Here is a 144,179-nt window from a genome sequence, read left to right on the forward strand (position 1 = left end):
GCAAGTGGTGTGAATGACATAACGAGTCTACAGAGGGATACAGACAGGTTAAGTGAGTAGGCAAAAACTTGGCAGATGGAACATAATATAGAATAATGTGAAGTTAAGCACTTTTGTCGGAAGAATGAAGGAGCTGAATGTTATTTAAATAGAGAAAGACTGCAGAAAGCTGCAGCTTTTCTTCATGGGCTTAATTAGCCGAGTTTGTTACTTTTAATAATTTGTGTTTTTTGTACTCCTCGACCTCTTTGTTCTTCCTCTAACCCAATTTTGATTTTTATTATCCAAGTAACATGTGACATCCTCACTTCTGCCAAAATGTTCTGTACTGATTTGTGCTAATTATATACCCTTTCTGCAAGTTCATTCACATCTTTGTGATTAGTATTCCGTGTTTTTTTAAAAAACTCATTTTAACCCAGTTTGTTAAATGGGTGGCACGGTAGCACAGTGGTTAGCACTACTGCTTCACAGCTCCAGGGACCTGGGTTCGATTCCTGGCTTGGGTCACTGTCTGTGTGGAGTTTGCACATTCTCCTCGTGTCTGCTTTTGAATGTCGGTGATGCAGATAGGGAATGTTGTGATGTGGTGCCAATCAAGCGGGGGCTGCTTTGTCCTGGATAGTGTCAAGCTTCTTGAGTGTTGTTGGAGCTGCACCCAACCATATTGCAGGGGAGTTGCCAGCGTTGTAGCTGTACTAAAACAGCTTGGCTAGGGATGTGGCAAGTTCTTGAGCACAAGACTAATGCTGGAATATTGTTAGAGCCCGGAGCCTTTGTAGTATCCAGTGCCTTCATCAATTTCTTGATATCATGTGGAGTGAATTGAATTGGCTGAAGAGTGACATTTATGATGCTGGGGATGAGGCAAAAATGGATTGTCCACTTGGCACTTCTGGCTGAAGATTGTTGCGAATGCTTCAGCCTTGCCCTTTGCACTGATGTGCTGGGCCCCTCCCTCGTTGAGGATGGGATATTTGCAGCGCCCCCTCCTTCAGTGAGCTTTGCTCACCACCATTCATAGCTGGATGTGGCAGGACTGCAGAGCTTAGGTCTGATGCATTGGTAATGGAATCACTTCGCTCTGTCAATCACATTCTGTTTACGCTGTTTGGCACGCAAGTAATTCCGAGTTTTAACTCCACCAAGTTGACACCTCATTTTAGGTTTGGCTGGTGTTGCTCCTGGCATGCCCTCCTGCACTCTTCATTGAGACAGGGTTACCCCTTGGGTAATGGTGGAGGGGGGGATATTCCGGGCCATGAGATTACAGATTGTAGTTGAATACAGTTCAGCTGCTGCCAATGGCCCACAGCACCTCATGGATGCCCAGTTTTGAGTTATCTGATCTGTTTGAGATCTATCTGATTTAGCATGGTGATAGTGCTAACATGATGGAGGATACCCTTAATGTGAATATAGGACTCCATCTCCACATGACTGTGTGGTGGTCACTCCTACCGATACCGTGATGGACAGATGCATCTGCGGCAGGCAGCTTGCTGAGGATGAAGTCAAGTATGTTCTTCCCTCTTGTTAGTTCCCACACACCTTCCGCAGACCCAGTCTAGCAGCTATGTCCTTTAGGAAGCAGCCAACCCGGTCAGTAGTGGTTCTATCGAGCTACTCTTGATGATGGACATTGAAGACACCACAGAGAGCACATTCTGTGCCCTTGCCACCCTCAGTGCTTCCTCCAAATAGTGTTTAACATAGAAGAATACATCAGCTGAGGTGCTGGGGGGTGGGGATGGAGGGTGGGGGCTTGCTGCTGGGCCTATCCTGCCAGTGGGACAGGACATACCCAGGGATGGTGATGGTGGCGTCTGGGACATTATTGGTAAGGTATGATTCTGTGAGTATGACTGGGTCAGGGGTTGCTGGACTAGTCTGTGGAACAGCTCTCCCAATTTGGCACAATCCACCTCCTTCTTACTGTTCGGAGCTCTATAAACAAACTTCCAACAATGTAGTAGCTCCCCCCTCTTATCATTTAAGCTTTGGGTTTTATGACTGTTGTATGAGGAGAGATTGACTACGTTAGGATCATTTTCGCTGGAGTTCAGACGAATGAGGGGAGATCTCATAGAGATTTATAAAATTCACAGGGTAGATGCAGGGAGGATGTTCCCAATGTCGGGGGAGTCCGGAACCAGGGGTCACAGTCTGAGGATTCAGGGTAGACCATTTAGGACCCAAAGAGTGGTGAGCCTGTGGAATTCATTACCACAGGAAGTAGTTGATGCCTAAATATTGAATGTATTCAAGAGGCGGCTGGATATAGCACTTGGGGGCGAATGGGATCAAATGTTATGGGGAGAAAGCAGGATTAGGCTATTGAGTTGGATAATCAGCCATGATCGTGATGAATGGTGGAGCAGGCTCGAAGGGCCGAATGGCCTCCTCCTGCTCTTATCTTCTATGTTTCTATGAGGGCTGAATGAATCAGTTGCCTGGAAGCCATTAGGAAATCGATGAAAGCAATGTAAATAGGGTTTCCTCTAAATTTAGAATGTATGGTAAATGTAGAAACAGCTTCCTCATGAGAGAAGAATCCAGCTGGTTGCATTCTGATGCCTCTGGAATTCAAATTATTCAGCATATTTATCACAACAATGTGAGACAGCAAGCCAAAGAAACACTGTAAGATAAGATTATTTGGTATGTTTTGGTTCACTCGCCTTCTTCTTGCTATAAATAAAATTCATGTTGTGCTTAGAAAAATAGAAACATAGAAACAAGAAGCAAGAATAGGCCATCCGGCCCTTCGAGCATGCTCCACCATTCATTTTGATCATGGCTAACCGTCAAATTCAATATCCTGATCCTACCTTCCCTCAAACATCCCTTGATCCCTTTAGCCCCAAGAGTTATATCTAATTTCTTCTTGAAATCAGACAATGTTTTGGTCTCAACTACATTCTGTGGTAGCAAATTCTGCACATTCACCACTCTCTGGGTGAAGAAATTTCTCCTCACCTCAGTCCTAAAAGGTTTACCCCTTATCCTCAAACTATGACCCCTAGTTCTGGACTCCCCCATCATTGGGAACATTCTTTCTGCATCTACCCTGTCTAACCCTGTTAGAATTTTATAAGTTTCTATGTGGTCCCCTCTCACTCTTCTAAACTCCTGTGAATATAATCCTAACCGACTTAGTCTCTCCTCATATAACAGACCTGCCATCCCAGGAATCAGCCTGGAAAACCTTTGCTGTACTCCCTCTAGAGCAAGGACAGTCTTCCTCAGATAAGGACACCAAAATTGCACACAATACTCCAGGTGTGGCATCACCAATGCCCTATACAATTGCAGCAAAACATCCCTATCCCTATACTCAAATCCTCTCGCTGTGAAGGCCAACATACCATTTGCTTTTTTTACTGCCTGCTGTACCTGCGCGCTTACTTGCAGTGACTGATGCATGGTACTCCAAGGTCTCGTTGAGTACCAACCTCTCTCAATTTACACCCATTCAAGTAATAACCTGTCTTGCTATTATTGCTACCAAAGTGGATAACCTCACATTTATCCACATTATACTGCATCTGCCATGCAGATACCCACACACTCAGCCTGTCCAAATCACACTGAAGCATCTCTGCATCCTCCTCACAGCTCACCCTCCCACCCAACTTTGAATCACCTGCAAATTTGGAGATAATGGGCCCGATGTTACCATTGCGCGCGCCCGAAAACGGGCGCGAAAACATGGTAAAGTCGGGTATGAGGCCATTAATGCGATCTGCACCCGTGTCCGCGCAGATGGCCACTTTACCGAGACCCGGGAATGGCCATGATCCAATTCGCGCCCGAAACAGGCGCAACGGCGATTTAAATGCATTTGTATGCATTTAAATTCATTCTCTGTGGGGGAGAGGGGTGGAGTGAGGCCAGATCATTCCCTGGGAGGGGGGTGGGGGGGGGGGGGGGGGGGGAGTAAGGCCAGATCATTGTCTGGGGGGGTGGGGGGAGGAGGGAGGCAGGTAAGATGTATCTCTGGTGGGAGGGGGGGAGGTCCAATCGCTCACTGGTGGAGGGTGGGAGGCCAGATGGATCTCTGGTGGGGGGGCAGGGGGATCCGCTGCCACTTTGCGGGCAATCGGTGGGGGGGAAGGGGGCAGGGGGTTGCAATCGGTCTGGGTAGCAGGGGGATGGGTGGATAAGGGGGACAATGATGTCTGTGGGGGCCATCGCTCCCGCTTTTCGCTCCCGGGCCGCTTTATCCGCTTTCTGCGGCCCGGGAGCGATCTGACATGGGCGCGCTTTTTCAAATTTATCTCTAACTGTGCACGGGCAGTTCAGAGCTCCGATCATTTTGGGCGCGCTAAGCCCCACCCACAGCGCAAATGGTACCCACGATTTTTTCGTTCCGGCTGAGTGCGTATGGGGCGCCTGAAAGCAGATTTCCAAGTCGGATCTGAATTGCGCCCAGATTTAGCACTTAGAATGAAAATGGCAAAATCAAGCCCAATATATTCAGTTCCATCTTCCAAATCATTAATATATAATGTGAACTGTTGGGGTCCTAGCACAGATCCCTGCGGAACCCCACTAGTCACTGGCTGCCAATCAGAAAAAGACCCATTCATGCCAACTCTTTGCTTCCTATCTGTTAACCAGAGAACTACAGACCGATGAGCCTAACGTTGGTACTGGGGAAGTTGCTAGAGTCCATTATCAAGGATTTTATAACTCAGCATTTGGAAAGCAGTGGTATAATCAGACAAAGTCAGCACGGATTTACAAATGGAAATCATGCTTGATGAATCTATTGATACTTTTTGAGGATGTAATTCGCAGAGTTGACCGAGGAGGACCAGTGGACGTGGTTTATTTAGAATTTCAGAAGGCTTTCGACAAGGTCTCACATAACAGACTACTATGTAAATGTAAAGCCCATGGGGCTTACCTTGGAGGTTTCAGCCTCATTGTTCCACAGGAGCAGGCTGAGGGTAAGGGAGCTTGTTTGTGCACTAATTTATTTAATTATTTTTCCGTTAAATTAGTGAAAAAAATCGGAGGTTTTTTTTTCTAAACAGGAAATAGGCCCAGCAGCAGCCTGGGAAGATTTTGGAGGGTTTAAAAGTAGGCCGCACCTTTGAGCGGGCAGCGTCGTTAGCGGACAGCGGAGTGAGCAGGGGACAGAGTGAGAGCTATAAGGGCTTTGGCTCACAGGGCTTCGGCGAGGAAGGTTGTTTGTTTGTTTTTCTTCGGTTACACCCCCTTTTTGTTTTATCCCCAAAACTAAAAAGGACATGGCTGGTATGAGTGGGAGGCCAGTATACTGCATTCGGTGTGGGATGTGGGAGTTCCTGGAGACAACTTGCCTCCCGGAAGTCCATATCTGTGCCAGATGTGTGGAACTGCATCTCCTGAAGGATCGTGTAAGGGAGCTGGAGCTGAGGCTCGATGAACTCAGTTTAGTTGGGGAAAATGAGAGAGTAATAGATAAAAGTTATAGTCAGGTAGTGACACCAGGGTCTCGGAAGGAAGACACGTGGGTCACGGTTAGGAGGGGTAATAGTCAGAAGGGTGATGTGCCAGAAAGCACCCCAGTGGCAGTCTCCCATAAGAGAAAGGGATGGGCAACAGATGGGAGAAGGGAAGGGAGTGAGCAGTCTGTGGAGGGATCCCCTGTGGTTGTCCCCCTCCAAAATAGGTATATTGTTTTGGATTCTGTGGAGGGGGATGACCCTCCAGGGGTAAGCCACGAGGACCAGATCGCCTCCACGGAGACAGGCTCAGGGGTCCGGAAGGGAAAGAAGGGGTTTAGGAGAGCGATAGTTGTGGGGGACGCAATAGTTAGAGGCACGGACAGGCGCTTCTGTGGGACTGAACGAGAATCCAGGATGGTAGTCTGCCTCCCTGGTGCCGGGGTACTGGATGTCTCCGAGAGGGTAGGAAGCATATTTAAAAAGGAAGGTAGTCAAACGGATGTGATTGTACACATTGGGGGAAATGATGTAGGTAGGAAGAGCAGGGGGGTCATACGAGAGAAATTCAGGGAGTTGGGTGCTAGGCTAAAAAGTAAGATCTCCAGGGTAGCAATCTCTGGACTGCTCCCGGTGCCTAGTGCAAGTGAGGCTCGGAACAGGGAGATTCTACAGTTGAACGCGTGGCTAAAGGACTGGTGCAAGAGGGAGGGTTTTAAATTCATAGATAACTGGGAAATCTTCAAGTCAGGATGGCAACTGTACAGAAAGGATGGGTTACACCTTAACTGGAAGGGAGCAAATATCCTGGCTGGGAGTTTTGCTAGAGTGTTTCGGCAGGATTTAAACTAGTGTGGCAGGGGGGTGGGGAACAAAACAGGAGGTCAGTAAATACTGAGGCTGGGGTCGAGCTGGGGGCCAGGGCAAGGCTAGCTAAGAAGAGGAGCACTCTGGAGGAGGAGGGCTTGACTGGGCCTGGAGGTCTGGAGTGCATCTGCTTCAATGCGAGGAGTGTAACGGGTAAAACAGACGAACTTAGGGCCTTAATGCTTGTGCGGAATTTGGATGTGGTTGCGGTGACGGAGACTTGGTTAAAAGAAGGACAGGACTGGCAGCTGAATATTCCGGGGTATAAGTGTTTTAGGCGAGACAGAGGAGGGGCTAAAAAAGGTGGGGGAGTAGCGATATTAGTTAAGGAGCATATTACCGCGGTGCAGAGGGTAGACAACTTAGAGGGGTCATGTACTGAGTCGCTGTGGGTGGAACTCAGAAACAGGAAGGGTGCAGTCACTATGCTGGGGGTGTACTACAGACCACCCAACAGCCCACGGGAAGTGGAGGAAAGGATATGTCAGGAGATTCTGGATAGGTGCAGAAAACATAGGGTTGTTGTAGTGGGGGACTTTAATTTCCCTGGCACAGACTGGAAAGTGCTTAGAGCTGGGGGACCGGACGGGGAGGAATTTGTAAAATGCGTACTGGAAGGTTCTTTGGAACAGTATGTAGATAGCCCGACTAGAGAGGGGGCTATACTGGACCTAGTTCTGGGAAATGAGCCCGGCCAGGTCGTCAAAGTTTCGGTAGGGGAACATGTGGCAAATAGTGACCACAACTCTGTTAACTTTAGGATAGTAATGGACAAGGATGAGTGCTGTCCTACGGGCAGGGTGCTAAATTGGGGGAAGGCTGACTATAGCCGGATTAGGCAGGAATTGGTGGATGTTGATTGGGAGAGGATGTTCGAGGGTAAGTCCGCGTCTGGCATGTGGGAGTCTTTTAAGGAACTATTGATAAGGCTGCAGGATAGGCATGTGCCTGTAAAAAGGAAAGATAGGAAAGGTAGGATTCGAGAGCCGTGGATAACCAGGGAAATTGAGGATCTGATTAAAATGAAAAGGGAGGCGTACGTTAAGTCCAGGCAACTAAAAACAGATGGAGCTCTGGAGGAATACAGAGAGAGTAGGAAAGATCTCAAACGGGGAGTTAGAAGGGCAAAAAGAGGTCACGAGATGTTCTTGGCAGGCAGGATTAAGGAGAATCCTAAGGCATTCTATTCATACGTTAGGAACAAAAGAGTTGTCAGGGAGAAAATCGGACCTCTCAGGGACAAAGGAGGGGAATTATGCTTAGAACCCAAGGGAATAGGGGAGATCCTAAATGAATACTTTGCATCGGTATTCACGAAGGAGAGGGGCGTGTTAACCGGGAGTGTCTCGGAGGGAGGTGTTGACCCGTTAGAGAAAATCTCCATTACAAGAGAGGAAGTGTTAGGTTTTTTAGGGAACATTAAAACTGACAAAGCCCCAGGGCCTGATGGCATCTATCCTCGACTGCTCAGGGAGACGAGAGGTGAAATTGCTGGGCCTCTGACGGAAATCTTTGTCGCTTCTTTGGACACGGGTGAGGTCCCTGAGGATTGGAGGATAGCGAATGTGGTCCCGTTGTTTAAGAAGGGTAGCAGGGATAACCCAGGAAATTATAGGCCGGTGAGCTTGACATCCGTGGTAGGGAAGTTGTTGGAGAGGATTCTTAGAGACAGGATGTATGTGCATTTAGAACGGAACAATCTCATTAGTGACAGACAGCATGGTTTTGTAAGAGGGAGGTCGTGCCTTACAAATTTGGTGGAGTTTTTTGAGGAACTGACAAAAACGGTTGATGAAGGAAGGGCCGTGGATGTCGTCTATATGGATTTCAGTAAGGCATTTGACAAAGTCCCACATGGCAGGTTGGTTAAGAAGGTTAAGGCTCATGGAATACAAGGAGAAGTGGCTCGATGGGTGGAGAACTGGCTTGGCCATAGGAGACAGAGGGTAGTGGTCGAAGGGTCTTTTTCCGGCTGGAGGTCTGTGACCAGTGGTGTTCCGCAGGGCTCTGTACTGGGACCTCTGCTATTTGTGATATATATAAATGATTTGGAAGAAGGTGTAACTGGTGTAATCAGCAAGTTTGCGGATGACACGAAGATGGCTGGAATTGCGGATAGCCAAGAGCATTGTCGGGCAATACAGCAGGATATAAATAGGCTGGAAAATTGGGCGGAGAGGTGGCAGATGGAATTTAATCCGGATAAATGCGAAGTGATGCATTTTGGAAGAAATAATGTAGGGAGGAGTTATACAATAAATGGCAGAGTCATCAGGAGTATAGAAACACAGAGGGACCTAGGTGTGCAAGTCCACAAATCCTTGAAGGTGGCAACACAGGTGGAGAAGGTGGTGAAGAAGGCATATGGTATGCTTGCCTTTATAGGACGGGGTATAGAGTATAAAAGCTGGAGTCTGATGATGCAGCTGTATAGAACGCTGGTTAGGCCACATTTGGAGTACTGCGTCCAGTTCTGGTCGCCGCACTACCAGAAGGACGTGGAGGCATTGGAGAGAGTGCAGAGAAGGTTTACCAGGATGTTGCCTGGTATGGAGGGTCTTAGTTATGAGGAGAGATTGGGTAGACTGGGGTTGTTCTCCTTGGAAAGACGGAGAATGAGGGGAGATCTAATAGAGGTATACAAGATTATGAAGGGTATAGATAGGGTGAACAGTGGGAAGCTTTTTCCCAGGTCGGAGGTGACGATCACGAGGGGTCACGGGCTCAAGCTGAGAGGGGCGAAGTATAACTCAGACATCAGAGGGACATTTTTTACACAGAGGGTGGTGGGGGCCTGGAATGCGCTGCCAAGTAGGGTGGTGGAGGCAGGCACGCTGACATCGTTTAAGACTTACCTGGATAGTCACATGAGCAGCCTGGGAATGGAGGGATACAAACGATTGGTCTAGTTGGACCAAGGAGCGGCACAGGCTTGGAGGGCCGAAGGGCCTGTTTCCTGTGCTGTACTGTTCTTTGTTCCTTGTTCTTTGTTGCAGGTAATGTCTTGAGATGGATAGAAAACTGGTTAGCAGGTAGGGAGCAAAGAGTTGGCATAAATGGGTCTTTTTCTGATTGGCGATCAGTGACTAGTGGGGTTCCACAGGGATCTGTGCTCGGACCCCAACTGTTCACATTATATATGTTGTGCTTCAGAACATTAAAGGTAACTTTACCTCAATGTAATGCTCTACACGAACATTACAAATTATAGCACCAAAGAAATTCTATGGTTCTTACCATTATATCCTAAGACTATTCGTGTTCCAAGTTTTACCTAAAACACAAGTAAATTTGGCATTTATGTTTCACCAGACAGATTGGATATCTTGTGTCATTCTCTCAAGAATATTAGGTTAAAGCACTCTGTTGGCTTGACATATTAGCAGTTGGCATGTATGTACCTGTGTACAATCATTATTGGCATGCAGTTAGGCGAATCAAGTCATGCAGTAAAGCTGGTTTGTGTCAAAGTCTGGTCGATGAATGTGTAGCTTAACAGGGCTTCAGTTTCATGCTGCAGTAGATATAACACACTGATTAAACCTTGCGATGTATCTCAGCGTTTACTTTGAAAGACCTTGTGACAAATGTAGAGGTCAAAAGTAGATCCTCACTGTCACGAGCAGTACTTTGTGGTTGGTTTGTTGTCCCTGCTGGTTTTTATAGACCTGGTGGTGTACCTCAGTCAAAGGTTTGTTACTAACTCTGATCAGCCAGCTGTGCACTGCTCTTTTACCATAATAATCCCCAACTCCTTACCCCACCATTTCTCTTTATTTTCACATTGTCTTTAGGGCTGTATGGTGGCACAGTGGCTAGCACTGCTGCCTCACTGCTCCTGGGCCCAGGTTCAATTCCCGGCTTGGGTCGTTGTCTGTGTGGAGTTTGCACGTTCTCTCCCATGTCTGCGTGGGTTTCCTCCGGGTGCTCCGGTTTCCTCCCAAAGTCCAAAGAAGTGCAGGTTAGGTGGATTAAACATGGCAAATGTGGGGATATGGTGGGGGAAAGGGCCTGGGTAAGATGCTCTGTCAGAGAGTCAGTGCAGACTCGATGGGCTGAATAGCCTCTTCTGAACTGCACAGATTCTATGATTCTTTACTTAATTTTTAATAAATGCAGCATATTCTAGTTCTTCGCCATTTTCCTTTTGAATACTTTACTGACTTGTTTTGTGTTTGTCTTCTCCATTCTAATGTTCATTTTGGAAGATGGAACCCATTCTGAAAACCAGGGCTGGATTGTACCGTGTTCGTACGGAGGTTCCGATGACAGGGCCACATCCAGGTCACCCAGCAGAATGGGCAGCTGAATCCTTGCCAATCTTGCCTTGTAGTGCCAATCAACAGCCAGCAGGTAGAGGAGCCAGCCAATCCCAAGTGGCAGGGAGGAGCCAGTGTCAGCTGATGACCGGAGAGGCACCATCTTTAAAGGTCAGTTTGCTCAGCAGGTGACGGACGCAGGTGAGGTGAGCAAGGAAGGCCGAGAGGCTGCCGTGTGACGAAGACTCACTCCAAGATTCAGGGACACATCCCGGGAGATCCTGCAGGCGACAACGGAGCAGAGAGAAATACTGTTCCCAGATCAAACCTTCCAAAGAAAGCAGGACTGGCGACGTACCAGCAAGTCAGCAGTCGTGGGTTGGTGCAGTCTGGAGACGGAATGGCATTCATAATTACAAAGTAGCAACCCAGAATGAATGAAAGTGTGCCATTGAAACAGAGGGCAGATTTACAATGTAACGCACCATGCCCAGGCACAGGGCCCCAACCAATGGGCGGGGAGGGGGAGGGGCCCACACTGGCTGGAGTTTGTGGGTGCCAATCAGAGCCTGATAGCCCTGCATTTGTTGACAGGCTTTTGAGCCTATCAGCAGGCAATGAAAAGCGACATTAGATTCTGATTGGTTGAGTCTCCTTAAAGCAGGTAAACACTGGGGCACGGTGGCACAGTTGTTAGTACTGCACACAGCACTAGGGACTTGGGTTCAATTCCCAACTTGGGGTCACTGTCTGTGTGGAATTTGCATATTCTCCCCGTGTCTGCGTGGGTTTCCTCCGGGTACTCCGGTTTCCACCCACAGTCGGAAAGACGTGCTGGTTAGGTGCATTGGCCATGCTAAATTCTCCCTCAGTTACCTGAACAGGCGCCGGAGTGTGGCGACTAGGGGATTTTTACAGTAACTTCATTGCAGTGTTAATGTAAGCCTACTTGTGACACTAATAAATAAACTTAAACTTAAACACTGGTCTGAAGATTGTTTGAGGTGACGCGGAGGGAGAGAGGCAGCAGAGGAAAAGATTCTGTGTTTTACTTAGTTTTGCGAAAAACGGAATCAACTATTTTCTCGATCTTGAGCCAGGGACTGAGGGGATCAGACCAGCCAGGCAGCCAGCAACGGTGAAGTGAGGCGTGAGGCACGAAACATCACGAGGTGGTGAGCCAGCAGCTCAGGAAACATAGAATCATAGAACCATAGAATCTCTACAGTGCAGAAGGCCATTCGGCCCATCGAGGCTGCACCGACAACAATCCCATCCTATCCCCGCAACCCCACGTATTTACCCTGTTAGTCCCCCTGACACTAAGGGGCAAGTTAGCATGGCTAATCTATCTAACCCTGCACATCTTTGGAGTGTGGGGGAAAACCGGAGCACCCGGAGGAAACCCACGCAGACGCGGGGAGAATGTGCAAACTCCACAGAGGCAGTGACCCCGAGTGCTAACTACTGTGCCACTGCGTTGCCCATTGCAACCATGCGGGCAGCCTTTGGACAGCGAGTGAAACAACGGCAACTCCACCCCCTGGGCTGAAGAGGACAAAGGGTCTGTTATTTCAGAACATTCATTAAAATCAAGGGGTGGCTGCTGCCAATACTGCACCCTCCCCACTGCTTCTGAACCAGGAGTGACCCAGGCAGAGGATCATGCCTGATTGTAATGTTCACCTGTAAGTGGAAGAAATCCTAATAGATTATTAAAGATTTTTAAGCCGTTTGACATTAAGACACTGATGGAATGACCAGCATTTAGTTAAATGACTTTAAAACAGACTTATAAGCTAACAAGAAAACAGTTTATACACATCTGGAATGCAGTAAGAGATTTAAACTAGTGATTATGATTTAAAAACATATATGCTGATATTTTGAATGTATTAATGTATCTTTAAGAATCATTGTTCACTTTAACCAAAGGCAGATTTCTGCAAAGCATCATGGTAAAGGGCATTAGGACAAAGCCATATTCTAAGGGAATAATGTAACCTTGGAAATATGTAAGTTTTATCAGCAGAGTTTCTAGTGGTGGAACACTCAGGGCAACTTTATGAATAGGCTTATTCGCTGTCCAGATAAGATGGATGCATGCCCGGATGCAGGATCGTGTGTTAGAGTGATTTGACAGTGACCTGGCGGGAAATTTGTGGGAATGTTAACTTTGAACTTAGTGGCCAGGCGTCCGGTTACTAAGGGATACAGAATGTCGAGTTAGCCAAAACAGGAAGATACGTCTGGATTTTATAGACAAATGAAATACCATTATGCCAGAAGATAAGGTGCAACTGGCTGGAGTATATGACAGGTATTATTATTGATTTATGTATATTGAAGATGATTGATTCAAAACTAATGAAAGGCGGATGTATCTGATAAGAAAGTGTACAATTGATCTATCTTGAACTGTATACATCAGAACTTATTGGAGATGCCCAGCTATTCCAAGCCTGGAGAGGCCTAGGACTCTTCGATAACTTTTCCCTACGATTGTTGGTCAAATAAAGATAGATCTTTAAACTGAGACACTGGCTTTGTGAATATTGTACTGTCTGAAATTTCAGAAGGTACCCGGCCACCTCGAATACCCCACCAACAACACCCATCGGAACTCTTAGAAATGGTCTACTCATGCATAAATCAAACATTAGATATTCAAGCAAATACAAAGATTTAATTTCGAGCTGTGTAGTTTGTATTTTAAAAATCTGAAAACATATTAAAGTGAATAAGGTCTATGTAGAATGCATCTTGTTTTGTTTCTTCTGCTATTGAAATGAAGCATTTTAACTCCCATTCCATTGGACTCCATTACAGCAACCAAAAGATCCAGACTAAAGGGAGAAAATAAACTAATTCCATGAAGACATGAATTACTTTGAATTTAAAAAAGGTTGAAACTTTCCAATACCGGCTGATTAATATTCAGTGACAAAATAAACCAATGGTTCTTAACAAGGATGAGGAAGAATCTCACTGAAACTTACAGATTACTAAAGGTCCTGGATAGAGTGAACATGGAAGAGATGCTTCCATTAGTAGGAGAGACTAGGATCTGAAGGCACAGCCTCAGAGTAAAGGGACAACCCATTAGAACAAAGATGAGGAGGAATCCCTTCAAACAGAGAGTGGTGAATCTGTGGAATCCATTGCCACAGAAGGTTGTGGAGGCCAGGTCATTGAGTGCATTTAAGACAGAGATAGATAGTTTCTTGATTGGTAAGGGGAGCAAAGTTTACAGGGTAAAGACAGGAGAATGGGGTTGAGAAACTCATCATCCATGATTGAATGGTGGAGCAGACTCGATGGGCCGAATGACCTAATTCTGCTCCTATATCTTATGGTCTAACATTTGCAGATGGGATTAACACAATAATTCGGTTGCCACTTTTGACAAAGTATGGCCATTTTGGAGCAAGATTTCTGGCTTATTGCTGTGTGTCTGCTACTTATCCAACAACTCCTCTATTTTGTCTGGGCAAGCATAGACAGAAATGAACGTCTTTTCTCAGATTTTCCTATCACCCTAGAGTTCAGACAGCTGCTAGGGCCTTTAAATTAAGTTAGAACCTGGGAGTAATCTCAATGTGTGAGAAACACTTTAGAATTACAGTTAGCAGCAGCTAAATATTCAGAACTTCAATAATTGGTATCAAAATAATTGATAGAGTAAATAATAAAGGATTCAGTGGCCACTTGGTTATATCATTGGAAGTGCACCATTAACTAGAACAAAACAGTTTGTATGTAATAAAACATCTCAATGTGTTTCATGTGGACATTTGAAAACAAAATGCACGGTGGCACAGTGGTTAGCACTGCTGCTTCACAGTGCCAGGGATCTGGGTTCGACTCCTGGCTTGGGTCACTGTCTGTGCGGAGTCTGCACGTTCTCCCCGTGTCTGCGTGGGTTTTCTCCTGGTGCTCCAGTTTCCTCCCGCAGTCCAAAGACGTGCTGGTTAGGCGCATTGGCCATGATAAAATTCTCCCTCAGTGTACCCGAACAGGTGCCAGAGTGTGGCGACTAGAGGATTTTCACAGTAACTTCATTACACTGTTACTTGTGACATTGATAAATTTTAAAAAATGGCACGAGTAACGGAAGGAGGGGTGAGGGCAGATGATCAAAAGTTTAGTTAAACTTCAAGATTTTAAGGAGCATCTTAAAGGAGTAAAGTGAGATGGCGAGATAAATGCCGTATTTGTTGATAATAAACTTATAATTAAGATCAATATCTGAGATTGATATAAATTGCTCAGATTAATTTAAAATTAGAATTTTTAGTTACCGAGTTAGACACCAGTCTATTGAATGGATTAAAGTCTGTAGACTTGTAATTAACAGCACATACCTGACCTTGCCTTTACGGAATAGATGAAGAGGCTGTCTTAATTTCCTCTGGAAACATGGTGATGAACCTCCAGCTATAGAGTTGCTATCCATTCAGGACACCCTGATCCTGTGTAAATTCACCTTCTGCATTGTGAATTACGATCTCAATTTTTAAATTATAAATTTAAATGACATACTCACAACAGATGGTATCTGCCTAGTGAGGTTTGGTTACTCAGACAACGAGCATGTGGTTCAGAATAACTCCAACAGCACACCTTCAATTCCTGTCCTTGCTGAAGTAGGCCTCGGGCCTGTCCCTGAGAGAGGCAGGCAATGACAAAGCACCACTGGCAAGAAAATAGCTCCGGATGAAGGAACAGCAGACCATGAACCAAAGGCCTGCCTTTGGGCAGAGCACAGATGACAGCTGACTAGTATAGCTGTACAATCATAACTTATGCAACATGAGTGTCTCAGTGGAGACCCACTTTCTGATTTTGAAGACACAGGTCTACATGTCATAGAAACGTGGAAAATGGGAACAGGGTAAGGCCATTCAGCCCTTCGAGACTGCTTCACTGTTCATTATGATCATGGCTGATCATCAAATTCAGTACCCTGATCCCGCCTTTCCCCCATATCCCTTGATTCCTTTAGCCCCAAGAGCTCTATCTAATTTTTCCTTGAAATCACACAATGTTTTGGTCTCAACCAAATCCTAGACAAAGAACTCCTGTAACTTCTGCTGTGAAAACTACAGAAGAACTAGAGCTGAATTAAGGACTGAGGGCTGAAGGCTAGGGGCGGAGTTTTATGAGATTGATTCTAAGTGTCCAGCTAGCGTGAAAATGGGAGAGTTCCTTATCCACCCAATCTTACGCACTTCGTCATTGAAAAAATGGTGGATGTTTCTAGCTGCTGCAGGCAGTGGGCTGGGCTTAATTCACCGGCCAGCCTGTAGAGGGAGCTACTGCGCATGTGCCAACCTCTGATTCTGCCCACGCTCAATTACAACTGCAGGGGTCTGACAGATAGAGAGAAAGCTTTTAGGCCCCTGTTACTGTAGGCAGCCCCAACCAGCTCCACCCCCACACCCCCTGCTCACTGCAGGCGATAGCGAGCCCCACAATGCATGGACATCTAGCCCCCACAATCCCCCCGTCATCCAGAACAATCAGGTCCTCCTCCCCCGATCCAATCGCAACTACAGAATGCCAGCGGACCCCCTTCCCCTGCCCATCCAATCCCATTACAGAGTGCACAGTGGACCCCCTTCCAATTGGGCAGCCCTTCATGCCCCGTCCCCATAGACCCTGCCCAAATGGGCCACGGCCTTGGCACTGCCACGCAGTGCCAAGATGCCTGCTGGGCATTTCCCAGGTGCCTGGTGGGCAGTGCTGAGGTGCCTACTGGGCATTGACCAGGTGCCAAGGTGGGCAGTGCCAAGGTGCCAGGGTGGCACTGCCAGGCCTGCACTGCCCAACGGGCATCCCCTTGCCCTCGCCCTCCCCGGGGAGACTCAGTGGCCTCCAGTTCCACTGGCGAGGCCAACACAACTGTTCGCCGTTCATGGGGAGCAGGTGTTTGCCTCGCTGGAGAGAACCTCTCCCGGCGAGGCCATAAAGGTAATCGAGCCCGGACGATTGAGCGCTAGGCTCATTACACACATGCAAATCATCATTATCATATAATTAAATAAATTATTCAGCCTCCCGCCCATTTCTGGCAAGAGGCTGACTTTGCCGGAAAAATCACGAGAGTGGAGAAACCGGGTGTGATCCTGATTCTCGGCTCTTGCGTGTGAGTTTGTCGGCTCCTCTGCCCATCGATGGGTGGGGCGAGCCTGTAAAATTCCGCCCTAGGACATTAATGCAAAAAACATGACATTATATATCCTGAATTCCCAATGAAATCTCTTCAATTCTATTGACTAATCTGAGTGATACGTATGTTAGAAATGTTCACTGGTTTGGTATCACACATCTCATCCAGTTCAATTGCTATCCCAGTGACCGCCAAATCGATGAGGCACCAACATGCTAACTCATCTCTTTATTCCCTAACTTTTCAAATCTTTTCTCAGAAGGTAATGGTTCATGAAGCAGGATTTCCCGATTAATGATCTGCATCTGAGCTTGTGGTCTTGCTGACTTACTTTCAACCCTGGTAAGGAATGTTTTCTTTGTGGAACACAGTAAGAAGTTTAACAACACCAGGTTAAAGTCCAACAGGTTTATTTGGTAGCAAAAGCCACACAAGCTTTCGGAGCTCCAAGCCCCTTCTTCAGGTGACTGGGAATTCTGTTCACAAACAGGGCATATAAAGACACAAACTCAATTTACATGAATTATCCACAACCTTGTGAGCTAATGTGATCAGCGACAAGACTTTCACTGATATTAACGCTATAACGGCAGAGTGTGAATTTCTGCTCGAACACAACTTCTTATCATCACCAACTCCCTAAAATAACCTCCTTCAAAAACTCCATTCTCATCCAGCAACTGTGGTAACGGGGGTAGCTTAATGCTGCAGCATAGTCTTCCTGCTGGAACATGAAACTTCACTGTCATTGAAACTGACGAGCAAAATCTTTCAGGTAAGTCGTTATCTTTTACTGCGTTGCCTGGGTGGCATGAGGAAAGGAAAACCTAGAAGGATTATGTGCCCCTGAAGAAATTGTCTAATCCAGATTATGCCAAATGCCCAGGCAGCAAAGGCAAAATTCTACACCAAGATTACAACACTGATGGCATCATGGTGGAGGGGCAAATCATAGAATCCCCACAGTACAGGACAAGGCCATTTGGCCCATCGAGTCAGCACTGACTCTCTGACAGAGCATCTTACCCAACCCACCACCTCACCCCATCCCCGTAACCCCACACATTTACCATGGCTAATCCATCTAACCGACACATCTTTGGATTGTGGGAGGAAACCGGAGCACCCGGAGGAAACCCATGCAGACACGGGGAGAATGTACAAACTCCACACAATCACCTGAGGCCGGAATTGAACCCGGGTCCCTGGCACTGTGAGGCAGCAGTGCTGACGACTATGCCACCATGCTGCCCTAATGCCTCTGTGCCGCCCTATCACCTTACAAAGGGTCACCCAGATAATGATAGATGCCTTCTGAAAATGTTATGCAATAGTAGGCTTCAGGATGTAAGTGGACTATTTCTGACACCCCACAACACCAAAAGTGTCTTGCGTTCTGAATGAATTATAAAAAAAATCTTGCGCGCTGTAGTATGAGGGAGTGTGGGACTGAAAGGGTTAATGTGGAGCAGGGGAAACAATACTGCCCACAAGATGATGTAGGAAGTCACATGACCGGTTGTAGTCCGATAGTATTCTGAATGGAGACAGCCATGGCTTGGACTGAAGAAGCCTGCTGTCTTACACATCTGTACATAGTTATGTTCTACAGTAAATAGTTATTGTTCAGACTATGCTTCTGAACCTCTTCCTTAGATAACCGCAACAACATACAAGAGGCACAACACCCCCATTAATATCAGTTCAAAACTAATGAGAATGAGGATGAACAACTGATGTTCATATATTAAACAAAGCCGATTCCTGATGATCAAAGAAAATCTGCAATGGGTTATATTCAACAATAGAGATAGATGACTGCATATATTCCACTAGATGTCATCTTTGTGCAATGGATAAATACCAATTGTTCATTGTTACTTTCCTCAGGCCAAGTAGATTTGAATTTAAACCAGAAATATTGGCCCAGGAATAGCCCCCAAGCCTGTTCTGTCCTTCCACTGATTCCACTAGATTTGTTGGTCCATATCTTAATTCCTTCTTCGACTTGGCTCTATAAGTGGGCGGCACTGTGGCACAGTGATTAGCACTGCTGCCTCACAGTGCCAGGGAGCCGGGTTCGGTTCCCGGCTTGGGTCACTATCTGTGTGGAGTCTGCACATTCTCCTCGTGTCTGTGTGGGTTTCCTCTGGGTGCTCCAGTTTCCTCCCACAGTCCAAAGATGTGCAGGTTAGGTGGATTGGCAATACTAAATTGCCCCTTAGTATCGGGGGGACTAGTTAGGGTAAATGCATAGGGTTATGGGGATAGGGCCTGGGTGGGATTGTGGTTAGTGCAGACTGGATGGGCTGAATGGCCACCTTCTGCACTGTAGGATTCTATGATCTATGAACATGTTCTCCTAAGAAACATCTCGCAATCTCAGTTTCGAAATTTTTATTTGACCTCGGCCAGGACTTTTAGACCCAACAGGATTGGGCCAATTTCCTTGAGCTGGGATGAGGGAGGGTGGCAAGCGGTTAGAAACTAATTAACGGGAATTAAAGGCCAATTAGAGCCAATTGAGAGAGGCCAACTGAAATTTTCCAGTTGACCTTCTGACTCCCTGGGGTGTTGGGGACTAGACCAGCTCCCTGGCAGTGCCAGCCTCTTTATTCCTCAACAGCAGGTTTATTTATGTTACTTGAAAATATCTCAGAACTCACAGGATTTTGTATACACACACAGGCCAGAATTCTCCAACCTCATCTGCGGCTGGGATATTGTGGGGGAAAGGAGTAGGACCTCCTCCTGTGCCTGGGCCTGGGCATGGCCAAGCTGACCATTAACAGGTTCAGTCAGTGGGCATTTGAGATGCTCATTGACCTCAAAATCTGCCCCTCTCCGGATGTCCCTGGCAGGGAAGCATGTGGTCTCTACCAACATGTTGGAGGCCTTCTGTGATTGGTGGGCACTGTGAGGGCTGGGGTGTGTTATTGGCTCCTTTAATTACATTTTAATTTTAATTTTTGCAAGTTTTCTTTTGGATTTTGTCTTTTTGTTGCAGTATCCCATAAGGGTATGTAAAAAGCCCAAAGATGCCTGGGTCGATTGGCCATGCAAAATTGCCCCTTAGTGTCAGGCGGATTAGCAGGGTAAATATGTGGGGTTACGGGGATCAGGCCTGGGTGGGATTGTTGTCGGTGAAGGCTTGATGGGCCGAATGGCCTCCTCCTGCACTGTAGCTGAATCTGAGGGGCTGCCCCTTTAACTTGTTCCTGGTTTGTTAATTCAGGGTAGCCTGGAGCACGGTGGGGGGCGGGGGGGCCGGGGGGGGGAGGTGGACAGGGACAAAGAACTAGGGATTGGCGGTGAAATTAGTTGGGGTTAGAAAGTAGAGACACACCTGCAATCCATGCCACAAGGCTGTGCTTGGCACAGATATCCTGCTCTAAGTCCAGGGAAGGAGAGTGCCCTTGCGGCCTGTGTGAGTCATGCACAGCCGGGTGTTCAGGGCATGGTCAATCCTTCACACATTTCATCCTGCGGCTTGGTGGCTCGGTACTGGGCCGCAGATGGTACAGTCTCAGGCAGGGCGGGCAATAGTAGTCTGTAGATAGGTAACACAATGGGAGACACTCGATGCTCTCATGGGGGGAGGGGGGGTTCTCGGTACATCACCGTGCAATGGGCCTGATGGTGGACAGGGATCAGGTTGACATGGGGCATCAAGACATCAACATCAAATAGGTCAAGGGTGGGGAGGGGGGAGGAAGGACAGGGATATTGACAACAGTAACGCTGGGAATCAGGATTAGGGGGAGGGGAAGGGGGGGAGGGCGTGGAGAGAGTGATCGGAGGGAGGGAAAACTGCACATGATACACTTCCAGAACGATTGGAGGGACTTTGTCGGTCGCAAGCTGGGGTGGGCTGGAAGCTGGGCACCACCATTTTGCTAGCCAATCAAATGATGCAGTAGGGAAATGACCTGTGAACCACAAGGGGAAGAGTCTGAGGGCTTAGGGGAGGAGTTGACGACTGAACCTTTGGTCTGATTGAAGGGGCACCCTACTAATTTCCCTTATGGCAATGAAGGATACCACTCAGCTGGGACATGTTAGGAACACTCAAATGACAGCTGAAGCATCCGGGCACCTGAACTCATTGCGCACATTCTCGCGGGATTCCGTTCCAACTCGGGGTCATTTTTGAATGGGCAGACATTGGCAGGTCAGTGATGTGTTGCAGATACCTGGACCAACCTGGGATCTCTCTCTGTTGTTATGGGTGATACTGTCCTGCATAAAGACAGCTGGACAGACTGTGAGCTGGACCGGTGCCAAAACAAATGATAAGTGTGCCTGCTTTCTGTGCGTAGAGTGGATCTGTGCAAGGGCTGAGGATTCGACTTGTGCAGAATGAGACAAGAGGTGAAGAGGTAAAAGTGTGTCTAAATCAGAGGTGATGCCCCTCGTGTGTGAGATCCCTGTGGACTGTAACCCTGGAGTGCCTGATGGCCTTACGAGAGTGAGAGCTGAGAGTGAGGGGAAGATTGGTCCACTCTGGCGGAGTGGATGAGATCATTCATGCTCTTTCTGTACCGGATAGCAGTCCTCTTCTGTACCACGTTGGCACTGACTGCACTGGCGACCTCTTCCCAAGCCTTGGTGGTGAGGTTAGTGGACCACTGGTTCCCATCAGTGAGGTTGAGGGCGGGAGGGGGGGGGGGGGGAGGCGGGGGGGGGAATGGTTGGTGGATGGGAGGGAACATCTTAAAGGGGAAAATTCCCTCCAATAAAACATAAAGGGTACAACTCTAAATGGGGTGCAGGAGCAGGAGGACCTCGGTGTATATATGTCTAGGTCATTGGAGGTGGCAGGAAAACTTGAGGGAGCAGTTATTAAAGCTTGGATAAAATGACAAGGACATTATGTTGAGTTTGTGTAAGATGCTAATTCAGTCTCTATTGGAATATTGCATCTGAGCACAGCACATGGGAAGGATGTGAAGGGATTGGAGAGAGTGCAGAAGATGTTTATGAGAATGGTTCCAAGGCTGAGGAACTTCAATTATGAAGACAGATTGGAGAAGTTGGGACTGTTGTCCTTGGAAAGGAGAAGATGGAGAGGAGATCTCAAAATCATGAGGGGGGCTGGACAAATTAGACATAGAGAAACTGTTCCCACTCATGAAAGGATTGAGAATTTGAGGGCACAGATTTAAAATGTAGGGTGGTGATGCACTATCAATTACGACACGAAGACTCCAGTGAGTGAGGGAAACTAATAGGCTTTTATTCACAGAGGACAGGAGCACACCCTTGTAGCTGACCTGGTCTAGACTGAGGCGAGGAGGAGGGACCATCACCTTTATACCCCACTCTGGGTGGAAAGGGAGGAGTCTCAGGCCAGGTGTAGCGTGGGTGTGTCCAGGCACATATATGTAGTAACAGTGGTTCACCACAGGTGGCACACTGGTTAGCACTGCTGCCTCACAGCGCCAAGGACCCAGGTTCAATTCCCAGCTTGGATCACTGTCTGTGTATCTGCACTGTCTGTGAATCTGCACGTTCTCCCCATGTCTGCGTGGGTTTCCTCTGGGTGCTTCGGTTTCCTCCCACAGTCCGAAAGACGTGCTGGCTAGGTGCATTGGCCGTGCTAAATTCTCCCACAGTGTACCCGAACAGGCGCCGGAGTGTGGAGGCTAGGGGATTTTCACAGTAACTTCATTGCAGTGTCAATGTAAGCCTAGTTGTGACACTAATAAATAAACTTAAACTTAAAAGCAGGACACCTTGGGCACTCTTAGATGGGCCATAGCGGATAGAATCTGTCAGGTATGTTACGGACAGGAGGGGGGTCTGTTCAAGCAGCACTAATTTCTTCTGTCATCATCTGTCTGTGATCAGAAAGGTGTTTGGATCTGTTTCTTTTTTAATAAGCGGTGATAAAGTTCCCAACTCCTTGGTTTATGCGTGATCCAATTCCTACTAATAATTCCCCAGCAAACTTGGGGAAAGATGAAAGATTACTTTCTTGCATGCATTGATAAACCACAACGTCCCTCTCTGCACGCATACCGTAACGAGAGGGATGGAGAAAAGCAGGTTTTACAATGCAGAGACCACAGAGAAAATAAATAATGATTCACATTGTCTCCGGAGTCCAGAATTGAAGTCCAATGAGGTATTCCTTCACGGAGGTCGGCAGGCTGAAACCCAATGGTGAAAAAGTCACTTTTCCAGTAACTTCACAAGAGTGAACAGTTTTTGTGGGTGATGATACAGAACTTCCAGCAGAGGTACCATAGACAGAATCAGTTGTCCAGCCAGCCTGGCCTGCTAGTCAGACATACTGGAGATTGCAACCCAGGGAAGAAACAGCCAGAGTCTCAGGTGATGTGGCCTTTCCTCGCCCCAATATCTTCAACAAAGGATGTTTCTCCAGTGTCTGTGTTCCAGATGGATAATAGCCTGGATTTTCTATCCCCCCCCGACCCCCCACGTTAGGTTTTCCGGTGGCAGAGGCGGCTCATCATTTAATGCCAGTGGGATTTTCCAGTCCCGCCGAAGTCAATGGCCATTTGTATTGCTCACTGATTGCACCGCTAGGGAACCCACCAGCCAATGGCAACGCGCCGCCTCCACTGCCAGAGGGTCTGAAAATCCTGGCCAATGTCTCAGCCATTATGGTTTGAAGGACCTGGTGTATGGGAGATCATTGTCTCCATAGACTCTCCGACACCACTGGCAGGCCCAGTTTATCATATACAAATGGCTTCTGTGTGGCTCCATTAGAAATTGGGCTATGTGGTCCCCAGTGGTCTGTTAGTAACTCCTCAGATATCTGAGGTGTGACATTTCCAAAACTGCAAGGGAGTTTCTTTTGTTCTGGTGATTCAGGCAATAGCTCTCAGACCGAAAGTCAGCCATCTTAATTGTCTATGTTCAGCCAACAGTTTAAAATTAAGAAATAGCAATGATAACATATTTTTTTATAAAAATACACAGGGATAAATTTTGTTCTATCGCAACAGACTGAACTGGTACCATGACAAAGCTGGCAGTCCAGGCATGATGCAATGATTCATCAATTGTTTTGTTCCATTATTATTGAGAGTTTAACACTGGTATAACAGAAAGCTGCTGGAGAAGGTATACGTTAACCCAAGCCTGCCGCTACACAAATACCTTCCCAATCTACCTGCTGCCCATCTCCTATCATGCCAGCCTGCATGGCTAACATCACCGTACCAAGGGGTAACAGCAGAGGCCATGTGGCAACAAGAATGGAACCAACACACCACCATTAAAAACCACTTCCTCATCACCGATCCCACAGCCCAACCACCCGACTTCAACCTGCCACACCAACACTGGCCACTTCTCACCCATGTCCGCACTGGCCAAGGCCTTTGTGCAGCAAATCAGCACAAGTGGGGCCTTGCAGGGAGCCCGGACTGCAGCTGTGGTGCCCCCCAATCAATGACACATAGCAAATAATCATAGAATCCTACTGTGCAGAAGGAGGCCATTCAGCCCATCGAGTCTGCACCGACCACAATCCCACCCAGGCCCTATCCCCATAACCCCACATTGAAGATTACCCCTGACAAAGTTCAGCAGGGGATTCAGAGTTCCATTTAGCCACTGCAGAAGCTATTGCAATGGCCTGGCAACTTACTGCACATCTAAAAAATACACAAATAGGAAGCAGATTCACTGTAATGAATATTCAATCTCAGTTATAGGAACAGGGTGAGGCACTAAATGAAGCCAAAGTGATTTTGATTTGATTTATTATTGTCACTTGTATTAACATACAGTGAAAAGTATTTTTTCTTGCCCGCTATGCAAAGCATACCATTCATAGAGAAAGAAACAAGAGAGTGCAGAGTGTAGTGTTACAGTCATAGCTAGGATGTAGAGAAAGATTGACTTAATGCAAGGTAAATCCATTCAAAAGTCTGACAGCAGCAGAGAAGAAGCTATTCTTGAGTCAATTGGTAGTGACCTCAGAAGGTGGAAGAGAGAATGTCCGGGGTGCGTGGGGTCCTGAATTACGCTGGTTACTTTGCCAAGACAGCGGGAAGTGTAGACAGAGTCAATGTATGGGAGGCTGGTTTGCATGATGGATTGGGCTACATTCACGGCCTTTTGTAGTTCCTTGCGGTCTTGGGCAGAGCAGGAGTCATACCAAGCTGTGATACAACCAGAAAGAATGCTTTCAATGGTGCATCTGTAAACATTGGTGAGAGTGGTAGCTGCCAAATTTCCTTAGTCTTCTGAGAAAGTAGAGGCGTTGGTGGGCTTTCTTAACTATAGTGTTGGCATGGGGGAACCAGGGCAAGTTGTTGGTGATCTGGACACCTAAAAACTTGGAGCTCTTGACCCTTTCTACTTCATCCCCGTTGATGTAGACAGAGGCATGTTCTCCTTTACGCTTCCTGAAGCCGATGACAATCTCTTTCATTTTGTTAACATTGAGGGAGAGATTATTGTCGTTGTACCAGTTCACCAGATTCTCTATCACATTCCTGTACTCTGTCTCGTCATTGTTTGAGATCCGATCCACTACGGTGGTGTCATCAGCAAACTTGAAAATTGAGTTGGAGGGGAATTTTGCCGCACAGTCATAGGTGTATAAGTATAGTAGGGAGCCGAGAACACAGCCTTGTGGGGCACAGGTGTTGAGGATGATCGTGGAGGAGGTGTTGTTGCCTATCCTTACAGATTGTGGTCTGTGAGTTAGGAAGTTCAGGATCCAGTCGCAGAGGGAGGTGCTGAGGCCCAGGCCACGGAGTTTGGAGATGAGTTTCGTGGGAATAATGGTGTTGAAGGCTGAGCTGTAGTCAATAAATACAAGTCTGACACAGGTGTCCTTGTTATCTAGGCCTCGTTAGAGGAAGGTTGGGAAACAGTTAGCAAGCGATCGCTGTAAGTAATCAGGGTTTAATTTAGTGTGATCTGCGATTTAACATTCTTGCTATGTGAAGCGCTATCAATTAGGCAAGACTACTTGTGTGCCAATACAACTGTAGGCTTTTATTCATAACAGAACCAGGAGCACATCCCAACAGATAACCGACCCGAACTGAACAAGGGGGAGGAAACAGCCACCTTTATACTAGGTGACAAGGGGAGGAGCTGGCAGGGGATGTGTCCAGGCATGACAAATACAACAACGGTGGTCCAGACAGTTCAAAGGCGCAACTGTAGTCCACCACATTATGGTCTGTTCAAGAGCACCACATTTTGAATTCATTACCTGACTGTTCTTTACCACAATTCTTTTTGGGCAGCTGTGCACCTGACAGGGTTTTAATTCATCACTATTCTCCAACACTTGATTGGCCGGGTGGTTAACAATGAGGCGGAGTGTCTTGAGCTACAAGAAGATATAGACAGAATGGTCAAATGGGCAGATAAGTGGCAGATGGAATTTAACCCTGAAAAGTATGTGGTGATAAACTTTGGGAGAAGTAATTTGACAAGAAAGTACTCAATGAATGGTAGGACACTGGGAAGTTCTGTGGAACAAAGGGATCTTGGTGTGTTTGTCCACAGATCTCTGAAGGCAGATGGGCATGTTAGTAGGGTGATGAAAAAGGCATATGGGATGCTGGCCTTTATCAACCGAGGCATAGATTACAATAGCAGGGAAGTCATGTTGGAGTTGTATAAAACTTTGGTGAGAACACAGCTGGAGTAGTGTGTGCAGTTCTGGTTGCCACATTATAGGAACAATGTGATTGCACTGGAGGGGGTGCAGGGGAGATTCACCAGGATGCTGCCTGGGATGGAACATGTAAGTTATGGAAAGAGGTTGAGTAAGCTTGGGTTGTTTTCTTTGGAGCAGAGAAGACTGAGGGGCGACCTGATCGAGGTGTACAAGATTATGAGAGACTTAGACAAAGTGGACAAAGAGCAGCTGTTCCCCTTAGTTGAAGGGTTAGTCAGGAGGGGACACAGGTTCAAGGTGAGGGACAGGAGGATTAGGGGGGAATGTGAGGAGAAACCTTTTTACCCAGCAGGTGGTGACGATCTGGAATGCGCTGACTGGGAGAGTGGTAGAGACGGGTTGCCTCACATCCTTTAAAAAGTATCTGGATGAGCACTTGGCACATCATAACATTCAGGACCATGTGAAAGCTGCTGGCAGATGTGATTAGGTGGGAGGTCAGGTGATTTTAATGTGTCAGTGTTGACTCGATGGGTCGAAGGGCCTCTTCTGCACTGTATGATTCTATGAAAATGAATCCCAATCAGAATGACTAGGAAATTGACATGGGTAGTTTCTAATTACTTTATTCAGTATTCTCCTTCTTGTGCACTCTCTCTCCCCCACTCTTCTTTGAAGTCAGAGTAGAAACCTAGGGACCCTCTAATGTTTACCCGCCCCCCCCGCCGCTTCCAAGCCAGCATGCTGTATTGGCACTGTGCTTTATCAGGATAAGTTACCTGTTGCATGTTCTCACAGCTTATCCAACTAGGACTCCCTTACCTGGCTTGTAGGATAGGCTGGAGCAAAATATGAGGATTCTCAGTTCCCCAGAAAAATATCTCTCCCTTCCATATTCCAGTGATGAGCTACACTAGCTACTCACAGGAATAAGAGTGGGTCATTCAGTCTCTCCAGCCAGCTTTGCCATTCAGTTAGATCATGGTCAATCTGCCACTCGATTCCATTTACCCAGATTAATGCCATGGAGTTCATTATCAACAGCACCCTACAGACCTGCCTCTCTCTAATAATGGCCATCAAGGCTGCTTGAGATACTTAAACATCAACGTGGCCAAACGTGATTTCAGAATTTGTACTCAATTGAGCCCAGTTATGAAGAGCTGGTATTATAGCAGCAGCTTTGAAAATTCTGCTTGTAAGACATCAGCCAGGATTCTCCGATGTCGGAGGCCCTGCCAGCAAGAATGGAGAATTTGGCGCTCAGAGAAAACTCCATTCACAGCAGCAGGACTGGAGAAACATGGCTGCGGGCGAGGTCGGAGAATCCCAGTCATTATTTATAAATCACACTTGTCAGTACAGATAAAAAAGAACACTGAATACTTAGAACCTGGATTTTTAAAAACTCAGAATTGATGGAAATACTCGGTAGTTCCTGCAGTGACCGTGAAGACAAAAATAACTGAAGAATTCCATTAAAGGCCATCCACCTGATTCACCTGTTTACTCACAGTCATTGCATAGCAGGAGTGGGAGCTGATGGCCTAGTAGTATTATCGCTAAACTATTAACCCAGAAACTCAGCTAATGTTCTGGGGACCGGGGTTCGAATCCCGGCACGGCAGATGGTGGAATTTGAATTTGATTTGTAAAAAAATGGAAATATGGAATCTAACTGATGACCGTAAGATTAATTGTCGGAAGAAACCATCTGCTTCACTAATGTGCTACATGTGACTCCAGAGCCACAGCAATTATGGTTGACTCTCAACTGCCTGTGGGTAACTAGGGATGGGCTAATAAATGGTGGCCGGCCAGTGATGCCCATGTCCTACGAATGGATAAAAAAAAAGAGTAATTCTTTGGAGGGGAGGCACATTAGGAAACCATGAGCATCTGATAATGCTATCTAAATGCAATTATATTTCCTCTCATCTTGCCATTCACATTTCAGAGATTCACAGGCTCACTACGTATTTTACACCGTTTTCTGTCCTTATTTCACACTTTTGGTGGAATAATTTTGAGCAATCTGTATGGAGTAAAAAAAGTAGAAGTGGGAATCATTTGCAATCCTTTCCAGGGAAAGCGGGGGGCAATAAGCTGGATAGAAGTCACACCGAGGTTCTAAATTAGTACCAGTAGCAACGAGCAGTGATTAATAAGTGACCACACAGTGCACAGACAATGCTGATTAATTTTTATTCATATAAACAGTACAAGATTATATTAATGTGAAGATTTAGCTATACCATATATATGAAAGGCATACAAGGCTTGTATTGGTTAAGGCACAATGTAAAAGCCATTCCATATCTAAAAATAAATATATATTTCTGGTCATTTGATGGAAAGGCACCATGAATACAGTTGATTAAAGCATAAGCAGTATTCTCTAGAAACTAAATATACCTCCTGCTGCATTAACTGCTTGGTATTTTGCTGTAGCCATTAATCATATTGAACAGATTTCAAACCCCTCAAGCAACTTTGGAAGCATACCATATTGTTCATTAAAAGGCAACCCATGTGAAACTTAAAATGGAAAGTTCCTTTATTTAGTTGGCTTTTCTATGAGTCTGAGTGATGTTGTTGGCGCTGGAAACTTAGTGTGAATAGTGAATAACTTAGTGAATAATTCCGGCTACCCTCCCATTCTCATACTCTCTCTTGATCTTTCACCCCACCCAGGTTTGCTTCCTCACCTGGCCAAAAAGGACATTATAATTTGTGGACCTGCCCAAATCCTGTGTCCATGGCTTTTTCTAAAATCCACCAACAAGAGGCGCAAAGGAGAATGAATTAAAATGTCCAGGTTTTACTTTCCAAAATGTAGAAGGTCACTGTTGTCTGACATGTGGCTGTTAAGCAATCAAACTCACCCAGCTGAGGAAAGTGAGCATTAACGTGGAACCTAATGTCGCTTGGAAGTACAGAACTTGAGAATGACTGAAAAAAGGGACATGATGTCAAAGCTTTTTGTCTTGCACTCATCAGAACAGATTCACAAGAATACCAATTCTCAAAGGGAGCAATGGTTTATGCTGCATGAGAAAAGAGTGTTGATTGGCTGGCATGTGGACTTGGCATGCCAGCCAACCAACCATGGGGATGTTGCTATGGAGAATGCACCGGGGAACAGTTAACTACCAAGCTAAGGAAGTAGCATTCTCCATGGCAATGCCGCTACCAATCAGGGTCCACATGCCAACCAATCAACACTCTTCTCTCATGCAGTATAAATTATTTCTCCCTTTGAAATTTGGTGTTCTTGTATCTGTCCTGATGAGTGCAAGGTGAAAAGCTTCAACAGTATTTCCAGCAATACTCAAGTTGTCAAATCTTTTAGTTAGGCATAATGGATGGAATTTCCCAGCTGGTGCTAATGAAAATTTAAATACAAATACTCTGATGTGTAGAAGGTTTGATTTGAATTCTGTCTGACACTTGCCAGTGTGAACACAACGCAATGCTTTGAGGCCATGTTGGGGAGAAAAAACAACATCCCTCCCTCCAACGGGACAGACAGGATTTTAAACATTGTTAGTTAAAAAGCAACACCATTATTAAGTATGGCAGCATTCGAAGGAAGTACCGACAGTGGAGATACACTGAAGTAAGTGCCCCAACCTCCTATTGAGAATTAACATTAAAATTGTTGCAGGGGGCAAATTCTTTAAGGATTCCGTGCTGATTGGAACAATTACCATTTAAAGGCATTTTGTACCTGTGTTGATCTGTGGTTCATCTGCTCTGCTATTGTCTCTGTTCCTTTATCTGCTCAGTAAGTTACAAAGTCAACATTGAACAAATGAGAGTATGGAGCAAGGGTTTTTAAAAGTAAGGCAATTTTCAATTGGCAGAGGGGTAGCTTGTGAATGTAATTATCAAAAACCCATTACTCAGACTAAGCTCATGACAGCTATGCTTTCATCATATCCAGAATTCTCAGGTGTAATTATAGAATCCCTACAGTGCAGAAGGAGGCCATTCTGCACCTGACAACAATCCCACCCAAGCCCTATGTTTACCCTTCTCGACCCCCCCCCCCCCCTGACAATAAGGGGTAATTTAGCATGGCCAATCAACTTAACCCGCACATCTTTTGAGTGTGGGAGGATACCAGAGCACCCCGAGAAAACCTACACAGACACGGGGAGAATGTGCAAACTCCACACAGACAGTCACCCAAGGCCAGAATTGAACCCGGGTCCCCGGTGCTGTGATGCAGCAGTCCTAACCACTGTGCCACCCCTTTAAATCCAAAGCTCTTGGCAAAACCCAACATAAAAAATATAAAATTACTTCAAAGCATCTCAGTGCCTAGAGATGGCAAGAATAACATTCTGCTAAACAAGTGCGCCATCTGTACAGCGTGTCAGGGAAAATACTGACCTGTGCTTGCTACAGATTTTAACTATTCACACATTCTATACAAGGTAACAAGGGACCTGGGAACAGTATGACCCTTTAAAAATAGATTGCACTAAAAATGTCCCGTTTACGCAGCAGTTTGTTAACATTTGAGGTAATTTAGCTTGGCGTAAACCGGAAACACTTAGAACAGCGTTGCAGCCACCTTGAGAAGGAACTCCATATAGTGTTAAAATATCTCAAATTGTTTCCATTTGTCCTTGGCTATTCGTTTAAATATAAATATGAAGTTAATGGCTACAGCAATGGACCAAAAAGAATTTTACATTTATTCAAACATGATAAGGAAATAAATAGCATTTTAAAAATAGCAACGAACAATAACCTATTTTCCCAGCTAGGTTTTCATTCTGTCATTTGGAAACCAATTGTTAATAACTGTAAATCAAATCCAATTAAGATTTAATAATTGCATGAATTAAGAGTATATAAAGAGGATAAATTGCAAGAAACAGCGAGCGGACGTTTCACACTCCAAAAACTGGCCTTTGTATCGTAAAACTTTAATTGTTCTTTTCCAATGAGGAATAATAATCCGTCAGTACCCTCCAAGCCTTGGGAGCCATGAAGCCGTCAGGTGGATTTTTATTTTCACGAGCAAGCTGTCTCATACGGGTTCCAGAGATGAAATCAAAACTTTGATGTCTAAAATAAATAGCCATGAGATATGTATTAGCAAACGTCACATTTAAAATGGTTATCGGTGAATGGCAGTATACGAAAATCATGTTAAACTGGTGGGTAAAGTTTGTTTCAGATAAACTGGTGATCGTAAACTGGGGCATGGTGAACTGGGTGACAGTGAACTAGATGATGGTGACCTGGGCGACGGCGACCTGGGCGACGGGGACCTGGGCGACGGGGACCTGGGCGACGGGGACCTGGGCGACGGGGACCTGGGCAATGCTGAACTGGGTGCTCATGATATATTTGTGGTGAACCATAGATGGTTACCACTATGGGTACTTGTACATATGTTACTCTTGTTACTGTTGGGGTTAGGGTTGGGGTGTTCCACCTGTTAGCATTGTTCTGTGGTACACTCCGTTTGGCTCCGCCTTCCTATAGGAGTATAAAGGTCACTGCACTTCCTAGTGACCCTTAGTCTGGGATTGTATTGTTAAGCAGTATGCTCTATTCTTGTTGCGAATAAAAGCCTTTATTCCCGGGTACGATCTAGCCTCCCGAGTGGATTAATCGCGCATCAATATTTCACTGCAATTGGCTTTGTCCACATTTCAACCAAACCTTTACCAAACTGTGCAGTTTGCCACTCAATACAAGACTTTTCAAAGTTCACAAAATTAAATGATCAGGGTTTTAGCAACAACTTGATCCTAGGTGATGTTGCTCTTGTTTGGAGTTACCATACGTTGGCCACGTGGTAATCTAAATTTGCTTGGGAGGAATCTATTGAATGCAAATTCTAGCTCTAGACCAGTGCTAGAACACATGCCTCAGGAGGCAGAAGTTTGTGGCTTTAAACCCCACTCCAGAGACTTGAGCACGCAGCCCAGACTGACACCCGACTGCCACATTGCCTGAGGTGCTATCATTTCACTGAGATATTAAGCAGAAGCCCTACTTGTGTGGAGGGATGTGAAACAATCCTAGCACACTGTTCAAGGAAGAGTAGGCAAGCTGTGACCTGGTCAACATTTGCCTCCCAACTTACACCATTAACAGAGATTATGAATTGGCGAGGCTTGCTCTGTCTATATTGTGATAGCAACTGGGTGGAGTGCTGTGAGACATCTTGAGGATGTGAAAAGAGGGTGCCAATTATTAAGTTCCGAGAAATGTTTTACGGAATACCTTTCTGAAATTGCATGTATTGTCTGGTTCCTGATGCACATTGTCCATCATTGTCTTGATATTGTCATTTTAACATTGTCAATTGTATCATACCAGGCTAGAGGTACACACCTTCAGTAAAGGTTCATTTTTGCAACAAGGATTTGGGCAGAATCATTCACCCTTCTAAAATCATGTGTTACAAATCCAAATCCTGCATTGTCACACTGGGAGTACACATGCTATAATGGCTGGGATTTGTGAGTGTCTCTTGCCCTGCTCCTAGTTACTTACTCAGCATAATGCACCCTACATCCTGAAGAGCAAGGCATTCTGCTATTTATCATATCTGCTTTATCATTGGGTAACAAATGGCATGATAATGGCTGCTTTACCTTCTTTCACAGCTAAGCGAGGGCTAGCTGAACTGTCTCCTAGCCGTGGCAGAGACCCTTTCCTAGTTGTGGCAGAGACTCTTTCCTGGCTGTGGCAGAGACTCTTTCCTGGCTGTGGCAGAGACTCTTTCCTGGCTGTGGCAGAGACTCTTTCCTGGCTGTGGCAGAGACTCTTTCCTGGCTGTGGCAGAGACTCTTTCCTGGCTGTGGCAGAGACTCTTTCCTGGCTGTGGCAGAGTCTTTTGAGAAACAGATTGACCATGGCTGGTTGCAAGGCCAGAGATTCAACCACAATATGTACAGTGTTAACAACTGCACTATCACAGTTCTTTTCATTTGATTCGTTGGGCATGAAAGCATGTTCCTGCAACTTACCTTTCTGGGTCATAGAAATCCATGCACTTCTTATCCTTGTTGTATGCAGCAACTCTGAATGGTATGATCTCCACAGATGTTAGACCTGGTGCCATGCTCAGAACCTTGGCTCCATGGGTGGGCTCATACAGATCTTTCTTAGTCATAGGATGAGGCATGCCTGCGGGATCCCGGCCCACAATGTAGAAATTGGCTCCAGCAATCATGCGGGACCGGCAATGCCACTGAACCTGAAAACAAATAGCATTGTTATCAAAGCAAGGACAGCCGCTCTCAATACATCCCAGTGGCAATTAGCCAACTGAACAAGTGACCAGCAATAGTGCCATCTGTTCAAAGCACAGACAAAGGGCCTGAATTTCCAGGGTTCCTGTTCTGCCATTACCAATCTGTTGCGCCTCTCGCCTCAATGTAAATCGCAAGGCGTAGAGTTAATGGTGGGTGCCTGTGTCACTGGGGCTGAAACAATGGCATGTCGCCACTTTTCCTATGCTCACAAAGCAGCGTATATGTGTGCCCCTTCCGCTAAAGGTCTGGCACAGAGTACACCTACATCGGGCAAACTGTCTGCTGGCAGCAATGGTGGCCTGACAGGCATCATAGTGCTTTTTCATGTGTGTGTCTGGATAGTGAGTGTTGAGGAATGGCTAAACCCCAATACTGAACCTCGACCTATTCTCACCTATGATATGGAGATGCCGGTGTTGGACTGGGATGACACAGTAAGAAAGTCTCACAACACGAGGTTAAAGTCCAACAGGTTTATTTGGAATCACGAGCTTTCGGAGCGCTGCTCCTTCCTCAGGTGAGTCACCCGATGAAGGAGCAGCGCTCCGAAAGCTCGTAATTCCAAATAAACCTGTTGGACTTTAAGCTGGTGTTGCGAGATTTGTTACTATTCTCACCTAGACCAGGAATTTCCTCAGGGTTTTCTCTCATGTTGTGCCATAGCTTCACTGGAAATGTAACAGAAATCCTGTTCACCAATGCCAATTAGGGAGGTGAGGTGAGACAAATGACAGTGGGGAAAATTTGACTTTAGTGCGGTTGCAAATGGATGGCATCAGAATGGCCGCCTAATCTACACCCTGCCTAATGCCAAGAGGAGAAATATCAGGTAGGCTGCACAACCGGAATGCGGATCACTGAATCCAATCAGGAGCAGGGAGACTGATTGATTTTCCTTTCACACAGCTCATGAACATTGTTAGTGCTCCTTCCCTCCCTCCCTCTCCATCATCATGTACAGTGCCCAGTAAACCATTGATTAAAAAGTTGCTATACATTGAGTCCACTGTTCATGTCGGGCAGCAGGGTACTGGAGTTGTAGATGTCGGTATTTTTCATGTATCACGATACTTAATTTCATTCTGTCTTGGTACACATGGGGTTAAGAATCAGGATGGCACAGGAAGTGGTCCAGCTAGTTACAGGATGGTTGTGTGAGGTCCCTCTACCAGTAGAGGGTCTTACCCTCCCACAATGTTAACCCCCGTGAGGCTACCCATCAATGGTGTGGAGTTGCTCTTTTATTAGGGAGGGTTCTAATATTTAATTCAAATATTACAATCTTGTTGGTCTTATTTGTGGATATGTCTGATTGGCACCTGTTTTGTTGGCTTCTTGTTAGAGGGGAACTTTTAACTGTAAGCACCTGTTGTATATGAGGAGGTACTGCCCTGCTTACACTGGCATTTGGACTGTTAACATCTTTATAACAGTCTTTAAATGCACAGCCAGAGTGTCTACCTGTCTGAGGCAGGAGGCCATTTTGAAATGCAAACTGGCATCTTATAATGAACATCATACAATCTACAGTGCAGAAGGAAGCCAATCGGCCCATCGAGTCTGCATCGACCACAACCCACCCAGGACCTATCCCCAGAATCCCATGCATTTCACCCTAGCTAGTCCACCTGACACTAAGGGGCAATTTAGCGTGACCAATCCACCTAACCCGCACATCTTTGTGAGGAAACCGGAGCACCCGGAGGAACCCCACGCAGACATGGAGAGAACGTGCAAACTCCACACAGACAGTGACCCAAGGCTGGAATTGAACCAGGGTCCCTGGCATTGTGAGGCAGCAATGCTAACCACTGTGCTATAGTGCTGCCCCTGTGCCACTGGATATAGGACATTGATTATTAAGATACAATTGGTCGAAGTGTGCCTATTTGTAGCAATGCTCAGTGTCCTTAAAGGGCCAGTGAACGTTTCTCAAAAGCAACCCAAATCTTTTCAGGACTTTAAATATTACTAGACCAAGAGGGGCAAAAGGCTTCTCCTGTAGCCCCAGAAAAATATTCCAGTTTGTTGTTGACCAGGGTGTGCCCTCCTCCAATCTCTTCCCCCTCAACACCCAGTCCTGGAGTGTCAGCTGGATTCACAGTAACTGCCTGGCTGAGCACCAACGGGCCTCTGGTGTGGTGCGTGCGGGTCACTGGATTAGTTTGACTACATCGATGAGCAGTAAGGGTGTTTCTCACTCCAATCACTATCGTCACACCTAATTGTTAGGTTAGTTGGCCATGCTAAATTGCCCCTTCGTGTCAGGGGGTTAGCAGGGTAAATAAGTGGGGTTATGGGGATAGGGACTGGGAAGGATTGTGGCCAGTGCAGACTCGATGGGCCGAATGGCCTCTTTCTGCACTGTAGGATTCTATGATTCTAATGATAAAATTCAACCTCCCATATTTGCAGTGTCTCTATTCCAGTCACCTTATTGAAAGACATTTCTGAGCCTCTCTTGTTTAAATTCAACTATGAGAAAGAGATAATTATACCAACAAGAGAGATGACCATATTACAGTTAACATTCAATGACCCTGGACATGGGTCAGTCCACACTGAAGTTTAATGTAGCAGGGCCGTTTGATTGTTACTTTTTATCTTCAAGGGAGAGATAATTAGGCCTGTAAGTACTGTAAATCTTCAGTGTCTCACTGCTTCTGTTCACTTATCCATTTACTGTTTTGAAAAGTTGATTGGCAGTTTACAGTCTAAGGCATTACCAATGGATTGTTCCTTCTATTGCCTTCCAAACTCAGAGAGGATCATCTGAACATAAAGAAAGAAGAAAGATCTTACATTTTTATTGTGTCTTTCATGAGCCCAGGATGTCTCGAAGCAGTTCACAGCTAACAAAAGGGGAGGTGCTATCCCCAGCATGCAATAGCAGGAGCTCAATTCTTATGCGCACCACATCATACCTAGAAATGGGCAAGTAAACACGTGGTCTGGTTCAGAGGGAATGGAGAATGGAGGAAACACTGGACCCCAGAAAATGGTCTGGAGTGAAGACCCAAAAAAGGGTAACTGATTTGCCACTTTAAAATCAATGAGATAAGCCTGGCATCTCACGAATATGGATGCCATCTCATAGAATCCCTACAGTGCACAAGAAGCCATTTGGCACATCAAGACTGCACCGACTCTCTGACTGAGCATCTTACCCAGGCCCTACTCCCGCCTCATCCTGTAACCCAACACAGCATTGGACTGGGGTGGGCACAGTGAGAAGTCTCACAACATCAGGTTAAAGTCCAACAGGTATATTTGGAATCACGAGTTTCAGAGCGCTGCACTTTCATCAGGTGCTCCAAAAGCTCACGATTCCAAATAAACCTGTTGGACTTTAACCTGGCGTTGTGAGACTTCGTACCCTACACATTCACCATGGCTAATTCATCTAGCCTAGACACCTTGGGACACCAAGGGGCAATTTAGCATGGCCAATCTACCTAACCTGCACATGCTTTGAATTGTGGGAGGAAACCGGAGCACCCAAAGGAAACCTACGCAGACACGGGGAGAACGCACAAACGCCACACAGAGTGACCCAAGGCTGGAATAGAACCCAGGCCCCTGGAGCTTTGAGGCAGCAGTGCTAACCAGTGTGCCACATCTGCAGCACCTTCGAGGTGTGTGGACATAAAACTGGTGCCTAAAGCTCTACTGTGGCAGATAAGCATCCAGAACAGAATAAAATCTAACATGGTTACTGCTGCCCTTTCTGACAGTTTAGCAAGATTAATTGTTTTGAGTTGAGCTCTGAATGTCCCAGCATGTGACAGGGTCGCCTACCGAGCCCTGTGGGCACTGTGGGGTTTGGAGTGGTTAATCACATTTTGTTTTGATGCTTTAAGTTGCCTTTGATGCAGTGTCCCTTTAAGGATTAACATGTCCCTTAATTTGTTAATTTAGTTAACATTTTTGCCCGAAATAGTATATGAGAGGGAAATGACGTCCTAACCAAATCATCTCATTATTCTGACCTTTATAGAGTGTTTTGTTTCCCCAGTTCTACCTGTGACTTTCTGAGTGCCTAAAGCACATGTTAGTCTCTCTCTGTGTCCAGATCAAAAGGTGAAACATGGTTCATTACCCATTGAGAGGCACATATAAATTCTGTAAAAGCCACTTTCTCCAGCACCCATTAGTCGCACAGTTGCAGTCACTATAATTGCAGATTAGGCATTTTCAGTGAATACTGTACCACAATTCTTCATAGTCACCGGAGTATTTAAAAGGATGCAAGGTCTGTACGCTTTAGGAAACTCATACGAAAGCATGAAAGTGATGGTTTGAAACTATAGAATGTACGTGATTTAAATGAGGACTGTAAGCCTGTTTCCCAATTATATTCTCTCAATGTAAATCCCTGATTTTCTGTCCAGTAATTTAGGGGGATGGAGAAACAGGAACTTGATTTCCGATTAGTATTCCCTGCAAGTTACCTCCAGACTGAACTGTTCTACTCTACATGGTCAGCATCTCAGTTTCTACCTTCCACAAATCTGAATTGATGTGAAACTCCGTTGTCTATATCCAAAGCTGCACCTGGTTCAGCTCCCCATCATTGCCTTCCATTGGTTCTCAAAGGCCCAATTTAAAAATTCTCATCCTTGTATTCAAGTTGCTTCAGGGCCTCACTGACAAGTCAGGTTACAGCTATACAGAACTTTAGTTAGGCTACATTTGGAATACTGTGTACAGTTCTGCTCACCACACGACCAGAAGGATGTGGAGGCTTTGGACAGGGGGCAAAAAAGGCTTACCAGGATGTTGCCTGGTTTGGAGGGTATCAGCTATGAGGAGAGATTGGACAAACTTGGTTTGTTATCACTTGAATGTAGGGGACTGAGGGGGTAACCTGAGAGAAGTTTATGAGAGGCATGGATAGAATGGACAGTCAGAGTCTTTTTCTCAGGGTATAAATATCAATTACTAGGGGACATAGGTTTAAGGTAAAAGGGGGAAAGTTTAAAGGAGATGTGAGAGGCAAGTTTTTTTATACAGAGGGTAGTGAGTGCCTGGAACGCGCTGCCAGAGGAGGTGGTAGAAGCAGATACAATGGCAACGTTTAAGAGGCATCTTGACAGATACATGAATAAGCAGGGAAGTCTTTAGATTGGAAAGATGTTGTGTGTCGGTACAGGCTTGGTGGGCCAAAGGGTCTGTTCCTGTGATGTACTGTTTTTTGATCTTCTTTGTTCTTTGATATCTCCACTTGCCCCATCTCTATAATCTCTTCAGCCCTGCAATCCTCTGAGAACTCTACATTCTTCCCACCCATGCCCCTTACTCCCATCACCCTTCAGCAACCCAGGTCCTAAGTTCAGGAATGACCTCCCTAAAAAGTCTATACTTTCATTTCCCTTTCCCTCTGGCATGGCGGCACAGTGGTTAGCACTGCTGCTTCACAGCTCCAGGGACCTGGGTTCGATTCCCGGCTCGGGTCACTGTCTGTGTGGAGTTTGCACATTCTCACCCGTGTCTGTGTGGGTTTCCTCCGGGTGCTCCGGTTTCCTCCCACAGTCCAAAGATGTGCGGGTTAGGTTGATTGGCCATGCTAAAAATTGCGCCTTAGAGTCCTGAGATGCGTAGGTTAGAGGGATTAGTGGGTAAATGTGTAGGGATATGGGGGTAGGGCCTGGGTGGGATTGTGGTTGGTGCAGACTCGATGGGCCAAATGGCCTCTTTCTGTACTGTAGGGTTTCTATGATTCTATGATTCTTGAACAAAGAAAATTACAGCACAGGAACAGGCCCTTCAGCCCTCCAAGCCTGCACCAACCATGCTGCCCAACTTAACCAAAACCCCCTACCCTTCCGGGGACCATATCCCTCTATTCCCATCCTATTCATGCACTTGTCAAGATGCCCCTTAAAAGTCACTACCGTATCCGCTTCCACTACCTCCCCCCGGCAACGAGTTCCAGGCACCCACTACTCTCTGTGTAAAAAATCTGCCTCGTACATCTCCTTTAAACCTTGCCCCTCGCACCTTAAACCCCCTAGTAATTGACTCTTCCACCCTGGGAAAAAGCTTCTGACTATCCACTCTGTCCATGCCTCTCATAATCTTGTAGACTTCTATCAGGTGTCCCCTCAACCTCCGTTGCTCCAGTGAGAACAAACCAAGTTTCTCCAGCCTCTCCTCATAGCTAATGCCCTCCATACCAGGCAACATCCTGGTAAATCTTTTCTGTACCCTCTCCAAAGCCTCCACATCCTTCTGGTAGCATGGCGACCAGAATTGAACATTATATTCCAAGTGCGGCCTAACTAAGGTTCTATAAAGCTGCAACAAGTTTCCAACTGATCTATATCCTGCTGTATCCTCTGATGGTCCTCATCACTATCCGCAAATCCACCAACCTTTGTGTCGTCCGCAAACTTACTAACCAATCCAGTTACATTTTCCTCCAAATCATTTATATATATTACAAACAGCAAAGGTCCCAGCACTGATCCCTGAGGAACACCACTTGTCACAGCCCTCCATTCAGAAACACACCCTTCCACTGCTACCCTCTGTCTTCTTTGACCGAGCCAGTTTTGTATCCACCTTGCTCACTCACCTCTGATCCCATGCGACTTCACCTTCTGCACCAGTCTGCCATGAGAGACCTTGTCAAAGGCCTTACAGAAGTCCATGTAGACAACATCCACTGCCTTACCCTCATCAATCATTTTCGTCACTTCCTCGAAAAACTCGATCAAGTTCGTGAGACACGACCTCCCCTTCACAAAACCATGTTGCCACTCACTAATACGTCCACTTATTTCCAAGTGGGAATAAATCCTGTCTCGAAGAATCCTCTCCAATAATTTCCCTACCACTGATGTAAGGCTCACCGGCTTGTAATTACCTGGGTTATTCTTGCTACCCTTCTTAAACAAAGGAACAACATTGGCTATTCTCCAATCCTCTGGAACCTCCCCTGTAGTCATGGTGTGGAGACGCCAGCGTTGGACTGGGGTAAACACAGTAAGAAGTCTTATTTTGCTACCAAATAAACCTGTTGGACTTTAACCTGGTGTTGTGAGACTTCTTACTGTGTGTACCTCCCCTGTAGCCAGTGAGGATGCAAAGATTTCTCTCAAGGCCCCAGCAATTTCCTCCCTTGCCTCTCTCAGTATTCTGGGGTATATCCCATCAGGCCCTGGGGACTTGAGTTCTTTCTTAAAACTTACCCCTAAGATCAACCACTCACATGTCCTAATATTTCCTTTCTTTGGTGCCAATTTTGTTTGATTAGGCTTCTGTGAAGCACCTTGTGATAGCTATGCTGAAGATGCTACATAAATGCAAGTGCCACATTGTGCAGGGAGTGTTCCGTCCTGTGCTGACCCTATGGATGAATTCCCCGACTCTCCTGGAAAAGTGCGTCAGACCCCTAATGCATCTGCCCATACAGCACCTTCACTGGTAGCACCGAGGTCTCCAGTGTCTGTCTGAAATAACCCTCTGCCAGAAAATATAGCTACTCTGGCCACCTTGACAGCCACAGGAGGAGTGGTGTGGGCTGATGGCTGCAGGCCGTTGTGGCAGAGTTCTACACTACTTCTTCTTTGGTGAAAAATAACAGCAATTTGCATTTATATAGCACCTTTAACATAATAAAACATCCCACAGCATCTTCACAGGCGTGCTATCGAAGTTGTAGGTTATGGAGACGAGGCGCAGGGAGACATTTACACATGGACAGTGAGCTTGCAGACACCAGCAGCAGAGCTGTCCGTGCGTTCTCTGCTCAAACACAAAAGTTAAATTAAAATTGGATCGCAGGACACACATCCATCTAGTGATGTCATGCTGCAATCCCTTAAAGGCATATTACAACAGAGGAGATCTACCCAACTTCCTCCTTGGTGAACAGCAACAGCAGCTTGCATTTATATAGCACCCATTAACGCACATAAACATTTCAGGGTCACACTATTGTATCGGGGAGTTTGGGTATGGCAAGTTAATGTGCGACATCTGGAGCAGATGTGATGGTGAATGGGACTTGCCCTGAGTTGGGACATTGGCGGCAGAGTTTCAGATGTGCGGGGGATGGGAGACTGGCCACGAATAGATGCTCTTTGCATACATTTCCTCTCATTAACAGACATGTGACCACTATAAATTACTCAGAGTGGGCAAACTGGTGGGTGTCTTATTAAGGGGTACTTATTAGAAATGCCATTCCTGCCCCAATGCCACCCTCACTAAGATGAAATGAGGTGGGGGGGGTGGGGGAGTTGATTAAGATCCTCTCTAACTACCCTGCCACCACCCCCTCAACTCCCCCCCCCCCACCCCACCCACTGTACTCACTCTAACCACTCATCCCACCACCAACCATCCCCCCATCCCCAACAATGTTCCAACTCTCCAACTACCCTCCCAACCACATGACTATCCCCTCATCCCTAACTAACCCCACCCCCCCACTAATTCTGACTATATTCCATCCCCCAGCTACTCTTCTGGCCCCCAACTACCCCCTCCATCTAACCCTGACTGCCTCCTAAACCCTCAATGAACCTTCCAATCCCCTCACTAACCCCTGACTATCCCAACACCCCCGATTACCATTCCAACCCCTGCCTGACTACCTTCCCTAACTACCACCCCAATGCCCCAACTACTGCCCCCCCCCCCCCCCACCTCCACCCACACCCCTGACCATCTCCACCAACTGGTTCCCTCAACTTCCTGACTACCCTCTGAACACCCAGACTACCCTCATAGTGGCTTCATATTTTCAGTAATAAGTTCAAGGCTACAAATGTTCATAACCAAAAGAGACAGTGAGCCAGAACTCCTGAGGATCTCCACTGGTCTTTTTTTCCCAACCTTAGTCAGGGAAAGCAGGTTCCCCACCCAAACCTCCAGCTTGGGCTGGGTGTGAGCAGTAAGGCAGAGCAACATCCTAAGGCGTTCAGTCGAGTGCAGCAGATTCAGGGAAAGCGAAGCCACATCCCCTTTTTACAGCATTGGCTCCCCTTAAGCAGGTAATTTCCCAAGATCCCAGTCAGCCTGAGAAGCCAGGGACAGGCGATTGCTAAGCTAAGTGTGTAAGATGGGCTTGGGGAGAGGGGTGTAGAATGGATGGGGAAGGAGAGGCTGGGTCTGGGGGTGGGAGCAGTGAATCGGTTAGGTGATCAGTCTGGGGTTGGGGCAGGATGAGGTGCAGGGGGTTGGTGGGGGTGGTGGTCAGGAGGGTAGACATGGTGATCAAGTGGATAGTCAGAGATGGGGATGGTAGCCGGGTTCAGGACGGCAATTGGGGTTTGGGAGGTAGTCGGGGTTAGTTGAAGGGAATGGGGGCATGGTTGGGAGGTAGGGCAGTGCTCAGGGACAGGGACGGGGGTGAAAAGGGTTTTATTAACCATAATTATCCAGGAGTTAGATGTGGTTTTAATTTTTCTAACTTTCCCTGGGTAACTAGAGTCAGAACCGTCCGATGTCTCTGATTTAATTGGGAGCATCTGATGGTTTCTGGTGCAAGGTAATTTGCCCATTGGAAGTTTGAACTCCCAGGCAATGTCCATGCAATGCTTCAGGGGATTGCTCTGTGCATTTTCTGGGATATCTCCTGGGTGAGATCCCCCCATCCATTCTCACTCTCGCAGGGAATGGAAGTTTGGGGATCTGTCCAGCCATAGTAAGGACGTCTAAGACTCCCCACATTCAGACAATTCTCATTTTCACCTAACTCTGAGAGGAGCTGTGCCCTATTTAGAACATCTTAACTCACTCGAGTGTACTGTCAGCCCTAATTACTATATATAATTCGAGTTGGTCTCGTCCATTGGAAAGGTCAATATTAGCAAATGTTGTGGGGAGTTAGGGAGTAGCAACAGAACAATTTTGAACCAAAGAATGGCTGGAAGTTAAAGGACTGAAGCCAGGATTTTCCAGCCCCCAGATGGGACAAGCCATTCAAATCTCTGTTGACATCGAAAGGACTGGAAGATTTGCACAGCAGGAGGGGCTGGAAAATGCTGCCTGTAGATTTTTCACAGCGGTGGTGCGGAAAATGGCAAGGCAAAATCTGGCAATGATTACACTCACACACACGTCAAAAACTCAAAGTGTGCTTACGGCCAATGCTCTCCGACGCTGAGTGATCTTAAATTTTCCACCTGCTTCCTACCTTTCATCCATCTCTTACTAACCTCCGTTGGCCCGGCATACATCATGGGTGAAGGGAAGATGGCCACAATGGTTGACTGTGGGTCCAGCACGCCATCTTCGAGAACCGCTGCGTGCTGTTTCATGCGCCATTCCAACGGGACGTCGTCATCCTTGGTCCAGCCCCCGAGTGGGTGCAGCAGCAGCACGGGCCGTTTGTAACCTCGGTCCAGAAGGCGACGTCTCGTGTCCTGCATCAGTAGAGCGTGGCCATTGTGAACAGGGTTACGCAGCTGGAAGGCAAAAATGGCGTCTGCAACAAAGACAAGGAAGGAACACTCTTGCATTATGCAGGAAAGTATCATTGGCCACTCTACTTGAGATAACTGCATCCTGACTAATAGATTACAGCTGTTTTTATCTATCATTCACCAATTGAAAAGTGATTTTCTTTCCAATCTAAAATCAACTACAACTTTGCATTGACCTGTTGCTTTTGAAGTACTATTACCCTCATGCAAATTGATTCAAATGGATCCCCAGTTGAGCTGAAACATTGAGGTTGGTTCCAATCTCACAAACCTGTTTAGATAACAGATAGTTCACTGCCAGCATTCTGAGTGTACACATTAGCTGCGATCCTCTGCTTACTCAGAAACAGAGAACAGTTACACCATCTCATTCTCAAAGTGGTCACACCACATTTGTATACCCTCCAACTGAAATACAGGCAAAGTCATTAAATAGTTCAAAGAATCATAGGATCCTACAGTGCAGAAGGAGGCCATTCAGCCCATCGAGCCCACAATGACAACAATCCCACCCAGGTTCTATCTCCATGACCCCATGTATTTACCCTGCTAATCCCGCTGACACTAAGGGGCAATTTAGCATAGCCAATCCACCTAACCTGCACATTTTTGGTTGTGGAAAGTTTAGCTGTTAGGTTTATCCAAAAATGTGATCTAACTAGTTTTATGCTGGTTCCTAAACGTTCATTCAAACATCTTACACAACAGGTTATTATTGCTCCCAGCTATAACCTGTAACAACTTACAGTACCTTCTAACATAATAAGACATCCCAGGGTGCTTCACAGGAACATTAGAAAGTCAAGTACGACACTGAGCTACACAGGGAGATATTACATCAGATGATCAAAGGCTTGGACAGAAAGGTTTTAAGGGATATTTTCAAAGAGGAAAGCAGGTAGAGAGGTAGAGAGAGGGAATTCCAGCGCTTACAACCAAGATAATGGAAGGTGCAAGTACCAATGGTGGAATGATTAAAATGGAGGATGCACAAGAGGCCAGAATTAGACAAGCGAGGTATCTTGGAGGGTTGTTGGACTGGGGGAGGTTACAGAGATAACGTTGTTGGGCTGGGGGAGGTTACAGAGATAAGTGGGAGCACGGGCGGTGAAACCACTGAGGGATTTAAAAACAGGACAAGGATTTTAAAATCACATCTTGACTGGGTCAGCGAGCACAGGAGATTTGCGGGATGGACTGAATGGCCTCTTTCTGCAAGTGAAGATACGGGCAGCAGAGGTTTGGGTGGCCTTGTGCGTAGGGAGGGAGCGCACTGGAATATCAAACCTCGCGGTAATGACACGGATGAAGGTTTCCACAGATGAGCTGAGACAAGGGCCAAGTTGACATTATGTAGTTAGAAATAGGTTGCCTTAGTGATGGAGTGAAGGGGAAATCGGAATCTCATGCTAGGATCAAATATGACAGCAAAGTTGTGATCAGGCTGGCTTAATCAGAAACTGTTGCCCAGAAGAGGAATGGAGCTGGTACACGGGAATGGAGCTGGTAGCTCGGGACTGAAGCTGGTAGCTCGGGAATGGAGCTGGTACACGGGAATGGAGCTGGTAGCTCGGGACTGAAGCTGGTAGCTCGGGAATGGAGCTGGTAGCTCGGGACTGAAGCTAGTAGCTCGGGAATGGAACTGGTAGCTCAGGACTGAAGCTGGTAGCTCGGGACTGAAGCTGGTAGCTCGGGACTGAAGCTGGTAGCTCGGGAATGGAGCTGGTAGCTCGGGAAGGGAGCTGGTAGCTCGGGAATGGAGCTGGTAGCTCGGGAATGGAGCTGGTAGCTCGGGAATGGAGCTGGTAGCTCGGGAATGGAGCTGGTAGCTCGGGAATGGAGATGGTAGCTCGGGACTGAAGCTGGTAGTTCGGGAATGGAACTGGTAGTTCGGGAATGGAACTGGTAGCTCGGGACTGAAGCTGGTAGCTCGGGACTGAAGCTAGTAGCTCGGGACTGAAGCTGGTAGCTCGGGAATGGAGCTGGTAGCTCGGGACTGAAGCTGGTAGCTCAGGACAGAAGCTGGGAGCTCGGGACTGAAGCTGGTAGCTCGGGAATGGAGCTGGTAGCTCGGGACTGAAGCTGGTAGCTCGGGACTGAAGCTGGTAGCTCGGGACTGGAGCTGGTAGCTCGGGAATGGAGCTGGTAGCTCGGGACTGAAGCTGGTAGCTCGGGACTGAAGCTGGTAGCTCGGGACTGAAGCTGGTAGCTCGGGAATGGAGCTGGTAGCTCGGGAATGGAGCTGGTAGCTCGGGACTGAAGCTGGTAGCTCGGGAATGGAGCTGGTAGCTCGGGACTGAAGCTGGTAGCTCGGGACTGAAGCTGGTAGCTCGGGAATGGAGCTGGTAGCCCGGGAATGGAGCTGGTAGCTCAGGAATGGAGCTGGTAGCTCGGGAATGGAGCTGGTAGCTCGGGAATGGAGCTGGTAGCTCGGGAATGGAGCTGGTAGCTCGGGACTGAAGCTGGTAGCTCGGGACTGAAGCTGGTAGTTCGGGACTGAAGCTAGTAGCTTGGGACTGGAGCTGGTAGCTCGGGACTGAAGCTGGTAGCTCGGGACTGAAGCTGGTAGCTCGGGACTGAAGCTGGTAGCTCGGGACTGAAGCTGCTAGCTCGGGACTGAAGCTGGTAGCTCGGGACTGAAGCTAGTAGCTTGGGACTGGAGCTGGTAGCTCGGGACTGAAGCTGGTAGCTCGGGACTGAAGCTGGTAGCTCGGGACTGAAGCTGGTAGCTCGGGACTGAAGCTGGTAGCTCGGGACTGAAGCTGGTAGCTCGGGACTGAAGCTGGTAGCTCGGGAATGGAGCTGCTAGCTCGGGACTGAAGCTGGTAGCTCGGGACTGAAGCTGGTAGCTCGGGAATGGAGCTGGTAGCTCGGGACTGAAGCTGGTAGCTCGGGAATGGAGCTGGTAGCTCGGGACTGAAGCTGGTAGCTCGGGAATGGAGCTGGTAGCCCGGGAATGGAGCTGGTAGCTCGGGAATGGAGCTGGTAGCTCGGGAATGGAGCTGGTAGCCCGGGAATGGAGCTGGTAGCTCGGGAATGGAGCTGGTAGCTCAGGAATGGAGCTTGGACTGGGGAGTGAAAACAATGGCTTCAGTATTCTGCATATTTAACTGGAGGAAATTTCTGCTCATCCAGTGCTGGATGACCCAGCAAAGCCCCTAATCCTAGCAGCACAGTGGCTCACATTACAAGAAGCCATTTGGCCCATTAAACAGAGCCTTTCCTTTTTTTGCGCAGAGTGCTTGCTGAGGCGAGAAACCGAGCGTGTAGCTCACTGACTGCACAGCTTGCTGTTCTCACCACGTTGTGTAAAAAAACCTGCCCTCTCGCAGATCTTGTATCTTCCAATGTTTTTAATACTTAGCCACATTTCCCTTAAAAGGTGCAATGAATAACTAACTGCCTGTGCTGAAACATTCTGTGCTCCAGCAACTCTCCGATAAAGACATTTCTCTCAGTCTTTACAACAATCTTACATTGGTGAACCCTCGTCACTGACTATCAAAATAATTTTAAAACCTCTCTCCCAAATTGCACAATAACGACACGGTGGTTAGCACTGCTGCCTCACAGCGCCAGGCGCCTGGGTTCGATTCTCGGCTTGGGTCACTGTCTGTGTGGAGTCTGCACATTTTCCCTGTGTGGGTTTCCTCCGGGTGCCCTGGTTTCCTCCCACACGATCCAAAGATGTGCGGGTTAGGTTGATTGGCCATGCTAAATTGCCCCTTAGTGTCAGAGGATTAGCAGGGTCAATATATGGGCTTACAGGGATAGGGCCTGGGTGGAATCGTTGTCGATACAGGCTCAATGGGCTGAATGGCCTCCTTCTGCACTGTAGGGATTCTGTGGATTCTATGACACATTTGCAAATATAATCTTCTTTACCATTTCAGTACTGAAATCCATGAGAAGCTTTGTAAGTGTTGGATGATTAGAGAAATTAAGAGTAAAACTCACAAAGGATGGTGTGGCCTAAACACAAATTTTGTACAAAAGATCCAAGAAAGACTGCAAACAAGAATCCAACGTCGACATAAAAGCAAAATATTGTGGATGCTGGAATCTGAAACAAAAACAGAAAATGCTGGAAAATCTCAGCAGGTCTGACAGCATCTGTGGGGAGCGAATAGAGCCAACGTTTCAAGTCTAGATGACACTTCATCAGAACTTTGACTAAGGGCCATCTAGACTCGGAATGTTGGCTGTATTCGCTCCCCACAGATGCTGTCAGGCCTGTCACTTATCTTGAATCTATGTCCCCTGATTCTAGAATCCTCCGCCAAGGGAAACAATTTTCTCCTGTCCACTCTATCTCGTCCTCTCCTAATTTTATACACAAATTATGGGAAGTATGGGATAGATAGTGTTACGGGTGACTTATCACAGAATATGACTGAAGGGTGGCTCAGAACTGACAATAATGGGGTGAATTCATTCAGCCCCATCATCAATATTGAGCTGAGGGATAGAAATCCAGTAGCAGTGGAGAAACTATACCAGCGTTCATGTCCTTAAACTTCTGCTTGAGTTCCTGAGGAGTTAGACGATACTGGTCCAGACCATCATTCCATTGAATCCTCTCCAGTACCTGAAGGTCACCTCCAACCAGCCAGTCTCCACTTTCCATCACCATCTGGAACAGTTATTATTAAAGCAGGGTTTAGAAGTTGGCTCTATTTTAACTAGCCCACCGCCACCTCCAGAAACTAATCACGTCTGCACTTATCTATAAAACGCAACACCTTGGATCGGATTGTCTTGCTGGTGAATTTTGACCATCAGACCATCAGCTGGACTCGGTGAGTGTCGACATACACCAGTACCTAAGCTTCAAACCACTGAGACCCTCAGCCAGTGAGGACTGATAGGGTGGCACAGCTCATTCAAAAGTGCTGATATGTGGGCTGAAATTTTACCAACCCGCCCGGAGGCGGAGATCAGAGCGGGCGAGGGGCGGAGCATGGAAAGGTCCGTTGACCTCAGGCAGGAGTTTATGGTTTCAGGACAAGTGAGGCCATAAAATCCTGCCTATGGTGTTAGGGAGTTGGTGAGTCCTCCCAATCTGTGGTATGTCCCTGTGGGGAGTGTCGCAGAGAGGGCCAGAACCTTCCCAGGATTTAAATCATGCCGTACCTTCTGGCAGCTAAATTGCCCCTTAGTGTCAGGGGGTAAATATGTGCAGTTATGGGGAACGGGCCTGGTTGGGACTGTTGTCGGTGCAGGCTCGATGGGCCAAATGGCCTCTCTCTGCACTGTAGGGATTCTATGATTCTACTTTTCTTCTTGCTACTTACAGCAGTGTCCACACAGGTGACTGACTTTTCATTCTTGGATTCTCCTGGACAAGTTCAGGTGGGTTGGTGGCCCCAAGGTGGAGCCTGGAGTTCACTCACTTGCCCTCCTCCAACACAGTTGAATTCCATTTATCAAAGGAGATGGCACCTCGGAAATCGCCCCAAATACTTTTTTAATCCTGATATTAAAATAGCCAGCTAGAATTTTTGCGTTATAAGTGAGTAGCCTGAAAAAGACTGTGCAAGTCTTGAAACTTACTAAAAAAGTCTTGTAACATTCTCTCACTCAGTGGTGTGAGCACCACTTCACACCTAGCAGGCTTGCCCTCAAGCTGGTTGTTCAAATTCTTCACTTCATTGTCATCTTATATATTTTAATTATACACAACCAATGTCAATGGTAACTTGAAGAGGCATACCAAGGAAAATATGATGTTCCTACATTTTGGAATTCAAATTGGTTCGGAGCTCTGAGTGAGGTTCCTGGCTCAGTGTGGTTCCAGGATGTCATGACTGTGCCAGCAGCTTAAAAGCCACCAGCATTTAAAAAGGAATTTCACAGGATGTCACTCCCAATAATGGGATTAGCAGTTGTAGACAGTCTAGAAGATTACAGTGTTCTGCTAATAGGAAACACTTTGGATGGATGATTACAGCAGAGAAGGCATACACACGTTAATCTTTTAGAACTACAGAAACTGAGGACACAGAGAGCAAATACACAGAGAGACTCAAAGGGAAATAATGGAATAATTGGCAACCTTTTCATGGAAGTGGGGAGGCAGTATCCATTTAGCAACCTGAGGGCAGATTCCACCTAGCAGCCCGTCAGCCGGTTCTAGCTAGCAGACATGAAGCAAGGGTGCAGACACTCCGGGGAGGCAGTTGAAACACATATCTTTGCTGAACCAAGAAGAGACGTTCCCCAGAATAACTACTCAATTGTATATATACAGTGTGGTAACTATAAGCTGGCCTTTATTTATAGATCTATTGAATTGGATGTTGTTTGGGTAGAGGGAAGTCCTGAAAGAGCTCACATCTTGTAAGTGTACTTTGGATTAAAAAGGGCAATTTCTACATAAACCGTGTGGGTGTATTTAGTAGCTCTTATACGTATCATTATAGTCTTCTTTTGAGTATATGTGTCATTTCTTTATTGTAATAAATAGTCTTTAATAAGTGTCAAACTACGACTGGGCTGGTTACTATTCTCACTGAGTATCACAAATGGCTCCTCACACCATCCTTGGAAACAATATTATACACCACCATGAACCAGTGTTCGAGGTTGGGACACGCTCACAGTGAATATCAGCTGGGTTTGTGTCAGGACAGTAAGAAGTCTCACAACACCAGGTTAAAGTCCAACAGGTTTATTTGGTAGCAAATACCATAAGCTTTCGGAGCGCTGCCCCTTCGTCAGATGGAGTGGTTATCTGTTCTCAAACAGTGCAAACAGACACAGAAATCAAATTACAGAATACTGATTAGAATGCAAATCTCTACAGCCAGCCAGGTCTTAAATGTACAGACAATGTGGGTGTGTCAGGAGGCAGTGTGAAGATAGAAGCCAGGATGTGGTTAAAGGTCAGAGTGAGGTTAGAGGTCAGTGTGGTTAGAGATCATTGAAGCTAGGTGTCAGTGTGAAGTTAAAGGTCAGTTTCAGAGTGTGAAGTTACCGATATGTGTGTGTGAGGTTAGTGGTATGTGTGAGGTTAGGCATCAGTATGAATTTAAGGGTCAGTTTGAGGTCAGTGTGAGGTTAGTGGATTCTATCCCTCACCTTACTTACTGTCTGCGTCTGAACCAGACAGTTCACAATCTTGGGGTCATACTTGACCCTGAGATGAGTTCGCGATCACAATCTGCACCATCACTAAGGCTGTATAGCTTTGCCCATATTTCTCTCTCCTGCCTTGACTTATCTTCTGCTGAAACTCTCATCCATGTCCCTCTAGACTTAACTATTCCAATGCCTCATGACCAGCCTTCCATCTTCCAGAAGATCCCGCCAGCGGGAAGGGCAGGAAAATCGGGCTTGGAATAACCAATGAGTGAGTACTGGTGTTTGTTGAGTGATGCATTCAGCCACCATTGTCCTGTACCTTGATGTAGGGATGCTTTTCACAGGTTGTTCCCCACTGGCGTGCACAGCGTTCTTCTTTCCTGTGCGGGTAAAATTCTGGGTTTTGGAGTATGGCCACTCTACGACCCGAGTACACGAGGGCGAAGGCCGAGCAACAACCCAAACGTTCTTTATCTTCTGTGCTGACCGGCAGGACGATTGGAATGGTCAGGTTGATGACTCCACCTGTGAACAACAAGCTCAGTTACCCGACAGGACGGACTCCTTCACTGCAACACACATGTCAAACGAGCAGTGGTTACTTTTACCACATTATTCATACAGGAATATAAAGAGGCCATTCAGCCTCTTGAGCCTGCTCAGCCATTCACTTATATTATGGCTGACCTGTATCTCAACTCTCTTTACCCATTTTGCTTACTGTCCCTTAATACCCTAACCGAACAAGGATCGAATCATTTCAGTGTTAAAAACTCCCAATTGATCCCCAGAATTGACAGCCTCTTGGGGGTTATAATTCCTGATATTATCCAACTCTGAGTGAAAAAGCGCTTTCCGATTTCCCCCAAAATGGCCTTGGTCTAATTTTAAGGTTATGTCCTCTTGTTTTTGATATCCTTCTAAGAGGCAATAGTTTTTCTCCATCTCCCCTATCAGATTTTTTAAAACATTTTTAAATACTTGGATTATACTTGGTTACTTTTCATTCTTCTGTACTTCAGGGAATACATGCCAACTTGTGTAACCTGTTCTTAGAAATTCACCCCCTCAGCCCAAGATGAAGGTATATGAATTTAACTCCACAGAGCAAATGACTTATTGACCTAAATATTCCAGTCTCTGTATTGTCAGGGATAAGACATATGGGTACGGCCCCAGACTCCTTCCTTGAACCCTCGACACTCTTGATTCATCCCCCGATTTGATTTGACTATCCCTCTTGACCCGACCCGAATTGCTCCACCACCTAAACACTTCCCTCCCAACCAGACCTGACTATTCCCTATCCTCCGACCTCTCCTGACAGCCCCTGTCCTGACAACCCCTCCTGAAACAAGCCTACTAACCCCAACTCACTTACGCAACTACCCAACTCACCCACTGGGTCTGAGGTGATTAACCTCTAACAATCACAATCATCTTCCTTTGTGCTGGGTATGATTCCAGTCAGAGATTGTGCTCTGATTCCCACTGACTCCAGTTTTGCTAGGGCCCCTTGATGCCACACTCAGTCAAATGTGGCCTTGATGTCAAGGGCAGTCACTTTCACCTCACCTCTGGAATTCAGCTGTTTTGTCCCTGTTTGAAGCAAGACTGAAGTAATATCCATCAGAAGCACCCCCTCAACTAGGGGCAGAAGTCCCACCTAATGCTAATCCTAATCAATGCTCATTGGAGCGTGAAATGGCACCAGGTCTGCTGGATGGTGAGACCAAGACCCTGCCATCCTAAAAGTTCAGGCCATGCATATGAAATGGGCTGTGTGAGAGGATGTGGAGATGCCGGCGTTGGACTGGGGTAGACACAGTAAGAAGTCTCACAACACCAGGTTAAAGTCCAACAGGTTTATTTGGTAGCACGAGCCACAGGCTTTCGGTCTGCCAAATAAGCCTGTTGGACTCTAACCTGGTGTTGAGACTTCTTACTGTGTGAGAGGACACAGAGAGTAGTGGCTAATGGATGTTTTTGGGGCTGGAGGGAAATTTGTAATGTAGTTACCCAGAGGTCCATGTAATTGGCAAAGGAAGCAAAAGCATCGCGAGGAAAAATCTTTTTCACCCAGTGAGTGGTAAAGATCTGGAATGCACTGCCTGAGAGTGTGGCGGAGGCAGTTTCAGCCGACAATTTAAAAGGACCATTATCCGAAAATGAAGAATGTGCAGGATTATTGGACGATGGCAGGAGAATGGCAACAAGGGAATTGTTCATTCAGACAGCAAAGATGGGCTGAATGGTCACTTTCTATGCTGCACTGATTCTGTGAAGTTAGAATGGAGGGCTCTGCAAGGTTGACAGGGCTGTTAACCTTTAACCAGGGCCATTACATTTTATTCTTATTTAGCTTTTCTGTAGCGGTTTGATAAAACTGAATCCCCCGCCAGGTCATTCCAGTGTCAAACACACGTAGGCCAGACTGGGTAACGATAGCAGATTTCCTTCCCTAAAGGATGTTAGTGAACCAAATGACTTTTTTAAAAACGACATGGCACGGTGGCACAGTGGTTAGTACTGCTGCCTCACAGCTCCAGAGACCTGGGTTCAATTCCCGGCTTGGGTCACTGTGTGGAATTTGCACACTCTCCCCGTGTCTGCGTGGGTTTCCTCTGGGTGTGCTGGTTTCTCCCACACTCAAATGTGCAGGTTAGGTGCATTGGCCATGTTAAATTGCCCCTTAGTGTCCCAGGATGCATCAATTAGAGGGATTAGCAGGGTAAATATGTGGGGTTATGGGGATAGGGCCAAGGTGGGATTGTGGTTGGTGCAGGCTCGATGGGCCAAATGGCCTCCTTCTGCACTGTAGAGATTCTATGATTTTATAACAATTTGATAATATCATGCTCATCATTACTGAGACCAGCTTTTTAATTCCAGATTTGTCAATGAAATTCAGTTAAATTTTCCCAGCTATTGTGGTGTGATTCAACCTCATGTCTGTGGGGCAATGGTCCAGGCCTCTGGATCACGTGTCCAGTAATGTTACCATCCTTGCTGATGTCCCTGGGTCACTTGTGCAAGGGAGAATGTTCTGAGGGATGTGAAAACAATTGTGCTTTCCTTTTAATCATTTTCATTGCCCGTTTGACTGGGTGGAACAGTTGGAGGCAATAGCTGTGTGCTGATGAAATCTTCAGTAATACTGAATAATATTACAGTTGGAAAATTGACTTCACTGCCTGAGCTCATGAAATCTGTTGCTGTGAATCAGGCCTCTGCATCACCACTGTGCTACTTTTGGCAAAGTCTGCAAGAGCCTCCACCCTGCTGTGTGAGAGTCCCTCCCTGGACCCTTTCAAACCTCCACGTTGAAAAAAGAAATTCTCAAAATCCATTTTTCAACTGGGCTTTGGGCTCTCCTCTCCTAACTCTCCCTTCCTGGCTTGGTATCCATTTCATTTACATGCCTCTACTTGTAAAGTGCCCTGGGCATCAGTTTAGATGATTGATGCTAAATGGGTAGCTTGGTGGTTTTGTGACTGAACTCGTAATCGAGAGGTTACCGAATCCAAATTCCAAAATGACAAATTGAATTCAAAAAACTGCTCATTTGTGGGTTGGCACTGAAGACGTTACTGAATTGTCATTAGAAACTGAGCAGCTTCTCTGATATCCTACCCAGTCAAGCTTACTGTCTTGCCAATGCAATATTATGCAGGTAACCCGTAAAGCCCCACAAAGTGCCAAATCAGGCTCTTGCCTGTAAGTTAATACAGAAAGCCCACCAGCAACTTTTCAATGAATGTGACCTTTTTGATGTTGCCCACAGTGGTTAGCATCGCTGCCACACAGCGCTAGGGACCCAGGTTCAATTCCAGCCTCGGGTGACTGCCTTTGTGGAGTCTGCACTTTCTCCCAGTGTCTGTGCGGCTTTCTTCCGGGTTCACCCGGTCTCCTCCCACAGTCCAAAGATGTGTGGGTTAGGTAGATTGGCCATGCTAAATTGCCCCTCAATGTCAGGGGTATTATTAGCAGGGTAAATACATGGGGTTGTGGGTTAGGGCCTGGGTGGGATTGTTGTTGGTACAGGCTCGATGGGCCAAATGGCCTTCTTTTGCACTGTAGGGATTCTATTCTGTTCTAATGATTCTAAGTTTTAAACTTGTGTGTATGTTCTTATTTCTGATTATTGTTCTCATAAATCTGCAAGAGATGTTTCTTCTTAAATAGGTGATTTTCACAGTAACTTCATTGTGGTGTTAATGTGAGCCTACTTGTGACACTAATAAATAAACTTTAAAATTATAAAGATGTTGCCTGGATTTCCCTGGCCGTTCACGCCTGCCGCCGCTGCCAGCGAGGACGGAGAATCTGACGCTCAGCCAAATCCCCGTTCAGTGCAGCTGGACCAGAGGATACCGTCCATTTTCACTGTTCCTTGAAGGAAAATGCAAGCCTTTGGTTGGGTGGACATGGTTGGATACTGCCTTAACAGTTGGCATCAACAAGTCGGCAACCCTGTGACGTTTATAAGGGAACTGGTTCCAAAAAAAAAGAAGGAAGAAACTGAATTCTGAAAACGTCTTTCATAGAATACCCTAAAGTACATCACAACCAATGAATTACACTTCAAGCCCAGTCACTTTGTTTCGTTGGCAGATCAAAATCGGACAAACAGTAACGATCAGTCTGCCCAGCCTGGCACTGTTCAAATTCCTGGTCGACCAACATTGAAAATCCAGGTATGTCAATCACAGTGACAGTTCCCGTTTGTGGATGTTACTGATCTTTATCTCCTCTGCCCCCACAACATGAGTACCAACAAACTAATCCCCAGCATTGCGCTGTTCCCAATATTTAATTTGGGATTATTTTTAGTGGGTTTTGTATATCACTAGCTTTCCAATAGCTTGTTTTGTCTATTTATGAACAGCTGCTTCCAGTACAAGTCATGTCCCAGTTCATTTTCCACATACACACGGCACAGTTTGTACTTTCCCTGGGCTCCACATAATTGCTTGGACTTGCATCGCGTCTTACAGAATTTGACTGCCTTTAATTCCCAGCTGAGCATAATCTTTTGTTTTGCTATAAACTAGCTTGTACACATATTTGTAAAGTCAGAAATAATTACTGGGAAAAGCCTCCAGGATTAAAAAAAATGTTCTGGTTAAGCTCTGATGGTAAGACAAAGAATGACTTCACCTCAGGAAAATAGACGCAAACTATTCTCAGGGTGTATGTAGCGAGTACTTATTTTTGAAAAAAAAAGTAACGATTATCTTGCATTAGAACTGTCAAAATTCAGCCCCAGGTGAACAACACTTCAGTCTGAGGTTTAAGCTTCTAACAATCAAGTTTCAGACACCATTTATTTCTTTATCTTCCACGTGTGGCTAGTCACCTTTCAGCACTGATTAAGTCACAGAGAAATGGACTGAAGATTTCCACAGAGATTGGGGAGAAAGATGTGGGGTGGACTAGATTCCTTTAACAGGGGATCAGAGGAAACCCTGGTGATTTCCATGTGGATTCCCCTGCTCTCCTGCTGAATTTCCACGTTCCCCACACTACTTGCTTCACTCCAAGGTCATGAGAGGCTTTGATAGGATCACTGGAGGGAGTGATTTTTTCATTACTATATTCATTTATGGGATGTGGGCATCGCTGGCGACACCAACAATTGTTGCCCAACCCTAATTACCCTTGGAAAGGTAATGGTAAAGCTGCCTTCTTGAACTGCAGCAGCCCCTGAGGTATAGGTAACCCCACAGTGCTGTTAGGGAGGTATTTCCAGGATATTGACCCAGTGACAGTGAAGGAACAGTAATATCTTTCCAAGACAGGATGGTGAGTGACTTGGGGGGCAGCTTCCAGGTGGTGCGTTTCCAGGTACCTGCTGCTCTTGTTCTTCTAGATGGTTGTGGTTATGGGTTTGGAAGGTGCTGCCCAAGGAACCTTGGTGAGTTCCTGCAGTGCATCTTGTAGATAGTGCACACTGTTGCTACTCTGCGCTGTGGTGGAGGGAGTGGATGTTTTTGGAAGGGGAAGCAATCAACTGGACTGCTTTGTCCTGGATGGTGGCAAGTTTCTTGAGTGTTGTTGGAGCTGCACTCATCGAGGCAAGGGGAGAGTATTCCATTACACTCCTGACTTGTGCCTTGTAGATGGTGGGCAGGCTTTGGGGAGTCAAGAGGTGAGTTATTCACATCTGAACTGTTCTTATAGCCACTGTATTTATATGGCTAGTCCAATTCATTTTCTGGCCAATGGTAACCCCTAGGATGTTGGTTTTCACTTATGGGAGACAGCAAATGCAGTGACCGTAAATATAAGATAGCCACTTGCCTTCCAAATCCGGTAGCAAGAAAGGCGTTCTAACAGTAGTGTTCTCTCCTGAGCCAACTAGCCCAAGATCGAGGTGTTAATTATTCAAAACCAGCTCTGCTGGACAGGACATGTTGTCCATATGCCTGACATCAGACTCCCGGAGCAACTCCGCTGGTTGCGGTGGGAGAGTCCCAGGATAAAACACTGTAGGGATGTCCTCAAAGCATCCCTGAAGAGGCCAAATATTCCCAACAATATAGGGTGGCACGATGGCACAGTGGTTAGCACTGCTGCCTCCCAATGGGTGGGATTTTATGGCCTTGCTCATCCCGAAAATCCCACCTGAGGTGAACGGGCCTTCCCATTGTCCATCCCTCACCCACTCTGACTCCCATGGCGGGCGGGGCAGTAAAATTCTGGCCATTATCTGGTCATTTTCACATTGATATTTGTGTATCCTTCTTGTATGCCAATTGTCTGGCACATTTCACACATGATAACAGGGGTTACATTTTAAAAGCTGCTATAGAAATCCATCTTTCTTTTACCAGTTCAAGTTTAGGGCAGGAGTTTCTGCCATGGTCAACGGTGGGGTTTAATGGGCGCGCCACTGTCAGTTTCCCAATGTTCGCACCCTTCACTGCCAGGGACCCAATGGCAGTTGGGGGTGGGGTGGTCACCATCAGTGGGACCAAAGGCTCCCGCTAGCGGGAATGGCTGGAAAATCCCACCCATACTTTCCTTCACTGTTCCCTATTTTTGTTGCATCTGTCACTTGACGGTCCACTCCATTCTCCAATGTGTTCCTAGCTTCTGCCTCATAGTTTGCCATCATCCCCAACATTCTTCAATGTGTCTCTGTGAAAATTATTTGTCGAAGTGGAAAAGAAAAGAGGTCACAGCACCATTAATCAATCCGTATAGTCACTTTGTTTTCAGTTCCCTAGACATTCTTCTCTAATAGTTTGTGTCTTGGTGTTTATAACAGTCACTTATCAAGCACCTTCTAATTCTTTATTTCAAGAACTAATCAGATATGCCTGCATATAATAAAATCTGCGAATACTGATCTTTAACGAAGAAAGAAAAACAAAGAACAAAGACAATTACAGCAGAGGAACAGGCCTTTCGGCCCTCCAAGCCTGCACCAACCATGCTGCCCCCTAAAACCCCCTACCCTAGTCTTGTTTATTTTTACTTTAGACAGCTCTTTCATGTTGGTAAATGAAAAACTACAAGAGACTGGGCAATCTTCAAATAGCATGTAGGTAGCAGCAGACTGGAACCTGACAATGAATGAAACTGACCAGGACTATAATGATGATCAGAACTGTCACAGGTTCCTTACTGTGAGGACCAGGCACATCTTATATCAAAGGGACTCTTATTGAATAGATTGAAGACTGAAAGGGCTATCATCATCACAGATACAGTTTCAAGTGATTCTTACCGTCTAAGAGAGTCCCAAAGTGTAGAACCTGCAGAAATTCCCTTTCCCTCATGAAGCCTGATAGTGGAGTAGCCCAACCTTCAGACAAGACCTGCACCCACTGCAGATCCAGCTGTAGAGAGAACAGATCACTGAGTAATTCCAACGTGCCATCACTCCACTAACGTACAATATCCGGAATTCTCCAGTCCCGCACACCCCACTGCCACTACCGGCGAGAACGGAGAATTCCTGCGCTCAGCAAAATCTCCATTCACTGCGGCGGGACTGGAAAATCAATGCCCTGAGCGAGGTTGAATTCCAGCCAACAAATATTAATGCAATGATTCTTTCAGCGTCCCAATTTTTTCCAATCGTACATATTCAGGTCTGATTTTAATATCAGAATAATGCCACAAGATCCAAATGGAGTTTTAAGTTTGTTGATATTAATTCACTCTGACGCACATTCTTTTCCGTGGAGATCGTTTTTTAAAAAAGTTTATTTATTCGTGTCGCAAATAGGCTTACATTAACACTGCAATGAAGTTACTGTTGGGAGGTGAGGAGGGGTGGGGGGGGGGGTACGGGAGGAGGGGAGAGGCGCAGGGCACCCTTCCAGCATGACGTAATGGTAGCCACCCTTAATTTTGTTTTCACCAAGATGGTCCCAGTACCGTGGAGGAGGCTGCTTTGGGGCCTGCGGCCTCCACCCCATCTCTCCCGCCGGCTGCACCACCTGTCAAATAATGAAAAAGTCCGCCCTTTGATTGGTAAACTCCAACGGAATAGAACAAATTCCGGACAATGGACACTGGGTAGGATTTCCCCACCCTTCCCGCTGGCGGGATCTCCTGGTCCAATCAAAGTCGACCCCTGCAGCAGGTCCCTTGGTGGCGGGGCAGGTGAGCCATGCAAAAGCCCGTAGACCTTGATGGGACCAGAGGATCCCACCTAAGGCCGATGGCTAGTCGCATCCGCTACAGGAAACCCAGCCACAGAGTTGCCTCAAAATCCCTGCCACTGACTCACCCATCAGATAACATAATTTGTCACTGTCATTTATACCGACAAAGAGTTTCCTCTTCAGCACCTGGTTAGGATTCAAGTGTTCATTGCAATTAACCATTTTATGTCTATTAACTTTGAAGGAACCCTCTGTTAGTTAGAGGGCTTATCTCTATCTCGGTGTGTCAACAATTATCCACAGGGTAACGCCCCCTTAGGATTTGATCTGAATCACTGATAAGAGGGCAGCAGCAGAGTCTACCTACTTCTGAATTCACATAACTAGACTCAAGCATCAATAATACACAAGCGCTACATCCTCAGGTTGTGGAGAGGCCAATAAACTCAGTCCCAGGCCACTGCAGTCAGAGTTCCTCAGGACAGTTGACCAAGGCCCAATAACCATCAGCATAGAGTCATAGAGGTTTACAGCATGGAAACAGGCCTTCGGCCCAACTTGTCCATGACGTCCTTTTTTTTAAAAAACCTCTAAGCTAATCCCAATTGCCCACATTTGGCCCATATCCCTCTATACCCATCGCACCCATGAAACTATCTAAATGCTTTTTAAAAGATAAAATTGTATCCGCCTCTACTACTACCTCTGGCAGCTTGTTCCAGACACTCACCACCCTCAGTGTGAAAAATTGCCCCTCTGGACACTTTTGTATCTCTCCCCTTAAACCCATGCCCTCTAGTTTTAGACTCCCCTACCTTTGGGAAAAGATATTGACTATCTACCTTGTCTATGCCCCTCATTATTTTATAGACCTCTATAACGTCACCCCTCAGTCTTCTGCGCTCCAGGGAAAAAAGTCCCAGTCTATCCAGCATCTCCTTATAACTCAATCCATCAAGTCCCAGTAGCATCCTTGTAAATCTTTTCTGCACTCTTTCTAGTTTAATAATATCCTTTCTATAATAGGGTGACCAGAATTGCACACAGTATTGCAAGTGTGGCCTTACCAATGTCTTGTACAACTTCAACAAGACGTCCCAACTCCTGTATTCAATGTTCTGATCGATGAAACCAAGCATGTTGAATGCCTTCTTCACTACTCTGTCCACCTGTGACTCCACTTTCAAGGAGCTATGAAACTGTACCCCTAGATCTCTTTGTTCTATAATTCTCCCCAACGCCCTACCATTAACTGAGTAAGTCCTGCCCGAGTTCAATCTACCAAAATGCATCACCTCACATTTATCTAAATTAAACTCCATCTGCCATTCGTCAGCTCACTGGCCCAATTGATCAAGATCCCGTTGCAATTGGAGATAACTTTCTTCACTGTCCACTATGCCACCAATCTTGGTGTCATCTGCAAACTTACTAACCATGCCCCCTATATTCTCATCCAAATCATTAATATAAATGACAAATAACAGTGGGCCCAGCACTGATCCCTGAGGCACACCGCTGGTCACAGGCCTCCAGTTTGAAAAACAACTCTCTACAACCCCTCTCTGGCTTCTGTCAAGAAGCCAATTTTGTATCCATTTAGATACCTCACCCTGGATCCCGTGAGATTTAACTTTATGCAACAACCTACCATGCAGTACCTTGTCAAAGGCCTTGCTAAAGTCCATGTCGACAACATCAACTGCACTGCCCTCATCTACTTTCTTGGTTACCCCTTCAAAAAACTCAATCAAATTTGTGAGACATGATTTTCCACTCACAAAGCCATGCTGACTGTCCCTAATCAGTCTTTGCGTCTCTAAATGCCTGTAGATCCTGTCTCTCAAAATACCTTCCAACAATTTACCCACCACAGATGTGAGGCTCACCAGCCTGTAGTTCCCAGGCTTTTCACTGCAGCCCTTTTTAAACAAAGGCACAACATTTGCCACTCTCCAATCTTCAGGCACCTCACCCGTGACTATCGATGATTCAAATATCTCAGCTAGGGGACCCGCAATTTCCTCCCTAGCCTCCCACAAAGTCCTGGGATATACTTCATCAGGTCCTGGGGATTTATCTACCTTGATGCGCTTTAAGACTTCCAGCACCTCCTTCTCTGTAATATGTACACTCCTCAAGACATCACTATTTATTTCCCTAAGTTCCCTAACATCCATGCTTTTCTCAACAGTGAATACTGATGAGAAATATTCATTTAGGATCTCACCCATCTCTTGTGGATCCGCACATAGATGACCTTGTTGATCCTTAAGAGGCCCTACTCTCTCCCTTGTTATTCTTTTGCTCTTTATGTATTTATGTATGAGCAGTTTCACCAACAAACTTCCCTCCATCATAACGTGGGAAGTGGGGATGTCACTCATGTTTGCACATTATCACGTTCCATTTGCAACTCCTCACAGTGTAGCGGCCCGTGCCTGCATTCAGCAAGACCTGGACCACATTCAGGCCTCTTTTTAAAAAATTCATTCACTGGGTAAAGATCCTGGAGTTCCCTTCCTAACTGCACTGTGGGTGTACCTACACCACATGGACCCAGGGGTTCAAGAAGGCAGCTTACCATCAACTTCTCAAGGGAACAGGAAGAAGTCTCACAACACCAGGTTAAAGTCCAACAGGTTTATTTGGAATCACGAGCTTTTGGAGCGCTGCTACTTCATCAGGTGAGAAGGAAAAGATACTGTGCCCATCCCAGTCCAACGCTGGCATCTCCTTCTCAAGGGAAAGTATGGATGCCAAGAAAGTTTGCTCGTCAACAATGCCCACATCCCATCATTGAATAAAAAAGGACATGTCCATACATTCCCACAGAGTGAAGCTTATTTTTTTCCTACAAACCACCAATCTTAAACCTGATTGCTCCAGAGTAGATGGCACCATTTAACTACACAGCCCATAAAACTAAAGAACTTTCCCGGCCTGGGAGTGCTTCAAATCTTTATATTTATTTATAGTGCCATAAGGAATATTCACACTGCAATGAAGTTACTGTGGAAATCCCCGAGTTGCCACACTCCGGCATCCATTCGGGTACACTGAGGGAGAATTTAGCATGGCCAATACACCTAACCAACATGTCTTTTCGACTGTTGGAGGAAACCGGAGCACCCGGAGGAAACACCCGCAGACATGGAGAGAACACGCACAGTGATCAAGCTGGGAATTGAACCCGGACCCTGGCGCTGTGAGGCAGCATTGCTAACCACTGTGCCACCGTGCCGCCCAATATGTTTAAAGCACAACTAGACTGATGGGAGAGAGCTGGTTAACAGAAATACAGTTCCTCCCAGTTAGCACTGCAGTGACTGTCGGCGTCGGTCATCAGGAATTGCTCAATAATGTACAACCGTGTAAAACATTGACAGTCTGCTTTTGTGTAATCAATTGCTACATAAGACAATGATTTGAAGAGTAGAACACAAAGTGTTACCTGAGTTATCTGCAGTGTGGGCAGAACCTGGGCGGCTGCACATGCCAAGTCCAGCTTGTTTTCAAGGACAAAGAGTTCTTTCACTTCTTCACTGGCAGCAGGGGGAACAATGCCCTGAGAGTAACAATAAGTACATTAGCTCCGTACGCTGCTGGCTGCCCGCCCAGAATGTCAGAATGCGACATATAATTAACTCTCTTTTCAGGGTGGGTTCCAAGTATGTCCCAGTTCCAGCGGTCAGTCCATCTAACGTTGCTAATCACACTGCTCACAGTTTGACAGTCAGATCCAGTAATCTGTAGAGGGGCCCGAACCAAAGTCACCACTGCAGCACCCGCTGTTTCGCAATTCACTTAAAGGTACAAGACTATGAGGGGCATGGACAGGGTGGATAAGCAGCAACTGTTCGCTTTAGTTCAAGGGTCAGTCACAAGGGAACACGAGGTCAAGGTGACCAGCACGTCTTGCAGACTGTGGGAGCATCCAGAGGAAATCCACGCAAACACGGGGAGAATGTGCCGACGACGCACAGACAGTGACCCAAACCGGGAATTGAACCCGTGCCCCTGGCACTGTGAGGCAGCGTTGCTAACCACTGTGACACTGTGGTCAAATGAATTGCCTTTTTAAACAGGTGATGATAATTGGCTCAAGCTCAAAATGTGTATAAATGGACACAGCTGGAACTGTAAAGAGTTTGTAGATCTGCCGAGCTGGATGTAGAATAAACTTGTTGAAGGTAAAAGATAAGTGGCTGCATTATTCCTCTATCATATACTGATAGCATGGCATTAACAGGGCAGAGAGCAATTTCCCAGATTTTATTCTTCAAATTATCCTGAATTTTCACCTCTACCAAGTGAGCACATGGGTTGGAAAATGGGATGCATTCAGCACTGCAGCTTCATGGGGGAGGGCGGATGGGCCAGAGTGTCTGTCCTGTCCTTTATTATTTGTATGTTCATAGAAATATCAAAGAAACCATTAGTGGCTGTTGTCTTGCAAGTAGTTATTTTCTTTGCAGATACAGAGGGATAACTTCCCACTATCCTGGGACATTTCACTTACCCCCTCCTCCAACAGCTCCACCACTCGTTGGATGCATTCATTCACGGATGTGAGATTTGTCTTCAACACCAGCTCTGAACTCTCCGGCTTCTCATATTCTGAATCGATACCGGTAAATCCTACACAAGCAAATGAAATAAAGCCCATGAAGCAGTGGACCTCATTCTCGGACAAGTAGAAATGCAGGTACAGATCCTTTAGGTGTTAACATGCCTTTCATTGATAGAAAAGAGTTTCAAATAAAAACACCTTATCCAATATTATACAAGGCTCTTTGCTCAACTTCTCCAAGGGCCCAGTGGATAACAGGGCTACTGGTGCAGCACCAGATTAATCAGAAGGGCCTATGTGCTAAGTTAGTCATTCTCAGTCAAGGCAGCAATCAGAGAGCTCAGTGCCGGATTTAGGCATAAGCTAAACAAGCTACAGCTTAGGGCCTCACAATCCGCAGGGGCCTCACAAAATTTCAGAAGGTTTACAATGAAGAGAACATTTAAGAGCGGATACCAGAAAAGAAAAAGAAAGCAGCAGCTTGAAGAGCAACTCAAAAAATTACCAAAATTACCAAAATCTATGAGAGAGATCAAGCCAGCCAAATGATAAATATGTAATCAGTAAATGCATTCATTTGAAAATAATTTGTATTTTTCACTTTAAATACCTTGCTGTTAAATAATTAAAAGGCATAATTATGTTTTCAATTTTTTTGTGGCGACCCAAGGTCCTGTTTTGGTACGCACCTTTGTGAGACCTTTTGGTGTAACTTTTCAACAAGGGGCCTCCAAGCTTTATATAGCTTAGGGCCTCACCAAGTCTAAATCCGGCACTGAGAGAGCGACAATTAAATTTGGGCCCACTGGCCTTGGAGTAAATAAAAGCATGAGTTTCCATTCCCAGTCAATGCATAGAGTGAATGTCAGATAAAAACACCATCAGTCTGATGCCCTTAGCAATTTAGCAGTTTCTCCATGTTTGGTGGGGGCCTGGAATGCACTGCCAAATGAGGTGATTGAGGCAGACACGTTAGCGACATTTAAGACTTATCTGGATAGACACATGAACAAACAGGGAATAGAGGGATACAGTCGGTAGGTCTCGGTAAGGCAACATGATCAGCGCAGGCTTGGAGGGCCGAGGGGCCTGTTCCTGTGCTGTTCTGTTCTTTGTTCTTTGTATGAGTGAGCCAAAAGGTGCAACAGGATGAGCCAAGCCTGGAAATGATGCACATGGCTAAGTGATGAAATTGGGCTGGAAAACCTAGAACTCTCAGACTTTATCTGCCATCCTTTAATTTTTAAAAAGGGTGCAAGCTATTTCTCTGTTTTCACCTGGAGTGAGACACATTCACGATCCCAGAAAATGCTGAGAGATAATATAATAGGGATTATTAAAGAATGGAACTGTTTACTAGGGTAGACACAGAGATGATATTTCCCCTGTGGAAAGGTGAGGAATGGCCTGTAAAATTCTGCAGGTGACTTTCCTGCTGCCTATCCGCCCACCCCGACATTGCTGCAATTTTATGGATGGTGGGTGATGTCTAGCCGTCTCCCCAGTTAAGGTCCTCCAGGTCTATTAATGTCCACTTAAGGGCCACTTCATGCTCCGACTGCAATTTTTCAGCCAGTGGGAGGTGATTGGCATTGGGTGGATGCCCGGCAGGTTAGCCTGCTAGACCTCAGGCGCGAAAGTGAGGGTGTCTCCATCACAGACTCCCTTTTCCAATTGGAGGCTTTCCCCAAGGTTTGCCTCCCTGGAAGTGGCCCCTCTCCTCCCAGGCCTTTGCACCCGGTTCCCATACCCCATCCAGGGCCTCCTGTCCTGGCCCTGCTGAGAGCCCTTTATCCTTTCATAACTTTCATCCAGCACTTGGCTCTTTGTTTTCTGGGACTGGATGCAGTCCCTCCAGTGGCCACCGCTCCCAGTGGTACTGCTGACACCAGACATCGCAGGCCATTCAGATTGTTCAATGGCAATGGGGCAGCCATCCAGAGCGGAAGGCCAGTACCCTGCCAACTTTCCCAATGACGGAGTGGGAAACCCTGCCCCAGGGTCCTAAACATAAAATAGCCACTAATAAAACCAGTAAGAAATTCAGGGAAAACATCTTTACCCAGACAATGGAACAAGCTAGCATAGGGAGTACTGGAGGTGAATAACATCAGTCCATTTAAGGGAAAGTTAGATATACAGATGAGAGGGAAAGGAACAGCAGGGTGTGCAGATAGGATAAGATGAAACAGGAAGAGTGGAGGCACATGTAAACCATAAGCATCAACACTGACCAGTTTGGCCGAGTCTGTGTGGTAAATTCTATGTAAAATCGAAGGTTGGTAAACAAACAATGGTACACAAGAGACAACTTGGACCCTTAAGGTATTAAAAGCAGTAGCAAAATAAGAGGACTTTTTCCTCACAAATAATTTGTTAAGATTTCCATTGTCTTTCTGCTCAGAGGCCAAACTCAGTGAGCTTTTGCTGCAGTTGTTTGATGTTTCTGCATTTTCTTTGCATAGATACAGCAAGGTCACGCTGTAGATTAGAAACGATCTATCGCTGCTGCCCCTCGACTCTGGCAAATGTTCTCACATTTCTCACTGATAGCTGTACTAAATTTACATTGTGTCACTGCACCAAATGGAGCTGTGCGCTCACTGCGCAGACAAACGCTCTCGTAACATCTCTTCGATTGACTGATAGCCATCAACAATCCCGAAAGCTAGTGTTGGAGATGGGTCTCACACAATGGGAGAAAATGTAGCTGTTGGCATTCTCGCAAGAGTCCCCTTGCTGATGTCAATACCTTTGATCTCTCCCGCTCTAGCCCTCTTGTAAAGACCTTTCACATCACGGCTTTCACAGATATCCAACGGAGCATCGACAAAGACTTCAAAAAATGGAAGTTTGGAGATCTCGTGGATTTTTCTTGCTTTTTCGCGATCCTAAAGAGATGAATGAACGTACAAAATTAACACTTCTCGTTTGTGGTGAAAAAAAGGGTCACCTGGACTGGAAACGTCAGCTCTTTTCTCTGCTTACAGATGCTGCCAGACCTGCTGAGGTTTTCCAGCATTTTCTCTTTTGGTTATTGTTTGTGGTGGTTGCCAGAGGACATTAATTCTTCCTTAAATCTTTCCACCAGATTGTCCTGTGACCCAGTCAGCCAAAACTGTATCGAGCTCCAATCAATAATCATGTTGCTTTAACCGTAATCTGTGGTTTGGAATCATATCGATTTTTTCAGAATGTATAACAGATGGTTGAAACTTTGACAAAACATGTCTTGTTCACAAAATAAAAAAGCAACTGAAGCCAGTTGAAAATGTCGTCGAGAATAATCTAATTGGATGTATTTTATTCATATCCTCATCTCTTTAATGTAACACATTAGTGTGGGAGTTAGCGAATGTTTTAATAATTAAAATGCCATTTCAGTGAGTACAGTGACAGAATCATCAAATACATTGCCTGCCTTTTAAATGACCTTGTCTGGAACATTGGAGAATAAAGTTCTGTTGATCAATTTGCTTCTTCCTGCATTTGCAATGACTTGTTGGGTGAGAACTATGGACAATAGGTTTTTTTAAAAAAACTTACAGTCAATCAGCCGTCAATCAAATCTCTTCCTCCAGTCGTGTATCAAATAGACAATTCAGGATGTATGGGTCAATAAAACCAATGAGCCCAATGCTGGTTAAAATATTTCTCAAATTGTGTGTGACTTCAACAAGAAATTAGATAGAACTCTTGGGGCAAAAGGGACCAAGTGATTTGGGGGAAGGCAGGATAAGGTATTGAATTTGATGATCAGCCGTGATCAAAATGAATGGCAGAGCAGGCTTGAAGGGCAGAACGGCCTACTCCTGTATCTATTTTCTAGGTTTCTAAAATATTTTGATATCTTTGAGACTGAAGGATGGATTGCAGAAAGTTACTGTTTGTTCTATAAAGCCTCACTCAAGGAATTTGATGCTAAATTTTCTATTCTACATTAAAGAAACTATAGCATGCTCCTTATTTCTTATCCAACGTTCCAGTAGCTACATCCAGATCGATCACTTACAACTGTATATAGTGGGAGTGCAGTTGAAAAGAGTTACCACTCTTGGGTGGCATGGTGGCTCAGTGATTAGCACTGCTGCCTCACGGCGCCAGGGACCCGGGTTCGATTCCCAGCCTGGATCACTGTCTCTGTGGAGTTTGCACATTCTCCCTGTTTCCTTCGGGTGTTCCGGTTTCTTCCCACAGTCCAAAGATGTGCAAGGTTAGGTGGAATGGCCATGCTAAATTGCCCCTTATTGTCAGGGGGATTAGCAGGGTAAATGTGTGGGGTTACGGGAATAGGCCCTGGGTGGGATTGTTGTCGGTGCAGGCTCGATGGGCTGAATGGCCTCCTTCTGCACTGTAGGGATTCTATGATCCACTCCTCTCCCTTGTCTCCTGGCCTTAGGTTTGGTGCTCCACATTTAAGTTCTCCTCGTTGGTTAGGGTTGGAGGGGGGTGGGGGTGGGAGTGGGGGTGGGGGTGAGGGTGGGGGGTGGGGGAAACAACCCACTGTGTAGGCAACACCACGTAATCATAAAATGCTACTCCTACATTGATCCCAAGAGGCTAATTTCTTTCCCAGTTGGGATTTTTCCAGCTCCCAAAAATCTTGGCCAAGCAGTTACAGTTTACAGTAAACTCTAGCAGGTAGTCGAGGTTGAGATTCAAATCAGCCGCAGTTTAATTGAACTAGGGGCTGTTTCAAGAGGATGATGGTCAGAGACGTTACTGGGCTGGATTCTCCGAACTCGCCCACAGCTGGGATTCTCCAGTCCCGCTGAGGTGAATGGAGATGTTTCTGAATGCCAAATTCTCCGTTCTCGCTGGCAGTGGCAGCGGGACATGAATGGCTGGAGAATTCCAACCAATAATATTTAGCCCCCTATCGAAGCAATGGAGGCTGGAATGAAGTTATATAATGGAACATGTCAGTTCTTTCTGTCTCATGAACTTACCTTTGCAAATGGAGAGATGAAACTAGTGATACAGACAAGACCAGCATCTGCAAACAGCTTGGCCACCTCAGCAATACGCCGGATATTCTCCTCACGGTCCTCCGAGGTGAAACCCAAGTTCCTGTTGAGTCCTTGTCTGATATTATCTCCATCCAAAGAGTAACAAGGAATACCATGAGTTACCAAGTACTCCTCCAATGCAAATCCAATCGTGGTCTTGCCAGCGCCTGATAGACCTGAATGGAAAATATCGATGTCAATTAAGTTGGAATGGGCGTCCTAAAATTACTAAAAGAAAGATCCAGAGGAGAACCACTACTTCTGCATTGACTCACGTGTCCACCATGAAAGCTGACGATACCAGCACTGTTGCTCCTGGCTGCTTTCCCCTGCCTGTTCATTCGATTCCCATTTCTGCTGCAATCCGAGATTGCCTGCAACCCACCTTCCCTCGCTAACTCTGCTGCCATGATGTGGAGATGCCGGCGTTGGACTGGGGTGGGCGCGGTAAGAAGTCTCACGACACCAGGTTAAAGTCTAACAGGTTTATTTGGAAACTTGAGTGCTGGGAGCCCTGTTCCACTCACTTGATGAAGGAGCAGCGCTCCGAAAGCTCGTGATTCCAAATAAACCTGTTGGACTTTAACCTGGTGTTGTGAGACTTCTTACCGTAACTCTGCTGCTGCAGGCTAGTTCCACTTGCTGGAACAGGAGTAGAAACAGTACTGCACTTGCAAGTGTAAACCTATTAGAAGAGCTATTGCCTGGGGAAATGATGAGATGAATGAAAAGGCTCCGGGCTGAAGTTTGCAATATCTTTACCATGAACATGTTGGCGAATTGGCATACAATTATACATAATCTTAGACAACATGTTACCTGTCAGCCAGACAGTGCAGCCACGGAATCCACTACGGGTGCCGACAATTTGGCCTCTCTTGCTTCGACTAACGTGATGGGACTGATAGACCACGTTGGTGGATTTCTGAATTTCCTGGATGATTAGAAGATGTTACGTGTTAGCAATTTTCTGACAGGACACCTTCCTTACCCGAAATACCAGGCATCAGAAGATCGACAACAAGAAAGTAAATAAAGGAAAGATTATCAAGTATCCCTAAATAAAGCAAATGCACATAAATGAAGCACATTTTGTATTCTCATCGAATGGATGACACTGGGAAAAGAACGATTGAGCATTTGTGTTTGTTTAAACTTGCCCTAGCCAATTAACAAAAACAGGATGTAGTCCATTAGAAGCTGCTGTTCCCATATACTAAACCTGAGACTGCAGTCCTATACAAAAGAAATATTGGATGATTACCAACTTGAGTGTAACCCACATGCAAACATAAAACCTCCCAACTGCTCTCCTTTCTGACATAGAATTCAGTTGTAGTGAATAGGTAGTGTATAACTGAAGACAAACTGAGACATGTTACTTGTTTACTTGTGAGTCACAAGATTATCATCAGTACACTTTCTTGACCAGAATATTGCCGTCAGTCAACATTGAGGCAAATGATGATGTGGCGAGACCAGCTAGACTTCAACCCCACCTCTGTTCCCACAGCCATAGCTATCATGGCACATTTACAGATTAGATTTTTAAAATTCATTCATGGGACGTGGGCGTCACTGGCTGGCCAGCATTTGTTACCCATCCTAGCTGTCCTTGTTCAGAGGGTAGTTGAGAGTCAACCACATTGCTGTGGATCTGGAATCACTTGTAGGCCAGACCGGGTAAGGACGGCAGATTTCCCTCCCTAACGGACATTAGTGAACCAGATGGGTTTTTCCGACAATCGACAATGGTTTCATGGCCATCAGTAGATTCTTAATTCCAGATATTTTTTATTGCATTCCACTTTTATTGAATTTAAATATCTGCCATGACGGGATTTGAACCCGGGTCCCTAGAACATGAACTGAGTTACTGGGATTAGGATAGGACATGCTCTTTGTTTGTTCATTTTTTAAAAAACCACGGTGGCACAGTGGTTAGCACTGCTGCCTCACAGCGCCAGGCACCTGGATTCAATTCTGGCTTCGGGTCACTGTCTGTGTGGAGTTTGTACATTCTCCCCGTGTTTTCCTGGTTTTCCTCCGGGTGCTCCGGTTTCTTCCCACACTCCTAATATGTGCGGGTTAGGTTGATTAGCCATGCTAAATTGACCCTAGTGTCAGGGGGATTAACAGGGTAAATATGTGGGGTTGCGGGAATAGGGCCTGGGTGGGATTGTGATCGGTGCAGACTTGATGGGTCGAATGGTCTCTTTCTGCGCTGTTGGGATTCTATGAACAGAAACGGCGCAAAATCAAAGCTTGTATCCCAGGATATTGCAGAGTCACATCGAGGATACTCTGTAGTTGCTGAGTGGTTGCGTTTGTGTGACTTCAAGCTTCTGATCATTTTGCCTTCACCTGATTTAAGTCTCTAAAGTCCTAATGGTCAGCACTGTTCTGCAGGCAAACACGTCATATGATATTTCCGACTGAACTAATCTCCACAACAGATGAAATGTTGCACCCAGAACCAATGGCTGCTGTCTAATCGAATTTAGTGCTGTCAGTATGCTGCCTGGACACAGGGTGTGAAAATACCCCTTTGCTTTGAAGTGTTTGCAGAAGAGGAGTCAGGACAGCCCTACCACTCTCCGAGATCTCTGATTTCACATCTCTTGTGCATTCCCCACCTTTGCTTTTTCATTCAATGGTGGGACATGGGCGTCAGGATATTTTAACTAATACAGTCTCATTTGTAATGCACTCCAGAAAATAGTGGAGAGCAGGGGCTGGTGGTGAATAGGACATGCTCTTTGTTTGTTCATTTTTTAAAAAACCACGGTGGCACAGTGGTTAGCACTGCTGCCTCACAGCGCCGCTGGTTGGCCAGCGTTTATTGCCCATCCCTAGTTGCCCTCGAGAAGGTGGTGGTGAGCTGCCTTCTTGAAACGCTGCAGTCCACGTGCTGTGGGTTTACCCACAATGCTATTAGACAGGGAATTCCAGTATTTTGACCCGGCGACTGCAATGGAATGGAAATATATTTCCAAGTCAGGACGGGGAGTGGCTTGAGGGGGAATTTGCAGGTGGTGGTGTTCCCATGTATCTGTTGCCCTTGTCCTTCTAGATGGAAGTAGTCATGGTTTTGGAAGGTGCTGTCTAAGGATCTTTGGTGAATTGCTGCCATGCATCTTGTAGACAGTACACACTGCTGCTACTGAGTGATGCGGGCTGCTTTGTCCTGGGTGGTGTTGAGCTTCTTCAGTGTTGTCGGAGCTGCACGCATCCAGGCAAGTGGAGAATATTCCATCGCACTCCTGACTTGTGTCTTGTAGACAGGCTTTGGGGAGTCACTCACCACAGTATTCCTAGCCTCTGACCTGCTCTTGTAGGAACATTGCTTATGCGGCGGATCCAGTTGAGTTTCTGGTCAATGGTAACCCCAAGGGTGTTAACATTCATTTGGGGACGTGCATTCAGCTTTCTTAGCCCTGAACTCTGGACTTCCCTTGTTAAAACTTCTCTGCTTCAGTACCTCTCTCACCTGCTTTAAGACACTCCTTCAAACCTACCCATTTACCAAGATTTTGACCACCTGTTCTAATATTGACTTAGGTGTCTGCTAATGCTCCTGTGAAATGCGATGGGGCTCTTGACAAAATTAAAGATGCTGTATATATACACAAGATGCTTTTGCTGTACTGCAGTCGTAACTATTGTCACTTTATTTGGTTTCTGAGTCACCGTTTATGAGCTCATTTACTGATGACTGATTCAGAAACTGTTCTGGTCAATGTTGTTCCAAACGATTGCCTGTTGTAGCAGTCTCCAGCCGTAGACAACGCTGCCAAACAAGAGTGAAGCAGCAGAAATAAAAGGGGTAAGTAAGGGATAGGATTCAATTTTTTTAATAAGCAAGAGGAGCTTGATATCACTGCGATAATTTCAGAAATTTAAGAAGGTGCAGCTGGAGGACAATGCATTGGTCAAAAAAAGCACCAACTCCAAACTTGGAACAAGGCAACGGTATTCATTCGACTCTCTGGAAACTACGCAACAAACTTAAGGAAGTTTCCACAAAAGAACTATGTGAATGGAGGCTATTACCTAAGTAATTAAGAAAGTTTAATCTTACACTGCGCCGTTGTCTTTGAATCTTGAAGTTCATGCCTGCAGTGGTTCATATTTTGTTAATTTGAGCATCATAAGATCTAGGTCATACCCCATTACCGTAAGCTGAGCCCTTTTCGTGACAAGTAATAGGGCAGTATAATAATATAACAAGTGACAACTGAAATGAGGATATCGCACCCATTTCACCACGTGAAGATTTAAAGGAATTAAATCAGCATTTCTGTCATTGAAACAATAATTTTCACATCAGGCTATTATTTCTTGGATATGTTTGCTTTGAGTAGCTTATTTCATAAGTGCAACAAGCAAAACTGAGCCATTTTTACCAGGCAACAACATATTGGTAAACATTTTGTGCCATTACATCAGCTTCAGAGAATCATAGAATCCCTATAATGCAGAAAGAGGCTATTTGGCCCATCGAGCCTGCACCGACAACAATCCCACCCAGCCTCTATCCCCGTAATCCCACGTATTTACCCTGCTAATCCTCCTAATCTACACATTTTGGGACACTAAGGAGCAATTTAGTGTGGCCAATCAACCTAATCCGCACATTTGTGGATTGTGGGAGGAAACCGGAGCACCCGGAGGAAACCCACGCAGACACGGGGAGAACTCCACACAGACAGTCACCCGAGGCCGGGTCCCTGACACTGCGAGGCAGCAGTGCTTACCACTGTGCCACCGTGCCGCCCCCATTGGGAACACAAATCCAAAATGAAAAATCCACTCTAATCTGGCAAGGATTCTAGTGGCCTCCAGTTAGGGTCTCACCAAAGGTCTGTACAACTGTATATCCCATTCCCCTTCCAATAAACAATATCATTCTGTTTGCCTCCCTAATCACTTGCTACATCTGCATACCAACGTTTCCTGACACATACCGAACACCCAGGTCCCTCTGTACCTCAAAATCTCGTCCTTTTTAAATAGTTTACTGATTTTTTGTTCTTCTTGCCACGGTGGACAAGATCATATTTTCACCACATCATTCTCCATCTGCCAAATTTCTGCCCACTTACATAACCTATCCATAAACTCTCTGCATACTCCTTATTGTTACATCTTACAAAGCCCCTGCAGCCACGTGCTATGGCTAGTACAGCACTGCCTGTCGCGAGTTAGTTAGAGCAAACAGATCCATCACTATTCCAAGTCCAGGGTATCATTATTGACTATGCCTATGACACCCTGCAAGATCCTTTGCACAATGCAACTGCCTTCATGAATGGACAATGCGGCTGTATTAATTTACACTGGGTGTACAGAATCATAGAATCCCTATAGTGCAGTAGGAGGCCATTTGGCCCATCGAGCCTGCACCAGCAACAATCCCACCTGGACCCAATCCCCGTTACCCCGCATACTTACCCTGCTGGTCCCCCTGACACTAAAGGGCAACTTAACAGGGAGAATTCACTAAACTTGCACATCTTTGGACTGTGGGAGGAAACCAGAGCACCTGGAGGAAATCCATGCAGACACGGGGAGAATGTGCAAATTCCACACAGACAATGACCCAAGGCCGGAATTGAACCTGGGTCCCTGGTACTGTGAGACAGTGGTGCTAACCACTGAGCCACCGTGCTGCCCAGAATCAATAGTGTCAGGCAGATCTCTGTTCTTTTTCTCGACAGATGCTCTGATTTTTTTAAAATCGCATCCGTCATTCATTCCCCCAGTGGTTTCCTTACACATTAAATGAAAGGCTAGCTGCTTTGAGGTGGTGTGCTACTTGGCTTCTGGTATTTCTTTGGAATCCATGGGTCACCTCTGGAACTCTGCACTACTCAGTTTCTATATGAAGTAGAAATCTTATTGGGCAAACCATTGGAGTCACAGAACAGCTGACAATTTGACCAGTCGGATAGTTTCCTGCAAAGCAGTCAAGAGACAGTGTGCTGCACAATCATTTGATGGAATTCCTCTGTTAAGAGCAGGTGGGGAGATGTATGTGTGTGTGTGAGTGTGTGTGTGTGAGTGTGTGTGTGTGAGTGTGAGAGAGAGTGTGTGTGTGTGTGAGAGTGTGTGTGTGTGTGAGTGCGTGTGTGTGTATGTGTGTGTGTGGTTGTGCTGCGGTCATAGAATCGGGAGAGAAGATGGGAGACAGAAAGTTCACCTATCCCACCTTCTGCCTCACCCTCTTATTAAGTCTGAGTCAGGGGCCTTTCCACCCAGTGCTATTTGAAGGTCTTAAATGGTCAACAATGAAGGGTCTCATCCCACCGCCATGAGCAGAGTATCAGTGGTGGGGCAGGGGTTGGTTGGTGCCAGTAAGAATTGGTGGTCTCCCTTATTTGGGAGTCCTTCCACACCAGCATCAATTGACCCCAGGAGTGTAGGACCATCCCCACTGAAACAGCTCCACTCACCCGAGGCCCTCGAAAAGAGCAAACTCGAATCAGCTCATGAAAAAGCAAGACAACATGCTTTTGAAAGAATGTTTCAGCGGGTATGGACGTAACTGAAATATCAATCCTTGATGTGGGGCAGAAGGAATGGAGACTAAGGAATCTGGGGAATAAAATGATGTAGGCTGAGACGTTTAGCTGGAAATGATTGCCAGAGTGGGATGAATTTTGGAAGCAATTTTAAAATGAGGACAAAAATCCAGGGATTTGCTGGAAATTCGAGAAGCAGTGGAACTTTGTGGGGATAGGCATGGTGAAAGTTCAGAAGGAAGCTTGAATCAAGGAATGTTGGATTAACTGTCATCCTGTGTGGAGGAAGTGAGGATGAATTTGATCATAAGAAGTTGGGACTCGAGGTGATAATGACGTGGATGAGGGGTTCAGCGTCTGATGGGTAGGGATATAAACTGGCACCAGTCCAGAAGTAGAAGTTGTTGGTTTTAGGGTGTATGTTATGCTAATGTGGGAAGTGCAAAGTGAATCAAAAAGTTTTAAACGCAAGCATGTAGAATAGGACAGGAGAGAGCACAGTTAACTGCAGAGAGAACTGGTTTTAAGAGGTTGACAAAGCAGATAGTGGGTTTCTGAAAGAAAGTAAGTTTTAATGATGGCTTGAGAATTGAAGGAAAACCATTGTCAAGGACTGGCTTGAGGACAATTGGGAGAGCGATGAGTGTGACAGGACAATGCTTCTTTCTGGGCGACACGGTGGCTCAGTGGTTAGCACTGCTGCCTCACAGCTCCAGGAGCCTGGGTTCAATTCTTGGCTTGGGTCACTGTCTTGGTGTGGAGTTTGCATGTTCACCCTGTGTCTGTGTGGGTTTCCTCCAACAGTCCAAAGATGTGCGAGTTAGGTTGATTGGCCATGCTAAATTGCCCATAGTGTCCTGGGATGTGTAGGATAGAGGGATTAGCAGGGTAAATGTGTGGGGTTGTGGGGATAGGGCCTGGGGTGGGATTGTTGTAGGTGCAGACTCGATGGGCCGAATGGCTTCCTTCTGCACTGTAGGGATTCTGTGGAAATCACAGCTCTGGTTTGAGTTTAACGCTCAGTTTACACGCCATTGGAGGACTTGTGGTGGAGTGGGTAGCATCCCTGCCTCTGAGCCAGAAGCTCCGGGTTCGAGTCCCACCCCAGGACTTGGTGACCAAGGAAGGTGTGTTCATAACGCGATCAAACAGGTTGAGTGTCAACCTGCAAAATCCTTCCAGACATGCCAATGGCGGCGGTAAGAGTGGGAGAGACTCCTGGTCAGCCACACTTTGTTTTATTCATTCACTGGCTGTGGGTGTCGCTGGCTGGGCCAGCGTTTATTGCCTGTCCCTAATTGCCCTCCATTTCTGAGCATTTGAGAGTCAACCACATTGCTGTGGGTCTGGAGTCACATGCAGGTCAGACCAGGTAAGGACAGCAGATTTCCTTCCATGGCATTCTGCAGTCCTTACCAGGGCATTAGTGAACCAGATGGGTCTTTACGACAATTGACAATGGTTTCATGGTCGTCATTAGACTTTTTGTTAAATTCCAGATTTTGAATTCAAATTTCACCATCTGCTGTATTGGGATTCGAACCCGGGTCCCCAGGTTTTGATCAAGCTATAAGCCCCTGGCAACAGATTAAGAGACTTGTTCAGGGAATTACTACCTATGGAAACAGGTAAAAGTCTGTCTCTGTGCACTACTGGTTAAGGGAAGAGAATTGGAATTACACACCATCAGGAAGCAGGCAGGATGGCTGATTGAGTCAGCACCAAAGCTGGTGATAGTGATTACTAAACAGAGTGACTTTAGTTGTGCTGATGTTGAGCTTTTGTAAGTTTTGCCTTAACCAGGGTTTGATGCCAGAGAGGAAGGCTAATACGAACCATGGAATCAATGGGGGTGACAGTGAGGCCATCCACCATTGTATACTGATACATACAGTGATGTATGTATCAGAATACATTTACCTTTATGTTTACAAATACTAATAAGGAGTAGCAAGCAAACCATAAATGCGATGAGCCAAGTAGTTAGCATTTGAGAATAACGGAAGTCACCACACGGATACAAGAAAAGGATCCATTTGAGGAGATGCATTGATTGTGTTGTGCCAATAAGACAATGAGAGTAATGGCGCTCAGGAGGTAGACCGTGCAGTGAGGCCATGAACAGGGATGAAGGATGTTAAAACTGATTGAAACATTGAGTTGGATGAAGGAGGAGGATGAGGTGCCACAGCCAAATTGGCCATCTGTGAATACACTGGGAAAAGTGGTCTCTGTGCTAATGTGGTAAGTGCAAACTGAATCAAAAAGATTTAAACACGAGCATTTCGAGTAGGACAGGTGAGAGCACAGTTAACTGCAGAGAGAATGGTTTGAAGAGGTTGACAAAGCAGGTAGTGGGTTTCTGAAAGAAAGTAAGTTTTAATATCGCTTGGGAATTGAAGGAAAATCATTGTCAAAGACTGATTTGAGGACAGGGTTGAGAGAACAATTGGGAGAGCAATGAGCATGACAGGACAATGCCTCTTTCTGGGCAGCACGGTGGCCCAGTGGTTAGCACTGCTGCCTCACAGCGCCAGGGACCCGGGTCCGATTCCCGGCTTGGGTCATTGTCTGTGTGGAGTCTGCACATTCTCCCCGTGTCTGCGTGGGTTTCCTCCGGGTTCTCCAGTTTCCTCCCACAGTCCAAAGATGTGTGGGTTAGGTTGATTGGCCATGCTAAATTGCCCCTCAGTGTCCCGGGATGTGTAGGTTAGAGGGAATAGTGGGGTTAATATGTGGAGTTATGGGGATAGGGCCTGAGTGGGATTGTTGTCAGTGCAGACTCGATGGGTCAAATGGCCTCCTTCCGCATTGCAGGGTTTCTATGATTTTTATGATCTCAATGTTGGAAACAAAATGACGTAAGGATGAAAGGTGCATAGATTTATTGGTAATGAGGACAGGGGAGATGGTTTGTACTAGTTTGACTTTGCTCTCCAGTACATGAATAGCAGAGGAGAGAATTTCCCAAACACTTGATGTGGTGTGGTTAAATCTGGTCCTAAATAGCCAGGTTAGGTGTGCTCCATGTGTTAAAGCATCTGGCCCACAGACCTAAGCTCAAGAAGATCCCATTGTGCCAGGAGAGCAGTTGGGGTGGAGGACTTCCAACAGCAAGCACAAGCATACCTTAATGTTTAAGTTTATTTTATTATTATCACAAGTAGGTTTACATTAGCACTACAATGCAGTCACTGTGAAAATCCCCTAGTCGTCACACTCCGGCGCCTGTTGAGGTACAATGAGGGAGAATTTAGCGTGGCTAATACACCTAACCAGCACGTCTCTTGCTCTGTGGTAGGAAACCGGACCACCCGGAGGAAACCCACGCAGGCACGGGGAGAATGTGCAGACTCCACCAGACAGTGGCCCAAGCCAGGAATTGAACCCGGGTCCCTGCAGCTGTGAGGCAGCAGTGCTAACCACTGTGCCCCAGTGAAGTAGCAATTCACAAGACTAACTGAGCGGGTGGTGCTGGAGGAAAGGTTGGAGAGACTGTGGGTGAAGGGGCTCCATTCCAGACGGTGGGAAGAGCCAATCAAGCTGAGCAAGCAACATTACAACCTTAGTGGCATTCCAATTTGTATGTTGCATCCAAACACTTGGAAGTGAGTTTGAAAATGTGGTGAATAGTTGCCAGCTAGCAACATGCCCATTCCAGGCCAAGATTTTAATCCCAAGTCTGTAGTCAACTAAATCACCATTGCTAACCACATGGTTGTAATTACATCCCCAAACTGTGTTAACAAACTGTGTACAGTTCTTGCCTTCAAATTCAGCCCTGACAAACAGACTGAGAATCTCTTCCCCCCATCTTCTACAGAGGCCCTGAGATAAGGGGTTGCTTAACCTCAACACATTTCCTTGTGGTTTTGGGTTCACACTATCAACTTGCTCCTCATTTAGCTCAATGTTGGCAATTTGCCACTGAAAAGCTCTGAAGCTAGCAGGCAGGTAAAAAATCCACTTTAGTGCAATAGGGAGACTTCAGGAAGCGTAAAGGAGAACATGCCCTGTCTACGAAGTAGAAATGGTCGAGAACTTCAAGTTTTTAGGTGTCCAGATCACCAAACAACCTGTCCTGGTCCCGCCATGCCGACACTATAGTTAAGAAAGCTCACCAATGCCTCTACTTTCTCAGAAGGCTAAGGAAATTTGGCATGTCAGTTACGACTCTCACCAACTTTTACAGATGCACCATAGAAAGCATTCTTTCAGGTTGTATCACAGCTTGGTATGGCTCCTGCTCTGCCCAAGACCGCAAGGAACTACAAAAGGTCATGAATGTAGCCCAATCCATCACGCAAACCAGCCTCCCATCCACAGACTCTGTCTCCACTTCCCGCAGCATAATTAAGGATGCCACGCACTCCAGATATTCTCTCTTCCACCTTCTTCCTTCGGGAAAAAGATACAAAAGTCTGAGGTCACGTACCAACCGACTCAAAAACAGCTTGTTCCCTGCTGCTGCCAGACTTTTGAATGGACTTACCTCGCATCAAGCTGATCTTTCTCTACACCCTAGTTATGACTACATTCTGCACTCTCTCGTTTTCTTCTCTATGAACGGTATGTTTTGTCTGTATAGCGTGCAAGAAACAATACTTTTCATTGTATCATACATGTGACAATAATAAATCAAATCAAAAAATCAAAACCTCTTGAGAGGTTGGAGTTAAGACAGGTGGGTGGAGATCTGTAGGATTGTGCCTGAGGTGCTTGATGGAGACACTTGGGGGAGTTACTTTAGCCTAAGCCCAGCTTGTGGAAAGCTGTCAGATTGTGTTGGCTAGCTCTTTCACACCCCCTCCGGAATTGACATTCAGTAAAAAGAGTGAAGAGTGTAAATGGGGCCACTAATCCAATCTGGTCAGCTTCCCATCAGAAAAACATAAACGTAACCTCTGTCCATCAACATCAAGCACTCCCAAGTCAGGCACAATTCACCTCACAACAGTTTTACATCATCCTCTCCACCCAAACTTCTCTGCGCGAGGTGAAACATTCCATTTCCTTTTTTCAATCATCTTCAAGACCTTTCCAAAGCAGAAAATGGGAATGTGCTGCATCCCTCAGATCTCCTTGGAAACGATGGGCACAAGCTTTGCAGAAAAACAGGCTCCATTCATCAAGAGCGTTGGACTTGCTTTCTACTAAAAATTAAATGTTGATGCTTGAATGCTTATTTTGTCAGGACATAAGAATGGAGTTATATTATCTTCACAGTTATTGATAATAGGAACCGAGGTAATGACCTAATCCCCCATTTAAAAACCATGAACCTCCTTTGTATAGGCAGCACGGTGGCACAGTGGTTAGCACTGCTGCCTCACAGCGCCAGGGACCCGGGTTCGATTCCTGGCTTGGGTCACTGTCTGTGTGGAATCTGCGCGTTCTCCTCATGTCCGTGTGGGTTTCCTCCGGGTGCTCCAATTTCCTCCCACATTCTGAAAGACGTGCTGATTAGGTGCATTGGCCATGCTAAATTCTCCCTCAGTGTACCCAAACAGACGCCGGAGTGTGGCGACTAGGGGATTTTCACAGTAACTTCATTGCAGTGTTAATGTAAGCCTACTTTTGATATGAATGATTAAACTTAAACTTGTACTTTAATTAAAGCGCCTAACGCGAAATATTGGCTTAGCATCTTCTAAGAGGAGCAGTGTTTTGCGGGCTAGAATTCAGGATAATATGGGTGATCTGGACCCGCTACATTTGAAAACCTCAGCGACGGTTGTGTTACACAGCCAGCTTCCTTTGTGGGTAAAATTATAAATTGAACCTTTCAGGAAACACAGCCAGCAGAAAACGCTGGTGAGGAGCTGAATAAGACTCCCATTTGTGAAAGAAAATGACCAAAATGTGAAGGCATTTCCCTCTTTACAGCATCAGTTAGACTGCAGTAATTAACTTCACTAACCTTCGGTGTTGGCAGGACTTATGGGTCTGATTTTAAAACAGTTTGATACTGTGGTGTGCCAGGTGGGCGAAACAGTAAAGCAGTGTCTGAAAATCTCTCTCAAAAAGTAGTTAGTGCTGACGCTCTCGGCCGTCAGGGTAATCCAAACTGTGCAATACTGAATTGTTGCACTGTTCACATTGTGTGCTCAACAGATTCTGAAATCTCAATTTACTCAAGCCCTGTCCGGTGTTGTGCAAATCTGCTGCCGTTACACTTTAAAAGAACTCCTCATTATTTGGCATGGAAGAAAAAGACCTCACTCGAATTAGCAGTATGGCTAATGTGGACTCTCTATGGCCATGACTTAGCATTTTCCCTACAGAGCCTGATTCCTTACAGAAAGACACAACTCATGGGATTGTGTACACTCACGAAAGGGTTTGTCACTATTAACTTCACAGCTTTTCCTTCCGTCATGCCATACATGCATTTACAGTGCATAATTATCATTCTAAATAATATCACCACCATTATCCCCTAACAAGTCATAAGAACATGGAGGAGGAGTAGGCCATCTGGTCCCTTGAGCCTGCTCCATCATTCAATAAGATCATGGCTGATCTTTTTGTGGACTCAGCTCCACTTACCCGCCCGCTCACCATAACCGTTACATTCCTTTACTGTTCAAAAATTTATCTATCTTTGCCTTAAAAACATTGAATGAGGTAGCCTCAACTGCTTCACTGGGCAGGGAATTCCACATATTCACAACCCTTTGTGTGAAGAAGTTCCTTCTCAACTCAGTCCTAAATCTGCTTCCCCTTATTTTGAGGCCATGCCCCCTAATTCTAGTTTCATCTGCCAGTGGAAACAACTACCCTGCTTCTATCTTATCTATTCCCTTCAGAATCTTATATGTTTCTATACGACCTCCCCTCATTCTTCTGAATTTCAATGAGTATAGCCCCAGTCTACTCAGTCTCTCCTCATAAGCCAACCCTCTCAACTCCGGAATCAACCTAGTGAATCTCCTCTGCACCCCCTCCAGTGCTAGTATATCCTTTCTCAAGTAAGGAGACCAAAATTGTACACATTATCCCAGGTGTGGCCTCACTAGCACTTTATACAGCTGCAACATAACCTCGCTGTTTTTAAACTCCATCCCTCTAGCAATGAAGGACAAAATTCCATTTGCCTTCTTAATTACCTGCTGCACTTGCAAACCAACTCCTTGTGATTCTTGCACAAGGACACCAAGGTCCCTCTGCACAGCAGCATGCTGCAATTTTTTACTATTTAAATAATAGTCCATTTTGCTGTTATTCCTACCAAAATGGATGACCTCGCATTTACCAACATTGTGCTCCATCTGCCAGACCCTCGCCCACTCACTTAGATGATCTATATCCCTTTGCAGACTTTCAGTATCCTCTGCACACTTTGCTCTGCCACTCATCTTAGTGTCATCTGCGAATTTTGACTCACTACACTTGGGCCCCAACTCCAAATCATCTATATAAATCGTAAACAATTGTGGTCCCAACACTGATCCCTGAGGCGCACCACTAGTCACTGATCGCCAACCAGAAAAACACACATTTACCCCCACTCTTTGCTTTCTGTTAGTTAACCAACCCTCTATCCATGCTAATAAATTACCTATAACACCGTGCACCTTTATCTTATGCAGCAGTCTTTGGTGCGGCACCTTGTCAAATGCTTTCTGGAAATCCAGATACACCACATCCACAGGTTCCCCATTGTCCACTGCACATGTAATGTTCTCAAAGAATTCCACCAAATTAGTCAAACATGACCTGTCCTTCATGAACCCATGCTGCGTCTTTCCAATGGGACAATTTATATCCAGATGCCTCGTTATTTCTTCCTTGATGATAGATTCAAGCATTTTCCCGACTACAGAAGTTCAGCTAACCGGCCTATAGTTACCCGCCTTGTCTACCTCCTTTTTTAAACAGTGGCATCACATTTGCTGTTTTCCAATCTGTGGGAACCACCCCAGAGTCCAGTGAATTTTGGTAAATTACCACTAGTGCATTTGCTATTTCTCCCGCCATCTCTTTTGCATTCCGTCAGGACCAGGAGATTTGTCTACCTTTAGCCCCATTAACTTGCCCAGATAATGTCATCCTTGGCCCCCTCTTCTTCCTCATCTACATGCTGCCCATTGGTGATTTAATCCACAGGTACGAAGGTCAACTTCCACATGTTGGCAGATGCCAACCAGCTGCCCACAACCTTTTTATAGAATCATAGAATCCCTACAGAGCTGAAGGAGGCCAATGGGCCCATTGAATCTGCACCGACTCTCTGACAGAGTATCTTATCCAGGCCCTCTCTCCCACGCTATCCTGTAACCCCATACATTTCCCATGGCTAATTCATCTAAGCTACACATCTTGGGAAACTAAGGCTCAATTTAGCATGGCCAATCCACCTAACCTGCACATCTTTGGACCGTGGGAGGAAACTGGAAAAACTGGAAAAACTTACATAGATACGGGGAGAACATGCAAACTCCACACAGTTACCCAAGGCTAGAATTGAACCCGGGTCCCTGGACCTGTGAGGAAGCAGTGCTAACCACTGTGCCAGCGTGTCGCCTTTCCAGGCCTTGTATTAAACCAATGCCACCTGTCTATCTGTCTGATATCAAGTCATACATAGCTCAGTCAAAGTTTCTCCAGCTACCAGAAGACTATCATTTTCAGCCCCTGTCACAGACTTCACTCCTTTACAACTGACTGCACTGTTCTCTCCAGTCACTCAATTAGGCTGAGAGACTGATTAGCCCAGAGACGAATGTCAAAAACCTGTCTGTCACCCAGACCACCGATTGCCAGCTCCACACTATCAGCAGCAGCACTGGCTCTACAGACTTGCACGAAGATCTCTGCCTCTCCGATTTTCTCTTCACCAAATAAGCTCTGAGCAACACCCTCAATTCTCCCATTCCACAATGTAGCAAATATCCTTTCGCATCTCCCTGAAGCATTTTGAATGTTCCTCTACACTGAAGATCCTATATTAATGCAAGTTGCCTTTGTTGTTACAGTCCACCACAAATGTTACATTTTGAAGGGTGAAATATGCCATTTAGGAAGAAGAATGGGAGACAATATAAACTTAATGGTACAATATAACCAAAGGGATTCAGGATCAGAAGTATCTGGGACTTCACACAAACAAATCTCTGAAGGTGATAAAGTTGTTAAAAAGAATATGGGATCTTTAATTGAAGCGTACCAAAAGCAGGATGTTATAAACTTTTATACATCTCCAGTTAAGCCTTGGGTTTTGTCCAATTCTGTGGACCAAACTTTCGGAAGAATGTCAAGGCCTTGGTGATGATGTGGAGATGACTTATCAGAATGATTTCAGCTCAGAGGGACATGTGGAGACACTAGAGAAATTAGGATTGGTCTCTTTGGTGCAGCCTATGTTAAGGGTAAGTTTAACAGATGGTGTTCAAACTGATGAAGTGTTTTGATATGAATAAATAAGGAGAAACTGAGCAAGATTTTCCGATCTTGTCTGTGGCCACCACAGTGCCAGTGCGACTGAAGAATTTGGCGTACCAAATTTTTGTCAATCTTTTTCTCTTTACATATCTGTAGAAACTTTTACAGTCAATTTTTATGTTCCCCACTGGCTTACTTACATAATCTATTTTTCCCTTCTTAATCAATCCCTTGGTCCTCCTTTGCTGAATTTTAAACTGTTCCCACTCCTCAGGCCTATTGTTTTTTCTTGCCAATTTGTATGCTTCTTCCTTGAATCTGATACTATCTCTAATTTTCCTTGTAAGTCAATGTAATTCAATGAGAAATGAATGCATGAATTATCGTGGAATCTCTACTGTGCAGATAGAGGCCATCTGGCCCATAAATTCTGCACCGGCTCGCTGAAAGAACATCCCACCCAGGCCCTATCCCCATAATCCACCTAACCTAACCATCTTTGGATGATAGGACGAAATTGGAAGACCCAGAGGAAACCCACGCAGACATGGGGAGAATGCACAAACTCCACACAGACAGTGACCCAAGCTGGGAATCGAACCCGGCTCCCTGGTGCTATGAGGTAGCAGTGCTAAGCACTGTGCCACTGGTGGAGCAGGAGCAGGCCACTCGGCCCTTCCAGTATGCTCCACCATTCAATAAGATCATGGCTGATCCGATTGTAACCCCAACCCCACATTCCTGCCTACCCCCAATAATCTTTTACCCCCTTGCGTATCATGAATTTCTGCCTTAAAACTATTCAAAGATTCTGCTTCTCCTACCAATTGAGGAAGAGAGTTCCAGAGACTCATGACCATCTGAGAACAAAATTCTCCTCATCTCTGTTTCAAATGGGCGACATCTTATTTTTAAACTGTGACCCCTAGCTCTAGATTCCCCCACAAGAGAAAAATTCCTCTCCACATCCACTCAGTCAACACACCTCAGGGTCTTATATACTTGCAATCAAGTCATATCTTACTATTCTAAACTCCAGTGGATACAAGTTTAGCCTGTCCAACCTTTCATCATAAGACAACGCACCCGTCCAAGTATTAGTCCATCCTTCCTTAAATAAGGGGACCAATACTGTACACAATGTGGTCCCCCAGTGCCCTGTTTAACTTGAAGCATAACCTCCCTACTTTTGTGTTCAATTCCCCTCACAGTAAACAGTAACATTCTACTAGCTTCCCTAATTTACTTGGCTTTGGGATTGGATTTTTGCAGCCACTCTTTCAGTATAGTGTGAGGTTTGAACCTTTGAAATGAGAATGCGAAAACTCCCACTGACATTACTTAATATATTTCCCAACTTTTAAAGGGTATGAACAGATCATTCCTTTCACTTTTTCGACCAAACATGCTTTCATATTCAACGGTAGACAATAAAAGCGCAGCATTTGGTTAGGGACAATGTCGGAAGGACTTCCTTCCTTCACACGATACCTTGCACCAATGTGTCACAGTGGTTAGCACTGCTGCCTCACAGCGCCAGGGACCCGGGTTCAATTCCCGGCGTGGGCCACTGTGGGGAGTTTGCACGTTCTCCCCGTGTCTGTGTGGGTTTCCTCCGGGTGCTCCGGTTTCCCCCCACAGTCTGAAAGACGTGCTCATTAGGTGCATTGACCCGAACAGGCGCCGGAATGTGGTGACTCGGGGAATTTCACAGTAACTTCATTGCAGTGTTAATGTAAGCCTTACTTGTGACTAATAAATAAACTTTTAACTTCTAATTTTACCTTGCCCACCTCCAACCTTTAGAGGGACACCAGAGTAGGCCACTTAGTCCCTCAAACCTATTCCACAATTCAATGAGATCATGGCTTATCCATGACTTACTTTCATAAACTCATCTTTGCCCCATTTTCCTTAATAATTGTAGATTGCAAAAATCTACCCATCTCAGTTTTTAAAAATGGCAACTGATTTAACATCAGTTGCTGTTTGTGGAAAAGAGTTCCAAACGTCGACCACTCTTGCATGTGAGTGTTTCCTCATTTCATTCCTGAAAGATATAGTTCAAATCTTCAGCACACGTCCCCTTGACCTTGACTTCCCAACCAGTGGAAGCAGTCTCTATCCATCCTAACTGTTCCCAGTAATATCTTGAAAAGTTCAGTTAAATCACCCCTTAACCTTCTCAAGAGCAGAAAATACCTCAGTTCTTGTAATCGCTCCTCATAATTTGACCTATGGCGTTTAGGTATCACAGAATCTTTACAGTCCAGCGGGAGGTCATAAGCCCCATTGAGTCTGCCCTGGCTGACTGAAGGAGCTTTCTACCTTAGCTCACTCCTCTGCCTTATTCTGGGTAGTACGGTGGCACAGTGGTTAGCGCCAGGGACCCGGATTTGATTCCCAGCTTGGGTCTCTGTCTGTGCGGAGTTAGCATGTTCTTTGCATGTCTGTGTGGGTTCCCTCCGGGTGCTCCGGTTTCCTCCCACAGTCCGAAAGATGTGCTGGCTAGGTAGATTGGCCATGCTAAATTCTCCCTCAGTGTACCCGAACAGGCACCGGAGTGTGGCGACTAGGGGATTTTCACAGTAACTTCATTGCAGTGTTAATGTAAGCCTACTTACGACACTAATAAATAAAACATTTTTTAAAAAACCTAACCTTGCTCATTCTTTCTTTTCAGTTAATAATCCAATTCCCATTTGAATAACAGAACCTACCTCCACCACCTGCTTAGGAAATTTGTTCCAGAATCCAACCACGAACTAGATGAAAACATTTTTCCTCACATCTATTCTACTCCTTTTGCCCATTATCATTCTGGTAAACCTATGCTGCACTCCCTCCAAGACTGAGACATCTTTCCAAGGTGTGGTGCCTGGAATTGCTCACAGCATTACTAGGCTTTGTATAGCTGAAGTATGATTTTTATCCCATTGTGTTCTGATCCTCGAGGTTTAAAGGGTCACTTGAATCCTATTTACTTACACGGTGTGAAAACGGGACCCAGCATTTCATTAGCCTTTTTGATTATTTTCTGTACCGGTTCATAACATTTTAATGATCTGTGTGCACTTCCAAGACTCCTTGGGCATCCCAAAACCATTCACCATTTCGAAAGAACCATGTTCTATCCTTTTGAGGTCAAATGTAGATGGCCTCACATTTGCCCACATTGAACTCCATTTTTGCATAACCTTTAAAATAAATTTAAAACTTAGTACCCGAGAGATCTGAAGAAGAACATCTTATGAGATTCTTATAGCCTTCCAAAAATAGAACTTCAGTCTTTCCTCATATTCTTTCTTTAAGGCGTTTTGCTTATGGTGGCACAGTGGTTCGCACTGCTGCCTCACAGCGCCAGCGACCCAGGTTCGATTCCCGGTTTGGGTGACTCTCCGTGCGGAGTCTGCACGTTCTCCCCATGTCTGTGTGAGTTTCCTCCGGGTGCTCCGGTTTCCTCCCACAGTCTGAAAGACGTGCTGGTTAGGTACATTGGCCGTGCTAAATTCTCCCTCAGTGGACCCGAACAGTCGCCGGAGTGTGGTGACTAGGGGATTTTCACAGTAACTTCATTGCAGTGTTAATGTAAGCCTACTTGTGACACTAATAAATAAACTTTAAACTTTATGCTTGGCTGTTGATGCCTTAGCTCAAATTTATTAATGCAATTTTAAGTAAAAGCAAACCCAGGAACTAAAAATTGCTGGTGAAAGATCAAAGACCTGAAATATTGGCTGGAATTTTCCACCTCTTTCCGCTGACGTGAACTTCCAGTCCCACTTAATTTAAGGGATATTTGAATGGCTCACCACATCAATCTCTGGGGAACCCATTGTGGTGGAACCAAAAGATTCCAGCCATCTGATTCTCTCTCCACAGATGCTGCCCTAACCTGCTGAATAGTTTCAGAATTTTCTGCTTATATTTCACTGTGGCACAGTGGTTAGCGCTGCTGCCTCAAAGCTCCAGGAACAATGGTTCGATTCCCGGCTTGGGTCACTGTCTGTGTGGAGTTTGCACATTCTCCCCGTGTCTACGTGGGTTTCCTCTGGGTGCTCCGGTTTCCTCCCACAGTCCAAAGACGTGCGGGTTAGGTGGATTGGCCATGCTAAAATGACCCTTAGTGTCCTGGGATGCGTAGGTTAGAGGGATTAGTGGGGTAGATATATGAGGTTACCAGGATAGGGCCTGGGTGGGATTGTTGTCGGTGTAGACTTGATGGGCCGAATGGCCTCCTTCTGCACTGTAGGGATTCTATGATTTCCAGCATTTTCTGTTTTTCTTTCAGATTTCCAGAATTTTCTGTTTGTATTCCAGTTTCCCATCATCCACAGCTATTTCACTTTTTGACTAACAACTGCTAGCTGTTGTGACAAGAATGATTCCCAGGCTCTGAATTTGAAACCCTGTTGAAAATTCAAATTCAGAATCTAGAGGAGGAATCCCAGGGCAGTTTTATCTAGTATGGGTCTGCTTAGTTTACTGGATGACCCCCCAGAGTGAAATGAGAGTATGTAAAGAATCTAGTTTTATGTGGACGGTAGCTCTGGTCCAGGTCAGAATGTGATACTGTGCTGTTGGGATAGACTAAGGAATGTATATAATCACAAGTAAGCCCAATGAGTATAAAATAACTGAGAATATCAACATCAGATTAAATATTTATCTGCAAAGTTAACACTTTTCCTATAATACTTCAGTTTAAATTGGGAAGTGCACACACTGAGCTAATGCAATGTGTGAATAAATGTTTGGTGGAAACATTTTGAGTGAAAACTCTCTGTCCAATCCAAAATAATTGTGTAATCTTCATGAATGTTTCCTATTGCACATTACTGAGCTTTAGAAGTTCCTATTAAAGTGTAATTCCTTGAACAATTGTGAAAGAGCTTACTTCATATCTTTGTGAATCCTAACCTAACCTATCATTTAAGCAGTGTGTTTGTCCAGGAATCTGGCAGGTTAAAAATGTTATCTCTATTTTCAGCTGCTAATCTTAGGGTTATTGCATTCTAGGACACTGTCCCTTAACCGATTGCTGTGCTTTTACTATATGGCACTGAATCTGTAAGTATGCCTGGATCAAAACAGTAAAAATAATTCATCTGTCCAAACCCTTTAAAAGTTTATTTATTAGTGTCACAAGTAGGTTTACATTAACACTGCAATGAAGTCACTGTGAAAATCCCCTAGTCGCCACACTCTGGCGCCTGTTCGGGTACACCGAGGGAGAATTTAGCATGGCCAATCCATCTAACCAGCACGTTTTTCGGACTGTCGGAGGAAACCGGAGCACCCGGAGGAAACCCACGCAGACACGTGCAGACTCCGCACAGACAGTGACCCAAGCTGGGAATTGAACCCAGGCCCCTGGTGCTGTGAGGTAGCAGTGTTAACCAGTGTGCCACCGTGCTGCCCAACTCAGCTTTGATGGGAGAGGTTTCAGAGCAAGGTGGGGGGGTGTAAGGTTGTTGCTGCTACTGTCCTTAAGGCAGTCTCTATGACTGTTAGTTCAAATTCAGTATATTATACATTCAAGAGTTGAGTCACCTGACCCCTCACTGGTTTCAATCTGGAATTATCTTAACCACTGACTCTGAGAGCTCTTTAAATTCTATGTCTCCACAAAGCAGCTTAAGTCCTTCACAAGCGTAACACAGTAAATGCTGTAGATCAGTGTTCTTTGCTTAGAAAAAGGGTTCTTCTCAAAAAGTTCAATATATATGTCCAGCTGATGACATTATAAATTAATATTTGATATAACACATCTTCAGAACATAGTACTCTCTCTCGCTTCATAGGTCCAAACCTTAGTCCAGGAACGCAGAATCTAAATTGACACTCCAGTCCAGCGCTAAGGGAATAGTACATTGTTGGAAATGCTGTCTTTTTGGATAAAAAGTTAAACTGAAGTCACGTCTGCCAGACCAGATGGATGTAAAATATCTCATCGCACTATTCTAAGAAATGCAGGGGTAATCTGGTCAATCTTACCTCTCAATAAATGCCACTAAAAACATGCTGCACCTGGTCACGCTACAATAAAGATGATGCCTGACTTCTTGCAAGCTGTGCCCAGCATACCCACTGATTCTATCTTTTTACACACTCATTCATCTCGCTGGTGGTTATGAAAAGTTACTCTGTGCATATTACGGCACTATGTGACCAGCCAAACTTTGGATGGGTTTCTCCTTTTACTCAGCTCAAACAGCAATAGGTTTTGTCCCATTCATATGACTGTCTTTCAAATTATGCAACGTAACGGGAATTAAGTTTCATTGCACTTTTAGACAAGTCAATATCGTTAAGGTTTTTGATGCACTTAGTCTGCATCAGGTGGCACAGTGGTTAGCACTGTTACCTCACAGCGCCAGGGACCTGGGTTCAATACCAGCCTCGGGTCACTGTCTGCGCGGAGTCTGCACGTTCTCCCCGTGTCTGCGTGTTTCCTCTGGGTGCTCCAGTTTCCTCCCACAATCCGAAAGACGTGCTGGTTAGGTAGATTGGCCATGTTAAATTGTCCCTCAGCGTACCCGAACAGGTGCCGGAGTGTGGCAACTAGGGGACTTTCACAGTAACTTCAAAGCAATGTTAATGTAAGCTCACTTGCGGCACTAAGGACACTTCCATAAACTTAAATAAATTTTAAAACTCATAAAACTTCCCCTGAGCTTTAGTATAACTAGCTTTTATTTCCTAGCTCTCTTACACCCATTTACATAGAAACTAGAAGCAGGAGTAGGCCATTCAGCCCTTCGAGCCTGCTCCGCCATTCATTTTGATCATGGCTGATCATCAAATTCAATATCTTGATTCCCCATATCCTTTGATCCCTTCAGCTGCTAGTTCTGAATATAAAATAGCTGAGTTAATATTGCAGCAATTGACCTATGAACCTCCATTTTATATCGAACATGTTAATTATTGGCCAACGTTACGTGGCTGCACACATAGGATTAACAATTGTATTTCCCCCCCAGAGTGGAATTCTGAATGCATGTGTTATGTCACATCTAACAGATAATATCATTCCATTATAGAGGATTCTTCTACCAATAGGAACATAAGTGGTAAAATTCCAAATTCATTAAATCCTTGTGAATTGAATAAAAATGGTGATATCTTTTGACTCTTCTGCTCAATGGTTTTAAATGGGGCTGCTGTAAGGCACTGAGGTTGTGGTTGGTGTTCATATCTTTTCACAGCGGTATGGCTGCTATCTTGCAAATCTACACCAGATTTTGGCTAGAATTGGTAGATATACAAATACCAATATTCAAATCCGAGGGAGGTGGTCACTGAATATTTTCAAGGTATCAGTACATAGATTCTTGTTAGGCAAGGGGACCGAAGGTTGTTGGTGGTAGATGGAGAATGTGGAACTCAACACAAAGAGATCAGCCACGATCTTACTGAATGGCGGAGCAGGCCTGAGAGGCCCAAAGGACTTACTTCTGTTCTATTTTGTATGTTCATGTGATTCAGATGAATGGAGCAGTCTAGATATGATGAGGGAATGAAGGCAGAAACATTGGGTTAGAATGGGGATTAGATTAGGGACAGAAGGAGGATGAAGGGAAACCTTGGCGGTCCGCAATGGCACACTGTGTAATACAAATCTAATATTGATTAAATGGCCAGATTCGATCACTGTTGGAGCAATGGAACAAACGGATTAGATCACTGCCTTCAGGTAACCCCACAGGTCACTGCTCTAAGAGTTATGGAGATGATATTGAATCAAAAAGAGAAGCTGGAGTGTTCTGTGTTGGTAAACTGAACAGCTTTAATTAAACTCCAATAATTTCCACACACAAGCTTGGAGCTCCCTAAGCTTTGGCTGTTGCAAACATGCACCTAGGCTTTCTGAACATAGGGAAGTGTGTGTACCATAAGAACAGGAGGAGACCATTTTGCCCTTGAAGCCCATCCTCCCATTTCATTAGGTCGCTGTTTTTGAAAAATCCAACTGCCCCAGCCTTCTGTGGGAGGGAGTTCCACTTTTCCCTTTGAGTGGCACAGTGATTAGCACTGCTGCCTCACACTTTTGGCTTCGGGTCACTGTCTGTTGGGAGTCTGCACGTTCTCCTCTGTGTCTGCAGGGTTTCCTCTGGGTGCTCCGGTTTCCTCCCACAGTCCGTAAGATGTGCTGGTTAGTTGCATTGGCCGTGCTGAATTCTCCCTCAGCGTATCCGAACAGGTGCCAGAGTGTGGCGACTAGGGGGATTTTCACAATAACTTCATTGCAGCATTAAGGTAAGCCTACTTGTGATACTAATAAATAAACTTTTTTTAAAACTTTAAAATGTGGTGCAGATATGCCCAGGTAGGGAGTTCCATTGACCCAGCGACAATGATGAAGCACCGATATATTACCAAGTCAGGATGGCGTGTGACTGGTATATAGTTATTGTTATATATTTAAGTGGTTGCATGATTGCTTTAAGAGCCAGGCACATGGTATGATGGTGATATCATTGGGGTGTTTCACAGGCTCCTGTTTAGTTTCATGTTATGCTCTGTACAAGCAATAGCACCTACAATAAATTTGTTGTAGGTAGATTGAATCTACAATGTGCAAACCACATAGGACATTCCAGTGCTGTCCGCATGCACCTACAGTCCTTGTTCTTCTCGGTGACAGAGGTCCAAGGCTTGGTAGGTGATGTTAAAGAAGCCTTAGTGAGTTGCTGCATTGCGTCTTTGTTTAAGGCAGTGAATGAAGTACTGATTGTGCGGGCTGATGAATGATGTCAAGCTGTTGGTCTGTTCATTCATCCAAGCCAAGTGGAGAATATTTCCTCACACTCCTGTGCCCGATTGATGATGGATAGGTTTTGGGGAATCAGCTGGTGAGTCACAGAATACCCAATCTCTGAGCTGCTCTTATAGTCACAGTATTCACTTGACTGGTTCAGTTAAATTTCGGTCAATTGATAGTAGTGAGTTCAACCCTGATAATAAAATCCCATAGAATCTCTACAGTGCAGAAGGGGCCATTCGGCTCATCGGATCTGCACCACTTCTCCAAAACAGCATCTTATCCAGGCCCACCTCCGTGCCCTATCCCCATAACCCCACACATTTGCCGTGGCTAATCCATCTAACCTATACATCTTTGGATACTAAGGGGCAATTTAGCATGGTTAATCCACCTACCTGCACATCTTTAGACTGTGGGAGGAAACCGGAGCACCCAGAGTAAACTCATGCAGACACAGGAGAACGTGCAGACTCCGCACAGTCACCCAAGGCCTGAATCAAATCTGGGTCCCTGGTGCTGTGAGGCAGCAGTGCTAATGACTGTGCCACCTTGCCACCCAATCCGCATTTGTTATATACCTTCCAAGCCAATGTTGGAATGTATACTTGCATGCTGAAAAGATGAATGCCCAACACTGAATCCTTGCTGATGCAATTAGCAGAACAGCCCTGTCTTCCTTAAAAAGACCCAAGAGTGGCTTGTGGTCTGTTACAATGGTAAAGTGCCCTCCATACACATACTGGTGGAACTTCTTTACTCTATACATGAAAGCCAACCCTTCTTTTTCACTCTGTGAATACCCTTTCTCAGCCTCAGAGAGGGTTCTCAACATGTATCCAATAGGCCTCTCAGACCCTCGTCCATTTTGGGAGACAAAACTGCACCCGGTCATCCAGCAAGGTATCACAGGTCAAAACTAATTTCTTGGAAAGGTCAAAATGCACCAGCAGACAATAGGAATGTAATAATAGCTTGACCTTGTTAAAGGCTTCTCTTTGGGGCACCTTCCAGAACCACCATTGGTGTTTCTTCAGTAACATGCGTAAAGGAACCAATGGGGTTGACAAATTTAGAAAGAAAATCCCATAACAATTAACCATTCCCAGAATGATTTAAGTTCAGATGTGTTTCTGGATTGTTCTTTGAAATATGGCATAAGTTAATGAAATGCCGAAAGGCAGGTGTGTATACTGATACAATCCTTAATGGGTGTTTATGGTAACATAGCCTTGGGAAGAATCATCTAACTCCTACTGTTAATATGAGTGGCTCATATCTAATTTCGTGTACAACTGTCCTCCAGCCAGCTTTGCATACAAGTCTTCTATCTTTGGACTAGGGTACTTGTTTAGCTTGTCAGCCTGGTTCACTGTCAGTTTATAGTTTCCACAGATGTGGACGGTCTTATCTGGCTTTATCACAGGTACTACGGGTGCTGCCCATTCTGCCGATTGGACTGGTTGTATGATACCCACTTCTTCTAGCTTTCGCAACTATGTATCTATTTTTTCTAACAAAGCACAGTGCACCGGTCTAGCCCTGGAAAACCTTGGGTTGGACTCTGGGTCCCTTAATTTTTCCTAGTTTGTCAAGAAAGGCATCCTGCGACTTCTTAATTACTTACAGCTGGCCACCTTCTTTAATATGGATGATCTTCATCCAATTCAGTTTTATTTCTTGGAGCCAGTTGCGCCCATTAGATTTGGTCTTTGGCCAGATACAACTATTAATGGAAATTGGGCAGATGATAGCTCACGGGCACTACAGTAGTATCCACTATCTTAATGGCCTCCCCCGTGTAGGTTGTCAATCTTGCAGATGCGTTCTTTAACTCAGAGGCCTTCTCCCAAATATCTGTTTGTATGTTCCCCTATTACGGCAGCCGAAACTCCGTGTCGACTTCCATTTTTGATGGTCTGCCATTCGAATCCCATGCTGGAAAATCTGCCACGTTATGCATTGGTGCTGAGCTGCTCACTCTATTCCTGGGTAGGTTCTGCTTACTCTTGCATCTGTGTCTCAAATGGCACTTCCTGTGGCATACAAAACACTCTGCCTCTCCAGGGGAGTGATTACCCTCACACTGGTAACACTCATTTTTGTTCCTAGGTTGTTGATTCACTAATCTTCTGACTCTACCAGCTGCTATAGTTGCTTCCCATCTTAAGCTGCTGTCTTCACTTTTGGTGCCACTGCTCGCTGTGGTTTCCTGCTCTTAACTGGTGGACTGCACCGTTTTGTGCGCTCTCAAGTTCCTGGGTCCTTCGTCATGCTCTCTATCACTCGCGCCATTTCAATACTAATTTCTGTCTCCACCTGCAATTTTTTCTGGATGGCCTCATGATTAACTCCACAAACTAAGCAGTCTCTCAGCATATTGTCCAGTGTGGCCCCAAAACCATAGTGCTCTGCAATTTGTCTAAGCTTAGTAATGTAGGTTACAATGGTCTCCTCTGGGGCTCGCCACATGGAATTGAATTATAAGCACTGCAGAATCATTGAGGGCTTTGGGTGATAGTGCTCTTTTATGACTATTTCTGCAAATTAATCTGAATCGTTTGGAGACATGAGGCTGAAGATTAGATTATAGGCCTGGGTTCCACATGCGCTTAACAAGATTGCCTTCTTCGTCCCCTCCTCCTCATTCCATTTATCTGGAAATAATATCCTAAATGATAAGTATACTGAACCCAGTCTTAAACAGGGGCATCAAAGGGAACCAATCCACCAAATAAAGGCATCTCCACACCTGATTTCTCCTTTGAAACTTGACTTTGAACTCGACAGGGTTCTGTACTCACAATCTTGGGACTTGCTGCATTTTTCCTCGTCGCCAATGTAATAACTTAGCTCGACCAGTGAGGTACAAACAACGAATGCTTATTTACACAACATGCTATTGACAGAGTAGTGCAGCTTCGATGCTGCCACTCTGTCTCTTGGATCGAACTGAGGCAAAAGCCTGTGCTCTACTAGGACAATCCCCCCTCCTCCTCCTCTCCCCCCCCCCTCCCAGTGCCCAATAGGACTTCTGGGTCATGTGACCCCGTCGATAAATTGCCCCTTAAAGGTGCCAGATACCACAATTGTCCACCACCATTTGCTACTGGATGTGACAGGACTGTAGATTTAATTTTATCTCTTGGTTGTAGGATTCCTTAGCTCTGTCTATAACATAATGTATTTGCTGTTTAGCATGCATGTCAGTCCTATGTTGCAGATTCACCACGCTGCCTCCTCATTTTCAGCTGCTTCGGATTGAACTTAGGTTGGTCACCTGGCTTGACAGTACATAATAGTAGTCCAGGACTAGGCTACAGATTGTGGTGGAATACAATTCTCTTGCTGATTCCCACAGCGCATCATGAATACCCAGTTTTAATCCTCTTTAGCCTGGCATTGTTTTGGTGAATCAACACTGTACCTCCCTCTAGGGCCTTCTTGAAGTGTTGTACCCAGACTGAATGTAGCACGGATGTAAATTGGGTCCTTAGGAGAAGAGATGTGAACTCAACTGGGTAATTGGGAAATCTATTAAAATAGATTTTTCAGTTGTTTTGCTCAGGAACATTTGAGTAAGGTGATGATTGGCTTCTCTTAATATCAGACACTCAACTGACGCACAAGAACACTAACCTACTCTAAGATTGCAGCATTCCAAGCCCAGTTTTGGTTGCATTACAGCAACATGTGAAAAATAAAATTGGAGGATCAATGAAAAAATGGAATTTCTGTAGTTTATCCACATTTTCAAACAGCTGTTTCAACGTAAAAGTACCACAGCAAAAAGAGACTGAGTTCTTTGCTGATTCAGCACTGAGCTCGATGAGAATGTTAACCACACTAAGATGATATCTTTAGCTTATGAAGAAATGCTTTATGATCAGATGGGATGTTCTCTTCAACAATGTTATAGCCTCACAGTGGCTGCAGCAAAAATGTATTATCCACACCCCAATCTAGGAAAACTGGAATGGAAACTTTGCGCGCACACATTTCAACTACGGCCTGATGAAATGCAGCCATGAAGCTAACACAGAACTGGTGATTTGAATCGTACATTATAAATGGGAAAACTTTTTTAAAATAACAAATGCTTTTCACCAGACAGAAGACCTGTCTGATTCACCGCAATGTTCCACTGCCCATACTGACCTACTGTGACAGCCAGTCCTGCCACACATAAAAAGCAACAGGGGCTAGTATTTTTCCGCGGAAAGGTACTTCATTCTTCCCCCCACCCCCCGCCCTTGGTTGAGTGCCCTGTCAGGAGGTAGCCAAGTCATCGGCCAATCTCTATTTGGTATCCATGGGAGGAAATACCGAACGAACCAGCATCACTGGGGAATAGGCCTGATTTCATACTGAGTTGTGAAAGGTTTACATTCATGAATGAACCACTGTTCCTAATGCACAATCAATGTTTGTTGCAGACAGCACAGGCATACAAATGACATCCTACAGCGTGCAGACAAGTACATACTGTATTTAGAAAGTGTCAAAAAAAGCAGCTTTGTATTAATTATGCCAACCTATAGGTTCGAGACACCAACCTAATCTTGATAAAATACCAACCTATTCAGATCATTGGCTGTGCTGAAAAATTCAGTGCAACTTTTTAAAGCAAGTTGCAATGAAAATGAGTGCTTTTCCCTCGTGTGTACATTCAAATTCTGTTATTCTTAAATATATATTCACATTTACACTATCAAACACATACTTCAATTCTGCTGTGGATACAGAATGTCTTCACATTAAAACAGCATACTAACACTGTGCTACATATTAAACACAATTATATTCATACTAACATTTCTAACTGCGCTCAGATATATCCTCCCAAAGCTGCTTTCCTGTGTTTCCTCTTGGTATACATAACCAGGACCAACGCTGCTGCATTGAGAAGGAAGACCAGTGAGTACTGTGCGCTTTATCCATGACATGTGTGGGGCAGGCACTCAGTCAAACAATGCTGCACGGCTAATAACTTCACGCGAGTGATCTTAAAGCCTCTGCTTTCCCCAAAACTATTGTTTAACCAAACGCAGTGCCTCTTTAGGCAGCTGAGTGTTGGACGAGGACCCTCTCTGCCTCTGCTCTCCACCTCCCCCGTACGCAGTGGATGACACCCGGACCCCGAATTGCGAGTTTAGCCTAAAACTGCTGAAGATTCCCCTTCCCAAATGCCTTACCGTGCAGAGTTTCTTGTTCCCTGACATCTTGAGTTGTGGAAGCGGGATTAGGAAGCTTTAGATTATTTTTTTCCCCCCTCCTTTTCTCTGGCTTGTCTTGATGGAAGAGGCTGGGCGGAGATGGAGGCGAGATTGCTTTTTAAATCATCCCAGACACGTAGCAGTCCCCCCCCCCCCTCTCTGCAGCCCCACAGCCACCGATCTGCATATTAACACCAGCCACGTCATTGCCGGCTGTACGAAACACAGGAAACCAGTTTACTCATCTACTTGGAAAAGTAAAAAGCTGCTTCGAAAAGACATGTCTGCAGAGAGCTGAGCGCTGGGGCAACTTGCTGGCTGGGGTCGAAAATCTGAACAGGAGCCTGATTTTAAAAATTCACACCTCTATCTGATCCCCCAAAACAAGGAGACGACACTCTGGCACACAACTTTATAAAATCTCAAAGATGCCCAACCAGACTGAAAAGAGATGTTTCTCTGTTACATTAAAAACGAACATTTGCCCCATTCCCCCTCCCCAGCTAATTCAATAGAATTATCCGGCCTTGATGCCAAAGACACGCCACCGCATTTTGATCACATTTCACACCCATTCATTGGGTAGCGTACCACTGCTGGCAGCTCGGTAGAGTCTCCAGCCATCTCTCACTCTCCTAGCACTCTGTGCTTCCTCATCACCCCGCCCCTCTCCAACCCTGTTTCTCCAGCACAAAATCCATCTTCACAATCCAGATATCGCCCCATCTCCTAACTCTCACACAAATGCTAGGCTTCCAATTCTGCGAAGTGCCCTTGGGAGCCTTTTTCTGATCCGCAGAAGCCAATTTTGTTGCGAAGTGGGGGGGGAGGGGGCAATGGAATAGAAAAGTGGTCTACAAAAAAATCATCATCCTTCCTTACATTCTGTACAATAGGACGAAAACTCCAGATCAAGATTGTTGAGGTGCAAATAAAGCCACAGGATGTTTATATATAAAAGAAAGCAGAAACTGAACTGGACTAGCCATATAAATACTGAGGCTACCAGAGCAGGTCAAAGGCTCGGAATCCTGTGGCGAGTAACTCACCTCCTGACTCCCCAAAGCCCATTAGCGGCAAGGCACACGTCAGGAGTGTAATGGAATATTCTCCACTTGACTGGATGAGTGCAGTTCCAACAACACTCAAGAAGCTTGACACCATCCAGGATAAAGCAACCCTTTTTGCTACCTGTTCCACAAACATTCACTCCCTCCACCATCGACAAACAGTGGCATCCGTGTGTGCCAGCTACAAGATGCACTGCAGGAACCTTAGGCAACACCTTCCAAACCCATCATCACTACCATCTGGAAGGACAAAAGCAGCAGGTACATGGGAACACCATCAGTAGGAAGCTCACCATCTTGGAACTTCATTCCTAACAGCACCATGAATGTACCTACACCTCAGGAACTGCAGCGGTTCAAGAAGACAGCTCACCACCACCTTCTGAAGGGCAAATAGATATGGGCAATAAATGCTGGTCCAGCCAGTGATGCCCACATCCCATAAATGAATAAAAAGAAATAAGAATGCCTCTGGTTCTCCCCGCCACCCCAAATCCCAATGGAAATCTTTATTACTTGTCCACTTAAAGCAATAGTATTATATCCAAATGAGTAGTAGCATCCTAGATGGTGATTGAGGGGGCTGTTACATAGACAGGGGTGGGGGGCGGGGGGGGGGGGGGGTGACTGGAGGAAAATGCAAGCTCTAACATGGTGCTGAGCTGCTATTGGGCTGTACATCACTTGGTGAAAAGCTGGCCTCAAATCTGATAATGACAAATTGGAGTTGTACCCTGTGGCGCTTAAGCCAAATGGTGATATCATATCTGTACCTGGGACTATGCAATTGTTCTTTCTGAACAATTAAATGTTAGGTTAAGGTCAGAGTAACTCTTATTAACTGAATGCACATTAGATTAATTGTGACAGAAATACTTTAGAATTAAATATCAAAGCTGTTTGCCTCAAATCCAGATATTATTGGAATCAAATCAGATATAAATAAAACTTTACCTCAAAATGATTAGGAATCGAATGCATATTTCTTGGGCAGTAAGAGGAATGGTAGGTTCTTAAATTAGAGTTCAAATATCTGATAGCGATTCAAATTGTACCGGTGAAAATCCCTAATAGCCCACTATCACATGCAGAGCTGCCTGCTGTCCTTTCTATCTGATGTTGACATTCTCAGGGTGCACTGTTTCACTTGTCACTGCACTGTACAAATGTGAAAAGAGGTCATTAGATTACATAAGAGTTTCCTGGTGATGCAATACACACAAGCCTTAGTTTCTAAATGAGTTTGCTTTTCCTGCGAAACATGGCTCTGAATTTGCCCTCACCTTATATTGAGGAAAACATTTATACACTTAAATAGATTACAGAGCAGAAACTGGCCATTCAGTCCAACTCACCCATGCTAGTCTCCTCGCATCTTCATCTCGAGTTATCAGCATAGCCATCAACTCCTTTCTCCTTCATATCATTATTTAGCTTCCTCAGATAAAACTAGCAGCTGATGTGCATTGTTGTTAGATCCCCTTTGATCTTGGCTCTTTATCCCAAACTCTCTCATCCATTTCTTAACTTGCACCATGTTCCGTTCACCTTTCACCCCCGGACTCGCTGATCTACATTGGTTCTTAAGGTCCAGCAATGTTGCTATTTTGAAATTCTCATCCTTGTTTTCAAATCTCTCCATGGCCTCGCTCCTCCCCCTCCCCCTTCCTATCTCTGTAATCTCCTCCAGCCCCACAACACGCCAAAATATCTGCACTCCTCCAGTTCTGGGTTCTTAAACTCATTTTAATTACTCACCATTTGTGGCCATGCCTTCAGTTGCCTCGGTCCCAACCTTTGGGATCCCCTCCAAACATATTTTTCAGTTCCTCTCTCCTCCTTTAAGACACTTCTAAACACCGACATCTTTGACCAAGCTTTTGGTCATCTGACCTAATGTCCAGAATTTTATGGCTGCTCAGGTCAGCGGGATTCTCTGGTCCTGCTGAAGTGAACGGAGGTTTGGCTGAGCGTCAAATTCTTACTTGCAGCGCCAACAGGGCATGAATCGTAGGATCATAGAATCCCTACAGTGCGGAAGGAGGCCATTCGGCCCACCAAGTCTGCACCGACCACAATCCCACCCAGGCCCTATTCCCATAACCCCATGCACTTACCCCAGTTAGCCCCCCTGACAGTAGGTTCAATTTTGCATGGCCAATCCACCTAACCTGCACATCTTTGGACTGTGGGAGGAAACCCACGCAGACACTGGGTGTCTGAAAGACTGGAAGATTCGGCCACTGTGGCTCAGTGTCATACTTTGTTTCGTAATCCTCCTGTGAAACATATTGGGACATTTTATAACATTAAAGGCACCATAAAAATATAAGCTGGTGTTGTTAAGAAAGGGGATTAGAAAACTGATTCCTTTGCGATGCTGTCCTGTGGTGTTACCACTTTGATCGCAGACTGAAAATACCCATCCCCCGCCAACCTGGGATTTTTAACAATTTTAACATTGGCATTATTATTGGAAAAGAAAATGTTTTACAATGTAGTACATCAAAGAATGGCAACAACCTCAGGGTGTATGTAAACCTCAATTGCCATGCCATTAAGGATCAAGCATATGATTGTCTGTGACCTTTGAGTTTATTTCAGTCATTGTTGGGTGCTTTGTTGCTTTGAAAAGCATTGTGAAAAGTACTGCAAAGGAACTTGGATGATGCGACCTGATCACAGATAATTCTTGGGGTTGCTGTGTGATGTGGCTATGCCCTATCTAAACACACATGGTGAGGTGGAGGAGGTCTTGCTGTCTTCCCTTTAGGGCAGTTCTTCGGGTCGAGGATGACTCACTTCCACACTAATAATGAGTTAAATGAGCTCTCGGGTGACTGAGGAGTCCAATGCATGATCGACAGTCTGTGTCCCGAGTGGAGCAGACGGAGGTTGGAGGAAAGGGTGGGTGGGGTGCCCAGGTTGTCATCCTGTCCAGTCGTTGTTGACACTTGGCTTTGGTTTGCTCTCAGCGATGAAGCTCGAGGCAGCCAGCTCCTCCCCGGATGCTTTTCCTCCACTTCGGGTGGTCTTGGGCCAGGGATTTCCAGGTATCAGTGGGGATGTTGCATTTTTTCAAGGAAGCTTTGAGGGTGTTGTTGAAGTGTTTCCTTTGCCCTCCTGGGGCTTGCTTGCTGTGTCAAAGCTCCGGGTAGAGCGTTTGTTTTGGGAGTCTCGTGTCAGGCATATGGATGATGTGGCCGCCCAGTGGAGCTGATCGACTGTGTTCAATGCTTCGATGCTGGGGATATTGTCCTGAGAGAGAACACTGACAATGATTCGCCAATGGATTTGCAGGATCTTGGGGAGCAGCGCTGGTGGTATTTCTCCAGGGTTTTGAGGTGTCTGCTGTACATAACCCACATCTCAGCGCCATATAGAAGGGCAGGTATCACTACTGATCTGTAGACCATGGACTTGGTGTTGGCTCCAAGATCCTGGTCTTCAAACACTCTCTTCCTCAGGTGACTGAAGGCAGTGTGGAACCTCATTGTCAATGTCTGACCTTGTGCACAGTAGACTGCCAGGATATGACAAGTGGGCCACGTTGTCCCATGCCTCGTCATGGTTTTCAATAACTGGGAGCAGTGCTGTGTGGTGTGGGCAGGTTGGTAAGGGATCTTTGTCTTATAGATGGTCAGTGGAAGGCCCATGCTCTCGTATGCTCCTCATAGAATCACAGGATCTACAGTGCAGAAGGAGGCCATCTGGCTCATCGAGTCTGCACCGACAACAGTCCCACCCAGGTATCATCCCCGTAACCCAACATATTGACCCCCCCTAATTCCCCCTGACACTAAGGGGCAAGTTAGTATGGCCAATCAACCTGACCTGCACATCTTTGGACTGTAAGAGGAAACCAGAGCACCTGGAAGAAACCCACACAGACACGGGGAGAATATGCAAACTCCACAAAGACAGTCACCCGAGGCTGGGAATTGAACCTGGGTCACTGGCGCTGTGAGGCAGCAGTGCTAACCACGTGCCACCGTGTCACTTCTCTGAAGATGTTGACAATGGCTTGGAGCTCGGCTCCGAGTGTGCGCAGACACAAGCATTGCCTGCACACTGTAGTTCAGTGACTGAGGATGGGATGACCTTGGACCTGGCCAGTAGGCAGTGGAGATTGAACAGTTTCCCGTTTGTTCTGTAGTTTAGCTCCACTCCAGTGGGAAACTTGTGAGGGTGAGATGGAACCTTGCAGCAATAGGATTGAGAAGCGTGTCAGTGCAATGACACAGGCTTGCTTGACACCAGTCTAAATGTGAATTGGGTCTGTGGCGGATCGTTTGTCAGGATCATGGCTTGCATGTCATGGTGGAGCAGGTAGAGGATAGTGATAAAATTTAGGGGGCAGCCAGAACGGAGGAGGATACTTCATAATTCCTCGCAATTGGCAATCTCGAAGGCCATTGCGGGATAAAAGGCCATGTACAGGCTTGGTGCTGCTCCCTGCATTTCTCTTGTAGTTGCCATGTGATGAAGGTCATGTCCGCTGTGCCCCTTAGTGGGCAGAATCCACATTGTGATTCTGGGAGGAGCTTTTCAGCCTCAGGGAGCAGGTAATTCAGGGGGACTCTTGCGGTTACCTTCCCTGTGGCCGACGGCATGGAAATTCCTCTGTGGTTACTGCAGTTGGACCTGTCACCCTTCTTGAAGATGGTCACAATTACGGCGTCTCTGAGATCTCCTGGCATGTTCTCCTCCTCCCAGGGAAAGGGAATGAGGCTGTGTATTCCATGTCCTATCTGAATACAGGTGATGTGAACACAGATTAGCACCACAACAAAACGGGCAAAGGAAAATCTAATGGTTCCCTTGCCTTAAAGGACATAACTGGAAAGCGACATAACTGAAGCAGCACCTGTGCAGGTGACCCTTAGCAGGCTGGGGCCCTCGAGGGCCCTGCCCAGCGGAAGATGTCCATCAAGTCATTGCAGTTAACAGGGTCCAGCAGTTAGCAGGCTGCCTCCGCCTCAGCTGTGGCTGTCGAGACTGCACCCAGACATGGGGGGCGATTCTCAACCTGTATTTGCAGTCAGAGGGAATGGCGACATGGACTGAAAATCTGGAGAGAATAGAGAAGCGCGATCCTCTCCGGAGAGATTGGGTTCCATGATTTTCCCCGCCCCTCGCTGATGACATGGCGAAGTTCATGCCCACAATAGGTGAGAACCTAATTTGAATGTATTTCAATAAATTTAAATATAATTATCAGCCCCCCCCTCCCCACCTTGCCACCATATATTCCCCCCAGCCATGTTTTCAAAGCACACCGAGGTGATGTCGCATCAACAAGAGCCACAATTTTACCGCCTCACCCGCCCGAGGCCAATGGAGAATGCCATTCTGCGAGCCTCGCCCGCCCCGAATCTGGGGTGGGTGAGGTGATAAAATTCCGGCCAAGGTTCACAACAGGTTTGCTCACCCGTGACCCTGTCATGTGGATCCCCCCCAAGACATAAAGGTGAGTATAGCCCCCCCGGGGGAGAGGGACATGGCCAGGCAGTGCCCTGGCACTACCCCCTGTTGGAGACAGTGCCAGGAGTGGACCCTAGTGGGAACCTCATGCTGAGGAACATATTTATTTGTGGTTGGGGGTGAGGGGGGGGAGAGTGGACATGGGAGTGATGGGGATACTGACGGTGGTCATTGGGGAGATTGGGGGGGAAAAGGTCCGATACCGGTGATGACTGTTTGGCGGGGGAGGGTGGGTGGAAGGGCCTACTCGGTCAGCGGTGCAGTGGGGGAGGGGGCCCATTGCTGGCCATGACTGTTGCTTGGGTGGGGGGGGGGGGGGGGGGGGGTGGGAGTGGGGTGCGGGTAGAGAGAGAGAGGGGGGGTGATGCTGGGTGAATGCCGGCTTTGATCGCGGGGAGGGGGGAGGGGAGCTGTGAGACCTCCATGGTGGGCTGTGGGGGGTGAGGTTACTTCTCGGTCTGATCTCAGTGCAGCCGGTTTTGCCGGCGTGTTAAAGAACCACCCCTCAAAATGATGGCATGAAACACACGCCCCTGTTCTTTTTTGACAAAGTGCCGAAACAGCCAGAGAGAAACCGACACGTCACCATTTTTAGGTATGATTCTGCTAACATTATTAAAAGAAAGATAAAGATGTTTCAAAGGCACACAGGCGTCCAAACACGGTCAAGATTTTTTTGTGCTGTCGATATACATTCACTTGCACTGTTTGGAAGTTTCCTCGATGCTCATTTTGCTGTGAGTTGCTTCAATGGTTGCAGACAATTCAGGGAGTATAACTTGCTCCCTCCACAATCAGATTTTTATTATGTCTTACATTCGAGGCACTTGTCTCACATTTACAGCAGTGTGATCACTGAATATACTGACACGAGGGTGTTCAAGCATTGGTCATCAAATTTGAACATGCGGCCGAGGCACAACTCTTGCAATCCATCAGTTACAGCTCAGCAGGTTCTGAGCTCTATGAGAATGCTGTCTGTGTAGTGCCTGCAGCGATGAAATCGCATCTCCTCCGGCTCTTGTCCTGATCTGAGATATGGGGAGAATGTAAAGATTGCTCCAGGGGAGTTAAGTAGGTTAATTATGGCAAGGAGCAGTGCCGACACAGTGTGAGGGTGTAAAGTATGAGGCTCTCCCCTGTGGTCTGAGGAATAGAACACCAGAGCCTTTCTTACCTGTTGATAAAATGGAGAAGTGTCAGTGTCCAAATGGACCTGGCTGTCCTTGTCCAAGCATAATTTTCAGTGAATAGGGTGTAGCCAGCAAGCAGGAGGTAGCTGACTGATTGGCACAGGTGGCAAGAGGGATTGAGTTTAGGGTTAAAGTGGTTTGGGGGCAGTTGAATAAGGCCTTGGTGAGACCTCACCTGGATTACTGTGTCCCCTTTTCGTCTCCTTACCTCGGGAATGATTAGACCTCACGTAAAGGGATTGCAACCACATCTCACAGAGTCATGGAGGTTTAATGCATGGAAACAGGCCCTTCGGCCCAACTGGTCCATGCTGCCCAATTTTTACAGTAAGAAGTTTAACAACACCAGGTTAAAGTCCAACAGGTTTATTTGGTAGCAAAAGCCGCCAAATTTTTTGCTACCAAATAAACCTGTTGGACTTTAACCTGGTGTTGTTAAACTTCTTACTGTGTTTACCCCAGTCCAACGCCGGCATCTCCACATCATGCCCAATTTTTAACCATTAATCTATTTGCCCGCATTTTGCCCATATCCCTCTATACCAATCTTACCCATGTAACTGTCCAAATGCTTTGTAAAAGACAAACTTGTACACGCCTCACCAGAATTTAATTCAGGGACTGAGGGATTATACAAAAGCAAAATTTAAAGTATATTTATTCATAAATTCTTAAGATATAGGAGCAGAATTAGGCCATTCAGCCCATCAAGTCCGGTCCGCCATTCGATCATGGCTGATATGCTCCTCATCCCCATTTTCCTGCCTTCTCCCCACAACCCTTCAAGCCATTACCAATTAAAAATCTGTCTAACTCCTCCTTAAATTTACTCACTGTCCCAGCATCCACCGCACTTTGGGATAGCGAATTCCACAGATTCACAACCCTTTGGGAGAAGTAGTTTCTCCTCAACTCTGTTTTAAATTTGCTACCCTTTATCCTAAGTCTATGACGTCTCATCCTAGAATGCCACATAAGAGGAAGCATCCGTCCCACGTCTACTTTATCCATACTTTTTATCGTCTTGTATACCTCAATTAGTCACAAGCAATTAACATTGCAATGAAGTTACTGAGAAAATCCCCAAGACACCACACTCTGGCACCTGTTCAGGTACATCAAGAGAGAATTTAGCATGGTCAATGCACGTCTTTTGGACTGTGGGAGGAAACTAGTGCACCCGGAGGAAACCCACGCAGACACGGGGAGAACATGCAGACTTTGTACAGACAATGACCCAAGCCGGGAATCAAACCCAGGTCCCTGGCACTGTGAGGCAACTGTGCTACCACTGTGCCACCATGCCAGCCATTAAGTGGGAGTGAGAAGAATGGGCCTGTATGCTGGACAGTGCAGAGGACTGAGAGGCGATCTACTTGAAACATCAAGACCTCTTACAGGGCTCTGGAGAGTGGATGTAAGAAAACTGTTTAACCTGGCTGGGGCATCCAGAGTCAGTCTCACAGTAATAGATAGGCTACCTCGGAGTGAGATGTGCAGAATTCATTTCAATTAGAGGTTGGTGAGTGTTTGGAATTCAATAGGAGAGTGGAGACAGTGTCATTGACTGCTCTCTTATCTCTTATCAATTAGATAGATAGATTTCTAGCTGATAAGATGTTAAGGGATTGAGGGTAATTGGTGAAAATTATAAGCAGAGCCCTGATCAAGGTGCATGGTTGAGCAATCTCACAATGCCAAATGACTTACTCACGCTGTTGTTTCTTGTGCACTTATATCTCAGGGTCCACCTGAAATAGGCAAGACATCTGTCCCACTTGGAGCAGCTGTCAGGGTGGCCTGAGGTAAGGCTGCATGTGGCTTTCAATGTGTCATGTGTATGGGCGTTGTGGAGCCAAGGGAAAGAATCATTTTTCCTGACACGTGACTGAGGTCACAGAAGCGCACAGTGTCATGCAGATACTAATGAGCACTTTGGCGCAAGAGATACGTCTTTCAGCACGGATTGGTACATGCAAAGGTTCACACTATCAGTAGAGCTAACATGAAATAATGAAATATATTTCAGCCATCAGAAAACAAGGTCAATAAAACGAAACCATGATCTGTGGTCCAAATACAGAGCCATGGCCTGCCAACCAGTAGAGGATTAAAAACAATAGTGTAAAAGATAAGTCTTGCCTGGAATCTGTATGCTATTCGATTTTCACAGGCCTGTCTGCCACTCCGTACCTTTGCAAGGGCCTCTTCACGTGCCTCTGTGACACCCTCGCCTATATTACCACCATCGCTTTTCCTAGCCTCATCAGTGAAGGAGACATTTCAGTCCTCAATGTCTCCCTCAGCAAAGACATCCTCCCTTTATCACATGAGATTGTGCCAGGCACAGAAAACAATGATGATGGGAGCACTCAACATGGGGACTATTGGACAGCCTTGTCTGAGTGTGGCAATCATCTGAACCTCACCTTTAAGAGGCCTCTCATTGGTGGCATTGTAGCTCTTCTCAGGCAAATGAGTGTCATCAGGCAGATCTTCTGGGGGGTATCCCTTGTCACCAAGATCCTTCAGAAACCTAAGGCACCTGGGAGTGTTTCAGAATGTGGGCATTGTGAAAGTTCCCTGGGAACTGAGAACAAACATGCAGAATAGGCCAGCTGAGATGACATATCCACTGAATATTCAAAGAGTGAAAAGCTTTCCTGTTGATGAACATGACTGGCTGATTCCAGGGAGCTCTCAATGCCACATATGTACAGTCAATAGATCCTTGTACTTGCAGGAATCCTGAGATTGCTGCAAAACCGAACACTCTGGCTGCCTGGCTCTCCGGATCCAAGTCAAATCTAAAACATTTGTGTGTCCTTCTGAAAATGGCATCTGTCACCATCTTGTCCATTGTTGACTGGGAAATGCTGCACATATTGTATGGTTGTATGTTGTCTCATGAAGAGTCTCTTTACCAATGGCTCCTTCCAGGGCTCCATTGGGGACCTGTACTATAGTACAAGGTATGGAACTGTAAAGATTAATGTGGGACTGGAGAAAAAGTACTGCCCATACTATAATGTAGAGTGTCACATAGGAGTAGTAGAGTGTAGGAGTGAGCTTGCTCAAAGTCAGCACAAAGACAACACCTAGTCAGGATTGTATCCTGTACGTATGTGTAATGGGGAGGCAGTGGCCTAGTGGTATTGTCACTAGACTGGTAACCAGTAGACCCAGGGTAATACTCTGTGGACACAGGTTCGAATCCCACCCTGGCAAATGGTGAAATTTGAATCCAATAAAAATCTGGAATTATAAGTCTACTGATGGTCATGAAACCATTGTCGTAAAAACACATCTAGTTTGCTAATATCCTGAAATAAATCTGTCGTCCTTACCTGGTCTGATCTACATGTGGCTTGAGATCCATAGAAATATGGTTGACTCTTAAATGCCCCGAGGGATGGACAATAATGCTAGCCTAGCCAGCGATGCCCACATCTAATGAATAAAAAAAACTTTAAATTCTGGAATAGACATTTTTTCAAATATGGAATTCCTATTTAATATTTAGTTTAGTATATACTAATTCCAGTAATGATGTAATTCTACCCTCCCAAACATACAGATCTACATTGTCTTGTAAATTACATCACTTTTTTAAGCGCGTGAAGTATAAAAGGTAGGCTGCAGTATACAGCGGGCAGCGTCGGGAGCGGGCAGTGGAGTGTGTGGGAAGCAGAGTGTGAGCTATAAGACTTTGGCTCACAGGGCTTAGGCTGAAAGGGCGAGTAGGGGTGAGTTGAATTCATTTTTGCACTTTCTACCTGGTACTGGCAAGGTATCTAGAGGGGATGGGTGTGCAGGCAGTGCAATGTTCCTCTTGCACTATGTTTGAGGTGAGGGACGACGACAGTGTCCCTACTGATTACACCTGTGGGAAGTGCACCCATCTGCATCTCCTCCAAAACCGTGTTAGGGAACTGGAGCTGGAGTTGGATGAACTTAGGATCATCAGGGACGCAGAGATGGCCATAGACACAAGCTTTAGGAATACAGTTACTCCGAGGATTGAAAACAGATGGGTGACGGTGAGAGGGGCTGGGAGGAAGCAGTCCGTGCAGGGATCCCCGGTGGTCGTTCCCCTTAGCAACAAGTATTCCGCTTTGGATACGGTTGAGGGGGATGACATACCAGTGGGGAGCCGCAGTGAGAGGATCTCCAGCACTGTGTCCGTCTCTGTGGCTCGGGAGGGAAAGGGGGAGAGCGGGAGGGCGATAGTTATTGGGGACTCGTTAGTTAGAGGGATAGATAGGAGGTTCTGTGGCAGCAAAAGAGACTCACGGATGGTATGTTGCCTACCGGATGCCAAGGTCCGTGATGTCTCAGACCGTGTTTTCCAGATTCTGAAGGGGGAGGGGAAACAGTCACAAGTCGTGGTGCACATTGGTACCAATGACATAGGTAAGAGAAGGGACGGGGATTTAAAGCAGGAATTTCTGGAGCTGGGCTGGAAGCTGAGAGCCAAGACGAAACATGTGGTCATCTCTGGTACATTGCCGGTACCACGTGATAGCGAGTTGAGGAACAGGGAGAGAGTGCAGTTAAATATGTGGTTGCAGGGATGGTGTAGGAGGGAGGGTTTCAGATACGTGGATAATTGGAACACGTTCTGGGGAAGGTGGGACCTGTACAAACAGGACGGGGTGCACCTGAACCAGAGGGGCACCAATATCCTCGGAGGGAAATTTGTTACGGCTCTTCAGGGGGGTTTAAACTAATTTGTCAGGGGAGTGGGAAAGGGAGTTGTAGTCCAGAAGTCAGTGAGGGTGGTGAGGTATTGGGGAAGGTATCAGGGTCAAGGGTGGGTACTGGTAGACAGGAAGGTGGGTTGAAGTGTGTCTACTTCAATGCAAGGAGCATCCGGAACAAGGTAGATGAACTTGGGGCGTGGATTGGTACTTGGGACTACGATGTTGTGGCCATTACGGAGACGTGGGTAGAACAAGGACAGGAATGGTTGTTGGACGTTCCGGGGTATAGATGTTTCACTAAGTGTAGGGAAGCTGGTAAAAGAGGTGGAGGAGTGGCATTGTTAATCAAGGATAGTTTAACGGCTGCGGAAAGGCACTTCGTGGGGGATCTGCACACTGAGGTAATATGGGCTGAAGTTAGAAATAGGAAAGGAGCGGTCACGTTGCTAGGAGTTTACTATAGGCCCCCAAATAGTAATAGAGATGTGGAGGAAGAAATTGCTAAGCAGATTATGGATATGTGTGGGGGTCACAGGGTAGTTGTCATGGGGGACTTTAACTTTCCAAATATTGATTGGAACCTTTGTAGGTCAAATAGTTTGGATGGGGCAGTTTTTGTGCAGTGTGTGCGGGAGGGTTTCCTGACACAATATGTGGATGGGCCGACTAGAGGTGAGGCCACATTGGATTTGGTACTGGGAAATGAACCGGGCCAAGTGTTAGATTTGGTTGTGGGAGAGCAATTTGGAGATAGTGACCACAATTCGGTGTCTTTTGTTATTGCAATGGAGAGGGATAGGGCCGTACGGCAGGGCAAGGTTTACAATTGGGGGAGGGGTAATTATGATGCGATTAGGCAAGAATTAGGGGGCATAAGTTGGGAACAGAAACTGTCAGAGAAAGGAACTAATGAAAAGTGGAACTTTTTCAAGGAACAAATACTGGATGTCCTTGATAGGTATGTTCCTGTCAGGCAGGGAGGAAATGGCCGAGTGAGGGAACCATGGTTCACAAAAGAGGTGGAATGTCTTGTGAAAAGGAAGAGGGAAGCTTATGTAGGGATGAGGAAACAAGGTTCAGATGGCTCGATTGAGGGTTACAAGTTAGCAAGGAATGAGCTGAAAAAGGGGCTCAGGAGAGCTAGGAGGGGACATGAGAAGTCCTTGGCGAGTCGGATCAAGGAAAACCCCAAGGCTTTTTACTCTTATGTGAGGAATAAAAGAATGACCAGGGTGAGGTTAGGGCCGGTCAAGGACAGTAGTGGGAACTTGTGTATGGAGTCAGTAGAGATAGGCGAGGTGATGAATGAATACTTTTCTTCAGTGTTCACCAAGGAGAGGGGCCATGTTTTTGAGGAAGAGAAGGTGTTACAGGCTAATAGGCTGGAGGAAATAGATGTTCGGAGGGAGGATGTCTTGGCAGTTTTGAATAAACTGAAGGTCGATAAGTCCCCTGGGCCTGATGAAATGTATCCTAGGATTCTGTGGGAGGCAAGGGATGAGATTGCAGAGCCTTTGGCGTTGATCTTTGGGTCCTCGCTGTCCACGGGGATGGTGCCAGAGGACTGGAGAATGGCGAATGTTGTTCCTCTGTTTAAGAAAGGGAATAGAAATGACCCTGGTAATTATAGACCGGTTAGTCTTACTTCGGTGGTTGGTAAATTGATGGAAAGGGTCCTTAGGGATGGGATTTACGACCATTTAGAAAGATGCGGATTAATCCGAGATAGTCAGCACGGATTCGTGAAGGGCAAGTCGTGCCTCACAAATTTGATAGAATTTTTTGAGGAGGTAACTAAGTGTGTTGATGAAGGTAGGGCAGTTGATGTCATATACATGGATTTTAGTAAGGCGTTTGATAAGGTCCCCCATGGTCGGCTTATGATGAAAGTGAGGAGGTGTGGGATAGAGGGAAAGTTGGCCGATTGGATAGGTAATTGGCTGTCTGACCGAAGACAGAGGGTGGTGGTCGATGGAAAATTTTCGGATTGGAGGCAGGTTGCTAGCGGTGTGCCGCAGGGATCAGTGCTTGGTCCTCTGCTCTTTGTGATTTTTATTAATGACTTAGAGGAGGGGGCTGAAGGGTGGATCAGTAAATTTGCTGATGACACCAAGATTGGTGGAGTAGTGGATGAGGTGGAGGGCTGTTGTAGGCTGCAAAGAGACATAGATAGGATGCAAAGCTGGGCTGAAAAATGGCAAATGGAGTTTAACCCTGATAAATGTGAGGTGATTCATTTTGGTAGGACAAATTTAAATGTGGATTACAGGGTCAAAGGTAGGGTTCTGAAGACTGTGGAGGAACAGAGAGATCTTGGGGTCCATATCCACAGATCTCTAAAGGTTGCCAGTCAAGTGGATAGAGCTGTGAAGAAGGCCTATAGTGTGTTAGCTTTTATTAACAGGGGGTTGGAGTTTAAGAGCCGTGGGGTTATGCTGCAACTGTACAGGACCTTGGTGAGACCACATTTGGAATATTGTGTGCAGTTCTGGTCACCTCACTATAAGAAGGATGTGGAAGCGCTGGAAAGAGTGCAGAGGAGATTTACCAGGATGCTGCCTGGTTTGGAGGGTAGGTCATATGAGGAAAGGTTGAGGGAGCTAGGGCTGTTCTCTCTGGAGCGGAGGAGGCTGAGGGGAGACTTAATAGAGGTGTATAAAATGATGAAGGGGATAGATAGAGTGAACGTTCAAAGACTATTTCCTCGGGTGGATGGAGCTATTACAAGGGGGCATAACTATAGGGTTCGTGGTGGGAGATACAGTACGGATATCAGAGGTAGGTTCTTTACGCAGAGAGTGGTTGGGGTGTGGAATGGACTGCCTGCAGTGATAGTGGAGTCAGACACTTTAGAAACATTTAAGCGGTTATTGGATAGGCACATGGAGCACACCAGGATGATAGGGAGTGGGATAGCTTGATCTTGGTTTCAGATAAAGCTCGGCACAACATCGTGGGCCGAAGGGCCTGTTCTGTGCTGTACTGTTCTATGTTCTATGTTCTACTATGGCAATGGTACCCATTTTAAAACCTCATCAAAAGCATACGAACAAGCCAGCTTGTTGCCTCAAAATAACTTTGCTGATATCCTTGTGCACCAATGCTTACTGAGTAAGGGAGATCCGAATGATTCATCAGAAAAGGCAGAGATTAGGAAACATGTTATATTATATGCAACCTGAATTAAATAAAAATGAAAGAAATGTTCCCTGAAACCCACATCCATTTAAAATCAGAACAGATACATAATGAGAAGCAGTGCATATTGAATCGATCATCAGGCAAATTACAAAAACAGCTTATACTAACAAATCAAGTGAACTTTGAACTTTGTACAATGTCATGAAAGCCAATTCCAGAAGCTCCTATTACTGCATGTTTATCTTGTTATTAAGGTCAAATATTTGTGATCATTCACAAGGTTAACAGGCCACTCTTCAAGATCGGAAGAAATGAAAAATATTCAGTTACAATAATAAACCCTCCCCAATAGCCTATGACATGTTCCTGTTATGCCTGCCGCACAGTCTGTTTTAACCCTTATATGATGGACAAAGAACTCCGAGTAGACATCGTGTTAGCACAACCAACATTTATTTAAAACACACAATCAATAATCACCCACCCAACCAACAATAAACTTATCTTACAGAAAATACTAAAGTTCAAGTTCAATGCAAGACCTTGACTTAACTTTGCGTGACTGGCAAGAACCCAAGCAGATATTGGCCTTTATCTGTGCGTTGGTCTCGGTCTCCTCTGCGTAGTCTGGTCCTTTGGTCTGGTCTGGCACTCTGGCTCTGGTCTTCCTTCCTACTCGGGTGTGGTGGCTCTCTTCGTGCTGGTCGTTGCTGGTGATGTTCACCGTTGTTGTAGCTCGTTTGTGGGGTCAGAGAGAGAGAGATTCTTGGTTGTGCAGCACCCTTTATACCCCGTTGGGTTTCGTGCTCCTTTTGGTCATTGTCAATCAATCGATCAGGACTTGATCACCCTGATCGATAAAGTCCAATCGGGTGCTGCCACACCAATCTCTGGGTGTGTCCCCAACGGCCATGTCTGCAGGTGCTGGGGGCACGTAGGGTTCACACCGCCCTCCCAAATAAGGGGTCACAGTGCCCTTACGTCTGGTAAACAACCCAGTTTGACCAGAAAGTCCCTTTTGTCCTGGAGATGACCCATATCCTGTGTATTCACTCGTCTGGGTTGCAGCCGGTTTATCTGTCTTTTAGGCTGCAGCCTGTCATTTTAGTTCTTGCCCAATTGTCCCAGAGTGCTTTACAAATCGCCATTTTAGATGACCCATTTGGCCACAGTCCCCCCTTTGATCCTGTACGCGAAGCGTGATGGATCACAAACTCAGGACAGTATCTGTCAGGAATTCCCCAGTCACTCAACAGTCAAGCAAGGCCCAGGCATTGGCATGCACAGTAATAATACATTCCTCCAACATATTTCAGAAGCTACAGACAATAGCCCTCTACAAATACAAACAACCACATATTCTCAACACCATTATTACAATAAGCTAATTACCCACAAATACAGACAATCAGATATTTCAAACACCATTACTACAATAAGCTAACTATAAACCAAGATTCAAACAAACATTGGAATCAAGTTTTCGCAGATCTGAGGCACATTTGGTAGTAGAATTTCCAACGGCTCATTAGTACAAATCGCAAAATGTCCGGCTTCCTGTAAACATTGCTCGACTGAATTAGAGGGGACCATGGTTCAAGGGCGGACCCTACGTTCTGCCTCCGGGTGACCCTCTTTTTCCATCGGCTGAATTGGACTGTGAGGATGATTAGATATACCAGGGTGAACAAAATCAATGCTACCGCTGGGTGTGACATTATGCGAACAAACGGGTGGATTTGGATGTTTGAGCCCCAGTTCCAAAGGTCATCCCACCAAGAGGTGACTTTAATTTCTTTAATCCTCCTTTTCACCGCCTGGGTCTGCTGTATTACTTTGGTGAAGGTTCTGTGGGCTGTAGCCAATTTTGCCCGAATCAGGTTCAATTCCTTTGGCAGGAGTTTTAGGCTTGTATCATATTTCTCATGGTACTCCCCTAGAGTCTGTTGGAGTGGCATTCAAATCTACCTCTCCCTCTTATGAATGTCTGTTAGTTGAATGAGGCCCACCCTGGCTGGTATGTCTGGTTTGATGCAGAATGTAGTGTCAGTAATGTTACAATGTGTCGTGCCATACTGATATTGTTTCAGGGAGGTGGTGAGACAGTATCTCCCTGCTCCCTTGTAAGCCACCCGAGTTATGTCTGTGTCCAGGCTACGAGCTTCTACTGAGCAATTTAGGCTAGTGTTTGTTCTGAAGCCACACAGTGCATGCTCATTCAAGTAAACTAGGTACAGACATGCGATTATTTCGTCAGTTTGCTGACATCTGTCCAGAGTAGTGCCTATGAGCCTCCCTTCTTTCTCCACAGCGTATGGTAAAGTGCCGTCGTGCCCTATCCAGATATCCTCATGGATAGTCCCTATATTTTCCACTTCAAAGACCCTCAGTCCGACCCAGTTGTCAGTGATTATGGGGAGCCCTGAGATCATTCCCAGGGCTTTCCCTGGAGTCCCTTTGCAGTCATAATTGAACCAGGCTTTGGTCAACTGTCGCATCTGGCAGCCAGATAACTCGGGGTGTTTCTTACCCGTAAATAAGTGTTCCATCTGTTCGTCACTAATCCAAGATGGAAACTGTCCACTGTGTACCTGCTCTAGGTTTTCCCTTAGCTGTTCTATCATCCACTGTCCATATGCACTACATAAAGTCCGGTTCTGTTGTCGGTCAACATCCTCTAATTTTTCCCTGATAATTTGATTGATTGTCTTGGCGTGTCCTTCTAACACAGCGACCATGTGGCTGCTGGCTGCGTTCCCAGTCAGTTCCCCTTCAGCATCTTGCCGATTGTCCTCATTGATGGAACTTAGTGTCTGTTTAACCTGTTGGGTCAGAACTCTAAGTTTATTGTCCAGGTCAGCTAAATCAAGGGCGTTGATGGTTGCTACCCCTGCCCCGTATGCTGTGGCCATGTCATTGACTAACTCCCTCTTGGATCTTTCCTCTCTTTCATCCATTCCTACCTTCCGTCCTAACAGTCTGCGAGTTAAGTGGAGGTATAGTCTCTTAAATTGGGGAAAGCACCACTCTGGCAGTTGGGTCCCAGCTATATCCACCACCACAGGTACCAATTCATGGTGGATGTTGTCATACAGGGTTTTCCCTGTGTGTTTTAGTATCAATCCATTCTATGGTCCGGGGGTGGCTTCAGGACAAATCGAGTGGGATGGGTCTGGGGTTGGCTTCGGCCCAGTTCTTATTTCATACAATGTAAAGTTCCCCTCTATGAGCGTCCCGGGGCATCGCTGTCCGAGCTCCAATCCTCTTTCTGGGCTGTTGGCCAGACATCCGATTTCAGGGCACCCATTATTTGAAAATCCCCACCAATCCCCTTCTATGGTGACACTCAGATAACATTCAGTTGAACTGCCATTTGGTTTTTTGTATACCAGCCGCTGGTTGTTACACCCAAACATTATACTCTTCTCGGGGTGCACCCATAACACACCCTCCTCACATTCCCCCCGCGTCAGGTGGGACAAACCATAAATAACCCGGATACCACAAATTCATCTTGCTTGGAATGTCCTGTGTGCTTATCCCGATGATGAGTCCGATGAGGTAGATTGTAGGTTGCATCTCTGTTGTCGTCCATCACTGTCCTGAGAAAATCAATGTAATTTCTGCCGTTATCGCATCTAATATTTGATGTATATGCAGATATTTAAAGTGTCCATGCTCCCCCCTTGTTTATTTTCTGAAGCTGCATTATATTCAGATAATCCACTGGCAAAAGATTTGAGTCCCAAGTGGCAACGTTCTGTTCAAAGGACCATGCCAGCTGATGAAAGTACAACAAATGACATTTGATTTTTAAAAATCAGTACACAGTTTTAAAACAAAAGACCATCAGTTTGCTTTCAAAGAGTCTTGCAATAAGTTACATGAAAAGGCTGCTGTGTAGGAAAATCTTTCATTACTTTTCAGTGGCAAAGAAAATGACTCAAAAGTAACTGGGTACATTGCTGGCAATATTCAACTTGCGGTCTCAATCCCTCGACGGACGTTCCATGCCAATTTTCCAAGTGAAGACATTTAAATTCATCGAAAGTCACACAGCTTTTATTTAAAGAAATGTTCAATCCTCATAAAGAGTTACCCGAGTCAACAACTAGATAACAAGATTAATCATGGTAAAAATAGTTTTCTAGCATTTTAACATAAAGGCAAATCAAATTTAATCAGATCCTGCTTTCTGTGGCTCCAGGAGCCATTTTAGGAACAAGGTGGGAGGTTGATCCTGAATCTGGCAGAAATGCTTCTCTTGCTTTGATCAGTCATAGTCCCTGTATGAGCGGTCTCCGTAACCACCACCACCACCGTAGTAGTATCCACCTTGGCCTTTGTATCCACCCGAATAGATATCCCGGTTTCCTGTATCAAACTGGCCTCTGCCACTATAGCTTCCTCTCCTGCCACTATCCCAATAGGCACCTCTTGCTTCTCTCCTGCGGTCACTGTTACTGTAGCCACCTCTATAGCTGCCTTGACCATACCCGCGGCCGCCTCCAGACCTTTTCTTGGCGTGACCCACCTGGGTCTGGCGCCCATTGAGGGATTTCCATTCATCGCCTGCAGCGCGTCCCTGGCGTCCTCTGGGTTTTTGAAAGTGATGAAGCTGAAACCGCGGGACGCCATGGTGTCTTTGTCTTTAATGACTTTCACCTCAGAGATCTGCCCGTACTTGGAGAAAACCTCTTCCAGGGACTGCTCCTCTGTGTTGAAGTTCAGGCCACCGACAAATAACTTTCCTGCTTCAGTCATGGTGGCGGGATTGCTGTGCGCATGAGTGTGTGAAGCTCTAGGAGCTGGTCTAACTGGTGGAGCCGGTGGTCTTGGGGACCATGTATGTGGTGGGGGTCTCCTACAATCTCGGGTGAAGTGTCCTGGGTGCCCGCAATTAAAACATGTCCCTCTATCTCTCCCCGGGGCTGCTGTGTAAGGTGGAGCTGTACCTCTCTGGTGTTGGGGATCCCTTCTACCCTCGATCCTCCATACTCGACCCTGGCTAGCCCTCATCGGAAGCATTCCCGCCTCCCTTTCTGACCGTGACACTGGGGATCCCTGAACTTCCTGTTCCCTGACTCAAGCTAAGTGTCGGAGAACCCAGGCTTCATTGTGTGTGGTCTCTGCGGGGTCAAAATTAGCGCAGGCTTTCTTGCCTTCCTCTGTGATGTGCGAGACTAATGTCCGAGCCCATTTGGATGAATCAGCCTCATTTAATCTAGCCCGATCTAATTCCTCATATACCCCCATGAAGTGGATCCATAAACGACCGGCAAAGGCAGTCGGATGTTCCCCTTTCCTCTGTCTACATTTATTTAACCCATCTACAGGATCCCTTTATTAAACTCTACCGCGGTCAATATCGCTTCCTTAATTTTGTTTAAGGTTCCTTGCCCGACATTTTGAGGGGCTGGCAGAGCAGACCATACAGACTTGCTTAAGCACATGACTATCAGCTTCACCTCTTCCCTTTCATCTAGCCCATCTTCTGCTGCCTAACATCCTCAAAGAAACTGTGTGGATCAGCCGATGGCTCAAAGGTTGTGATTTTATTTGCGATTTCGGTCAATTGTGCCACCGTAAACGGGGTTGTGTATGTAACAGCTGGGCCCTGAGACTCTCCTACCTGACGTTCAGTCGTCACTGGGTGCATCGGTGCTGGAGGTGAATCTGGGGGCGCAGTGAGTATGACTTCCCCTGGGAAAGATGGTGGTGGACCCCAATCCTCGGTTTGCGTAACGTAAAGTCTAGCATTCTCCTTTAACTCTCCCCAATCCGCATCCTCTATCTCCTCTTCCTCGACTGTCCTGAAGGTTCACATAAATCCGTTCTGAACCGATAATAGGGATTCCAGCCGTGAAATTTCTCAGTGGTATTTGGAGTGGTCAGCGGTTGCCTGTCTCTGTGTTTTACTGGCTTGATGTAGCACTTTTATTGCCACCTGCAGATCAGTGCACTCAGCTTCCAATCGTGCTACCGTCCACTTGGCTTCACCTTTGGCCAAGACAGCGCGCTGGGCGTCTTGGTAGGCTCTCTCATACTGGGTTTGAAAATTGCCCAGATGTAATAAATTTGTCTGGTTGTTTCTCTTTAATTCATCCACCTCTCTGTCCTTTTCGGCTCTTATCTGCCCTATCCTCTCCTGCTGTTGTTCCTTTAGTTTCTTAATCTCCTCCTCCTTTTCCTCCTGTGCCGCTTCGATTCCTCCAGTTCCGTACGAACTGTGTTTAACTCCTTTTCTGTTCCTAGCAGTTGTCCTAAGCAGCTCACAATGGCAATTTCTTTCTCACTTTTGTCTGCCCGTTTTCCCTGAACTTTCCTTAGATCATCCCAATACTTCTGCCCTAGGGATCCCGGTCCCGTCTCAGTATTGGCACAAGATTCTGCCCAGAGGGGCCACCCTTTCTTCTTTATGTATTCTCTGATTTTTGTTTCCCATATGGGACACTTCTCTGTCTCTGTGCTGTTTCCTGCCATTCTATATTCAACGACAAGGGATAGGGAGTTGATCGGACTGCGGGTACGGCTTTGGGCAATGTTCCGGTCCTAATCCCTCTGGATTCTAATGCAAACCTATGGAGTTTACCCTATCCTCCTTGTTAGTAACAATGCATGCACAATAAACAATTCCCCGAAAGCAGTTATTTGTCCAATAAGGAGTTTACACCTGTTGGCTCTGAGTTTTAAATAATCGTTTAATATAGATTCTGCGGGATTCGATATCGGAGCAACAAGGTTACTTCTTGTCGATGTCCCGGTGGAGTCGCCAATTGTTGTGCCTGCCGCACAGTCTGTTTTAACCCTTATACAATAGACAAAGAACTGCGAGTAGACGCCGTGTTAGTACAACTTTATTTAAAACACACAATCAATAATCACCCACCTAACCAACAATAAGTTATCTTACAGAAAATACTAAAGTTCAAGTTCAATGCGAGACCTTGACTTAACTTTGTGTGACTGGCAAGTACCCAAGCAGATATTGGCCTTTATCTGTGCGTTGGTCTCGGTCTCCTCTGCGTAATCTGGTCCTTTGGTCTGGTCTGGCACTCTGGCTCTGGTCTTCCTTCCTTCTCGGGTGTGGCGGCTCTCTTCGTGCTGGTCGTTACTGGCGATGGTCACCGTTGTTGTTGCTCGTTCGTGGGGTCAGAGAGAGAGAGATAGAGTGAGATTCTTGGTTGTGCAGCACCCTTTATACCCAGTTGGGTTTCGCGCTCCTTTTGGCCATTGCCAATCAATGGATCAGGACTTGTTCACCCCGATTGATAAAGTCCAATCAGGTGTTGCCACACCAATCTCTGGGTGTGTCCCCAACAGCCATGTCTGCAGGTGCTGGGGGCACATAGGGTTCACACCTCCCTCAAGGGGTTACGGCGCCCCTATGTCTGGTAAACAGCCCAGTTTGACCAGAAAGTCTCTTTTGTCCTGGAGATGACCCATGTCCTGTGTATTCACCCGTCTGGGTTGCAACCTGTTTATCTCTGTCGTTTAGGCTGCAGCCTGTCATTTTAGTTCTTGCCCAATTGTCCCAGAATGCTTTACAAATCGCCATTTTAGATGGCCCATTTGGCCACATTTCCAATAGTTCACCAACAAACGATGAGATTGTACATGGAGGGTGCGATTTTACCGCCACTTTACACCTGTTTTGCGGTGGAAAAATGCCGTAAAATCGGGTGTAAAGTGGCTAGCGCGAATGGCGCCAGTTTTCGCGACCGGCGGGATTTTACAGCAGCCGGATTTCAGCGCGGTCAGCCTCTCACTGGAAATGGGTGAGAGACTGGTTAATTTATTCACATTTATTTTAATGCTTGTTTTAATGTGTTTAGCCAGCCCGGTGCCCAATCGTCCGGGCTCGCTTGCTTTTATGGATTCGCCGGGAGGGGTTCTCTCTGGTGAGGAAAACACCTGCTCCCCATAAACGAGGAACTGTCGTGTTGACCTCGCTAGTGGAACTGGAGGCCATTGAGGCCCCCCCGGGGAGACCGAGGGAAAGGCAGGGGTGCCCCTTGTGCAGTGCCAGACTGGCACCTTGGCAATAACAGCCTGGCATCTCACTGGCCAGTGCCAAGGGCAGGGTCAATCTGGGGCAGGGCCAGAGGTGGGGTCAATGGGGGCGGTGCCTGTGGGGACAGGGCCTGTGGGTGGGCAGGGCCTGTGTGGGGAGGGGAGCCCACTGGCACTCTAAACGCGATCAGTGGGGGAGGGTGGGCATCCGCTACCACTCTGCATGCGATTGGTGGGGGAGGGGGACCTCCGCGATCAGTCTGGGTGGTGGGGGGGTTAGGTAGGGGCTGCATCTTGGGTCACGGGCCTCCACGATTGCCAATGGCGGGGTGGTGGGGGGGGGGGGCGGGGTGGTGGGGGCGGCGGGGAAGTGTTTGAGGCTGCCTGCAGTAGCAGGGGCCTAACAGCTCTCTCTCTCTCTGTCTGTCAGACCCCTGCTACTGCTAATGTGCATGTGCAGCATCAGTGGTCTGCACATGCGCACTACCTCCCACTACAGGCTGTCGGGAGCGTTAAGCCCCACCCACAGCCTCTCTGACCAGAAACAGACCAGCCCAAAATTTTACAGACAGAGTGCATAAGATTGGGCCTGAAAACTTGCCCAAAAAACAGATCTGGAACTCTCCCAGTTTCACGCCCGCCTTAGAAAAAAATCTCGCAAAAATCCACCCTGAGAATCTTTAGCAATATTAAACAAAGGGCACCATGACATTGTCACCACAAGGTTTTTGAAAGACATTGCACCTTTTAGCAATTAATTTTCCAGTTTTTACTAAATACTTGTCAATTAGGAAGATTTTTTATTGAAATTCAGTGGAGTAAGAAAATAGAAGCAATGCATTGAATAATTCCATAAGGAAACAACAACTCGGGGAGGATATTCCAGCCGCACGCGTCCCAAGACCGGAAAATCCCACCTGAGGTCAACGGACCTTTGCATGGTCCTGTCCCGCCCACTACGGTTCCTGTGACGGGCGGGACGGGAAAATTCCGCTTCTCGTCTTTTTGCAGCACCTTTAACAGAATAAACATTCCGAGATGCTTCACAGAACCATTATAAAATAAATTGTGACATTATTAGCAGTATTTTAATAGATTGTGCAGCTAGTTCGAAAAGATCTCAAACCAACCCCATGTCTGGTTAACTTAATTCCTTCTCTTTTGTTCCAATGTTGAAAATGATTTAGAATTGAGAGGAGAGGTTTCCTTCTTAAAGCTGCCAGGACTATGAGCTAAGATGGATAGTCAATAAAGATGGTCACGGAGAGCTACTCACCCTATATTAGGACTCAGTAAGAAGTCTCACAACACCAGGTTAAAGTCCAACAGATTTATTTGGAATCACAAGCTTTCGGAGCGCTGCTGCTTCATCAGGTGAGTGTCGATATGCGCGATCTTCTTGGAGGTCCTCTCCACTTTGAGCCAGCGGTTTGTGGTGTCGATGGTAGCCATGATGTGGAGATGCGAGTGTGATGAAGGAGCAGCACTCTGAAAGCTCGTGATTTCAAATAAACCGGTTGGCCTTTAACCTGGTGTTTTGAGACTTCTTACGGTGCCCACCTCAGTCCAACGCCAGCATCTCCACATCATATATTAGGACTGATTCTTTCTGATGCTTGACTTCCTTGAACACAGAACAGGGAAGAGCTGAATTAGACCCGCCAACATTGAAAGTCTGGGCATAGCATTAAAGGAGAGGTGTTGCCATGTTAATGAGTTTTTCTTGTATTCTGGAGTAGCTGAAACAATTTTTCAACATGGAATTCTTGTTAAAAGTTCCATTCATAGATAAAAATAAATTTACAGTAGCAATTTATTCCTGTAATGATGCAATTATGTAATTCTGCCTTCCTAAATATTCAAAACTATGCTGCCTTGTAAGTCACATCACTATGGTAATGGTACCCATTTTAAACATATAAAAACATAGAAAATAGGAGCAAGAGTAACTAATTCAGCCCTTTGAGCCTGCTCTGCCACTCAGAATAATCATGGCCGATCATTCAATTCAATAGTCTGATCACGCTTTCCCCAACATATCCTTTGATCCCTTTCACCCCAAGAGTGATATCTAACTCCTTCTTGAAAACATACAATGTGTTGGCCTGAACTGCTTTCTGTGGTAGTGAATTCCACAGGCTTACCACTCTCTGGGTGAAGAAATCTCTTATCATCTCAGTCCTAAAAGGTTTACCCTGTGTCCTTAGACTATAACACCTGGTTCTGGACACCCCCCACCATTGGGAAAATCCTTCCAGCATCTACTCTGTTTAGTTCTGTGAGAATTTTATAGGTTTCTATGAGATCCTTCCTCATTCTTCTGAACTCCAGCGAATATAATCCTAACCGACTCGATCTGTCCTCATACATCAGTCCCGCCATCCCAGGAATCAGTCTGGTCAACCTTCTCTGCACTCCCTCCATAGCAAGAACATCCTTCCTCAGATAAGGAGATCAAAACTGCATATACTATTCCAGGTGTGGTCTCACCAAGGCCCTGCATAATTGCAGCAAGACATCTCTGCTCCTGTACTTGAATCCTCTTGCTAGGATGGCCAATATACCACTTGCCTTCTTTACCGCCTGCTGCACCTGCATGCTTACCTTCAGCAACTGGTGTACGAGATCACCCAGGTCTCGTTGCACATTCCCCTCTCTCAACTCATAGCCATTCAGATAATAATCTGCCTTTCTGTTTTTGCTACCCAAGTGGATAACCTCACATTTATCCACAATATACTGCATCTGAATGAATTAATTCATTGGTTGCAGGAATCCCGAAGTCCATTCTTCTTCTGCATTCTTCTTCTGTTGTTTAGTATGCATGTCGTCTTTTGTCATGGCTTCAACAGCTTCAAATCTCAGTTTTAAGCCTCCAAACAAGCAGCAGCAGTCTGGGCTGGCTGGGTGGCTGACATCCAACAGCAGGGGCTCTGTCAGAGGGGCAGTGGTGGGGTCATAGATTCTGTCATCTTGAGAGAAGATAGCTCTCCAATGACCTGGAACCTGTACTACCCTTATCCCCCTCCCTTAGTGCAGGCTACTCCAGCCAGCTATCTCACCAAGTGCCAAGTCCCACTTCTAAGCTCATCTCTAAAACTAGGCGCGGTGTCAATACTTGAGCTGGTGTTTTCAGTTGTGAGAATGAGTGATGGTATTTATCATCAGTTCCTTATTCCCCTTGGCTTCCACGCTCCCACACAAGTACTCGACTAGGAGTTTGTTCTTGTGTACCTGAAAGGAGAAAGGACAAGTGTTTGGTATGGTGAGCAGGGGTGAAGAGGTGCAGGTTCACACCATCTGCATCTTGTATATTTGAAGGGAGTGTGGGATGAGGGAGCAGTGGGATGTGAGAAGGAGGATTCGATGGGAACATGCTTGAGGGGTTTAATACCCACACCTTTTATGATCACAGCTCAGTGCTGGCCAGTACCTCAATGACAATCGCTCCAATTATCGCGACCACCGTCCCTTCCATGGGGATGGGCACATGCATTGTGCCCATCTCTTTGCTGGTTAGCTGCTGCTATCTTTAGTTGTCTGCAAGAGAGAGGGAAATGCGTCACTGTGCGTGAGACAATAAGTCTGAACGATGTGGCTGTTGTGGTTGAATAGCTGGCAAGGAATATAAATTGTGCAGTGTGGGTGTGAGAGTTTAAGCAGTGTGTGAAAGTAAGGTGAAGTTATGAATGTGGGATATAAATTGTGATTAATCTACATTGGCGATGGGTGAATGTTAGACGTAATATTGCAGAAAGTCACTTGGTGATTGTTTGAATTGGAACCAATTTTTATAAACTTTTATCTTTATTTACAGGTTTGCACACTTACAAGCATACACCTCCTTATCCAGCAAACCCAGTTTCAGTCTGTGTTTGTTATACCTCTTTTGAGGAAGCGGTAACTAATTTCAAAGGGGCATTGTAACAAAAATAAAACTTTAAAGGAAACATAATTACTTAAATTAAAATGACATTCCAGGGGTGGATGATGCAGCCCAATGCCCACCGATTGTGGAAGGTCTATGTCTATTATACCTCTATTGTTCCACTTATTGCATACTATTATTCATGAGGTTATTCATGAAGGCCTGCCATCTCAACCTTGCCCCTCGCCTGAGGTGTGGTGATCTTCAGGTTAAGTAACCACCCTCTCCCCGTCAAAGGGCGAGTGGTCCACTCAGCAGTGCATGAGGGCAGTGGGCCAGTTGTAAGGATAAGGCATTTGAAAATGAATTCATTGACTGTGACCACTCGTGTGAGGACATTAAACCACTTTCAGTACCGCATCGAAGTCCCAGGGCAACACTTTTCACCTTGATCTCTGGGGTTATCTGCTATCATGTGTGCATTAGAGCATCTGGGAGGCTACTCTTCTCAATGCAACATGTTCACTCTTCCTGTAGATCAATCAGTCTTTGACAATGACTTCTAGTATCTGATGCAGCCAGAACCCACCCTGCCTTGAAGAATTTTGGCTGCTTTAAGTAGTGCAGGTTAGCTTTAAGTGGTGCTAAACTTGTACAAACTGCATGCTGAATCATAGAATCCCTACAGTACAGAAAAGGCCATTCGGTCCATCGAGTTTTCACTAACTCGCCAACAGAGTATCTTATCCAGGCCCTCTCCCCTGCCCTATCCCTGTAACCTCACATATTTCTCACAACTAATCCATCTAACCAACACATCTTGGGACACTGAGGGGCAAATTAAAATCCGCAGCACCCAGGGGAAACCCACGTAACCAGTCGGGGGAGATGTACAAACTCCACACAGCATGCAGCCGCTCTACAGCATGTTCAGTGCTGGACTGTTTGCCACTAAAATTAGCAGTAGCACACGCTCCATACCCATTTTTTGAGGCTATCGAATTGTTAGCCCAAAATATTTAAAAAGGATTGATAAAATTGGCAATTCATATAGGTATTCTTAAAGATTCATAATTTGCCCAAGATGTAGGCATAGTGATGCTAAGCATTAAAAGCCCAACAGGGAACTCACTGAGTGGCGGCATGTATATTCAATTGCCTTTTCTTTGCTTTTACTTCACGGCCACGTTGAGGGTCATCCATCTTCTGACAGCACGTGGGAAAACGGAAAGATGGGTAATGTTCCTTGGGCAATGTCACAATATGTGAAAGAATGTATTGTCTTTGAGATTCACAACACCCACACCTGCACAATTGTAAGCAAATCTGTTGAGGTTTTGTGCAATAAATGGCTGGAAGCTATTTACATTGATTAATGAAGTAAACTCGTCTAACCTCAAGATCCTTCTCCCTTGGTATTTCATTAACTATATTATCTTGCGTTGAGTACCTTGTCACCTTCAGGCACGTACTGTACATACAAAAAGTCAGTCAAGACCAATTGATTCTTGAAATATGAAGGGATAAACATTGGCAACCTGTTCGTAATTGAACAAAACCGATTCATGCATCAATTATTCATTTTTTTTCACATTTCCATAAATCACTAACTCAAAGGAACAGGTGTAGGTACTGACATGCCCTCACTAAACTTCATCCATTCAATTAAATCATGGCTGATCTGTATATTAATTCCATCTATTCATTTTTGACCCATATCCCTCAATACTGTTGTCCAATAAAAATCTGTCACGCTTAGTCCTGAAGATTTCAGCTGACCTAGATATTTGGGGATAGTTTCAGATTTCCACTCTTTGAATGAAAAAAGTATTGTATGTCCTGATCAGCCAATTACTCGCTTTCATTTTAAGATTGGTTTTATATCCCTTAATACTCTCGCTGACAAAAATTCCATCAATCTCAGTTTTGTCAGTTTAACTCACCCAGTTTCAACAGCTTGTTTTGGGACAAGAGTTCAAGATTTCCATTCACCTTTCAGTCAGAAAAAGCCTCTCTGATATCCCCACTGAATGGCCAAATTAAATGTTAAAGTTTTTTGCCTTTTAGATTCTCTTCATAAATCTCTCATCCAAATCTCAGAACTGCAACACAGTCTAGGTGTGTCCCTCATGTCATTAACTAGTCACGTCAGGCTGCTATTCAAAGCCTATTTGTCCTCAACCTGTTTTAGATGCATGCATTTATATAAAGAGCCCATAAACATTCCACGGTGGAAGTACCGAACAGTCAGGGGTCACATTTAATACACTCACCCTAAAGAACCGCTTTGAACATTCTGGCAATTCCGCACCTTGTAAATGTCCAGTAAGATCTTCAAATCATAGAATCCCTACAGTGCAGAATGAGGTCATTCGGCCCCTCGAGACTGCACCGGCAACAACACATAGACGAGGGAAGAGTGGTAGATGTAGTTTATATGGATTTCAGCAAGGCGTTTGATAAGGTGCCCCATGCGAGGCTTATTGAGAAAGTGAAGGGGCATGGGATACAAGGGGACATTGCCTTGTGGATTCAGAACTGGCTTGCCCACAGAAGGCAAAGAGTGGTTGTAGATGGGTCCTTTTCAGCATGGAGGTCGGTCACCAGTGGGGTGCCCCAGGGATCTGTTCTGGGACCCTTGCTCTTTGTGATTTTTATAAATGACCTGGATGAGGAAGTGGAAGGATGGGTTGGCAAGTTTGCTGATGACACAAAGGTTGGTGGTGTTGTGGATAGTGTAGAGGGATGTCAGCAGTTGCAACGAGACATAGATAAGATGCAAGACTGGGCGGAGAAGTGGCAGATGGACTTCAACCCAGATAAATGTATGGTGGTTCATTTTGGCAGGTCGAATAGGATGAAAGAATATAATATTAAGGGTAAGACGCTTGGCAGTGTGGAAGATCAGAAGGATCTTGGGGTCCGGGTTCATAGGACGCTCAAAGCAGCGTCGCAAATAGAGGCTGTGGTTAAGAAGGCGTATGGAATACTGGCCTTCATCAATAGAGGAATTGAGTTTAGAAATCGGGAGATAATGCTGCAGCTGTATAGGACCCTGGTCAGACCCCACCTGGAGTACTGTGCCCAGTTCTGATCGCCTCATTACAGAAAGGATGTGGAAGCCATAGAAAGGATGCAGAGGAGATTTACAAGGATGTTGCCTGGATTAGGTGGCATGCCTTATGAGGATCGGTTGAGAGAGCTAGGTCTTTTCTTCTTGGAGAAGCGAAGGATGAGAGGTGACCTGATAGAGGTGTTTAAGATGTTGAGAGGTATTGATAGAGTGGATTCTCAGAGGCTCTTACCCAGGGCTGAAATGGTTGCCACAAGAGGTCACAGGTTTAGGGTGCTGGGGAGTAGGTACAGAGGAGATGTTAGGGGTAAGTTTTTCAGTCAGAGGGTGGTGGGTGCGTGGAATCGGCTGCTGGTAGTGGTGGTGGAGGCGGATTCGATAGGGTATTTTAAGAGACTTTTGGATAAGTTCATGGAAGTTAGTAAGATAGAGGGTTATAGGTAAGCCTAGTAGGTAGGGACATGTTCGGTGCAACTTGTGGGCCGAAGGGCCTGTTTGTGCTGTAGCTTTTCTATGTTTTATGTTCTAATCCCATCCTATTCCCATTTGTAAGCATAGTGGCAAACATGCTCCTGTCTACATCAATGGGGATGAAGTAGAAATGGTCAAGAGCTTCAAGCTTTTAGGTGTCCAGATCACCAACAAACTGTCCTCGACCCCCCATGCCGACACTATAGTTAAGAAAGCTCCCCAATGCCTCTACCTTCTCAGAAGACTAAGGAAATTTGGCATGTCCGCTATGACTCTCACCAACTTTTAAAGATGCTCAATAAAAAGCATTCTTTCTGGTTGCATTACAGCTTGGTATGGCTCCTGCTCTGCCCAAGACCGCAAGGAACTACAAAGGGTCGTGAATGCAGCCCAATCCATCGCACAAACCAGCCTCCTATCCATTGACTCTGTCTACACTTCCCGCTGCCTCAGAAAAGCAGCCAGCATAATTAAGGACCCCACGCACCCCGGACATTCTCTCTTCCACCTACTTCCATCGGGAAAGAGATACAAAAGTCTGTGGTCACGTACCAACCGACTCAAGAACAACTTCTTCCCTGCTGCCATCAGCCTTTTGAATGGACCTATCTCTGCACCCTAGCTGTGACTGCAACACTACATTCTGCACTCTCTCGTTTCCTTCTCTATGAATGGTATGCTTTGTCTGTATAGCGCGCAAGAAACAATACTTTTCACTGCATATTAATACATGTGACAATAATAAATCAAATCAAATAACCCCATGTATTTTACCCTGTGAGTCCCCCTGACACTAAGGGGCAATTTAGCATGGCCAATCAACCTAACCTGCACATCTTTGAACTGTGGGTGGAAACCGGAGCACCCAGAGGAAACCCACGCAGACATGGGGAGAACGTGCATACTCCACATAGACAGTGGCCTGAGGCTGGAATTGAACCCGGGTCCCTGGCGCTGTGAGGCAGCAGTGCTAACCTGCTGCCACCGTGCCGCCCAAATCATTGATAAATAGCCGAGGACAACTTTCTTCCTTGTTGCCTTCATAAAATCTGTAATTTGCATGGATCCTGAGTATTTTGAATTTGATAAGATATAGTCTCTCTTATCAATCTTGCTGAGACTCTTGCAAATGATCGACATCTAGTGTTGCAGCCTTTATTTGGCTCAAAGGATTTGGTGCAGGGACACATTGGCTGAAATTCTTGGACTGTTCACGCCCTGCCACTGTTGCCAGAGCGGATGGAGAATCTGGCGCTCAGCCAAATCTCTGTTCACTGCAGCGGGACAGGAGAATCCGGTTGGTGTGAATGGCTGGAGAATTCCGCCCAGTGTCTGCAATTCCCTCCGCTCTGCAGTATGAAGAGCAAGGATCAGTTCAGTTGGGAGGGCACGTGGTCTCTGTGTCATTCACAGTATCCTTTGGCAGTTAGCTCTCTGTGGGCAAAGAATTAGGGAGCAGCAACATGCTGCCCTTGCGGAGTGGAGGAGGTGTAGGCAGTTCCTTCAAGCTAAGGAACAATTTTCTTTCTCCAGAAGGTCGATTTCACCAAACTATTGCGGCCCACTGCCGTTACAGAAGTGGCAGAGTGGGCCCAACCTCTTCCAGACATTGCTTCACATGGGAAGTACACATGATGGAACTGGCAGGGCATGTTATCCTATTCATTCTGCCTCGTCTCCTGATGTCAGTGAGCATGGGCGAGATTGGGGGGGGGGGGTATGAGGGGGGAGGCGGAATAGAGGTAAGTGTGAACATGAGGGGGGGAAATTCTCCCAAAATATTTCACTACAGGGAGAATAATGGAGTGATCCGTGCCGGTCTCTTCAGTGCGCTCTGCATCAAAACCCACCAACGCTCAGTGCACTAAAAGAGCCTCCATGTGAAACATGCCGTTATAGAGTCTCCAGGTCACCTGAGGTAGCTGTAGCTGTGCACCGTTAACAAGGGGGCGCTGCATTTAAACGCTCCCCCTGTATTCACAATCAGTCATGCTGGGAAAATGGCAGCATGCCCACCAGCCCCACAATTCACAAAGGGAGAGCTGGGACCGCTACTGGTTGCCGGGGAGAAGAGGCGGCCCATCCATACTCTTCCCAGCAGGGGAGACGATTGAGGAGCAGGGACTCCAATGCAGCCTAGGATGCAGTGGCCACGGCAGGCAGTGCCTGCAGCCTGACACTGAGGCCTGGTGCCCAGTACCGGAAGAAGATAAACAACCTGATTCAAGCTGCAAGGGTAAGATCTGGAGAGAAAATCAAGAGGTTTCTCTGGAGAGAAGAAGGCCAGTTTTCGCTCCGGAAACAACACTGCCATTTTTTGGTGAGATTTATCTCCATATCCTCAGACACTGAATACAAAACCCTGCGGCCTCCGTCTTTCAAAAACACTGAAAATACTTCCTCTTTCTCACGGCATTTTGAACATATGTTGTGGCTCTTCTAACGTCTTTCCTTGAAAGCAGGGTTCGTTCCCAAACTTTTCCAGCTCCGTGGAACCCATCGTGACCTCCCAAATACATCGGGGAACCCCAAGCATTCCCATAATATTGACACCCCCTTTTATCACCGCAAACACAGAACGCAAATATAAACATGTCCTTTCTAGCTATAACATCAACAGAAAATGCTGGAAAGTCACAGCAGGTCTGACAGCATCTGTGGAGAGAGAATAGAGCAAGCGTTTCAAGTCTGGGTGACCCTTCATCAGAGCTGTTTTCTCTCCAGAGATGCTATCAGACCTGCTGAGATTTTTCCAGCATTTTCTGTTTTTGCTTGAGTTTCCAGCATCCGCAGGAGTGTGAGAGAGGTGCGACGGCAAAGTCTCTCAGCGTAGTCTGTGTTATAGGCTGACCTGAGTTGGTTCGTGATCTGTAGTCCTTTTGGTATCTTGTCTGCTTTCTTGCATCTTTGGAGAAATTTGATGTCTGTGTCGATATGCGCGATCTTCTTGGAGATCCTCTCCACTTGGAGCCGACGGATTGCGGTGTCAATGGTAGTCATGATGTGGAGATGACGGCGTTGGACTGGGGTAAACACAGTAAGAAGCATAACAACACCAGGTTAAAGTCCAACAGGTTTATTTGGGAGCAACGGCCACTAGCTTTCGGAGTGCTCGCTGCTCCTTCGTCAGGTGAGTGGGAGTTCTGTTCACAAACAGGGCATATATATATGCTGAGAGACTTTGCCGTCGCACCTCTCTCACACTCCTCAACTACCTCATACACCAGCTCTACAGCCAACGGCGCATCCTGGAAACCAAGATAGAGTCCATATTCTCAACCTGCACTCAGGACACAGACCAGCTGCGAAACTCTGCCAAGCAGACGCGACAACGGAACTACACCATCTACATGCACACCAAGAACAGGAAACTTGAGAAACTCGGCATCGCCACCAGCAGCAACCAAGCCTCCCCCGGTACCACAGTAGAAAACAGTACCACTGCAGGGAAGTCCATTATCAACTTGTTGGACTACACACTTCAACCAGATGAAATCGAAGTTCTCAGCCGAGGGCTCAGTTTCTGCCCCACCACCAAAATAGACCCCATCAGTTTCGCAGCAGACACAGAGGAATTCATCAGGCGAATGAGGCTGCGGGGGAGTTCTTCCACAAACCCCAAGAGGCCAACAGCGAACACAATGAGACAGCCAATGAACCGGAACAGCCAACAGAGAGATCCACAGTGCAGCAACCGAAGAGGAAAGAGTCGAATTGGACTCCTCCGGAAGGCCGCTGCCCTCGACTCGACATGTATGCCCAAGCCGTCAGGAGGTGCGTCAACACCAGATTCATCAACCGCACTCACAAGACAGCCCCGAACATCACCCAAGCACAACGCAACGCCATCCACGCTCTCAAGACCAACCGCAACATTGTCATCAAACCAGCAGACAAAGGAGGGGCCATCGTAATACTGAACAGAACGGATTACTGCAAAGAAGTGTACCGACAACTGGACAATGAGGAACACTACAGACAGTTACCCACAGATCCGACCAAAGAACATACCTGCCAACTCAACAGACTGATCAAGACCTTTGATCCGGACCTTCAGAGCACCCTCCGTGCTCTCATCCCACGTACTCCCCGCGTTGGAGATCTCTACTGCCTCCCAAAAATACACAAGGCAAACACACCCGGCTGTCCCATCGTATCGGGCAATGGGACCCTGTGTGAGAACCTCTCCGGCTACGTCGAGGGCATCCTGAAACCCATTGTACAAAGAACCCCTAGCTTTTGTCGCGACACTACAGACTTCCTACAGAAACTCAGCACACATGGAGCAGTTGAACCAGGAGCACTCCTCGTCACAATGGATGTCTCGGCACTCTACACCAGCATCCCCCACGACAATGGCATTGCTGCAACTGCCTCAGTACTCAACGCCGACAACTGCCAGTTTCCAGATGTAATTTTACAACTCATCCACTTCATCCTGGACCACAATGTCTTCACCTTCAACAACCAGTTCTTCATCCAGACACACGGAACAGCCATGGGGACCAAATTCACACCTCAATATGCCAACATCTTCATGCACAGGTTCGAACAAGACCTCTTCATCGCACAGGACCTTCAACCGATGCTATACACTAGATACATCAATGACATTTTCTTCCTTTGGAGTCATGGTGAGCAATCACTGAAACAACTACATGATGACATCAACAAGTTCCATCCCACCATCAGACTCACCATGGACTGCTCTCTGGAATCGGTTGCATTCTTGGACACACGCATCTCCATCAAGGACAGTCACCTCAGCACTTCACTGTACCGCAAGCCCACGGATAACCTCACGATGCTCTACTTCTCCAGCTTCCACCCTAAACATGTTAAAGAAGCCATCCCCTACGGACAAGCTTTCCGTATATACAGGATCTGCTCGGATGAGGAGGATCACAACAGACATCTCCAGACGCTGAAAGATGCCCGCATAAGAACAGGATATGGCGCTCGACTCATTGATCGACAGTTCCGATGCGCCACAGCGAAAAACCGCACCGATCTCCTCAGAAGACAAACATGGGACACGGCGGACAGAGTACGCTTCGTCGTCCAGTACTTCCCCAGAGCGGAGAAGCTACGACATTTTCTCTGGAGCCTTCAATATGTCATTGATGAAGATGAACATCTCGCCAAGGCCATCCCCACACCTCCACTTCTTGCCTTCAAACAACCGCACAACCTCAAACAGACCATTGTCCACAGCAAACTACCCAGCCTTCAGGAGAACAGTGACCACGACACCACACAACCCTGCCACAGCAACCTCTGCAAGATGTGCCGGATCATCGACACGGATGCCATCATCTCACGTGAGACCACCATCCACCAGGTACACGGTACATACTCTTGCAACTCGGCCAACGTTGCCTACCTAATACGCTGCAGGAAAGGATGTCCCGAGGCATGGTACATTGGGGAGACCATGTAGACGCTACGACAACGGATGAATGAACACCACTTGACAATCACCAGGCAAGAGTGTTCTCTTCCTGTTGGGGAAGACTTCAGCGGTCACGGGCATTCAGCCTCTGATCTTCGGGTAAGCGTTCTCCAAGGCGGTCTTCACGACACACAACAACGCAGAGATGCTGAGCAGAGACTGATAGCCAAGTTCCACACACATGAGGACAGCCTCAACCGGGATCTTGGGTTCATATCACACTATCTGTAACCCCCATGACTTGCCTGGGCTTACAAAATCTCACTAACTGTCCTGTTTGGAGACAATACACACCTCTTTAGCCTGTGCTTAACGCTCTCTCCACTCACATTGCCTGTACCTTTAAGACTTGATTACCTGTCAAGACTCGCATTCCAACCATTATTTTGTAAATTGAGTTTGTGTCTTTATATGTGCTGTTTGTGAACAGAACTCCCACTTACTTGACGAAGGGGCAAAGTTCTGAAATCTAGTGGCTTTTCCTACCAAATAAACCTGCTGGACTTTAACCTGGTGTTGTGAGACTTCTTACTGTGTTTACCCCAGTCCAACGCCGACATCTCTACATCAAGTGTAATAAGGCACTCTACAGACTTCATCAGGAACACAAAGGGCATTTATTAACAAACAAAAACTGTACCGAGGCTGGCAGCGCCCCCTCCCCCCACCCCCCCACCCCCCCACCCCCCCAGCTGCCCTGGAAGCCCACCGGCTTCCCCAATCCCTACATGTCTTCTAGATGTCTCCTGCCTAAGTTAGACACCACCCCACTGGGTGATTACTCACTCTTGGTTCCAATTGGTCCCTCAAGCCAGGTGACCCTCTTCTGCTGTGTTGCCCTTAAAGAGACAATCACCACACCAAGCCACCCTCCCACAACCCTTCAACATTAACCCCTGGAAGTAGCACCCACTTTAGGAGCGGGTAACCTAAAAAGTTCAGAATGGAGTTAGAATCCCTACAGTGCAGAAGGAGGCCATTCAGTCCATTGAGCCTGCACCGACAATAATTCCACCCAGACCCTGAATGTAATCCCATGTATTTAACCTGATAATCCTCCTGACACACTAAAAGGCAATTTACCACGGGCAATCAGTCTAACCTGCACACCTTTGGAGTGTGGGAGGAAACCCACACAGACACAGGGAGAATGTGCAAACTCCAGACAGACAGTCATCCGAGAGCAGAATTGAACCAGGGTCCTTGGCGCTGTGAGGCAGCAATGCTAACCACTGTGCTGCCATTTCTCTTATTTAAAAAAATATTTAATTCTTACCTTTTGTCATTTTTAATGGGACGAGTGATGCTGGGAAACTGATACTCATATTACGCATACAAACACACACACACACACTCACTCACTCACACACACACCGTCCTTTCTCTCCACCTCTCTCTCTCACATAAGCAGACATGTCTCCCTGTCTCCCTCACATATATGTTCCCCTCTCAAAAACACTCAATCCCTCTCTCCCACGCGCTCAATCCGTCTCTATCACACACTCAATCCCTCTCTCTCACACACGCAATTCCTCTCTCTCTCTCACTCAATCTCTCTCTCACACACTCAATCTCACTCTCTCTCAAATACTTAATCCCTCTCTCACACAATCAATCCCTCTCTCACACACTCAATCCCTCTCTCAAACACACTCAATCCCTCTCTCACGCACTCAATCCCTCTCTCACACACTCAATCCCTCTCTCACACACTCAATCCCTCACACACACTCAATCCCTCTCTCACACACTCAATCCCTCTCTCTCACACACTCAATCTCTCACACACACTCAATTCCTCTCTCACACACACACAATCCCTCTCTCTCACACTCAATCCCTCTCACATACACTCAGTCCCTCTCTCTCACAAACTCAATGCTTCTCTCACACACTCAATCCCTCACTCTCACACATTCAATCCCTCTCACACACACTTAATCCCACTCTCTATCACACGCAATCCCTCTCAGAGACACTCAATCCATCTCTCAAACACTCAATCTCTCTCTCTCACACACGCAATTCTTCTCTCTTTCACATTCAATCCCTCTCTCACACACACACACTCAATCCCTCCCTCACACACTCAATCCCTCCCTCACACACTCAATCCCTCCCTCACACACTCACTCCCTCTCTCACACATTCAATCACTCTCTCACACACACTCAATCCCTCTCTCCCACACGCTCAATCCGTCCCTATCACACACTCAATCCCTCTCTCTCATACACTCAATCCCTCTCACAAACACTCAATCCCTCTCTCGCACACACTGAATCCCACTCTCACACACACTTAATCCCTCTCTCTCACACACGCAATTCCTCTCTCTCTCACACTCAATCCCTCTCTCACACACTCAATCCCACGCTCACTCAAATACTCAATCCCTCTCTCACATAGACTCAATCCCTCTCTCACACACTCAATCCCTCTCTCAGACACAGTCAATCCCTCTCTCATGCACTCAATCCCTCTCTCACACACTCAATCCCTCTCTCACACTCTCAATCCCTCTCTCACACACTCAATCCCTCCCACACACTCAATCCCTCTCTCTCTCACAGTAAATCCCTCTCTCTCACACACTCAATCCCTCACTCTCTCACACTCAATCCCTCTCTCACACACTCAATACCTCTCTCACACACACTCAATCCCTCTCTCACAAACTCAATCCCTCTTTCACACACACACTCAATCACTCTTCACACACTCAATCCCTCTCTCTCGCACTCAATCCCTCTCACACACTCAATCCCGCTCTCACACACTCAATCCCTCTCTCTCTCACACTCAATCCCTCTCTCACACACACTCAATCCCTCTCTCACACACACTCAGTCCCTCTCTCTCTCACAGTCAATCCCTCTCTCGCACACACTCAATCCATCTCCCTCACACTCAATCCCTCTGTCTCACACTCGACCCCTCTCTCACACAGACTCAATCCCTCTCCCACACACTCAATCCCTCTCTCTCACACTCAATTCCTCCCTCTCTCAAACTCAATGCCTCTCTCACACACACTCAATCCCTCTCTCTCACACACTCAATCCCTCTCTCTCACACTCAATCCATCTGTCTCACACTCAATACCACTCTCAGACACTCAGTCCCTCTCACACACACTCAATCCCTCTCTCACACGCACTTAATCCCTCTCTCTCTCACACTCAATCCCTCTCTCAGACACTCAATCCCTCTCTCAAACACAGTCAATCCCTCTCTCTCACACACTCAATCCCTCTCTCTCACACTCAATCCATCTGTCTCACACTCAATACCACTCTCAGACACTCAGTCCCTCTCACACACACTCAATCCCTCTCTCACACGCACTCAATCCCTGTCTCTCTCACACTCAATCCCTCTTTTTCTCCCACTCAATCCCTCTCTCTCACACTCAACCCCTCTCTCACACACACTCAATCACTCTCCTCACAAACTCAATTGCTCCCTCACACACTCAATCCCTCTCTCACACGCTCAATCCCACTCTCACACACTCAATCACTCTATCTCATACAATCAATCCCTCTCTCACACACACTCTGTCCCTCTCTCACACACACTCAATCCCTCTCTCACACACACTCAATCCCTCTCTCACACACACTCAGTCCCTCCCTCTCTCTCATACACCCCGTCCCTCTCTTACATACATTCAATTCCTCTCTCACACATGCTTGATCTCCCTCTCACACATGCTCGATCCCTCTCTCACATGCGCTCGGTCCCTCTCTCACACGTGCTCGATCCCTCTCTCACACGCTCGATCCCTCTCTCACACACGCTTGATCTCTCTCTCACATGCGCTCAATCCCTCTCTCACACGCGCTCGACCCCTCTCTCACACACGCTCGATCCCTCTCTCACACGCGCTCGATCCCTCTCTCAAACGCGCTCGATCCCTCTCTCACACACGCTCAATCCCTCTCTCACACGCGCTCGAACCCTCTCTCACACACGCTTGATCCCTCTCTCACACGCGCTCAATCCCTCTCTCACACACGCTCGATCCCTCTCTCACACACGCTCGATCCCTCTCTCACACGCGCTCGATCCCTCTCTCACACACGCTTGATCCCTCTCTCACATGCGCTCGATCCCTCTCTCACACGCGCTTGATCCCTCTCTCACACACGCTCGATCCCTCTTTCACATGCGCTCGATCCCTCTCTCACACGCGCTCGATCCCTCTCTCACACGCGCTCGATCCCTCTCTCACACGCGCTCGATCCCTCTCTCACACGTGCTCGATCCCTCTCTCACACGCGCTCGATCCCTCTCTCACACACGCACTCAATTCCTCTCACATGCAGTCGATGCCTCTCTCACACGCGCTCGATCCCTCTCTCACACGCGCTCGATCCCTCTCTCACACGCGCGCGATCCCTCTCTCACACGCACACGATCCCTCTCTCATACGCGCTCGAACCCTCTCTCACACACGCTTGATCCCTCTCCCACATGCGCTCAATCCCTCTCTCACACATGCTCGATCCCTCTCTCACACGTGCTCGATCCCTCTCTCACACGTGTTTGATCCCTCTCTCACACGCACTCGATCCCTCTCTCACACGTGCTCGATCCCTCTCTCACACACGCTTGATCCCTCTCTCACACACGCTTGATCCCTCTCTCACATGTGCTCGATCCCTCTCTCTCACGCGCTCGATCCCTCTCTCTCACGCGCTCAATCCCTCTCTCTCACACATGCTCGATCCCTCTCTCACACGCGTTCGATCCCTCTCTCTCACACATGCTCGATCCTTCTCTCTCACACGCACTCGATCCCTCTCTCTCACACATGCTCGATCCCTCTCTTTCACGCGCTCGATCCCTCTCTCACACATGCTCGATCCCTCTCTCTCACACGCGCTCGATCCCTCTCTCTCACACATGCTCAATTCCTCTCTCTCACGTGCTCGATCCCTCTCTCTCACGCGCTCGATCCCTCTCTCTCACACGCTCGATCCCTCTCTCTCACACATGCTCGATCCCTCTCTCACACGCGCTCGATCCCTCTCTCTCACACATGCTCGATCCCTCTCTCACACGCGCTCGATCCCTCTCTCTCACACATGCTCGATCCCTCTCTCACACGCGCTCGATCCCTCTCTCTCACACATGCTCAATCCCTCTCTCACACGCGCTCGATCCCTCTCTCACACGCGCTCGATCCCTCTCTCTCACACATGCTCGATCCCTCTCTCACATGCGCTCAATCCCTCTCTCTCACACATGCTTGATCCCTCTCTCACACGCGCTCGATCCCTCTCTGTCACGCGCTCGATCCCTCTCTCTCTCTCTCACACGCCCTCTATCCTCACTCTGAATTCCACCCCCCCCCCCCCCCCCCCCCCCACCCCCCCCACCCCTCCAGGGCCCATGCTGGAGACATCCACACTCCTAGGTTCTGTCTGGACCCCAAACCCACCCTCCCATCCGCTGTCTGCTCTGAGTTCCAATCCGAGGCTCTCTCTTGCCATCACTCCACTGACCACAAGTATTCAATCAGAGGCTGGCTTCTGATTGGACACGCAGCTCTGCAGCATCTTTCAAATGTGCCTATCTTTCCACAGGCCCCCCGGGGGGCTGCAGTGGACCCCAGTTTGGGAACCCCTGTTCTAGAGCACAAAAAACTCTCTCTAATAACTGCTGAAGCGCTGAGCTCACATCCTTCCCCTCTTTCCTCCCTATATCCCATCATGCTCTCTGCAAGCCCATCTTGACCATGGGGCCCATTTCCTGCTGCACTCTATTCCACTACTGACCACTCAACTCTCCCTCCTGTCCACCATGTTGGCCAATATTGTTGACGGTTCTCGCTCTTTAGGTGCTATCCCTTTCTCCTTTAAATTTCCATGATCTTGATCCTCAAAAAAATGATCTCACAATCCTTGCAAACTATTGCCTCCATCTCCAACCTCGCTTTCCTCTCCAAGGTCTTTGACCTTGTTGCCAGAATGCGTGCATTCCCACCAATCAGGTTTCTTCCCCTGCCACAGTAACGAAACAGCTCTTATCAAAAGTCACAGATGACATTCAGTGTGACTGGGACAAAGGTAAACTTTCCCTCCTTGTCCTTCTCTGCAGCCTTTAACATGGCTGACCTCCCCATCCTCCTCCAACACCTCTCCTTGGCCATCTATCCGGGTTCCATTTTAATCCATCTAATTCTAACCACAGCGTCACTTGAAACAATTTCATTTTCCACTCCTGCACTATTACCTCTGGTGTACCCGAGGATCGAGCCATAACTCCCTCCTATTTCTCATTTCCATGTTCCCCCTCAGGGATCTCATCTGAAAGCAGGACGTTAATATTTGTGTGTATGCTGACGACACCCAGATTTAACTTAACACCACATATGTCGACGCCTCAACTGTCTCTAAATTATCATGTGAGGATGGAACTCTGTCTCCACAAGTGCGGTGATCACTCCTACCAATATTGTCATGGACAGATGCATCAGCGGCAGGTAGGTTTGTCAGGACAAGGTCAAGTAGGTTTTTCCCTCTTGTTGGTTCCCTCACCATCTTCCACAGGCCCAGTCGAGCTGCTATGTCCTTTAGGGCTCAGCCAGTTCAGTCAGCAATGATGCCATCGAGCCACTTTTAGTCATGAACATTGAAGTCTCCCATCCAAAGTACATTCTGTGCCCTTGACACCTCAGTGCTTCCTGCAATTGATTTTGAATGTGGAGGAGTACTGCTTCAAGAGTTGATTTATCAGGGTGTTATGTGATAATCAGCACATTGCTTTGGATATTGTAATTAATTGCTTTTTGATATCGTAACGGTTGCTAGGCCATTTCAGAGGGCAGACAACCACATCGCTGTGGCTCTGGAGTCACATGTAAGCGAGACCAGGTAAGGACGGAAGATTTCCTTCCCTCAAGGACATTATTGAACCAGATGGGTTTTTAACAACAATCTGCAATGCTTTCACAGCCACCATTATTCGCATCCAGCTCCAGCTTTGTGAATTAGTTGGTTGAAATGGGAAAGTTATATAACAACGAGGTTCACAGCGTAATTATCAGGTTAAAAGTGCCAAAATGCTTCCTTGAAGTGGGTTGGCCCCCCACTCACCTTCCTCCCTCAGTTCAAGTCAGAAATGGGCAGGTTGGAGTGAGTTTGGGTTGACAATCTGATTTTTAAGACTTTAAATCCCCATCTCCCCCCAACTGGCCTAAACCCAGCCTTTTTATTAGGTTAAAATTCCCCCACAAACTCTGCAACCTACTGCATAAACCTTCTGTTAAAATCCTCAGAGGCATTCGCAGAACCAGCTCGTTCAGTCAAGAACAAAGAGAACAAAGAACAAAAAAAAGTACAGCACAGAGACAGGCCCTTCAGCCCTCCAAGCCTGTGCTGACCATGATCCCTGCCTAAACTAAAACCGTAAGCACTTACAGAGTCCGTATCCTTCCATTCCCATCCTCTTCGTCTAGTTGCCCCTTAGATCTCGCTAACGTACCTGCTCCCACCATCTCCCAGGGCAATGCATTCCAGACATTCACCACCCACTGTCTAAAACCCTGAAACCCTAGTTTCAGAGCATCTCATCCTCTAGCTGTTCCTGAATGAATCATGTGGTCTTTCTTGGAGAGAGATTCTTTCTCATCACTCACAACAACTGAGATCAGAACATTCACCCAGACCATGTCTAATTTCTCAAGCAAAGCTTTCTTGACCTCAGTTGAGTTGGTCACACAGACTTTCTCCATTTCTTGGAACATAGATCATCTTAAGATCACCAATAGATGACCGAAATCTCTTTCTCCCTTTAAGGGTTCCTCTTCCAAACTGACTTACAGGCCTCATACGTAGATCATGGAAATTAACCCATGAAAAGCATGGTAAATACTTGCCAGTCTTTTAACTGGATCACCAGTTCATAGTTCTGTAATTTGAAGAGAAAAGGTTGAATGATCTGAGACATTGATCTAATTTATAGTGCTATTTTGTTATCAATAAATAGAAGATTATGACATGAAAATATGTTAATGATACTCAAGGGAACAGAACAAGAATCGATATTACCCAGTCCGATTCTGATAGAATCCAGTGTCTCATTCGCCAGCCACCTCCTCACGTGACATATTTTGCCCTTGCCTTGACTTTACACTTCCTGGCTTCTGGTGTTGAGACAGTAAGTCCTCATTTAAAATCTTGGTTGCATTCCTGAAAATCACAACTTTAAGTGAAACAACTTTAAGTGAATCATAGGTTCCCAGTGCAACCAATGTTAAAGCTGGAGTTAGGTTCCTTTGGACATTTCTTGCTTGGAAAAACAATAAGACCATAAGACCATAAGACATAGGAGCGGAAGTAAGGCCATTCGGCCCATCGAGTCCACTCCACCATTCAATCATGGTTGATTTCAACTCCATTTACCCGCTCTCTCCCCATAGCCCTTAATTCCTCGAGAAATCAA

At 46.2% G+C, this 144,179-nt stretch overlaps 1 protein-coding gene and 1 pseudogene across 1 annotated transcript; both read right to left on the reverse strand.

Moving 5' to 3' along the window:
- Positions 1-28,526: 28,526 nt before the first annotated feature.
- Positions 28,527-99,409, reverse strand: papss2b (3'-phosphoadenosine 5'-phosphosulfate synthase 2b). The gene is made up of 12 exons (XM_078223583.1): positions 99,237-99,409; positions 70,186-70,300; positions 69,307-69,542; positions 67,110-67,248; positions 64,307-64,425; positions 63,239-63,352; positions 58,899-59,010; positions 51,483-51,688; positions 48,578-48,713; positions 43,814-44,082; positions 33,357-33,586; positions 28,527-31,437 (listed from the first exon to the last, which is right to left on the reverse strand). The coding sequence occupies exons 1-12, from the start codon at positions 99,261-99,263 to the stop codon at positions 31,296-31,298; spliced, it is 1,845 nt and encodes a 614-aa protein (XP_078079709.1). The 5' UTR covers positions 99,264-99,409; the 3' UTR covers positions 28,527-31,295.
- Positions 99,410-119,121: 19,712 nt separating this feature from the next.
- On the reverse strand, positions 119,122-119,612 carry LOC144500914 (cold-inducible RNA-binding protein B pseudogene; annotated as a pseudogene).
- Between the last annotated feature and the right edge of the window lie 24,567 nt (positions 119,613-144,179).

This window comes from Mustelus asterias, chromosome 11 (genome assembly GCF_964213995.1).
Source record: "Mustelus asterias chromosome 11, sMusAst1.hap1.1, whole genome shotgun sequence".
Lineage (NCBI taxonomy): Eukaryota > Metazoa > Chordata > Chondrichthyes > Carcharhiniformes > Triakidae > Mustelus > Mustelus asterias.

Bases quoted from the DNA above. Each gene is read 5' to 3' on its own strand.
- papss2b (XM_078223583.1), bottom strand. From the start codon at position 99,263: ATGTCAGGGAACAAGAAACTCTGCACG. The intron at 51,689-58,898 runs GTAAGAATCACT...TGTTGTTCACAG, and splicing joins CTTTGGGACTCTCTTAGACG to GTGGAGTCATCAACCTGACC. The intron at 31,438-33,356 runs GTAAGTTGCAGG...TATTTATTTTAG, and splicing joins GATTTCTATGACCCAGAAAG to ACATCAAAGTTTTGATTTCA.